At 36.5% G+C, this 144,179-nt stretch overlaps 1 protein-coding gene across 2 annotated transcripts; it reads right to left on the bottom strand.

Annotated features, from left to right (window-relative positions):
- Window positions 1-48,230: 48,230 nt before the first annotated feature.
- SLC7A11 (solute carrier family 7 member 11) lies at window positions 48,231-131,651 on the bottom strand. 2 transcript variants are annotated; one of them, XM_077861018.1, is made up of 12 exons: window positions 130,798-131,644; window positions 127,138-127,264; window positions 123,456-123,571; window positions 115,125-115,250; window positions 111,374-111,473; window positions 97,615-97,659; window positions 69,312-69,435; window positions 67,112-67,215; window positions 66,125-66,221; window positions 64,432-64,581; window positions 63,033-63,210; window positions 48,231-49,793 (listed from the first exon to the last, which is right to left on the bottom strand). In XM_077861018.1, the coding sequence occupies exons 1-12, from the start codon at window positions 131,072-131,074 to the stop codon at window positions 49,726-49,728; spliced, it is 1,512 nt and encodes a 503-aa protein (XP_077717144.1). In that variant the 5' UTR covers window positions 131,075-131,644; the 3' UTR covers window positions 48,231-49,725. The 2 variants fall into 2 exon arrangements, with proteins under 2 accessions (XP_077717144.1, XP_077717143.1); XM_077861017.1 differs by lacking the exon at window positions 48,231-49,793 and having other exon boundaries at window positions 62,692-63,210; window positions 130,798-131,651.
- Between the last annotated feature and the right edge of the window lie 12,528 nt (window positions 131,652-144,179).

Raw genomic sequence — 144,179 nt, 5'->3', positions numbered from 1 at the left:
TCTAAACCCCCAAGATACTTTTTGGCAATCATCCCCCAAGCACATGGCCCACAGATACACATCTGAAGGGTCTCGTGACACAGGCTGTATTAGACAGTAATACGTGCGTGACCTTTTCCCAACAATAGCCAGCCCCCTCAAGGTCCTGGAAACCTTGTTTCCAAAATTCCTTAGAGAGGACACTATCCCCAGACCCCTCCCAACTCCCAGGTATGTAATCAGTCATCTCTCATAGGCTGGGGGCAGCAGCTCTTCCTGCCCATGGGTCCCATCCCTGGGCTTTGATAAAACCACCATTTTGCACCAAAGACATCTCAAGAATTCTTTCTTGGTCATCGCCTCTGGACTTCACCTATATTCCAAAATTTCATCACTAAGAACACACACACACACACACACACACACACACACACACACACAACTGAGGCTATAATATGAAAGATAGAAGTTAAATTTCGAGAAATGTACACAGGACCTGAAAGATACCAGCCTTTCCTCTGAGTCTTATAAACACATATACTGTCATGTTTCAAATACTTGAAGGCCATCCTTCTTATGGGCATGTTTATTATGATCAGTCCCATTATTATTCCCTCTGATGCAGTTTAGAAAATAAATTTGTGCACTTAGTAAATGGACCAAATCACAAGTGACTGCCTTTTGCTCCATAGTTGGCTGCTTTCATTGCTCGTACACTTAACTAGTCAACTTTAGGGGGAAAATTGTTCATTTTCCTTTGAAGGAAATTAAATACCTATTTTTAGAAGACTAAAAACTCTCAGGCATCCATTGTGTTCTTTTCCTATGAAAGCTGACTGATGTTTAAGAGTGACTAGGACGGCATAATGACTAGCGGGTGGTAACAAGTTCTTCTGATATGGAATTTAAATGAGTTTTTAATGATCTATTTCAGAATTTTCAGTTTTCTGAAATAAGGCACCATAGGAAAAATGGGCAACACAAGACTAGTATTCAGGAGAAAGACTAGAGTTGTAAGTAAAAAAACATGGTAAAGAAACAAAATCTTTTAGGCATTAAAACTACCTATCTGGGGATCCCTGGGTGGCTCAGTGGTTTAGTGCCTGCCTTCAGCCCGGGGCCTGATCCTGGAGTCCCACGTCGGGGTCCCTATATGGAGCCTGCTTCTCCCTCTGCCTGCATCTCTGCCTCTCTCTCTCTCTCTCTGTGTGTGTGTCTCTCATGAATAAATAAATAAAATCTTTAAAATAATAAAAATAAAATAAAATAAAATTAAATAAAATAAAATTAAATTAAATTAAATTAAAATAAAATAAAATAATAAAATAAAATAAAACCACCTATCATTTAAATGGGCATTTTTCTTCAAAGTAACCTACCCCAAAGCTATCACTCCAATAATAATTGTGTTCTAAGCATCTTTAAAGTTCCATTTTTGGAATTGACATAATTCCAGTGATACAGGAAATCAGGCATTATAACTTCTCTTATCTATGCAATAGCTTGAATTCCGTTGCCTCTCTCAATATATCAAAATAAACCTTCCTTACTCAGAATATTTGCTGCCTCCTCATTTTATTGACAGAGCCATACAATTAAATTGAAGAATTAAAAAAATACAAAAGTAAACGCTTGGAACTACTGACTTAAATACAGATTCATGGTTCTTAGATGTTTGCATTATAATATGCTAAATACAGTATGTGAGTGGAACCACAGGAACCAACTCACCAGTCCCCTCCTACTTTACTATTGATTTTTTTATGTGAGGCCACACTGTACCACCAGATCCAGCCTAAATGTCACAAGCTAGTTAATGCATTTTGATCCTCAACTGCTACTTCAAACCAGCTCAATACTAGAGCAAATTCTGCAGCCAGCCTGGGACTATTAGCATGCTTGGCATAGTTGTTTACAACCCAGGGAATGGCCATGTTACTCCATTTAGGAAGGCAAGCGTCTTCTTAAAACCTCTTAAAATTATAATCTCCAATCTACACAAAGCCTGTCAAGTCTTATCATTATGAAAAGAATTATTGCTTCTTAAAAATTGTTAAAAGATTGACGGATGGAGTAGAGTGTCATGGCAGATTTTTTTAAGGAAAAGACAGCAAATGCCAACAATATGCACTAAAATTTAAGGATGTAATTCCTGTCTCACAAAAATGTATAAAATAAGATGGCAATATTTAGTGTCGCAATCCCTCTCCAAACTCATCATAGCGTTACCGTCGCTATTGTTTTCAATAAAATCTCTTGCCTTGGAAAGGATGCTGGCAAATGTGACTTTAAAAAGTTTGTAGGTTAATTGCATATATTGCCTATCTACTGTGTGCTCTATTAACATAAAAATAATTAACCGTTTCTAAAGAATTTACTGTGAGCCAGACACTATTCTTAGAGGTTATATAATCCTCATTTCAGGCCTGTAAAGGGACCGTTGCCAGCCCTTATTTTAAAGATAAGTAGACTGAAGTTCAGAGAGGTTAATAACTTGCTCTCGGTTTCATCTCTAAGAAGCGGTACAGCCAAAATTTAAACCCAGGTCTAACTCCTAACTCCAAAGCTTACATTTTTATTAACTATTTCTAAGAGTTATATTTGACTTATTCTTGCTGTTGAAGTTTTAGTAGGAAAAACCCCAGTCTCTGGGAGCCGAAATATATAAACTGCTGTATATGAAAGTGTCCGTCGGCTGACGAAACATAATTTAAACAATGCTTAAACTTGACACTAAACTCCATGTCCTATTTCTCATTTCAAAATGATTAAATAAATTCCCTTTCCCGCTGGAATATCACCAGATTGGCATATGATATATCTGGACTTTACCATCCAATCCCAAATGGCCAGAGGACAAAAGCTGCTTTCATGTCATTTCTAAGCAAAAGCTGAAAGGCCAAAAATCACTGGAGAAATTTGTTCTGGTGAGATTTTCAGTTCAATTTTATACTCCCTTGAGGTTTAAACAGACGTCAGATAATCATCTTGAACTTGGTGATGAACCAAACTCAGATTCAGACTCTGGCTTCTCAGAGGGTCAGCCCTTCCATTTAGAACAAGGCACAGCTTAAAGTGATGAGCCAAGTGGGTCAGATGTTCAATACTTGGCAAAAGACTCAGCTGTCGTATTGAAACAATGTTGACATGATGGCAGGCTTTAAAATAAATCCCCCTGGAGGGTGGAGGCTATGGATATCATTCTCGGTTTCCCTTCTGTCTCCCATCCAAACTCGCTACTCTCTGGAGCACATGCCAATCGTGCAGAGCACTTACTAGGAGCTGCAAGGACCATACAACATTCCAATATTTAGTCCAGCAACAGGAGCCAATCATGATATATATATATATAAAACTATATCATAGTTATATATATAACTTACAAAACTTATAAGACTTATAAGTTATAAATTATAACTTATAAAAGCATGTTGCTGACATGCATCTGCCCAGGCTACCAAAAATCAGCCAAAGCCATCACATTCCTCGCTCACCAGCTCTTAACCCTTTCCAGTCAATTTTATTGAACAAAGTGCACACTGAGCACCATAAGTTTTTCTCCTACACGATCCATTTTGTTTTTTTTTATAAATTTTATTTATTTATTTATTTTTATTTATTTATTTATTTTTTTAAATTTATGATAGTCACACAGAGAGAGAGAGAGAGAGGCAGAGACACAGGCAGAGGGAGAAGCAGGCTCCATGCACCGGGAGCCCGATGTGGGATTCGACCCCGGGTCTCCAGGATCACGCCCTGGGCCAAAGGCAGGCGCTAAACCACTCACCACCCAGGGATCCCACACGATCCATTTTGGCAAATGCGCCAAGAATGTTGATTGATTTCGGTTGGGTAGCCATCAATCAATCTTTCTGGTAAGCAGGATGCTGGCTTACTAACTCTGAGTTATACATCATATAAGGGTTAGAAATGTGGATTAATCAACTATTTGTGTGATACCATTTCTCTATAATAAACTCACTTGGATTGCTTCGAGTATAGTCTACAAGCTTAGCTCAATTCATGACATTTAAGCTTTTAATTTCATGAACTTTCACATGTGTGCCCTAATCAATTACAGACAGAGATCTAGCCACCTGTGAAGAAGAGTAACTTTTGATACGTTATTTCTCTGTTCTAAAATCACTGGTCATCTTGTAGATAGAAGAGAATAATAGTAGAATAATATAGAAGAAAAATACAATGCCAGTAAATATAATTTGGTATTGAGATTGTTTTGAATGGCTCACACTGTCTTTGCCTTTAGGGTCTCTAAAATAAATTACCACCAACCCATGTACCTTTCAGTTATGTGATTTTGAAACTGGTAAAGAGGTATTCCAGTGAGGTCATTGGGCCAGCCTAAGCCACCAGAATATCCAGGTAAATGGTTTTATTACAATGAAAAGTAGAAAAATTACAAAAATCATCAAGGGAAACATTGAGAAAAGCTCTCTTATATGAACTAACCCCCACTCCAAGCTATTCATCTCTTGCCTACTTGAAATACTGAAGCCATGGACAATTAAAAGCCTCTCCCTTGAAGAGGCCAGAAGATGATCTGATTCGCTCATTTACAAATAGGTTGCAATGCTTCCTTCTGAAGCTACCTCAGAGGTGCTCAGGAGAGAGAGCACACCTGCTTCACCCAGGGCCACGCCCACCTTTCTTCTCTTATGCTCTTTTTTCAGCAGGGTTCTCTTGGGAAAATAAAACGGCACTGCTAAGGGAAAAATTAAAAAACATGCATCTTGTCTAGGATACCCTTCATTTTAAAACTGAGTAAACTGAAGCTGAGAAAAGTGACATGACAAGGCCCATGTCACCCATCTAGCTAATGACCAGGTCAGAACAGCAGCAGTTCTTCCTTCTTCTGGGGCTGGAGCAACACCAGGCCTTCTCCAAAGATGAGGGCTTTGCTCACGTTCTTGTTTCTTCTGTCTACATTTTCCAATACCCTCTGTCTCCCTGCTAGGTCCTACTCATTTTTCCAGCAGAAACCCATGGAACTTTTTTGGAACCCCAGCCAATTTTATTCATTTAAACGAAGAGCTGAGCATTTACCCAAAGGCTGAAGGAAAGCACAGGGGGGATCTGGTGTGAGGTGTGAAGGAAAGAAAACCCACAGCTAGAGTGAAAATTGCACCTCATCTCAGGATCATCATTATGATTATGATCACCACGACGGTGTCATCGTCAACACCTTCATCATCATCCCTTACATTTGTCCCACACTCTGCAATGGCTTATTAACATGTGTGTTACTTCGTTTGATGACAGTCAACAGACACCTTAATAAGTACCTTAATAAACCAAGTGCTAGGAAGATCAAGGAAGATCAAGAATTTATTTGCACTACTTTGCACTTTTAGATAGACTGCTCCGTAACCATCCATAATTCATTTAGCATATGCAACTGCTCTCACAAAGGATTTGTAAGGCTCGTAAGTCCTCTGTTCTACCCCCTGTTACTTTTTATTATTATTATTAATTATTATTATTATTATTCTTCAGGTGTCTAACAAAGAGATAGGTTTATAGATTATTATTATTATTTATTATTATTATTATTATTACTATTATTATTATTATTGAGGTGTCTAACAAAGAGATAGGTTTATAGAAAACCGTGTGCAGATTACTGGTTCACAAAATGAGGCATAAAACCACCATCCTTAACCACAGAGTCCAATGGCAAAAAGCTAAGAGCTGAAAGTAGAATCAGCTGCTGGTGAGCTGCAGGAGCGCTCTAGCCTTGAGTGACCTCCCTGCAGCTCCTGATGCTAATGATCATGCCCTCCTTCCTGAACCTTCCATTCCCTTTGTTTTATATATCACTGCTCTCTTCTTACCTCTTTGAAGCTGCCTTCCAAGCGCCATTTTATGGCTTTTCTGACCCTCCATATATTTTCATACTTTAGAGTATTTGCTCATGGTATTCTTTGCTTTCTTCTTCTCTGCTTGAACTTCTCATCTTCCAAGATTCATCTCAAATACCATTTCCTTTCTAAGGCCTTTCCTGACCATCTAGACTAGAATAATTTGTTCCTTCCTCTTTTCTTTTTTTAAAAATATACGTAGTTTTTCAAACAGGTAATTCATTCACAGGACTCAAAAGCTGAAAATACAAATAGGCATGCGCTGAAGAGCCTGCTTTATGCCACAGTTTTCTGTCATTCAATTTTCCTTCCCATCACTTGATTTTTGCATTTCCAAAGATGCTTATGCATAAATAAGCATAATTTTCCCCTGGCTTTACTCAAGTGGTAGTGCAGTATATAGTATGTTCCACACTGCTTTTTTCTCACTTAATGAGAAATGTTTAGGAGAGAGGTATTTTATTTAATACATGGAGTACCTATCAATACTTCATTCTATAGCTATCTGATATTTTATCACAGAGGTACAGCATAGTGTATGTAACCAGTCTCCTAATTAATGGAACTTTGAGCAATAATAGTCTCATAGTGATTAATAGTCGCATAATACATCAATTTGCAAATATGTACTATTATACCTACAGAATAAATTGGAATTGTTCTGAGAGCGTGAAATCATCATAAACATTTTCCATGGTCCTGCTTATATGTGTGCAGCAATTTAAACCTTCTCAAGCAATATGTGAAGTGCTCATTTGACCCGTACTTTTGATAACACAGTATTGTCGGGATCCCTGGGTGGCGCAGCGGTTTGGCGCCTGCCTTTGGCCCAGGGCGCGATCCTGGAGACCCGGGATCGAATCCCACATCAGGCTCCCGGTGCATGGAGCCTGCTTCTCCCTCTGCCTGTGTCTCTGCCTCTCTCTCTCTCTCTCTCTCTCTCTCTCTGTGACTATCATAAATAAATACAAACTTAAAAAAAAAAAAAAAAAAAAAACACAGTATTGTCAAACTTACGTATCTTTGTCAGTCTTAAGAGGTAAGAGATATTATTTCAGTAGAATATTAATTTGCATTTCTTTCATCATGATTAAGGTTGAGTACCTTCTCACATTTCTAAGGATCATGTGTATCACCTTTTTGATTAATTAGTTGTTTATATTATTTCTACATTCTTCTACTGGATAATCTCATTCATTTATAGATGCTCTTTACATATTAGGGAAATTAGATCACTTTCTGTTATATGAGGTGCATTCTTTTTTCAATTTGTGCTGTCTGCTTTTGACTCTTTATGGTAACCTTCTTCATTTTCTAGCTGCCTATTAACTACTCATTTATTATTGAGCACATTATATGATGTCATAAATGTTTCTATATTTACTATTAGAGAGAAATAAATACCGTTGCTATTAGATTTTGAAGATCTAAAGAAAAGATATCATTTCTCATTCAACTTTCCATGCCCCTCTATGTTAGCATAATACTAGGCACCTAAAAGTGATAAATTTTCTGTGAATCATTGGTCTTTGCTTATTTTTTCTTCTGAATTTTAATTGCTACTAAATTGTTAATTACATGTAACAGCATTGATAGCACTTCTTTCAAAGGTTTTTTTTTTTTAAGATTTTATTTATTTATTCATGAGAAACACACAGAGAGAAAGAGAGAGAGAGGCAGAGACACAGGCAGAGGGAGAAGCAGGCTCCATGCAAGGAACCTGATGGGGGACTTGACCCCAGGACTCCAGGATCACGCCCTGGGCCAAAGGCAGGCACTAAACTGCTGAGCCACCCACGGATCTGTGATAGCACTTCTTTGTTGTGGCTCTACCTCTCCTTCCCCTATTTTTAACTAAACAATATTAAGCAGCATTTAGCAAATTGGTTTTTATCTGGAGTATGTTCAAAAAAATGTCATGAATGTGTGTATATGTTCATGTGTGTATGGGGTGGAAGTGGAGAAGGCAAACTCACATAACTATTTATTGTCCTATGTTTCTTTTTTAGCCTATAAAATAAATAAGCTCAAGAGTAAAGCTACCTGGAACATATTGAAAATTTTGTGCCAAGATCCCTAGTCCCAGAAACCTATTTAGAAATGATATCTTGGAAGTAAATCAACAGAAAATTCAAGGAAACAAGAGATCTGCCCTTCAATGAATCCTACATCAATTAATCCTACATCTGTTTATTCTTTATTTTCCTCCTTGCATATCCTAGATGCAAATTTTAGGAGATCTTTTTATAGAAAAAAAAGTGAAAGTTTAATTTTCTAATAGGACTTCTTCTCATGTTATCGCTTCTCAAGTGTTTCTGTAGTTGAGTGAAAGCACGGTGACTCCTCAGGCTGTCTTTAAAACAAGGTTGTTATAGGGCGCATGGGTGGCTGACAGTTAAGCATCTACCTTTAGCTCAGGTCATGATCACAGGGTCCTGGGATGGACCCCACAGCCCTGCTCGGAGAGGAATCTGCTTCCCCCTTTCCCTCTGCTGCTCCCCCTGCTTGTGCGCGCTCTCTCTCTCTCTCTCTCTGTCAAATAAATAAATAAAATCTTTAAAAAACAAAACAAAAAACCCCAAAGTTTGTTATATACTTGGTCAGCAGGGATGGCAAGGAGGTGTGGAATTCTATGCGCATGTTCATCACCAATATCCTCTTTCGTTCAGGCCTTAAGGAAGAGCTGAGATGTTCCCTCGCTTTGTTTGGTTTTTAGGTTTAGGTTTTGTGTGTTCTAATGCAGTGGCATAAGAGCATTCACCCTGACTCACCTTTCCTTTGTCTTTTTTCTTTCTTTCAGTTCTTTCTTTCTTTCCTTTCTTTTCCTTCTTTCTTTCTTCCTTTCTTTTTCTTGCCACTGATGACTGCACAAAAAATAAACAATTTTCCTATGATGCTTGATAGCACTCAAATGTGCCAGGGCAAGGACCCCTTTTCTAGAAAATGAAATAAAACATATGGAAGGAAACTAAGAACTCTTGTCAAAATTATTCCACTGTGAAATTAGTTACATTCCACAAGAAAATATAATCATGCCAAAGGTTTCTTTCTTCAGTGACTCTCATATAAACTGCAGCAGAAAAAAAAAAATATCTGGTGTTCAGCTTCATAAGCTGTCAGTGCCATTGGCTACCTAAACCCATTCATATTTGATTATTTTCAGTCCACTGCAATTTCTATACAGCCCTGGTGGATATTTCTTTGGTTCATTGAATAAAACATTCACATCAGTCTATGATTGTGTTGCCGTTGTCCTTGCTATAATTAACACAGCAACAGATTAAAAAATACTACTTAAAATAACTGGTGTACAATTCACTTCCAAGCAGAATACACATAAAAAAGATTATCCAACAGAGAGCTGCCAAATGTACTGTAAACTGGAAGGGTTTCAATATCCTTTAAACACTCGGCTAGAAGCTAACTGAACCACATCTCTGCTGTCAGTAGAGCATGAAACTCTGAGATTTGTTTCAGTTTCCATCCAGTCTCTGCCAGTTAAAACTAAAGACTTCCACAGAGCAAATACATACTTCCATTTTTACTGGCATTGTCTACTTTCTCTTTTATAAGCAATACATTTCCCTTTCAAGGATGCTTGAACCTTTTATGAAGATGACATTCTGAAAAGCACCATGGCGTAACAAACTTCCCCAACTTTCATCATCATCTTCATCTCTACAGAGTCTTTCTCGTGTGGAACATTTTCGCACAGTTGTGAATGGCACTGTGAAGAAAATCTAATAGACCTCATCTTTCTCCTATAAAAATGTATCACTGAAATCTCAGGGTCGTGAGATGGAGCCCCACATCTGGCTCTGCACTGGGTGTGAAGCCTGCTTGGGATTCTCCCCCCCCCCCCCCGCCCCTCTCCACCACTCAAGTGCATGCTCTCTCTAAAAAAAAAAGAACGTATCATGGAAAACACACACTCCCCGCAGAGTAGAGAAGTGAATGCAAACAGTAGGCCCTGCTTAGAATCCTCTATTGGACTCCCCCATTTCTTAACAAATCAGATATAATTTTCTCAACCTGCCATTCAAACACAATATGAGCCTAGATTATCTTTCTAGGCTGTGTCTTAACAATCTCCTGAGTGTATCTCCTATTCTTAGTAAACCAGATTTCTTGCAGTTCCACTGGTCCATTCCCATTATCTGGTCCTGCCTCTCGATAAGCAGAGAATCAGAACCCCAGATTCAACTCAACTGAAGTACTGCTGTTGGATGCCTGCTACAAGGGAAGACAGCACGAAGCATAGGGAGGGAGAGGTGCTCCTTGTAGTCTTCTCACTAGGCAGCTGGTGTACCACTTAGGACATGATCTGAGTCAGATCATCTCTCAGAGCAGCTGATGAGAAAAATCATGCAGGCACTGAAATAAGTTATTGGTATAGATGTAGTCCAGACAAATAAGGAGTCTGTGGTGAAACCAAGAGGTCAGAGATAGCACATTGGAGACATGTTTCAAAGTGGAGGGATTCAGATGCAGTCTAACGCTATATAAAGGAGAAGAGAGATGAAATGTTTTTCCTATAGTGGCTGCTTCTGTAGCAAGTGGCTCAGGACAGAGCGTTAAAGATGCGAGGGGAACTAAATGCCACTTCAGAGCTTCATGGCTGGCTTTCTACAGGAACATTTTCCTCCATCGTTTCCATGAAAACTTTTTCCACCCCTTCAAAATAGGCCACCCTTACCTCTTTGGCTCTCCATCAGACATGGTTGGTAATTCTCAGTGGCCTTTCATAGGCAGATCGTAGATTACAGTCTTTGGTTTATTTGTGTCATGTCTTTACTATATTACACACACTGCAAATTATGGATTTGTTCTTTCTTAATATCAACTGTAGTAACTGCAGCTCTGATGTATAATTGTTACTCGGTAAATATTGTTGACATTATTTTAACTAACATCTGGATGGGAAACAAATATTTGCATGATCTATGGGCAAGGAAAAGGGTATCAAGGTCCAAATATGTCTCTGGATGCTTTCCTAGTTGGCCAGTATTATTGACATTCCCACAATATGCTTTATAGAGATGGCTAGATAGGTTTAGCTTATATTCAATATTTACTTACAGTTCCTCAGGGGTCAGTTTGCTCATTTGTCAAAATAAAATGATTCATTATCATCTTAAGGTAAATGGAAGATGTTGAGTAAATACTACCACGGAAATACAATAATGTCCTTCCCATATTTCCTTCAGTTTTTCTTGGATAGCCAAGAAATCATTTCATTCCAACTAAAATTCTGATACCAAGACTAATTTAGGTTATGTTTTGATCAAAATTTAGTTTGCTTTTCTTAATGTAACAATCCTCTCTCACTATATTATCCTTTTGTTAGGTTCATCATTTTAGAAGTGAATGCTTGAAATATTTCAATATATATTTCATATAAACTAATGGTAGGATCCACAGGAAAAATCTTAAGTAAGATTAATTAATTAATTAATTAATTACTTAATTAATCTTAAGTAAGCAAAAGTAAGGAATCTTTTGTTCCATGAATGATCTTTGTGTTAGTTGCTGGGAAGATTAAGGTCAAATTTCAGCCAAGCTCCTAGCAAAGTCTATCAGATATTATAAGATATATTTTGTGATAGTATTATCTCTAAATTTATCTTATTCCTCCTACTTATTTTCCCATTCTCTAATTTTCCTACTTAAAAAAAATGGTATCTAGGGCTGCCTGCCTGGCTCAGTCAGTTAAGCATCCAACTCTTGATTTCAGCTCAGGTCATAATCTCAGGATTGTGAGATAGAGCCTCATGCTGGACTCCACACTGGATGTGGAGCCTGCTTAAGATCATCTCTCTCCCTCTCTCTCTCTCCCTCTCTAAAAAATTAATTAATTTATTAATAATTGGTATCTTATTAGCCCCCTGCTTTTTAAAGATTTTATTCATTTATTCATGAGAGACACAGAGAGAGAGAGAGAGAGAGGCAGAGACCCAGGTGAAGGGAGAAGCAGGCTCCATGCAGGGAGCCCAATGTGGGATTCGATCCCAGGTCTCCAGGATCACGCCCTGGGCTGAAGGCTATGCTAAACCACTGAGCCACCTGGGCTGCCCCTTATAAGCCCCTTTAGGTACTTATTTTAACAATGGTATGTATAATAAATACAAATATAAAAATTAAAGTGATGCATTATTATTTACACTTTGACATCGTGAGTCAAAATATGTTACATAGAAGTATAATATTATTAACTTTAAAAAAAGGAATTGCCCCTTTTAGGGACATTTTCTTAAAGGTAGAATTATTTCAAAACTAGCTGGAGGGTTCAAGAAAAATCTATTGGTCTCCTAATTTGTTCCTAACATTGAGGGAAGCCATTTACTAATTTTATCTCTTACTTTCTCCTCTAAAGGGTAAGATAAAGAAAGCTCTCATCTGCCCATCTACTTTACTTTTATAATTTGAACACAAAGTACATATATAGGTGAGAAATCTTGACTGTCAAAGTACTTTGTAATATTTACAGTGCTGAAAGATTACAAGAAATGCGGAGTGGTCGTATTCATTATAGACCTTGCTTTCCAAGGCTACAGGAGTGCATCAAGAAAATAAACCATAAATATGATACATTTTTGGCTATGCAGCACTTAGAAGAATCTTTAAAGTATGTAGTTCCTCTGCTAAAATAAGATGAAAACTCAGGATTTGAAGCTGATTGATTAACAGCACAATTGTTGCAGATGCAATGAAATTTTCTCATAACTTTTCTTTTTGTTTCCATAAATTTCACATCCCTACTAATATTATGATACGTTTTGCTTTCACTTGCTCAAGTTTAATGGCCAATTCATTTCCAATTAAAATGTTCAAAAACAATATTTTGACTAAAAACAGTCATTGAAAGGCTGGGGCTAACAATGAAGTTTCAGAAACACAAAGCCCATCCTTTTTTAACGTGTGTAAACAAACACTCTATGAGCCTATTTATGAACTAGTTATTTAAATGTGTGGAAGTGAGCAAATGCTATATTACTGCTGACTCTGAGGAAGGCACTTGCTGTGTGGGCAGAGAATGTCGGAGCCGTTTGTGAAGGGAAGAGTATGTCACCTAAATTAATGCAGTAGACTCGCCTCATAAGTCATCTCTGCCATTCTGCTCTACCACACTGCTGGGAAGAGTAGAGGTCAATATTCTATGCATTTAGAACATATAGAGCCTATTTATTTACTATGGGACTCATATTCCTTCATGCAGTCAGGATACAATAAGACTCAGATTAAAAATGTTTTTAAGAAACCAATTATTTGAAAAAAAAAAAGAAACCAATTATTTAAAGCAATGAATTAGCCATTAAGGGATCCCTGGGTGGCGCAGCGGTTTGGCGCCTGCCTTTGGCCCAGGGCGCGATCCTGGAGACCCGGGATCGAATCCCACGTCGGGCTCCCAGTGCATGGAGCCTGCTTCTCCCTCTGCCTGTGTCTCTCTGCCTCTCTCTCTCTCTGTGACTATCATGAATAAATAAATAAAATCTTTAAAAAAAAAAAAAAAAAGTTCTTTCTTAAAAAAAAAAAAAAAAAAAAAAAATTAGCCATTAAACTTGAACAAATACTTCAAAACCCTCTTTGTTACTGTAGGCCATGACTTGCCTACCCATACAGAGGAGGTGGCCACCTACAGACTCAGACTTCAACGCCCTGGAATATGCTCTGCCCCCAATGCAATAAATTGATTCCTTCTTCATGTGTTCATTGAAGTGCCTGATTTTTTTTTTTTCATTTTTCCCCAAAATCCTTTAGAAAGGAACATGAAATTCCTTTGGTTCAATTAGACTTAAGGATCAAACTCCTTTTATGCAGAAAGAGTGCTGTATTAAGCATCATGGCCATGCTCACAGAAAGCAGAGAGTGAAGGTGGCAGGTGGCAAATATCAGAGGGAAAAAGACAATGAAATGTCAAAAACAAACTTCAAGTGGTCAGTGTTTTGTTCTTGGTTTGCTTAGAGACCTAGGATAAGGACCAGGAAATTTTTTTGTTGAATATTTAGATTGGTAATTGCTACTTATTGGACATAATTATGACTGGTCGCAAAAATAACTGAATATTGAGTAAATGAATGCTTTCTGGCCCTGTGGGCCAGTTTCCAACAATGAACATCTTCTTCGTATTATTTTGTTCCCATAGAAGCACAAAGGGTTGCTGCTTCAGACTTCTTGCCCAGGGAATCAGCTCATTCAGCACATCCATATGCTGCCCTAGATTCTATTGAAAAGTCAATGAATCATGTGGGTGAATGGCAGTGGACCACTTCTATGTCCTCATTTTCGTTCCCATTAGTTGGGGTTTTAAAACTGGGTTGAGTTCATTTTGATTGCTAATTATTAGGTTTCTGTAGCTCATTGGAATTGTTGAGAAGGAGCTCAGAAGATGGTGGGGGAAAAAAACTCAAAAAGCTGGGGAAAAAATAAAGCTGCTACAGGGATGTGAGAGGCTGGCACTTCCTAGTGCCCTACAGAGATCTAGGTACGTGAAACCTCTTCTGCAAAAGTCTTTGCTTCAGAGTCACATTACTTACTCCTCTAACAACTTCTTTCAGATGCTTAAAAAAAAATAACAAAAGCAAAACTCATTGAGCACCAATTATACAGGAAGCACTGCGATAGATTTTCAATTATAAAAATATTGAAAGAATATGATTGTTATCTTCACGGAGCTCAAGGTCCCTGTGAAAGTCACCATGAAAGCAATGCACTTGAGTAAAAACTACCATAAGAATGACGGCAGGTTACGAGTACAGAAGAGACTCAGGAGGTGTAGACGAAAGGCTCAACTAGCAGGAGAAACAGAAGGGACAATGAAAAGGTAGCATCAGAGGGGAGGCATAAACATGGGCTTGAGAAATATAATGTAATAATATATAATAATCTGTCCATAATGCTGTGGTTCTGACATGTGGGAAACAGGACATCACCTCCCGGGCCTCGCTAACTGAAGGTACAATAATACGGTTCAGGGTTTCTTTTTCTATCCCATGTACTTTTAGCTGCTCCAAGTTGCTATTTACACCCTGTTAGCTCGTTGGCTGGAATCACTGCTGCCATGCATTCATCATCCCTGCTCTTCTTTTATTTCTTTATGATAAATGATTCAATTTCTGTAAACATATTTCCTCATAGGGCTCTATTTCCCTTTAATTTTATCATCTTCAGGCTCTTCCCTGACCATTTGTGAGCTCTTTAAATTCAGTGTAATGATACTTTCAAAAGGGCAGAGGTATCAGACCCGGGGCAAGTCAAAATTGGGTTTTCTCCTCCCCTATAAAGTATGGTTAAAAGAGACATCAAGAAAATCTGCGAGGAAATGAAACAGAGAGGCGATCTCACGAAGCCAACTCAAGTGCAGCAGAGAGGAAGCCCTGCTTCTTTAGCTTGTTGAATGACCACTGTCAGAGTGGGAAGAGTGGGGACTCCACCCCTGGGAGTCTCACCCCCCTTTGTCCTTTGGGCTTTTCCTGTTCTATGAGGCAGCCAACCCTTGGCACCCACCTCAGGCCTGGAGCCCAGTTGCATCCATCGTTTGTCAAAGCTCTCCATTCAAATGGAACAGAGGCAATGCATTTCGTCAGCACAGCAGATAGGAAAGCCAGGGAATGGAAGTGGAGATGCAGGACAGACAAGAACACACACGGTCCATGGAGAGCTTCCTGCAACAGGGAGCAGAAGAAATCAGGCAAAGCGTGTGCATCACAAGCTGGAGCAGAAGTGTCCCTGCCTGTTGAGCACACATCCACGACCCTTCCCCTCCGGCTCATGTCTTCTTCAATAAGTTCACCCTAGGAGCTACTGCTGTATCACTTCCATTAGTCCTATTTTCATCGGCCCCAATACATTTATGCTCCCCACTCTCTCTTGGCATTAGAATAGTAAAATGGCCAACTATTCTCCTGAAAATCTGATTCCACCTTTAGTAACTTATTGAAAGGCTGCCAATAATTCATTCCTACCAACCACATGCGGAAAGGCAGAGGAGGAACAGCCCACACCCTGATGGAGAAAGAACGGTAGTCTCTCTGTGATTTTTAAATGTATAAAAAGAAAACTCTCTCTTGCAGCATTGACTGGAAACTGCACAAACAACACATTGTTTTGACGATTGCTTAAGCTTTCAAGGGTGGCTACGATGCTTATTAATCGATGGCGTTAGCAAGTTACTGCTTTACATGACATCAACTGAGCAATAGTGAGAGAAACTGACAGACAACTAAATTCAATTATAATTTGTTCAGGTAACCTTAGAATTCTCATGGAAACCCTGGATCAAGTCCCATGTCGGGCTCTTTGCATGGAGCCTGCTTCTCTCTCTGCCTGTGTCTCTGCCTCTCTCTCTGTGTGTGTGTGTGTGTGTGTGTGTGTCTATGAATAAATAAATAAAGTCTTTAAAAAAAACATTAAAAAAAAGGAAATGGGAGACAAAGTGGATATTAAATGGTACAGAAATCTAGGCATTCCAATTTTTATTACCTGCACCAGCAGGGTTTGATTTTTTTTAAGATTTTATTTATTTATTCATGAGAGACACATAGAGAGAGAGACAGAGACACAGGCAGAGGGGGAAGCAGGCTCCATGCAGGGAGCCCGACGTGGGGCTCGATCCCAGGACCCTGGGATCATGCCCTGAGCCAAAGGCAGACGCTCAAACCACTGAGCCACCCAGGCGTCCCAAGGGTTTGATTTTAAATTGTAAAATCTTAGGGTAGACTTTGGTTCATATGTGTTCCAATTTTCAAAGAGGTCATATTTTCTTATGACAAAAATATAGTCCGCAATTACTGGCACTACCCTCCCCCCATCTTTATGTGTCTTTGACCAAAGCAAATTGCTTTATTTAAGCCCTTTCTATATCCTTTATTTTTTGCTGCTACTGGAATAAATCTGAGCTGAATTTTTAATCCATCCACTGCAGCAAGTATTTTCAATCATTAAAAAGCTAAGGTGAACATAGCTGAACAGGACACAAGAAAACAGAATGGAATAGTAGGAACACCTGAAACCTCTGTCATCCTAAAGCAAAGGGGTCATCTTTGATCCTTTTTGCACCTCTTCATGTTGCCTAGCATGGTATAAGGCATACAATAGGTTCTCAGAATTTCTGAGCCAAGTTAAAGGTAAATATTCTTGTCTTAAAGATACAGTAAATTACAATTTGTCACCCCCCCCCCCCTTCAGTATGGTCTCTAGGGAAGCAAGAGATAATCCTGCCCCTCGAGACTAAGCCTTGAAAAGTAGATTTGCTAAGGTCAATGTCAGTAAGGCCAGTTATAGGATGGAGGGGTTTCAAAGTAGGAGACCTGACCAGCCGTTTAGTCAAAAAGCCTCTGCGAGGAGGAATAAGACAGAGAGAATATTGAGGTAGACAGTGACTGACGGGACGGACCCTGCCCTGACTCATTGAGTGAAGCTCTTTCACATTCCAGGTCTCAATTTGCTCACCTATAAAATGAAGCGAAAATTGAACACAAGTATCTATATATCCCCTTCTAACTAGCATAGTACCTTTCATCTGGTAAACCAAAAAAGATAAATATTTTAACAGAGGTCTTCAAAATATACTAATAATCATTTAATACTACCCATAATTGAAAAAAATATATATAGTGCAAATAGGCTATCTTAATCTGACTCTTTGCTCGTGGCCTTGTCTTTCTTCGTCATTTTTTTTCTTCCTTTTCATTTTTTCACTTGGAACCTGTTGGAGTGTGTGTGCCTGGATATCTGGTCCCATTTTGGCCACCTGGAGGGGTTACTGTCTTGGACTTCCTACAAGATTCAGTTTGTCTACTTAAACCCAGATTTTCATGCTTTTTAGTAACTATTTCTCTAATTCTCCAACATCTCCTTCTGGAACATCACCCCCTCAGCAAACCCCCATAGTCTTCCATAGTAATTTCTTCTACAAATTCTATTAAATCCTTTCTTCCTAACTGGAAACTGATGAGTACAATGGCATCACATAGCATGTTGGCCTCCAATTGTAATCTCCGGTCTTTCTGCATCCTGTTTAGTCCCTACCTTTAAATCTCTGTATTCTGTTTGCTTTAAACTTCCCTGATGATGTAATACATGCAGAATCACTGCAATTCTATACATCTCGTTTTTATATCAGGTGCTTCCCACCAAAAGGAGTTCCATATCTATTCTATGAATGAGAGAATAGAATTAGGTATGAAATAGGAATGTTTCTGGGCAGTTGTCTTCTAGGACCAGTCCTAAAGCTATCCAGGATGGATGGATGGAAGGAAGGAAGGAAGGAAGGAAGGAAGGAAGGAAGGAAGGAAGGAGGGAAGGAAGGAAGGAAGAAAAATGGTCATCAGGTGGAGCTCCTGTAAATGCCCCCAAATATCTCTGCACATTTTAAATCCATTCTTTGTCTTCTAAAAAAAAAAAATAGAATGAAATGTAGAAAATACCAGGAAACTGAAAAATAGGTATGAAGCAAATATGTAGTTAATGAAAATCAGTATAAGAAAATGTAAAACAAACATATGAATAAAACTATAATTTGATTGGCAAATAGATGTCAAATCGTTAAATGACACAGGAAACATAATCACTAGTGGGATGAGGAAAGATGTGACTACTTTGCGAGGCACGCTTTGACTCCTTTGTCCTATTGCTTTTCTAGTCCGTTTCTAAGTGGCAATACCCTATCAAATGCTCAAATGCAAAAACTTGAGTTCAAATAATTGTCAACACTCATCTGGACTCTTTTTTATTTCACCTTACATTTCTAAATCACATTTATTTCATAACGCTAAACTCAAGCCAGATGAAATCCCTTGACAAAAGAATCGAACAAGTCCAAATTGATCTCTTAAGTGGATCAATAGAAACTTAACTGAAATGGATTGGGGATTTTATCAAACTTGATGTAGTAGAACACTAATAAGATCACTTCCAATTCACACATATAGAACTAAATTTTCAGCACAAATTGATCTGATTACTGAGGATGAATGGTCACCTTTAATAATGGATTAAGGTGGTAAAGAATTCTCTTTTTATACGAAAATGCCAGTTTTTTAAACTCTTGGAGATTGCTTTAACTTTTCTTCTTACACCACATTTTACTCACTTCTGACACGGTCAGGTTTGACCTTAGAATTGTTTTAATCTTAATAATTTCACCTGATTTTTTTTTGTCATAAATATCTTCCAAAGTGTTTTCAAAAGGAAATTTTGTAACAGCCAGAGAAGCCATGATGATACAAGTGTATTGCTAGGGTAAAACCATAACACCCCTAAAAGCAATTTATAAAGTAATACAAGTGATAGTAAAGCTGTCACTATGATAGGGGATTATATGTTCAAAGTGTTAACTTTGTCCATTTTATGATAACTAAATCGATAATTCAGATATGTGTTCCTTAGAAGATCTAGAGAATGTGAGGATTTATTAATTATATTAATTAAATGTGTGCATGAAAATTTGATGATGAATCTTCCATTTGGTTGGGGTAAAGACTTTAACGTTGTGATGAAGAAAAGCCAAAGATTGTATCTCTAAGGAAAACTATCCTAATCTACCTCCAACCCATTTGAAATAGTGAAAGTTTCACCCATTTCGACATCCCTCTTGTGAGAGACTAGCTTCTGCAATTGTGTCAGGTGTTGGCTCCAGAAAGCTCTGAACAAGTTTCACCTTACTTCAAGAAAGAGTGTTGCTATGAAATGCTCAGATCTAGGATATTTTATTGGACACTTCGTTAGTGAACATGTGGGGGTAAACTTCTCTAGACCTTTTCTTTCTGGGACCATGAAACAATGTCCCATGACCTAAACCCCTTGAGAAAATCAATCTTTCTCTTTCATTCTCTCTCTCCTGTCCCACTCCCTCTTCTATGTGTCTCTCATTGGGTCTTTTTTTTTTTTAATTTTAAATTTTAAATTTTTTTTTTAATTTTTTATTGGAGTTCAATTTGCCAACATATAGCATAGCACCCAGTGCTCATCCCATCAAGTGCCCCCCTCAGTGCCCATCACCCAGTCATGCCCATCCCCCGCCCTCTCATTGGGTCTTTGACTCTACTAACTAATCTATCCCTATCTTCTTCTGTTAGGTAAATACATGCAAAAATGGAAAGCTTCTCTACGCCTAAGAAAACATTCAAACAAGCAGCCAAGTCTTGATATCTTGTTTCCTGCACTCTCTTCTGCTTACTGGTGGGTGTGATTTAAATTAGAAATTCATAAGTATATTTGTGCTTCAGGAAGCAAATAACAAGACAGGACATTTGGTCTCTTTTACTTCTAGGGTCTGGAACTTAACACGGTTTAAATGGACAAACTATGCCTAAAACATTCTCCAACTGTTTGGTTCAGGATAGCTCACACAAATTTTATATTGGAGTATGAGTCTGAAGCCCCAGAATCTCTAGTAGTATCTTTTTTCCCCAAGTAGCTTCTCTGTCTCTCTTTCCCCAGAAGTGCAAAATAAATGGCTGATTTGTCTAGTAGATTTGGAGTATTTGTGTGTCCGTAGGACTAATACACCATAAGCTCATAGTTACATCTTTCAACACTGAGAATTATGAGAAATATAAAAATGAACCAGGTATTACATATACTCATAAATGACCTGGAATTATTTCTGATTTCCCTGATGCCAGTTTCTCCTAGCAATATTTTATATTTTTCTTATGTTGTTTTTTTAAAAAAAATTATTATATTTTTATTGCACATTTTACTGTATTTTTTTTCTAAATGCAAAGGTAATGATGTATTTATTGTAAAATAAAAATTTGGAAAATTTGGTAAACTATAAAAATAAAAGAAATAAAAGCTCACAGGTAGTCCCACAGGCCAGAGACAATCACAACTTTTTAGAGAGGACCTACTATGTACATATCGAAGTCTAAAAGTTATGGAGCTCAACTAAAGTGTTAAATAGGAAATTTCTTTCTACTTCTAGACCAAAGCCCACATAATGGTCACATGTTTTGCATTTCAAATCAAGTGGAAAAAAGAATATTCAAGTTACTCAGGAGACAGAGAATAGTTACCTCTATTTTTATTAAGGCTAATTGGTCCTATCTCCATTCCACTCCCCCATCCAACCTGGTTATACGGGGGAAAAAATCCAAAAGGAAGAGAGAGGGTAAATATAAATGGCCCAATCATCTATAAGAAGGAGGATGCTTCAGGATGCTTCAGGACGCCCGCATTACCGAACCACTTTACTTCAGCACAAAGAAATTCCCCAACCATTTTCAAGTGGATGATAATGCATCTCTGGCTTTGAGCAACACATCCTCTAGGGGCTCGTTAAGTGAAGTATTTCCATCTCTTCTTGAATAAGAAGTCAGGAGGTTGTGTGGGGAAAGAGGATCTGAGCTCCTTTGAGATGCTGAAACCGGAGCATAGGATGTGACTTGAGTATGGATAATTAAAATTGGAATAATGGCCCAAATGATTTAACATGAGATACTGGAAGAAATGAGAGATGAGGGTCACTGTTTACTGTGAGATCAAATGTTATTCCTTCTCTTCATTCAGTGTCCCTCTTGAGGGGATGCTTCCACATTCTCACTCTGCTGAACTTAGACTTGTTTTGGCCAATTAAGTGTGCATGAAGTGGCGTGAGGTGATGAGATGTAGAGTCTTTAAGAACCTGTGTGTGGACTGCCTTGTCTCTCTTCTCTCTGCAGTGACAACTTTCTAGAGGGAGATGGCTCCATTACCCTGAGTTCTAGAGGAAATACAAGAGAACTAGAGCTAAACGATGAGGGACATTAGCATAAGGGAAATAAATATTCATCATTATAAGTTAATAAGATGTTTTGTGTTTTTGATTCCTGCAGTGCCCCATAACCGATTCTGCTGGATATAGGCCGTGCCAAAGCTCTCCGGACCCGGTGGGGGATATAATAGAGAACTGCAACAATAAAGTTCTTACATAGCTGTAAGAACTGAGTTGCAAAAAAAGATTTGGTTTTTTAATACAAGAGTGAAAGATAATTTCTGGGAGCTGCATAGTTTTGGGTTTTGTGCTGCGTATTTGATTTTGATTCACACATTATTTTTATTCGACATAATATTGGGAGGCGTTTTCATGTTTAAACACTTTTGGAAAGCAACATATTTAATGGTCATATTCTATCTCATTGATTTACTTATTGTGCTATTGACAGTTAGGTTGTCTTCTATTGTTTACCATCACCAGTGATACTATAACAAATGTCTTCATTTTGATACTCATTTTTTTTTTATTTGTTTTACAACCTTAGTTGACTACGGATTTTACTTATTTAAAATATCTTTTTGTGTTGTCCTTTGCATTAGATTGTAGCTCAAATGCACATATTATGTTCATTATTTTCTCTTAATTTCCCTTGATACTTATTCCAGTAAATTACACAGAGCTAATGCATATAATAATTACAACTAGCCAACTAACCAAATAGTGCTATAAACATACTCTTCTCTGGCTCTTATAGGGACAACTGCAAGGATGGTGGGATATTTTCTATATGGGTGACCTGACTGCATAAACATTTACATGTATTTATAGGAAGGCTAATTTTAGCACGTGAACTGAGTTTTATTCTACATATAGCAGAGATGGCCAGTAGGTTCTCATCAGAATTCTTTGGAAGACAATTTAAGGAAAACAGTAAAAACCAATATTTTGATATACCCAAATTCCTATTTCCCTCCTTATTCAATAACTAAACACAATGTGGCTTTACAAAGTCAAGATCATTATTAATTCAATCATGAAACAGAAAAGTAATGTAAGTTGAAGTGATATAATAAATAAAAGCTAAAGTCTCTATAATTAATCATCTGTAAATGAACATTACATATTTATGCAATCCAGATAATTCTAAAAGGGGGTGAAGGGAGAGAATTTAGCCTCACTCAAATTTATGTTGTATAAATTAAATTCTACATTCTACATTCACTGAATGTAGTGTATGAGACAGAGTGGGGGCAATAGTTGAGAATGATAGTCAAACCTCTGATATGAGCAGCAAGATAAATGGTGATACCACTCTCTAAGAGAGGGCAACCCAAGGAAAAGGGATTAAGTGAAGGGAAAAAAGTCTCACATAGTTACGGACATTCATAAAAATGTGAGAATGGGGTGTCAGACAAATGGATAAACACATATAATACACAACAGTATAGTAGTAATTTCGTGTGCTTATCAACCTAGTTGGTATAGGGTCTAATTCTGTTCATTAGCTAGTTACATCCTGTGATTTAATTTTACAAAAGAACAGAAAAGCAGTGGAGAAATAGGAAAATGCTTTACCAAGGCAGTAGAGTAGTGAAAATAAATGCTTACACAATAATATACTTTAACTCATTTGGAGTAAGTGCTGGCCATTAAATATAGTCAAAACAGATACCATGCTGTGAATTACAGGGTCTTAAACATCCCTCTAACTGATATTTGACTTGTTAGAATGTAATGGTGGGTGGAGAGGGGATGATCACAATAAATAATAGAAGATAAATTCTAGGCCTGTCAGCAATGATTTCCTATGTGCCATTTTCACTTAAACACTGAAGGAAATGACAAAGGCATAAATAGAATGAAAGCCAACTTAATGAAGTCTTTTTTATACAGTTTAGTAACTCTGAATCTAAACCAGCTTCCAGACAAGACAATCTTGGCACTTAAATCAGACCTCGGGACTGGTTTGCTGGGATCAAAACTGAGGTGCACTTCTAGAATTGTCTTTCTTAGAATGAGTCAAAAGGGTCAATGTCTTCATATAATTTACTCTTTTGCATTTTCAACTTGAAGGTGTCTGCAAAGTCCTTTTCCATTTATAAGATTCATTCTGAAGCTTAAGAAGACGTGCTGCAGATTAGTGCATACTTGGTTACTTCAGAGTTTTGAAGGTAGCAATAGATCTAACATAAAGAAACACTATAGATTTCCAAACATTAAGAGGCCACCAGGACAAGCTGGTCTGCCTTTCAGCTTCTAAAAGTAATTCTATCTGAACTACCATTGACCTAAATTTATGTTGTCATTGCAAAATCAAAGCAAGTCAAAGATTAGGCTGTGTTAACCTTCCATACGCTGATAGTTGTCTACGAACGAAAGTTGATTCAAGAAAGTCAAGCGGTACTGGATTAATCCATTTATTTGACCATTTTGTTGAGGATTTATTTAATGCCAGACATCATGTCATATTCTAATATCATCAAAATATTAAATATACCTTCCTCATCTCTTTTAGAAACCTAGATATAGGGCTTGAATCACAAATTCTAAAATACAAGGCAAGGCAAGGCAAGTCTTTCTCACAATTGCTGAGATTCCAGAGCCCTACTTTTTCTTGGTATCATCCACTTTCAGACCTATATGTACCTGAAACGTGGTTGTTTTAACAGGAAATACACACACACACACACACACACACACGCATTTTTGCCACGGCAGGAGACACAGCCTCTCCCAGCTCTCTTGTTCCCTGCCTTTCTCTCTTTCCTGCACTTTCATCTCTAAAACCGAAAGAAATTATTTTCCTTGTTACATGCTTGACATCTCTGCCTTATTTTATCGGAATGTTCGAACTCAAAACAAAGTCTCTCTCTTGCTTGTGACATTTCCCAATTGTTTCTCCAATTTATAGAGCAGTGTTATTCAACTGAACTTTCTGCAGTGATGGAAATGTTGGATATTCATCTTGTTCATAGAATAGCCACTGGCCATATGTGCCCATTGAACATCTTAGATATGGCTAGTGTAAGTGAAGACCTGCATTTTTTATTGAGTTTTAATTAATTAAAATTTAAATAGCCATGTGTGGCTAGTGACTACCATGTGGACAGCACCACTATAGCCTAAGTAAGCAATCAAGTACTTGCTTAATAATCAAGACCGTATTAGCAACCAAGTTATTAGGGTTACCTTCATAGATACTATTTTCTTCATATTAAATATACTACCTTCTTAAAAAAAAAAACAAAAAAAAACAAAAACAAAACAAGGGCAGCCCGGGTAGCTCAGCGGTTTAGCGCTGCCTGCAGCCCAGGGTGTGATCCTCGAGACCTCGGATCGAGTCCCATGTCAGGCTCCCTGCATGGGGCCTGCTTCTCCCTCTGCCTGTGTCTCTACCTCTCTCTCTCTCTCTCTCATAAATAAATAAATAAATAAATAAATAAATAAATAAATAAATAAATCTATCTTAAAAAATACAAAGGACTGATTGATCAAATCAGACTCACATGAATCAGAATTGCAAGCTTTAGTAATATTTTGAGTCTTAAAATAATCCATGGCACAGGCAAAACAAAGAGAAGTCTAAGATCCCTAGCATGGCTCCTCATGCTTTCTCATATCAGAATACCTTCTGGCCCTGATTATATATGAGGTCACAAATAATGTATGTAACCATGCTCCGTTCACAGAAGGAATCTCTTTTAATTATGAAATATCTGCATTTTATGCCAAATAGCTTTTATGAAATTTCCTAGAAAGCCATGCTCACACATCATCCACAGATTCCATTCTCCAAAACCCCACAGACTAACATAAGGAATCACTGAGAGCCCAGCTGCAAAAACGATAAAAGCACCATTCAAGATGCAGTTCCATAATTGGTCTCAGGTCAACAATCCCAGAGGAGCACTGAAAATGGAATCTTAATACTGGCTGCAGGTTACATATACTATGGTATACCAGCTACTCCCTTTGATGTCCAATATGGAAGCTACTAACAATGGGTGGCTACTGAGGCCTTGAAATGTGGCTAGTTCAAATTGAAATGTATGGCCAGTATAAAATGCACACCAGACTTTTACAGTACCAAAAAAGGTAAAGTATTTCACTGCTAATTTTTATAGTAATTGAATGCTTATGTGACTATATCTTGGATATATTTTGTTAAATAACACTTATTAGTGAAATGAATTCCACTTTCTCAATGTGACCACAAAGACATTTAAAAGTACATATGTGGCTTGGTTTTTGTGACTCACATAATATTTTTATTGGGCAGCACTGGCCTAAAATATCCTATTGCAAATACCCCTTGCCTTATAATACAAAGCCTCTTCAAATTCTCAGTATATTAATTACATTTTCATGGCACTTTTGTCAAATACCTCCTCTGCACACACTGTTTCTGTTGTGCTCTATCTTAGCTAGCCAAAAATTCATAGCTTCTATCAGTTTTTAATTTGAAGAGAAGGATTTATAAGCATAGAAACATTATTGACAATTTATGGGCCAGAGTTGCATCATCAGATCTGCTGCCTTTCTGCAATCTTGCTTTTCCCTTTGTTCTTTGTTCATTCTTCTTTTCCCTCTCCTTTTGCCTCAGGAACAAAACATTTCTCTCTCTTTCTCCTGCCTAGCAGTTTAGGAAGCATCATATTTTGTGTGAGCATGCCTATGAGGTCTGTCTCTCTGTATCTGAAGACAGGCAGTTTTCTCCTTTAAGATGAGGTCTAGTGAATACATATTTCTTGATATTTTTACACTTGTGATACAAAGATGAAAGTCACCGGAGAGACTTTTTTTAGTGTGTTGACAGTCTACAGGGGGATATAGAGAAGTTAAACCAAAAATGAAAACAGAGTGTGAAAGGGCCATGGTAAAACCCTACCCAAGATGCTCTGAGAACACTGGGAATGAACAGCACTCACCATCAATTATACAGATCAATAAAAGTAATCAGGAGCTGCACTGTTTTGGCTGCATTCATGCTATGTTCCAGCCAAACAACCATGTGACATTCATCATTCACTCTACCTCAAACTCTCGAGAGGTTTTCCCGATGTAAATGCAGTTTTATCACAAAACCCCTTATTTGAATTAAAGCTAACAAAAAAATGTAAAAATGTAAACCAATTACTCAAATGAAAGCAGCTACTGTAATTTTAGTGAGTGCCCTGGTGTCCCATCTAGTTCCTCCCCTCTCTGTTGTGAAGCGCAGTGACACCTAGTGGGACTTTGGGGAGCACAGAATGAACACCATTGCTCTGCTCCCTTGGCTCATGAGACTCTTCAATGGATTTTTTCCATCTCCGACAAGTCCTCCTCAGCCAGCGTTGAGAGCTGCCCATTTTCCAAACACCCCTTAATGCTAGCTTCCTCTCATGCTTCCTATGCTCGATGTCTTCCTGAGTATTTCCAGCCAACATGGATTCAACTCTATGGTCTAGAGGCTAAGAACATGAAAATGTAAACCTCCGATTCAGATTTCCTCCAGACTGGGTTCAGATAGCAACATATCTGCTAGACATGTCCTGTTGGCTTAAAGTTCCACGGGCACCCCCAGCTCCACATGCTCCACACCTCACACCTGAGTGAGTTTTCCTCCAATATTCTTCATTTCAGTTGGTAACATTTCTTTAAGTCAGGTAAGTTAAACAACTGGGAACTCTTACTTTCTCTTTTACTCATCCCACACCATCTTCATAAATGACGTGTCCTTCCAAATACTTTTTTAATGTGTTCCCTGCGGTGGGCAGAATAAGGGCCTGCCAAAGATGCCTGCATCCCAATCCCTCCTGCCTGGGAATACATACCACACATAGCAAAAGGGACTTTGAGGATGTGATTAAGAGTTTCAAGATGAGGAGATTATCCAGTATTATGTGGATGTGCCAAATCAGCATGACTGTGGTCATTACAGGAGGGAGGCCGGAGGGTCACAGTTGGAGCAGATGTGACAACAGAAACTGAGGTCAGAGTGATGCAAAGAAGAGGCGATGAGCTGAGGAATGCAGGAGAGCTGGCAAAGGCAAAGAAACAGATTCCCCTCTAAAGCAGCTAGAAAGAACACAGGTGCTCTGCTGCCACCTTGATTTTAGCTCTAAAAGACCCATTTCAGACTTCTGAGCACCACAGCTGTAAGATAACAGGTTTGTATTATGTGGAGCCACTCAGTACGCAGTAATTTATTATGGTATCAGTAGGAAACCAGTACATCGCATTACCTCAGTCTCTATGGCCACAGCCCTAGTTTTGTTCTCCTCAACGTCTCACCTGGAACGCTGTCAGAACCTCTTCATTGTAATCCTTCTTACATGTTGATACTGTAGAATCTAGTCCCTACTCAACACAGAGTTTTCTGAAAGCCTCCCTTCCTTATCACCCAAAGGAATCACATAAACAATGCTCACCATAGCCTATGTGGCCCTATTGCCTACTTCGCTCCCGCCATACGCCTTCCTTTCTGCCTCCAATTCAGCTTGAGGTCTCTGTGCACTCTGCACAATTCCTTTCCCCCTTCCTTGGCCATACACATGCTGAAATGCTTTCCACAATCCCAACCAGCCCATAACCCTTTGCCCGCTGAGCCATTAATGCTGTTTATGAATCATCCCTCCAGGATTTCATCTGTACTCTCCATAGGTGGGGTTAGGTATCACTAGTACATGCTTCCATAATGCCCAGGCATGCCTCCATCAGGCCCTTAAAATACTATCTTGTACCTGTTTGTGGGTCTCTTTCATGGTTAGACTCTTAATTACCTGAGAAAAACTGTGCTTTACCTTTGAGTGCACAACACTCAACCTGGCACATAGTAGTTGCTTATTATTTGTTGAATGAATTGAGATTTTTAATTAAAATACATAATATTGCACATCCATCATTTTCTAGCAAAGGGAAGGGGCTTATTTAATAGCAACTTGGAATAATATTGAAGAACTATGATAGAAACATGTCACTGGTAAAAGAAATTTTAATGTGTGTTTTAAAACGTCACAACTCATTCAGTTATTTATAACCTGTAAAATTCATCTATGACAGGAAATGTTGTATGAAACAAATCAGGGTTGCAATGGTGCATTTCCAGCTTGAAAGTATAAATTACCTTTGTACTCATAAGTTGGAGATAAGACCCAAGTTTGGTAAATGAAGGAAAAAGATTTTATAGGATAAAGCAGTAATTTAAAATCCATAGTCATACTGGGACTCAAATGAAAGGATCTGAAATGATTTTCCATTTGTCTTACTATATGGTTAAAAGGTTAGTAAACCCAACTCAAGGCTTCTTTTTGTTTCTTCCTTTACTATAGAATTAGAGATAAATTATGAAGCATATCTCAGGATTCATATGATATTAGCACCTAAAAATTATACCACGTAGAAACTGCCCATTATTAGGTCAGAGATTCTGCAGCAAGAAGTTTGTTCTACACTTGGTTTTTCTCTGAAATCTAGAAAGCAACAGTGAATTCCCTGGACAGAGTGCACTGATCTATGGATAAGAGAGATTAACCATCCTTATTTTTCTTTATTTTTTCCTCTCTCTTTTACGGACCTCAGATGCATGAATCACTGAAAAAGTTGGGGTATTTCATGACTTGCCTTGACAATGATCTCATTGGCATATACATTTCTATCATTGCACTTCAGCATCATTTTCTTTTTTAAGATGTTATTTATTTATGTATTTTTAGAAGCTATCTCTTTTTTTAGATATATTTTTTTAATTGAAGTTCGATTTGCCAACATAGAACACCCAGTGCTCATCCCATCAAATGCCCTCCTCAGTGCATTTATTTATTTATTTATTTATTTATTTATTTATTTATTTAGGACAGAGAGTACAAATGGGAGGAGGGACAGAAGAAATGGGAGAGAGAGAATCTCAAGCAAACTTCATGTTCAGAGCTACACTGGAAATGAGACTCCATCGTATGACGCCAAGATCATGACCTGAACTGAAACCAAGAGTCTGATACTTAACTAACCAACCCCCAAGGTGCCCCTTAAGTTCTTGCTAAATAACTCCTTTTCTAAAAAACCAATTTTAATGGAACACGTTATTGTTGCATTATTACAGTGAATTCATTCAAAACTGTCACCTTTTAAGAATACTGTGAGCCACTTCTTGGGTTCATAATCCTTCATCTGGATGAAAGAGCCAGTCAGTCTCCTGGTGTTATCACTGCTATTATGCTGTGTTGTTCTTGTGATTTTCTGCTTGTACCCACCACTACATTCCTCTTGTCTTCCAAATTTCCCTCTTAGAGTGCTTTAGCTGCAGCCCAAGAGCACTGGCTTGTTTTCTTCATGATCATCTCATTCTACCTATTTTATAAATTTCTTCTACCTGGGAGTTTCTCAGCAGTCTGTCTTGAAGATGTACAAACTTTTTAAACTTCTCCTTTTATTATTGATTTCCAATTCTGCTATATCCTATAGTCTCTAAGATACTGATTTCTTGAGATTTAGTTGGTTTCATCAAGTCCCAATGGAAACTCAATTTTTGTGAATGGTCCACTAATGCTCAAAAATAATATTTTCCTATTGGGTATTACATATATATTCACATAATTTTACAAATAAATATAAATGTTTTTTACTATATGTAACTATACATATAATTATATATAAATATATGATTACAAATATAATTAATTGTGATTTTCAAACATTCTATATATTCATGTCTTGTGGGTTTCCACATTTCTGAGGAAGTGTTAAAGTTGTTAAAATCTCCAACTAAAATGAGTAATTCATCCAAACCGCCCTGTTGTTCTGTCCACAGATCACCTGCACTCTACCAAAAACTAAAACTAAAACCAAAAACAAAAACAGACTACTCTGGAAGCAAGAAACTAAGAGGAATGTGGAATTGTTAGATGTGAAATCTTCTTACTAGCTATGGCTTCATGGTAGGATGTGGAAATGATGCCTGTAATTTGTCTTGAGTTACCTTACTCTCTGCAGGATTTTTCAGTGTGAGAGAATGCCCAAAATTACATTTCCACTCCTAACATCCCCCATAGCTAAGTAAGGCATTGTCCAGATAAACACTAATAAGTCCCATGACCTATGGATATCCTAAAGAATCAGTAATATTCATCAACAATACTCTTATTAAAAAAAATACTCTTATTGATGGAAGATTCTTTTCCTTTTGCCCTGTGAGCAAAGAAATTTCATTACTTACAAACAGGAAAAAAATAAAACATTTGGTGGTTGGAGAATAGGAATAATTTTAAGTGCTTTTCTGTAAAAACCCCTAAAATGTGCTAAACGCTTCCTATGTGACATTGAACAAATTATTTGACTCCAACTTAGCTCAGTTTCTTCCTAACAGTGTAGACCTCAGGGGTGCCCAGGTGGCAAAGTTAGTTAACTGTCTGACTCTTGGTTTCGGCTCAGGTCCTGATCTCAGGGTTGTGAGATCAAGCCCGGAGTCAGAATCTGCGCTCAGCATGGAGTGTGCTTGAGAGTCTCTCTCCCTCTGCCCCTCCCACTTGTTCTCTCTCTCTCTAAAAATAAAAAATAAATCCTTGGGGCGCCTGGGTGGCTCAGTCGGTTAAGGATCTGTCTTTGGCTCAGGTCATAATTCCAGGGTCCTGGGATCCAGCACCATGCTGGGTTCCCTGTTCAGCGGGAAGTCTGCCTCTCCCTCTTTCTTTGCCCCCTCCTCAAATAAATGGATAAAAATCTAAAACAAAAACAACAACAAAAAAAAACCATAGTGTGAACCTCATAACACTGTCACACTGTCATGAGCATTAAATGAGTTAGTTTTTACTTAGTGCTCAGAACACTATTAAAGGCACTTATCACACATCTGTTAAACATTATTTTTATCTTCTCTCTGGCTGTATCTCACACTTCCTATTCTTTCCAATTCTTTGATGTATTCATACTTTATATGCATGTACATCCATGTATGTAGGGGTCAGCACACATGTGTCTTGAGAAAACCCTTTACAGTTAGTACAGTCCTCAAAACCTTTCACCCATTTGCTTGTGCAGGAACCAGAGGGCTATTATTGAATTCTGCTTGGTGTTGAAATTTGTTACCTATAATTGCAACTAAAAGACCTGTGGCTTCTCGAAGTACCTGAACAGACAAAAGATTTGACTTTTTGTGATTGGGAGGAGCCGGAAGCTATGTCTAGCTGTTAAATGGAACTGCTGATTGGTTTACTGTCTGGGTGGAGTCATAGAATGGGCTCTGCCCTGGGACAGCCTGATGGCTTTGGCTCCAAACTAAGCAGAACTGCCAACCAAGCTCCATGGCCAGACAGGGCACCAGCTTGGGTCTGCATATGGGCACCACTGCCAAAATCTGCATGCTTATTACTGTGAGCCTTGCTCCCCTCCTCTATCTCTAGCAGACTTCCCCAGCGATCCTCACAGCAATACTGTGAGGCAATACTGCAGTGGGCCTCATAGGAAGCTTCCCAGAATGCTGGTCAAACTGGGTGTCCACCTTAGGCTTCCATTCACCCACTAGAGAAATCACAGGCCAGGAGGCCACCCTATGTGTGATTTTGCATTGGCCTGGGGGAAGGTAGATGCAGTCAAAATGAAATCAGTCCTCTTACCCTTTTAACATGGTTTTTCTTGGTTTTTGTCACCCAAGGGGGTGCTTCAGCCTCACCCTCAGGTTCTGAGATCTTCACGAAGGCATCATACCTACGAGTAGTTGCTAGCTGTTCCTTCTGTGAAGAAAACTTAAATTGGGAACCATCTATTTTACCATCTTGCCCTAATACAGCTTTTCATATCCAGGTTTGCCTTACCTGAAGTTCCATGACCAGATGTTTCTCTATGCACTTACAGTGACATATTGATTTCCTTAAAAGAATAATTTGATATCATCCAGGTGTGCCTAATGATAAGAAAAGGTTAATGTAGAAAGTCTATGATTATTAGTAAAATACTTTCTCAAATTAAAGCTCTCAGATTTCAGTGAGAGAATATTGAATCAAATAACTGAAAGGGCAGAAGAAATTGAACAATGGTTCAATTTTGTAATAGATGTTATTTATCATTTTTATTAAACTTTGTATTAGCCATGTGCTTTGCATTGACTAGGATACTCCTCACCACTCTTTATGAATAAGACAGATGACAAGTCTTGCTTCCATTTTCAGATTAAGAAAATGCGTCCAGAATAGCTAAAATGACTTGCCTAGAGCAACGGAGAAAGTCAAAGAGGTCAGAGGAGACATTCTGATTATCAAGTCACTCTTAAATTTCAGACTATTAAATCAAACCATTTCTTGGTGAAGATGATTGGCTTTGTTTTATTTATAGGTCAATTAGGCATTCAATATTTATTTTGTATTGCTATATAATTAACAATACATTTTAGGATATAGAAAATATACCATAATTCTTCAGCCTTAAGAACTCATAGTAATTCAGCTTGGATAAAGAGGAAACTATAATAAGCCACAGAAACATACAGTTTAATGCAGCATATGATTAACTGTAAAACTGTGTGTTACAACTGTAAATGCACCAAAGGATAAGAGTATTGGGCTTTGCATTGGTCCTCAAGCACTTGGAGGAGATGGTCAGAAAGGTAGACACTCATTTTCAATGCTGTGTGTATGTGATTTGCAATTTAAGAAAAGATATGTATGTCAAGCATACAATACTTTTGGTTTCTAAAGGAGTTAAGTCTGAGTAAATTCAAGGCTAGTAAATTCAGAGAAGTTGATTGTCTCGTGTCTTCTTGTGGCAAAGCCTTTAAACCAGGAAAGTGAGTTTGATCTGAAGATGAAAGCCACTGAAGGCATTGCTGAAGGGAATAATTCAGTCAAAGTGGCAAAGTGGCTACTGGGCAAGGTTATATCATAAAATCTGCTAGAGGGTTTATGAGACAAAATCTGGGATCAGCAAAATCTAGCTGATGAGCTTTAAAATAAATAGGCATAAAGTCTAGATTTTGATCAGAGATAAAAAGGCAGATGAATTAGAAATTATGGAGAAAAAAACAGTAAGTGCTGGTGCCTGACTTATTATGGAGGATGAAATGGAGTTATTGTCCAAGGGGACTCTTAGGTTTCAAGCCTGAATGAGCTGATGAATAAAGGAGCATGTGACTGAAGTAGGCATGTTTGGTGGTAAACCTCTGATTTCTTTTTATGAAGTAGTTGGAAATTTGAGCGCATTTACCTTTATGAAGTGCTGAACTTGAGGTAGTGAAAATTCCATCTGGATAAAGCTCCTAATCATCAGATTATTGGCAAGAGCTACAGAGAGAGAAGAGGATTCAAAATACACATTGTTAATATTCTTGGGGAGGCTGACAAATATCATTTCTCCTCCACACTTGAATTATAAATCACGAAGACATCAATCAAAATTGTAAGGCTGATAGGGGCATAAAAACATCACCTTTGCTGCTGAAACAGCTAATGAAGAAGAATGTTATTCCTAGCTAAGGGCAAGTGGGCTTTCTAATATGGAACTCTAGGATTAGAAAGATTTGCCCAACCCATTGCAAGCATTGTGCAATTTCAGACCTCTTCCCAAGGATTTCTGACTCTGGAAAGACATGGAACAGAATAGCAGAATTAATGCTCTCTGAGGTCAGGATGGCTCCCGAGAGAGAAAAGACACATAATTAGTTTTTTTTTTTTTTCCCCTTTCCAAATTCACCAATAAAATTAGGACACGCCTCTTCTAAAATGAGGTTAAGAGTGTTTTCCTAACATGACTCCTTCCACATGGAAGTAAATATCAGGTATAAAAAAAGAACCATCTCCTCTTCTCCCCCACCCCATCACAATTAGGAATACTCTGCATAAAAATGCACCTTGAGTTCAGAAAACATGTCTTCTGCACTTTGTGTCCATAATCTAACTCAAGCATGGTGGCGAGAAAATCTCAAGTTACTCAACAAATACTTCCTAATTACATGAGCAAATAAAATTGGCAGTTGAAGATGACATGAACTGATGCTTTCTATTGAAGAGAGTGTAGGGCAGCCCGGTGGCTCAGCAGTTTAGCGCTGCCTTTAGCCCAGGGCCAGATCCTGGAGACCCAGGATCAAGTCCTACGTCAGGCTACCTGCATGGAGCCTGCTTCTCCTCTGCCTCTGCCTGTGTCTCTGCCTCTCTTTCTCTGTGTCTCTCATGAATAAATAAATAAAATCTTTAAAAAAAGTGTGTAAAAGAGAAGAGCATAGCCCCCAAGGAGTAAGCTTGCATGGTCTGCGGAGGAATGGAATGAAGCAGGGGCACTAAAAGGGAAAAGCAGTGGGAACGTACTAAGACTTTGGATGTAAGATGAACGTCTGTGTGGGATGATGACACAATATATTACATTCCATTGATGCCATCATCTATTTCTCATATTTTGTTCAAGTTGGCAGCTATCCTGGACTTTGTACTTCCAGGTATGTGGTAAGTGAAAATATGTCCAACAATAATTACTGTATCGTATTGTCTTCTGTTCCCAGAAGCAGTAAAAAAACGTACTTTCAGCCTTAACAACCTCATTGTAATGCATTATGTCATATTATCTAAAACTTTGGGATGCAAGTAACGGAAACCAATCCAAGTAATTAAAGCAAAAGGGGAATATGGTAAGAAAATAGCCGTGTCTTAAAGAACCATTTATCAGGAATGAAGTTTGGCCTCAGAAAGGGCTCCAAATCTTGAACTGCAAAACTACAGGAAACCAGGCAACATTCTTTCTCCATTTCTTATCTTTGTACTTTATGTGATTAATACTTCCACTCTTCCAGGTATTGGCCTCTGCTCTACAACACCAGAGTCTATCTGTCTCCTCCAATCAAGAGAAAAACTCAGGCAAAGATTCAAATATTTTATCCAGATACCATAGAAAACCACATCAAGCACATCCTAGAGTCTCTTGGTCAGGGAAGAAAATCAGTGCTCCATCCAATTCCTGAGTATAGTCTCCAGTCCTGCCTCCCCAGCAAGCCTGGCAAGAGACTCTGGGCAGCTATAGAGCCCATTCTGTAGCCCTGCTCAGGCTAAGCCAAGCCAGCAGGCTTGCTCAGCTGCAGAGCATAACCTCTGGCCCTGTCTGCAAGGGAGCCCAAACAGTGACTCTGGGCAGACTTGGGCCTAAACCAATGGTACCACCCACAGCTTGTGGTCTCTTCCAGACACAGAGCCCAACCAGCAACCCCACCCAATCGTGGAGCATAGCCAACAGCCCCACACAACTGTAAGGCACAGCTGGTAGCCCTGCTTGACTAACGACCCAGCCTGAAGCCTTGACAAAGAGTGGATCAAAACCATCGGACTGCCTAATCATAAAGCCCAGCCTGCAGTCCAATCTGAATCCTGAGTCTAGCCAGTAGCACCCTATATTGGCTGGGGAGCCAAGCCTAATGAACATAGATTCAAAAATTCTCAACAAAAAACCAGCAAATCAAATTCACGAGTACATTAAAAGGATCATACACAATCACCAAGTGGGATTTATTCTTGGGATGCTAAAATGATATAACATATGCAAATCAATAAATGTCATATACCACATCAATAAAATGAGAGATAAAAATCATATGATCTCAATAAGTGCAGAAAAAGCATTTAACAATAGAATATCCTTGATGGTAAAAACTCTCAACAAATTGAATATTGAAGAAACATATCTTGACATAATAAAAGCTATTATATGACAAACCATAGTTGCCACCTTTAATGGTGAAAGGTTGAAAGGTTTTCTAAGACCAGCAATGACTCTCACCACTCCTATTCAACATGCTACTGGGAGTCCTAGTTAGAGTAATTAGGTAAGAAAAAGAAATAAAAGGAATCCAAATCATAAAGGAAGAAGGAAAATTGTCTTTGTTTGAAGATGACAAGATCATATATATTCATTAAACTCAAAATACTCTATCAAAAACTATTAGACCTAATAAACAAATTCGGTGAAGTAGGATACAAAATCAATACATAAAGATCAGTTGCATTTCTGTACACTAACAACAAATTATCTGAAAAAGAAATAAAGAAAACGATCCTATTCACAATAGTATTGAAAACACTAAAATACTTAGTAAGTTTAACAAAGGAGATGAAAAATTCATACTGAAAACTAGAAGACAATTACAGAAACTGAAGAAGACACAAATAAATGGAAAGATATCTCATGTTATTGGATCAGAAGAAGTAATATTTCCAAATGTTCCTACAACCCAAAGCACCCCATAGATTCAATACAATCCATACCAAAATTCCAATGGCATTTCTCACAGAAATAGAAAAAAAATTCTAAAATCTGTATAGAACCCACAAAAGATCCCAAAGAGCCAAAGTAGTCTTGAGAAAGATCAAAGCTGGAAGCACCACCCTTCTTGATTTCACTTTATTATGTAGCTATAGTAATCAAATAGTATGGCAGTGGCACAAAAGCAGACACATAGACCAATGGAATAGAATCAAGGGCCCAGAAATACATCCGTGCATATACAGCCAACTAGTATTTGACAAGGAAAGCTAGAATGCTCAATAAGGAAAAACAATCTCCAATAAATAGTGCTCAGAAATCTGGATAATCACATGCAGAATAATGAAATTTGACCCCTATCTGAAACCACTCACAAAAATCAACTCAAGAAAGGGGCAACTGATGGCTCCGTCAATTAAGCACCGGTCTTCAGCTCAGGTTGTGATTCCAGGGTCCTAGGACCAAGCCTCATGTCTGGCTCCCTGCTCAGTGGGGCATCTGCTTCTCCCTCTTCCTCTGCCCCTTACTCCCCTCACTCGTGCTTGCTCTCTCTCTCAAATAAATAAATAATTAAAAAAAAATTAACTTAGGATGCCTGGGTGGCTCAGTGATTGAGTGTCTGCCTTTGGCTCACGGTGATCTTGGGGTCCTGGGATCAAGTCCCAAATCAGGCTCCCTGCAGGGAACCTGCTTCTCCCTCTGCCTACGTGTCTACCTCTCTCTGTTTCTCTCATGAATGAATAAATGAAATCTTTAAAAAGAATTGGCTCAAGATGGATTAAAGACTTACATGTAAATCTTGAAGCCATAAAACTCCTAAAGAAAATAAGAAAAATTTTCTTGACATTGTTCTTGGCAATAATTTGACAAAGATGACAACAAAAGCACGAGTAACAAAATATATTAAACAAGTGGCGTGCATTTAAATAAAAAGCTTCTGCACAGCAAATGCAATAATTGACAAAATGTAAAGGAAACCTGTGAAGTAGGAGAAAATGTTTCAAAACCATATATTTGATAAGGAGTGAATATCCAAAATATATAAGAAATTCTAGTAACTCAATAGCCTAAAACCTCCCCAAAACACATTTTAAAATCCACTTTTAAAATGAGCAGAAGAGCACCCAAGTGGCTCAGTTGGTTGGGTGTCCAACTCTTGATGTTGGCTCAGGTTATGATCTCAGGGTTGTGAAATCAAGCCCTGTGTCTGGCTCCATGCTTAGCGTGGAGTCTGCTCTCCCTCTGCTCCTCTCCCCACTCATATTCTCTGTCTCTCAAAATAGAAAAAAAAAATTAAAAACTAAAAAAATGTCAATGGGCAGAGGACCTGAATAGACATTTTCCAAAGAAGATAGACAAATGGCCAATAGGTACATGCAAATGTGTTCAACATCCTTAATCATCAGGGAAATGCAAATCAAAACCACAAAGGATAACATCTCACACCTGTTAGAATGGCTAGTTCAAAAATACAAGAAATAACAAGTATTGATGAGAATGTGGAGAAGGAGCATCCTTGCACACTGTTGGTACGGATGTAGGTAGGAACAGTCGCTATCGAAAAATGTGGAAATTCCTCAAAAAAAAAAAAAATAGAACTACAATATGATCCAGCAATCCCACTTCTTTATATATCTGAAGATGACATCAGAATCTCAAAGACAAATCTATATAACCTTGTTCATTATAGCATTATTCATGATTGCTAAGATATAAAAACAACCAAAGTGTCTAATGGCAGATGAATGGATGATGAAAATCTATACTTGAAATCTTCTAAGAGAGTAAATCTTAAAAGGTGTTGCCACAAAACAGTGGTAACTATGTGAGGTGATGTGATAATCTTACTGTGATCATCATTTTCACAATATATACATATATCAAATCATCCCATTATACACATTAAACTTACACAATATTATTGCCAATTATGTCTCAATAAAGCTATAATGGGGAGAACTGTATCAGATAATTCCGTTTTCCATATAAATTTTCTTTAAATAATTTTTACTTTATTACTTTATTTCTTATTTCTCTAATAACTTTTATTTCTCTAATCCCTTAAACAAATATTTCCTTGCCAGAAGAGTCACTTTTCATCCATTGTGAATTATAAAGAGTGAAAAAATGAAAAATTCATTCTATTTATACAAAATTAGAAAAAATTCAACTAATTTTACTGTACTGGTATTTTTCATATTAAACCATTATAGTCAAATGAAGAATTTTTCTTCTAAGATAATAACTCTGTTTAATAACATGTCATGCAAGGTAATGTTTAATGTTTTCACATGTGCAAAATAATACATTTTAGAAATTATGATTAGGTTAAAAATGAGAGCATCAGAAGAATATTTCTCAAAAAAAAAAAAAATTACAAATTGTCCTTGAGATGAATGGTGGTGAGCACTCAACAGTGTAAGTCAGATGCACTCTAACTTGAAAGAGAGGAGGGAAAATATGCTAAAGAGAGACAAAAATAAAATTTCTGGGAAAAAAAAAAAAGATTTCCTTCATTGGTTGATTATGTAATTCCTCCGGTTATTTTGTTTAAAAAAAATGTATCAAGCTTATTGCAGTTTACACTTTGGTCAGTGTAAAATAATTAGGTAAAATATAACAATAATAACAAAAGAAGTAAGATGGAAATTAGTTTTTACTATTTCAAATGATTCTATTCAGATATTTTAGGAGAGGGTAAGATTTGAAACTTTGATAAAGTTCAATGTTCATATTATGTGTGAATTTCATTTGTCTATGCCATCTCCAAAATATTGGATAAAAACCAAGGTCTTGAACATTGACTATTAATGTTAGTCAATTGCTCTACATTGCTCCTCTCTAGAGGTACATTAGGTATGTTGTCCCCGTGCTCTGGTTCCACTGGTCCGGCATTGATTTCCCTAAATAAACCCCTCGTTTTCTGGTTCAGGGACTTTATCACACAGTTTGCTTTGCCTAGAACACTCCTCACCCAGCCTTCACTCTACCTGGTGAATGTGCACCCATCCTTCAATATCAATTCATACAACATCTTTAGGAAAGCCTTCCCTGACATCCTAGGACTAGATCACATTTGGGTAGACTGCTTTTAGGACCTAAGACCCTAATTTTATCAATACATTTGAATGATTAAGAGAAAAAATATTTGTCGCCCCAGCTCCATGAAGCAGAGGCAGTACAGACTGTTAACCATTTTGTATCTCTAGCACCCATCATATGGTTTAGCACTGAGGAGGTGCTTAAAACTTTGACTTTACTTCCTTAAGTAACAAATTCTGAAAGTAACATAACAACGTGAGAGTAAGAAGTGACCCTAAGTTTAAGGCAGAATTAAGAACGTGAAAGACATTTTTATGGTGTCTTTAGATTTTAGGAAATGGAATGCATGATGATAAAAGAACATGCAGTTATATAATCACAATGTTAATTACTATGACAAAAGTAAGATTAGTTTCTCTTATTTTTAAGAAAAATTAAAATGAGAGAAAAATAACTGGCTTGCTTGCATTTTTCTTAGGGTTATACTCATTTATACTTCGTTATTTTATTATAGCTGCAGGGTATTTCAATTTTTGTAGTATTTAACCTGAATTAACAGCTTTGAAATCCTGTTTCACATCTTTCAGAGATTAATAAATCTTCAAAGCTAAAGTTTTAAAAGCCATTGAATCCTAATTACATTTTTATTTCTGAATTCTTTTCAAACATCAAACATTTTTTGAAAGAATTAGCCAATGCCTGCTGGTGACCAGGTGTTCTTAAGCTTAAGACTATAAAAACAATAAGTGGCTATAAAGACCTGACCTTCAAAGTCATATCTCTAGGAAGTGTGCAAATATGATTTTTAGGGCAAAAACAATAGTAGTTATCCATAGCCCACCCGCCCCATCCCAGCATATATAATGATCTCAAATCTTTATAAACAGGACATAGCCTGAAAATTCAAGTAGAAAATTATTAGATGTATTTCAGCAGCAAAAGTTTTTGTGAACCTAAACCAACATGTTTAAGAGCCTAATGATAGTTTAAAAGCAAATTATTAGCCATTATGTATTATCTTAGTTTTTCTGCATATTTTTATTCAACACATTCCCAGTAACACTCATTAATTTTAAAATAAGCATATGTAAGAAATATGTTTATATTTCTTTTCAAAATAGTTTAAATTTAACAGGTGCCAAAGTTATTAGTTTACTTTTTTATTGTTCTCCCAAAGCATTTCACCAGGGGAAAGTGCTACTCAACCTCCTGTGTCTACTTCAAAGAGAATTTTGGTCATCAAAACTTTAGGTTCCCTCCACAGTTTCTCAAGTTAATGTTATTAAAATGATACCTTATTGAAAATATAAAAACTTAAATGTTTTTTTCACAGGAAAAGTTCATAGTAGGTCATTTGACTATTCATTTCCTTTGTCAAGATCCATTTACTGTCATGAACTGGGGATGGGGGTGGGGGGGAGAGAAAGAGAAAAATGAGAGGGGAGAGGGGGAAAGAGGGAGAGCAGAGACTGAAACTCCCCAGCTTTCTTACATTCTAAAGTTAAGATATTCCACGGAAAATATTCTTTCCTCAGAATCTAATGGACTGCTTAAATTTAGAAGTAATAGAAACTGTATCTAAGAGAAACTTATGAAACCTAATGAATAAAAAGCCATTCATTCAATATATTAATTTAATAAACATTGAGTATCTACTCTGCTTATAGTCAGTGAAACACACACACACACACACACACACAAATTTCAAATCTAGGCAGAGAAGGGAGTCAAGTACATCGATTCCAATGGTGTGATGAGTTCTACAAAAAAGGTGCACCCAAGATGGTCAAGATATTCAGGGATCAGGGGAAGGTTTCTGGAAGAGGGGACTTTTGAACTAGTCTTGAATGTTGGGTAGAAATTTGCTATGTTGAAAGTAGAAGACAGGAATGGGCAGGGAAAATATAATTTCCGTAATCCACAGTGTGTCAAATGAAATAACAGCATCTTTGTTGTTGTCAAACTACTGGAAAAAATTTAAAAAGACAATATGGCTGCAGAGAAAGTGGAAGTGCTCATTTGTAGCTGGAGAAAGGACAGCAGATTATGCAAAGCACTGTGTTATACAGGGGAGTTTGGATTTATCCAACTAGAAAAAAAATAAGTAAATGTAAAGCTGTGGAAGACTTTTATTATATTTGTGTTTCAGAAAGAACATTCTGGGGAAACATGTGAAGGCTGAAATAGAGGTAGACAGGACATTAAAATTTTGTTAAGAGGCAAGAAATAAGACTGAACTGACAGGTAACAATAGAAGAGAGAAGTTAGTAAATATTTTAGACCAGAGCATAGATAGACATAAGCCATGAGGAAGAAAAGTATCTACGGTCTTTATGTAGTGTTTGCCACACTTTCAGTTTTTACTATAGGAAAATGATGCTAAGGGCAATATGCCAACAAGTACACAGAATCAGTGATAGATAAATCCAGTCATTAAAACCAAAGCCTTAAAAAAAATAAAAAATAAATAAAACCAAAGCCTTCAATTTATTGGTATATAAACTGACTTTTGAAAAAAAAGCAATACATGACTTTTCTTATGTAAACTATCAAATGTTTATTTCATTTCCATTTAAAGTATTTTCAAGTAAAAATATGGACAAAAAAACATACAAAGGTTGAAGCAACTAGAAGCATGACGGGTATGCATATACATAAGTATAATTGATATCAAATCCATTGCAAAATTGAGTGACACCATATTGCACCAAAATTTATTCCATACAAAAAACACATGTGTCAAGACTTTCTATCAGATGAAAGCACTCTTATTTCATAATATCTTACCACTTACACAAATAGCCCATAAACACCATCTGGCAGTGTGATTGCTGCACAAGAACTCTCCCCAGAGGGAAATCATTAAGCTGTAGAAAAATCCTTTTTATTTCACATATCACATGATGGTATAGACATCAGTGCCAGAGAACCTTAAGAAACACAACACAATCCACACATGAATGTCCCTTTGCACCATTTATATTTTCATAGTTAAATATCTAAATAAATCAGTACTCCTAATATGGTTGGAATGTAGATGCATAAAAGGAATTTTGCTGTTTAAGAATTTATCGATATAAGACATTGTGTAAAATCTGTACAAAATACACACAGACCCCTTTACCATGTTTTACCACCATAATGCCACAGTGAAGAAACCCTATCACAGATGAGGAGCACTGGGGACACTGCCCCTCAGTTAGGGGGATGGTACAAGGCCATGACAGACATTCGAGAGCCAAGTTAAGGGGATAGAGCTGGTCTATAAATTAGAATTGAAGCATAGATCAGAGATGGCTGACAGCACAACCCTCCAGAGTATTCTGACTACCATTTTTTCCCACCGGGCTAACCTGACTCCATGGATGCAAATTATTGATGCTTGCCATAGAATGTCAGAGGCATTTAAATACGTTCATATACAGTACCTAATAATATGCTGATATGAACATACCAGCACATATATTTTCTATCCCTTGATAACTGAAAAACAAGTCACTATCCCTAGGCAGATTTTAACACGAAGCTCACTAAATCTCTTTTTAACAAAGTAAATACAGATATACATATGATAAGAAGACACGAAAAACTCATCATGAAATGAATTCTGAGTCAATAGCTAAATACCATCTCTACCAGTGCATCACTACTAGCTAATCCATACTAAAGTAAGTATATATTAAACAAAACAAAACAAAACAAAACTGTGAAATCTGGAGTCAAATCTTTGTCAGAAAAGTAGGACAAATTAATTTGTCAAGGACTCAATACAAGAGTCCATTTGTTGCCTTTTTCTTATTTGTATTTATTATAAAGCACATCTACATGTCTGCTCACCAATTTGGCACTGAGAGAAGACTTCTATATTTCATGGTACTGAGCAATGCACTCTCAACACATCTGATGCTTACATTTGCAAAGTTCTCAAAATGTTGTGGGGTACCACTGAAAACTCATTACTATTATATTGCAACATTTCTACAAAGAAATGGAAACTTGAAGCCTATGCCTGTGTTGAAAATAGCATTGGCTTCAGATATCCTCAAAGAGGAAAGTCATATATCACTCTCTACTCATGGATAATGTCAAAAGAAGAATCTGGTTTTCAAGATGTGAGTTATCAACAGTCTAGCTCCAGATTTATAGCGTTAGTCGTACTATTTGCAAGGGAAAACTATTAGGTAAAAAATTTCTCCAAGGGAGAAGATCAAAAACAACCCAAGACCACTTAAAATCTTTAGAGGATTCTTGTGGTTTGTGTAGTAACCATAGATATATATTGTTTTTTTTTTCTTCCAGAGAAATTAAAAAGTGCTATATGGTAGTGTTTGAAAAATCATTAAAACAACAGTAGCTTAATGTAGATCACTCCTATTCTGTTAAAAGCATACGCTCATTGCAAACAATCTATTCCCCTAAAGTATTATTTTACTTTAATATAATATTCTTTATATTACATTAGCCAGTAAATGGAAATTTGGAATGAAGGAGAAATTCTAGGGAAAAAATAATTCATAAATCTTTTGAAATAAGATCAAACCTACAACCAGGGAACCACATTGCATTGCCTCCAGGTGTAACACAAATGAGCTTCTGAGCATGTACTGAAGACTGTTAACTAGGAGTAAGTGAGGTCTTATCTTCACAATCATCATCTAAGATTCCTCACAATGCAACCAATTATACAGATGTAACATCCAAAGGCCTAATATGTTTTGCCACAGGATTCTGTGCAAAGTACACCGTCACACAAGGTGCTCAAAATAGTCACTTCTGCAAAAGACATTAACTGTGCATCAGTCTTTTTTGCTTGTTTCTTCAGCTTTCAGCATGACCTTTAAAGACTTCAAGAGGTAATAAGGACTCAGCAAACAAATCTTCTAACCAATAAATTAATTCACTTGAAAGTCATACTTTTTAAAAAGTCAGTAGTGTGTATGTTGAGGGAAAAACAAGTATGTCCACTTTCAAACCAGTGCATCCATCTGCATGGCTCTCAAAGGCCTACTACTCCACAGTTTTCTTGAGAGAATATTTATTAAACTGTTAAGGCTGTTATTGGTACCATAAATGTACCCTTGATCCAAGAGTTGAAATACACACATGTAATAGATAACTACTTGAGATCACCATCCCCTAGTGATATTTTAAAGCCAATGGTAACAAAGAGAGCTGAGGACTCCCAAGGGAGTAAACCAAGTGGCAGTTTCACACTAAAGATATCTAGAGTCATTGAACATAAATTCAAATTAATTAAGATTCACTCCCATTTAGAGGATACCATGTCCAAATAGGACAAATAAAACAAAGGAAATAATTGATTGATCTAAAAGACAAAAACAGAAATGGTTCAGAAAGATCAAGCTAATATCCTTAGGAGATTGCAAAGGACAATATCTTACAACATGGAAAACTGGTGAACTTTGTGAGACTAGGATTTACATTTGAGAATTGTAGTGTATCTAAGAATAGACCAAGCATTTATTTTTAGACATAATCAACTGATTTGAAAATGCAACAAAAAGAAGTAAGAATTATCTTCAAAATTTGGCTGTTAAGATATCTTTTTAAGTACAGTATTAGAACTACCAGAGGTTACACTCTTAAGTATTATATATATTGATATACATTTAAAAATACTGTTTATGAGAAAATTAACCTAAAATATATTTATAGGTAATAAGTTTTTACCTTATAGATTATGTAAACAGAAGCTGTCAAGATGTCTCATTATCTTCTCTCTAATTTATATCTGCTACAAGTTTCTTCTTGCCAGTTACATATTGTCATGCTTTAATTCCTGACTTTAAATTGTTAGCAAAGTAAAATATGACTCTGTAAACATTGTCAGCACCAACATACAGCATGTTGTGTAGGGTAGAATGAAGCAAGATTATATTTAAGTAAAATCAATCTTTTAGTCCCCTGCATTCAAATCCTCAATCTCGCTATATTTCTTTCCTAAGTAAGAAAAAGAGTTATAGGGACTCCTGGGTGGCTCAGTGGTTGAGCGTCTGCCTTTGGCCCAGGGCATGATCCTGAGGTCCCAGGATCCAGTCCCATATCAAGCTCCCTGCATGGAGCCTGCTTCTCCCTCTGCCTGTGTCTCTGCCTCTCTCTCTGTCTCTCATAAATAAAATATTTTTTAAAAATTTTGTTGTTTTTCTATCATTCAGAACTTAATCATAAAATATGTCAGAAGTGACCCCTCTCTTTATATGTCGCAAGATATATATTATGAGAAAACCATTTATAGTTATATTTAGATACTTCAATTAACTCAAAACTTTATTATTTAAAAATATATTCTATAAATGTCCCATGTTTATTTCTACTAGAAAAAATAATGGAAGTTATTTTACCATATTCTCAGAGACTGATATAGATTTTGTAGGGCCAGAAATGTATACAATTTTTCTGATCTTCTTCAAGAAAGAAACAAAATACAAATTTTCTAATGCAACATTAGGTAGGACCTTGGAAGGGGCATATCTAAGCAAGGGGCGCTGAAGCTACATTCCATCAGCTACTCAGGATATCCACATATGCACAACAGTTATTTTTTAATTTTTCTCTGACTATGCTGCATAATAAGTTACATCAAAATATCATTACTTCAAGTCACATGCTATCTTTCATTTCCTGCTACTCTGACCTTCAGTATTTTATCTTTTCATAACCTTTAACTCAATTATAAGAAATCCACTATAGGGCAAAGATGCCCTCTTTCGTGGTTGGCATTACATTCATCTACAAATAGAGATAAAATAATGAGTTTCCTGAAGACTGATTACAGTTCATAAAAAAATTATGTTAAGTAATTATACTCAGGTTAACTATCTGTTAATATAGCAACTGGGGACACAATTTTACCAGACACATAAAATTACCCAGAAATGTGTTTCAACGTACATGTTAGAGAAAATGCTATGCATTGCTAATGTAACCTAATAATCTATCCTACTCCTGTACCAGCAGAGATGGGAAAGATACAGTATAAGCACATATGTATATTTGTGGGTACACAGGCCTAACATTTATGTTGGGTACTGGAGTCTGCTATCTTTTCTAGAAAAAATCTTTAATCTCCTGAAGAAAGACAAGAATAGGGTCTACTTCCAGTTGATCTAAACATTTATAACAGTCCAGTTTTCCACAATCAACCAAAGAAAAATCTTGGGAAAATAATCTAACATTTTAAAAAATGAGTCCAAAAATTTACTGAAATATTTATAATTGCATAAGGAGAATCAGTCCATTTTTTAATAAAATTGTTTTAGCTTTGGAAGTCTTTAACTAAATCTGTTTAATTTTCAATTAAATACTTGAGATTCCATGTTACCAAAAAGCAGTACATTTGAAAATAGTATATTAGTCATCTTAAACTGTACTGGCCACTTTTACTTTTTGTGGTATAATAAACTCATAATATGTATATGAACATTTGAATATTCACACTGGTGCAATATATTGCATGTAATGGTTTATATATAATTCTCTATATACATAATTTTAATTATACGAGAAAAAAATTTACTTAGTATAAATAAAACATACATATTACTGTGCAGGGGGGTTTTCAACTAGAATGGTTTGATGCAATACCATCTGAATAAAAATTATGAATATTGATTTCCTGATTATAGAAACCCTGCGTCTTTCCGTGATGTATCGTGCAAATAAGTTGAAGTACAACTTAATCTTTATCACTTAAAAAAAATTATTGACCAGCTAACTCTCTGTCTGGTTAAAATGGTATTACAGTAGCTTTAGAAATTTAACAATGCAAAAATCATTTTTGAAAATGATGGAAAAAATAAGTATGTGTTCTAGCTGGCTTTTACAATGTCATATTTAAAAAGAAATTAAAACAAAAAATAAAGAAATAAAATGAGACCTATCTGCCACTGTAGATATAAGCACATTACTCTCAGGAATAATCAAGACCTGTACAAACTTCTCTATAAGATTTTACCTTTTTTTTTTTTTTTTCCACTACAAAACAAACGGAACAAAAACAAAACCCACGAAAAACCTCAAGAAGAGTTTGCTGGTTTATATTACATGGGCTTAGACTGTAGAAAAAAAAACAACATAAGGACAATCTATTTTTACCTCAGCAACAATAGAGTGGCAAGAGATGTAGACAAATGGATAGAAGAAGCAGAAACTACAGATCAAATTTGAAAACCATATGGTAAGAGAAAAAGGAAAGAATTTTTATGAATTCACTTAGAGACCCAAATACTAGGTTTGACTGAAAAAAATGTCAATCTTGGATGTGTATTAAATATTATCAAGATCAAAAACTGAAATTAGTGAATTGGAATTGCCTCAAATTATAAATCATCATTTCTGTTTTGGTCAATTGTCTATGAACTATCAGCTCTTAATGATTTTATTTTTTTATTTTTTTTTTTCTCTTAATGATTTTAATCAGTAAAATTCCTTAAAAACTTGTTACTTTTCAAATCAGGGGATGAAACAGTCTGGTATGGCTATTTAATCTTGGAGGTATGTAAATAACAGTTTACACATTCCATCATTATATTACATTCAAAATTCCACAATATTTTCTAAACCTACCATAAAAACATCTGTCTGAATACATATACATACAGTTTCTCCTTTTGATGAATTTGTTATCAGTTATCTCTTTCTCAAGTTGAATGATAATTAAGGTAAGGAAACTACTGACAAAGCTGAGATAAAGAAGTGGAAAATTTTTAGAAATACTCGTTGTAAATCTTATTTAGCAGTGACATTTCTGCCTCAATTTTTCTGTAAATATATGCCTTTTCCTAATTAATCTGGACAGTTTCATTTGAAAGGATACTTTAACAGAATATAAAATATATAAAGAAAACATACAAACTATCAAAATTTGTCATGATGTAAAAATAACTTATGATATTAAAAAATTATTCCTAATTACTAACACTGCATATAGATATGATTATAGGATTGGGCATAATATTTTGGGTATTTTCTCTCTTGTTGACTTCTGTCTTATATGAACATTGCAATTTGAAGATTTAAAAATGCATATATTTAGATATATTATCAAGGAGGTAAATTATCTGTAATTGTACTTAAGAGGCTTTAATACCAAACTGAAGTATTGTTTTGCTCTTAGAAAGATGATACATCCTTTCCTAGTCAAATGGGCTGCCATGAAAACAAAGTGGCCCATAACCTTGGAGTGAAATGATAATGAGTGAAAAAAATCTTAATGTAATCAATTATCAAGCATTTTTAGACATAATTCCTGGATTTTTCTCATAAACAATAGCCTCTAGAAGCTCTTCTTTAATATATTCCTTAAAATTAGGCCTATCCCTTCTGTCTTTTGTTCAAAATGCTCTAGCTATAATGCATTAAAAGATGAGTGACGTCTAAGTTGGTTATCTAAGGGGAAGCAATGCAATGACAACATAAAATAAATTTCTTTCCCTCCTCAGTCTATATAATGATGACGTATGCTACCCCCCCACCAAAGAGTAGAAAACACTTTTCACAGTATAGTTATCTACAGCATATAAAAATTGTTTCTATAAAAGCCATATATACAGAAAACATCTCAGTGTTCATGATAAAATATGTTATAAAGGCCACTAAAGTAATAGTTCATTCTGTAGTCATTTTCTTCCAACTTCATGTAGGTATCAGGGATTCCAAAATCATGTGAACTCATGGAATGCTTGCATATCAGCTTTCAGTAACTACATGGAGTTAGAACTAAAGTTCTTAGAAACCAGCTTAAATACACTAAAAGATACGAATAGCAATAACAGATTCCTTTAGTCCATCACCAAAGTTGCAATCCTCTAGATTTTCATGAAATGAAGATCCACATTTTGTTTTAGCCTTTGGACAGAAACAAGGCCATGCATAGATCACCAAGATTTCAAATGCATTAATTCATAATTTATCACAATCTTCTTCTGGTACAACTTCCAGTATTATTTGTAATGTTCTGGTTATTTTGTCTACAAAGAAATAAAGAAGAGAAATTAAAAATGCACAGAACTCAGGAATGCGTAAAGACAGCAAAATGTGAATTATTTGGAGTTGAATACTGAAAACATACAACCGCCTATTTCATGAGCACTTTCAAGAATTATTTACTTCATTAGAATCCTATCATGCTCAATTAATTTATTTGTCACTTCTGTAACTTCCCATGATGGCTTCTTAGCAAGAATACATTAATATTTTGTATTCAAATAGGAACTTTTATTCAGAAGCCAGGAGGCTGAAAATATTTTGAGGCAATAGAACCAAGATATAAATAAATATTCAAAAATATACTCCATATTTGGTTTAAAACTGGTTTGTTGTTTTAGTACCTATGAGGTTACAACCAATTCCTCAGAAAAATCAAAAGACTCATACTCTAACATCCTGCTCAAACTTGTAGCACATTTCTGAGTAAAACACATTATGTCCCAGGGCCTTATCATCTCATCTGCAGAACGAGGGACTTGGGAGTCCATCAGCAAGATGGAGGGCTAGGAGGTCCCAACACTTGTCTCACCACAAAAACAACAACAAAACAAAACAAAAACACAAGAAAACAAACAAAAAACCAAGAACAATAAGTAAATAGCTACAAACTGAAGAAAACAGATCAGGGAAATTTCTAAACAACAAAGAAAAGGGGACAAAAATCTAGCAGAGCTAAAAAAAAAAAATTGAGGATGCCTACATAGAAACGTGAAGAAAGTATCCTGCCTGCATCACCCTATTCCCCCAGTCAGAATCTGGAGGACCCCAACAAGGCTTGGTGTTGTGGAAGGGTGCAGCTTTAGCTACATAGGCTTCCCACAGTCCTCTTCAATGACTGGTCCCAGCTGATGGGGCACCGAGCATCCCCACTCCACATCTGCTCTCAGAGGCTGGGGCTCATGCTGAGGTGAGACTTGCCCGTATGGGGCCTTGGGTGTTGATGTGCTCCACTCTCAAGATGGGGCACCATGGCACATCACCACACACAAGACTGGAGCTGCCACTGTTCTTAGTCCACTCCAGCCCCAGACTGGGGCTTTGTCCCATAATCGTTGAGGAAACCTCTCCTCCCTTGAGCCCTGCCCTCAGGGTCCCAAGTTACTCTCTGGCTGTCATTTTTGGGGCTATGCTACTGTTGCCCTGAGTCCCCCTCCAACAACCTTCCCAGGTCAAGAATCTGAATGATAATTGCCAAGACAGTCTTTTACTGGACCTACTCCTACCCCTCAGTTCCAGGCCCTGGCTCTGACTCATCACTGCCAGGGGCACTGCCACTATCCTAAGTGTCACTCACTTCCTGTTTCCCAAGTCACACCTTGGCTACCATTACTGGGGCTGTGCTGCTGTTGCCATGAGAACCCCATCCCAGGTCAAGGCTCTGAACTGTCATTGATAAGATGGGCTCTTGCTGCCTTAATCCCTATCCTGTGGGTTCCAGGTCACAGTTCTGACCCATCATTGCTAGGGGCACTGCCACTACTGTAGGCTCCACCCCTCAGGTTTCAAGTTGGGGCTCTGACCTATCATTGCTGGAAAAAGGCTACTGCTGCCTTTAACTCTACTGCTCAGGTCCTGAGTTGGAGCTCTGAAATGTCATTGACAGGGCAGGGCTGCCACTGCTCTGTGTCCAGATCCCTACATGTGCCTTTAACAGATCACTACCAGAGTTATGCTGTTGCTATCTTGGGGGTATACTGGTGCCAGAAGTGAGACTTTCACCCACATCCTCAGGCTGCTCTACGACAACACTTTGTAATTCCAGAACCCTTGCCACTGCTGTATTCCCTCCAACCACCAGGAGTCACAGTGGTGACTCCTTAGCTAGAACTTCCTTCTATGGGGGAAAAAAAAAAATCTCAGTAAGGAAATCAGCAGATTTCTCAGCAGAAAAATTGCAGACCAGGAGAGAATGGGATGATATTTTCATAGCGCTCAAAGAAAAAAAAAGAAAAAAAGAAAAAACAGCCATCAACCAAGAATACTCTATCCAGAAAAGCTATAATTTGGAAATAAAGGGGACTAAAGACTTTCCCAGACAAACAAAAGCTGAGGGAATTTATAGCCAATAGACCTGCCTACAAGAAATGCTAAAGAGAATTCTTCAAGATAAAAAAGTAACATAAAAACAAGTGAAAGTATAAAATTCACTTGTGAAGGCATATATATAGTCAAATTCAACTCTTATATTGCAATGGTAGTGTGTGAATCACTTTGAAATCTGCCATATGAGTTAAGAGATAAAAGTGGTGAAAGTAGCTATAGGTACAATATTTTGTTAATGGACATACAATGTAAAAACATGAAAATTGGGACATCAAAATAAATTTTGTGTGCAGAGGCAAGTAAATGAGTAAAACTTTACTATGGAATTGAATTTAAATTGTTATCAGCTTAAAATACATGGTTATATCTATAAGATGAAAGCCTCATGGTAACCACAGAGTAAAAACCCATAATAGATACATAAATGATAAAGAGAAAAGAATAAAAACAACCACTACAAAATATCATCAACTTGTAAAGAAAAAAAGCAACACAGGAAGAAAGAAACAGAGGAATTACAAAATAATCAGAGTACAATTAACAAAATTCCAATAGCAAGTCTTTATGTATCAATAATTACTTTAAATGTCTTAATTTCTAACTAAAAGATGCAGAGTGGCTGAATTGATTTTTTTAAAAAGATTCATCTGTACACTATCTATAAGACACATTTAGCCATTAAGGGCACTCACATGCTGAAAGTGAAGGGATGAAAGAAGATAATTCAAGCAAATGGAAACCAAGAGAGAGTAGGGGTAGCTATACTTATATCAGACCCTAAACCAAAAATGGTAAAGAGAAACAAAGAAGTCATTATATAATGATAAAGGGGTCAATTCATCAAAAAGATATAATAATTATAATCATAATCATCTATGTACCCAATACTGGAGCACTTAAATATATCAAGTAATTATTAACAGATATCAAGAAGAAATAGACAGCAATAGTGGGGAAATTGATGACTCCAGTTTTTTGTTTGTTTGTTTGTTTGTTTTTAAGATTTTATTCATTTATTCATGAGAGACAATGAGAGAGAGAGAGGCAGAGACACAAGCAGAGGGAGAAGCAGGCTCCATGCAGGGAGCCCGACATGGGACTCTATCCCAAGTCTCCAGGATCGTGCCCTGAGCTGAAGGCAGCACTAAACTGCTGAGCCACCCGGACTGCCCGATGACTCCAGTTTCAATATGGATAGATCATCCAGACAGAAAAATCATTAAGGAAATAATGGATTTAAATGACACTTTAGACTAAACAGACTGAACAGACATACATAGAACGTTCCATCCAACAACAGCAAAATACACATTCTTTTCAAGCACACACAAAACATTCTCCAGGATGATCACATAATAGGTCACAAAACACGTTAGCAAATTTAAGAGGATTTAAATTGTACCTAGTGTCCTTCCAACCACACAGTATGAAGATCAAATCAATAAAGGAAATTGGTTGAATTGATCAAATAAAAAGAAAAGCTAATCAATTCACAAATATGTAGAGATTCTCCTGAACAACCAACAGGTTGAAGAAGAAATCAAAAGGGAAATCAAGAAATATATTCAAATAAAAGAATCCAGAAGGACAACATATCTAAACCTGTGGGATGCCGCAAAAGCAGTTCTAAAAGGGAAGTTTACAGCGAGACAGATCTCAAATAACTTAACTTTACACCTCAAGGAAGTAGACAAAGAAGAACAAAGCCCAAAGTTAGCAGAAGGAAGGAAATAACAAAGATCAGAGCAGAAATAAATAAAATAGAGACAGAAAAACAAACAAAAATATAAATGAAATTAAGAACTGATTCTTTGAAAAGATAAAACTTTATCTGGATTAACTAAGAGGAAGACTCAAAAAATAAAGTCAAAAAGAAAGAAAAGGTGCTTGGGTGGCTCATTCAGTCAAGTATCTGACTCTTGATTTTAGCTCAGGTCATGATCTCAGGGTTGTGAGATTGAGTCCTGCATTGGGCTCCGCACTGGGCATGCAGCCTGCTTAAGATTCTCTCTCTCCTTCTCCCTCTGCCCCTCCACCACCCCTTTCTCTCTCTCTCTGTCTCCTTCTTTAAAAAAAAAAAAAAGGAGACATTACAACTGATACAAAGTATTATGAGAGACTTCTATGGACAATTATATGCCAACAAACTGAATAACCTAGAATAAATGGATAAATTCCTAGAAAAATATGGTCTCCCAAGATTAAATTAGGAAGAAGGAGAAAATCTAAATAAACCAATATCAAGTAAGGAGATAAAATCACTAATAAAAAAAAAACCTCCCAACACAGAAAAGCCTAGGAATAGATGCTTGCAGTGATAAATTCTGGGAAACCTTCAAAGAAATATTAACACCAATCCTTCTAACTGTTCTAAAAAATTCTAAAGGAAGGAACACTCCCAAATTCATTTTATGAGGCCAGCATTCTGCTGACACCAAAGTCAGACTAAGACATTATAAGAAAAAAAAATCATAGACCAATATTCCTGATGAATATAGATGCAAAAATTCTCAATAAAATATTAGCAAGTAAAATTCAACAACATAATAAAAGGATAATTTACCTATGGTCAAGTGGGATTTATCTGTGGGATGCAAGGATATATCAAAAGCATACTGGAAGTCCTAGCCAGAGCAATTGAGCAAGAAAAATGAAACAAATCATATTCATGTCAGAAAGAAGTAAAATTAACTCTTTTCATAGATGGGTGATCTTATACATAGAAAACCCTAAAAAGGGATCCCTGGGTGGCTCAGTGGTTTAGTGTCTGCCTTTGGCCCAGGGCATGATCCTGAAGTCCCAGAATCGAGTCCCACATCAGGGTCCCTGCATGGAGCCTGCTTCTCCCTCTGCCTGTGTCTCTGCCTCTCTCTCTCTCTCTCTCTCTCTCTCTCTGTCTCTCATGAATAAATAAATAAAATCTTTAAAAAAAAAGAAAAGAAAGCCCTAAAACCTCACTAAAAAAACTGTTATAACTAATACATGAATTTCATAAAATTGCAGAACACAAAATCAACATACAGAAATCAGTTGCATTTATATACAGTAACAATAAATTATCTGAAAAAGAAATTAAGAAAGCAATTCCATTTACAATAGCATCAAAAACAATAAAATATTTAGGAATAAATTTAACCAAGAAGGTGAAAGACCCACACACTGACAATTACAAGACGTTAATGAAAGAGATTAAGGATATATGGATAAATGGAAAGAAATCTCATGTTCCTAAATTGGAAGAATATTGTGAAAATGTCCACATGAACCAAGGTGATCCACAGATTCAATGCAATCTCAAACAAATTCCAATGACATTTTTCACAGAAATAGGAAAAAACTATCCTAAAATTTGTTTGGAACTGCAAAAGACCCTGAATAGCCAAAGCAATCCTGAAAAGAAGAATTAAGCTGGAGGCATCACAATACTTGATTTCAAGCCATATTACAAAACCACAATAATCAAAGATACTGGCATAATAAGAGGCTCACAGATTAGAAGAACAGAATAGAGAGCCTATATATAAACCCATATATGTATACCCACCCTTATACATATAGTAAACTAATTTTTGACAAGGTGCCAGGAACATGCAATGGGGAAAGGACAATCTCTTTAATTAATGGTTCTAGGAATACTGGGTATCCACATGCAAAAGAATGAAACTCTAGTGTGGACCCCCACCTTACACCATTCACAAAAATTAACTCAAAACGGATCAAAGATTTAAATGTAAGATCTGAGATCATAAAATTCCTAGAAGAAAACATAGGGAAAAAGATCCTTGACATCAGTCTAGGCAATAATTTCTTGGACAAGTCATCAAAAGCACAGGCAATGAAAACAAGTGGGACTATATTAAACTAGACAGCTCTGCTCAGCAAAGGAAATAATCAACAAATTGACAAAATATTGTGAAATAAAATAATTTGAAAATAAAAGTGGGAGAAAATGATTTATTTCAATAATTTGAAATAAAAGTGGGAGAAAATATTCACAAATCATATGTCTGATAAGGGACCATTATCCACAATTCATCAAGAACTCACACAATACCAAAAAAAAAAGAAAATAATCCAATTAAAAAGACCAAAAACCTGAATAGACATGTTTTCAAAAAAGACATACAAATGGCCAACAGGTGTATGAAAAGGTGTTCAACATCAGTAATCACCAGGGAAATGAAAATCAAAACCATAATGTGGCATTACCTTCCACCTGTTAGGATAGCTTTTAACAAAAAGAGATAAAAAATATTAGTGGGGATGTGAAGGAAAGGCAACCCTTATACACTACTGGTGGGAATGTAAATTGGTTATAACCATTATGGAAAACCTAACGGCAGTTCCTCAAAAACTTAAAAATTGAACTACCTGTGATCTAGCAATCCTATTCCCAGTTATGTGTGCAAAGAAGTTGAAGTCAGTATCTCAAAGGTATAGGTGTATCTTCAAGCTATGTTAACTGCAACATCATTCACAAAAGCCAAGATATGGAAGCAACCAAAGTGTTCATCAACAGAAAAATGAATAAAGAAGATGTTATTATGGACTATATTTATCCGTGAGAAAGAAGGAAATCCTGCCATTTGCAACAACATTATGCTAAGTGAGGTAAGTCAGAGAAAGACAAATACTGCATAATAGCACTTACATTATGGAATCTAAAAAAAAAAAAAAAATGAGCTTGTTGAATAGAGAGTAGAATGATTATTACCAGGGACTAGAGGGCTAGGAAATTGGAGAGATGTTGTTTAAGAGTATGACCTCCGGGGATCCCTGGGTGGCGCAGCGGTTTGGCGCCTGCCTTTGGCCCAGGGCGCGATCCTGGAGACCCGGGATCGAATCCCACATCAGGCTCCCGGTGCATGGAGCCTGCTTCTCCCTCTGCCTGTGTCTCTGCCTCTCTCTCTCTCTCTCTCTCTCTCTCTCTGACTATCATAAATAAATAAAAATTTTTTAAAAAAAGAGTATAACCTCGGTTATGGATGTCTAATGTACAACATAGTGATGACAGTCAACAGTACAATAAATCACAAACTTGCTAAGACACTACCTCTGAGCCATCCTCAACACACCTAATGCTGGTGTAGTAATCATATTGCGATATACAAATGTACTAGACCAACACATATACCTTAAAGTCCTCTAATGTCATAATATAAATCACATCTCCATCAAAAAATAATAATAATAACTTAAAAAAAAAAAAGAAAGGACTTGGATTCAAAAATAGTTCTCAAAGTGTAATTCCCTGAACTGGGAATAGCCTGAGTTATCAGAAACGCAACTTTTCAAAACACAATCCCAGACCTACTAAATCAGAAACTTAAAGGTAGGAGGCCCACAAAACTGTGATTCTGCTAGACACTAAAATGTAGAAACCAGTGGGCTAGATGATTTCTAAGGTCATTTTATCTTGGCAGTCCTAGAATTCTGTGATGCTAGTTTCCCAGGGTGTTCATTCTTGTTCATCTCTTAATCTTTGTAATCCATCCCTATAGAACCTCTTCAGACTGCTACGGGTCCTGGAGCCTCTAGGGCCTGTCTTCTCGATAGTGTTAGACCCGCATCGTCACTCACCCAGACACACAATCATCCTCCTCTTTCATGACTTGTCACCTGGAAGAATCCCTTCCAAGAAGCAGTATTTAACTTCACTTAAAAAAAAAAAAGAGGTATATTTTTCATCCACTGCCTTAGAAGAGTGTTCCCCAAAGTTGTTTTTCTCCACACACTCATTTTCTAAGATACATCAATTATAAAGAGCTTGGGACAATTCTGGCAAATGGTAAACTCCCTGTAAATGTTTCTTGAATAAAATATATGTATTACAGCCCGCTCTACACTGAGATATACGTGGAAGACAAGTGAGTGCTCAAGAGTAATAAAAGTCCACATTTACAGAAAAGGGAAGTGGTAAAATTATCTGAGAAAAACAGATTGTTGAAAAGGAAGTACCAATCAGCAGTATGGGATATATGGTTTTGTAAGCAGAGAAGGAGCCAGTGCTATCCGATAGGTTGAAACAGTAGGAGATTTTAGGCATTTTCAGTGGTGGATTGCAAAGCATTGGGGTTAAATTTATATCCTCTCCATCTCTTCCTCCCTGAACTAATCCCTACAATGACTGACGTGTGTGTGTGTGTGTGTGTGTGTGTGTGTGTGTGTGACTATTCATGCACGTATCTTCCGAACAAAAGCCTTTCCCGAATGTCTGTTTCTGCATTCTGGACCCCCAGTCTTTTGCTTTCTTAGACATCTTATTTCCCCATGTCACAGAACTGTATCAGCTCCAGATAAAAGAAGAGCAATTTGGGGATCCTGATGCTTTGCTAGTGACATTCTTTGCTTTGTGACATTCTCCTTTCTGAAAGCTCCATTTAGGTCTTCTATTCTAATAGGACATATGAGGCCAAAGAATCTGTTTTCCAGTTCTGCACACCCATTCTCTTCTTCCATGTTCAAATTGTCCTATTACGCTCTCTCCTACAATTTAAATCTGCTCTTGGGATCCTGAGATTTAAATAATTCTCCTCATAATGGAGGTTCGGCCAGAGTGACTGACTATGGCACTGATTTAGCCGTTGGAACTACACCAGCTTTTCCTTCTAGGTCACCTCCAAAGATGAGATCAGATAGGGGTACTCTCAGCAACCCAACAAGCCTCTGTGGAAGCTTCCTACTTGCCCACAGGGAATGTGGACCATGTGGCATTCAGCTGCTTCCATGCTCATAGGAGCCTTTTGACTTTGGGGATAATCAGCTCCATGATACTACTCACTCTCTCTCTCTAAATATATAATATAATATAATATAATATAATATAATATAATATAATATATAATTATTATAAATAAATATATGCTTATAGATATATAAAATAATATATTTACTATTATATTATTAATTTATAAGTTTTATATAATTTATATATATAAATTATCTACTTGAGAGAGAAAGAGCACAAGAGAGGGCACAAGAAGGGGAGAGGCAGAGGAATAGAAAGAAGCAGAGAAAGAAGCAGACTCCCCACTGATCAGGAGCCCCCATGTAGGGCTCAATAGATCCCAGGACCACAACCTGAGCCAAAGACAGACGCTTAATCAATGGAGCCACCCAGGTGCTCCTCCATGATATCATCCTTTTAGGTAAAGTGGAGCCAACAAGCCTACACTTGGTGTTTTCAGGAACTGCAAGCTACAAGAAGAGCAAACAGCAATTGCAGTGTTTTCAGCTTTACTTTTTCGTGTTCAGTAGTTTTGAATTCAGCTGAAACAACAACTGACTTTGCAAAATCCGATTTACCCAACCACACTTGGTACAAGCATGGGTCCTGCAGCCAAAACTGAGTAAGTCTGTGAAGTATTAGAACAAAACCAATCTTCCCCACAAGTCAGAGTAAAACTATAGTACATATTTTTTTTTAAAGTCTTCCAAATCTTTTCACATGCATGGTCTCGTTTTATTTATCCTTACAGTGAAGGTGGTTTGGGCCCCTAAGAAATGTAGGGCCAGCTTAACTTAAAATATCATACTTTAACTTAAAATATCGTACTACAGTCTTCGCGAAGAGCCAGTCACGTGCCATCAGGCAACTTTCAGTGAGGCATCATAAGGCAGGTTGCCAATGACACACCGTAAGCAGCATATGCTTTCAGGACCCTGGAACTGCAAAGTCATTGTCTACAGAGATGGACTATGATGCTTTTGCTTGGCACTCTTCGGTATGATGCTTTGTAATCAAAGGTGTTGCCTCAACACTACTATCCTCCATATCTTGCTTTAGCAAGAGGGATCCACTCCCAGTCAACCCAGTCATCTGGGCTGTGACACAGTCTGGCTGATAAATGGAGGCAGCCAAGCAAAACAGCTACCGCCAGCCCTCGCCGGAGCTTGCCAGCTCCAGCTACCTCCATGTATTTGAGTCGGACAGTGGGGTGTCCGCCCCATTTTCCCTGGTGAGAAGCTCGTGTTTCTATAAATAAATAAATAAATACCCAGAAAAATTCACGACTCTGTCACAGATGGCAGAAAAATGTGTTCTGTGTATCTGACTATTCCCTTAAGAGCACATTTTCTTTTCACCCTAGGAACGCTATCAGACAAAACGTGGTTCAATACTGGCATCCTGTGGCCAGAGAAATTCATCAAATCCCTGCAAATCTCAGATCCTCGGGTTCTGAACATTCCTGGCTCTCTGTGCCAAGCAGCTTTTCACTATTTTCTGAAGGCTGGTCAGTCACCTCGCATCGTTTGTGAAGGCACCTTAGGTAAGATGTATTTTGATCAACTATCATTTCAGGAGGCTGACCGGTTCGTGTATATTAGGGTGAAAATAAATGATAATAGAAAGTCTAGAGAATGTTACCCAACAACAACAACAACATTTGATATGAAATCGCAGAAGCTCTGCACGTTCACACCGAGCTTTTTTCCTAAAAAGGAGGCAGTTGGGAGAGGAGGCGAGGTGGTGGGCAAGACTTGACTGCCTGTGGGTCCGTGTATGAGTGTTTTGTTTTGGCCAAAGGCTAGGAAAACACTTGCTATTGCAGCAATAAATATTATGAATTTTCTTTATTTTACTACAAGAATGCTGCCTAAGAGGAAAATCAAACAAAATTATGGAGGATTGTTGTTTTTTGCTACTCACTTTCAAGGCGGCTATAAAGATAAAAGGTTACAAGGCTCACAGTTTAAAAACAGAATTGCCATGCTCCCTGGTAAGACTTAATGGCATTTCTGAGATCCGAATAACCATTATGGGACTGCTGCATCGCGGCTGCTTTCGCAAATGGCTACACTAAATTTGGAGTCCTTGGAGATGTTTGAGACATCATTAGAGACAGGAAAACAACAAAAAACTTCAAGATCACATAAGCATGGAAAACTGTCAAAGAAGGATCTAGTGTGAAAACTGGAAGTCGGTAGTCACTGACATAGAAATGGTGCAAAATATGTACGTGGAAGCGATGGGAAGGGATGTTCAGAGTTGGCTGCCTCCCAATAGGTGGAGCGCAAGGCCTACTATGCGGGAGAAAGCATGGCATCGGCTCTCTCATCAAGCTCCGCCTCATCATGGCCCAACTCCAGGGCTACCAGCCCTCTCTCCCTCAGTTCACGGGCTTTCCCATGGCTCTCGGGGAATTGAACTCTCTCTCACCGGGGTCTGAGATACACAGACCTCACAATGATGATCCCTAGTCTGTTCCAGACATTGGTAATGAGGACAGCAACCCTATGGGCAGTTATTGGTTAACAAGATCCTTTTCCCTTTTCAGAAACGCCTCTGTGTGTATTACCTACAACAGAGAAAATCTAACTACAAATACTCCACAGAAAACGAGTGTGACCTAATAGGAAATAGAAGTGAAATAATCTGCGGGACAATCAGTGGGCCCTTGTTAGCCTTAAGGAACCCAACTTTTAGAATAACACCTCCTCAGGAACTCAGTGTTACTGGCTAGAAAACAAAATTTAGACATAAATAGTAGCATAAGGTCTAAAGATACCAAACACCAATTATAAGCTAAAAAGAACAGTAGCAAGACTCTATTTTATTTTTATTTATTTATTTATTTATTTATTATTATTATTATTATTAGCAAAAGTCCATTTTAAATGGCTGACTTCTAAATGAGATTGTGGAGCACATTGGTGAGTCCATATGTATACATGTTTTGAGGGGCTTTTGGTTTTTTTTTAGGTTTAGTAACACTGACATTATTTATTAACAATTCTATCAGAAATATCAGAAATCTCCCTCAACTTCTTGCTGGGCTTTTAAGAATGGATTATGGTCAGAGAAGTCAATGAAAATGCATGCTAAGAACAATCATTTTCTAAACTCACTAAACTCATCCCAACTCACAGGCAAAAACATGGCCTCTGGCTACTTTTTTTTTTTTTTTTTTACTTCTCCCTTGTGCCCCAGAAAGAGCATAGACTCTGAAGCCCAGCAGCTGTGGGTGCAAATCCTAGCTCAATGGTTTAAAATCTGTACACGCAGAAATAAATTCCCTATGTCCCTGAGTCCCAGTTTCCCATTGAGGAGAGAAGAACAAATGTGCGCTCTCTCTCTCTCTCTCTCTCTCTCTCACAGAGCCTGTGGAAGATGACATGAGATGACATGAGATGATGTGAGAGGAGGGCCTTACTCAGCAGAGACCCTTCCAGAGGGGTAGGCTTTCCACAAAGGCTGCTCCCAAGCACCCTTTCTACCTCCTCTTATCCCATATTTCCTCTTCTCCCAACTTACCTGGTCACCAAGCCCTTCTGCTTTTTCCCCCTTTAACATGGTTCACTTTCTCCTAGATTCTGCGGGCCTTGTCCTCGGTCAGACCTTTCTTAATCCTTGTGAGGGGTTACCGTGGTAACTACCAGTCTTGAATCTCTTCAGCCCTGACCCTGTCTAATCCACCCTCCCTGTACCCAGGATGATTTTTATAAAATACAACACTGCTTGAGTTTGAATTCTGGCTGCATGACTTGGAACAAGGCACAGAAACTCTCCCACATTATGACTCAAAATCTATAAAACAGGGATAATAAACTTTTGCCAACTCAGAACACTGTTATAAGGATTAAATAAGGTCAAATATGTGCTAATGCACAGAAATCACACAATCCATGAGAGGTGTTGTTATTCTTCTCTTCGGTGTTCTTGCTGTTCTTAGGACCCTTTGCGGTTCACTATGCCCATTAACCAGGATTGTGTCATAATCACGACATGTAGGACCTCTGTGGGTCTCTGCCTCACTCCCTACCCAATCTCACATCACTCGGCAGGTAGCATGTTATGATATAGAATCAATAAACTGAGTTCAACCCAGAGTAAAAAATAATTAGGTTAGTAAGGGAGTCAGGAAGGCAATGAGGTCATTTCCAGAACTGCTGATAAAATTCTATCTAAAGAAGCTGTTCTCTTAAGAAGTAATTAGAGCAGCTCAAACTAAAATATCCTGCAAGGATGGAACGGCTGTAACCCAAACATCCTTCCTGCTTTTTCTGCTAGTCCTAATTAAAATGCAAAAATGTATTTCAATGAGCAGTTGCCTTGCTCACGTTGTTGAACATTAAGGGGTGTGTGTGGGTGTGGGTGTGTGGTTGTGTGTACCCATAGACTGGGTTTTCTATAACACGGTCTCTCAAGAGGTCCCAAAACTGTGTAAAAGTCTTACCTGACAGTCTTCTAAACCACTTGGGTTTCTTGTCCCAGATAATAAAGAGATAGTATGCAGGGACCCCCGTCAGAGTAATGATGAAGCCAATCCCTGTACTAAATGGGTCCGAATACAGGGAAAGGGCAACCATGAAGAGACACGTGAAGGAAAACAAGGCTGGGATGAACAGCGGCACCTGGAACAAAGCACAGGGAGGAAAACAAATCATTTCAAACAGTTCCAGAGACAGAAGGTGGGTTCAAGAGGAGCTCATCAGTCATTGGATGGGGTGATCCCCACCAGCCACGTGAGAAGAGGCGGTGACAGGCACCAGCCTACCTTACCTTACTAGCAACATCTCTTTAACAGGGCACACAGAATGGAGCAACCATACTCTCTTAATTTTTTTTTAATTTTGAATAGAATAAAACCTAAGGATAAATAAGCATGTTTCATTGGAGATGCTTTGTTTGAATTGTTTGACTAGGTAAGTACCACTATGACTTACGTTTTTTATTTTAAAAGGTTGGCTCTGGGATAATTATGATTAGAATCTGCTTTAATGTGGAGTCAAGAGCACAGGCTGCTTGCTACATGTTACAGCCTTTCAGTGCATATTGATTTTCTGTTGGAGACTCACAATAAGAACTGACAGGAATAAAACAGACCAACTCCTATTCAACCGCTAATAAAGATGTTGCTAGCATTAGGCTATGGATGTAATTAGAAACAAATTCTGACAACATGACTGACGACATTATCTGTGTTATTTCTTAAAAGCAAATAAATAGTGAGGTCAGATCAATCCATGAACGTTTGCAGCTAGAGACAAGAAACATTCGTCAGCCCTCCCAAAAGGAAAGCTTCACAATGGTGAAGGGTATTCTATTATGCGGTACGTTCATACATTTTCACACGCCCTGTGTATTCACACTCTTATTCCTTCTAGACCATATAATGTAGAAAAAGAACAACGTAATAAGTCATAACATTTAAGAATACTTAAAAACGCCTGTTTTGTAAAGCAGGGTCTTTTTTAGAGTTTCAATTGGTGGCAATTCTGCAGGTATCCCTCCGCCCCGGCTCAGCACGCCTATCCACAATTACTCAGCGGACAGACACGAGTATCCCATATCCCACACTTTGAACACGTCGGGTCATTAGACACATCCAAGAAAAAGCAACATTTTTCAGAAAAGTGACATAAAAAGTTGGGTATACATCACATAAATGACCTGATGAGTTATTTTTCCAAGCTAACATAAATCCAACATCAAGGCACTAACTGCGAGAGTTAAACATTTGATTCCAGAGGATGCTGCCCCCACCCAAGCTCCCCATCATCAAGTTATGACAACGGGAAGACTAGGTATTAGAAGAAAGATTTATGGAAACCCATCAAGATTACTGAGGTTACCTTGAAAGGACGATGCATATCTGGGCGTTTGTATCGAAGATAAATCAGCCCAGCAACTGCCAGCCCAATAAAAAGCCACCTGGCAAAACTGAGGAAATTCAAAAGACTGTAGAGGTCCCCAGAGAAGAGCATTATCATCGTCAAAGGGTGCTAAGGGGGAAAGGGGAGAAAAACCATGCTCGGTGAGTCAAAAGAGAACACAGCTGGTAACAAACAATAACATCACTACACATTACGATTACCCTTTTCATATGATTAGTTATACGGATAAACTACGACAGTGATTAAAAACCTATATTCGACTGACTTCCTATCTCTATTCTGCTCTTATACCCCATTACGCACCAGTAACAGCCTGGGAAGAGCATCATCATTACCACTTAATCAAGTGGAATTTTATACAGATGTTCAGTTTTCACTTGTGCGGTTGTGTGTGTGTGTGTGTGTGTGTGTGTGTTTTCATCTGAGAGAAGAGAGCGTGTTTCCAAAGTGTAAAACACCGGATATTCACTGACTTACATTTAAAGACCCAGAGACTGAGATGAGAAGCGAATAACTAAGACTGAAAATCAAGTGTACCCAATTAGAAAATTCACAGAGAGCTCTGTAAATGGTTCCTGACAAGCCCTTGGCTACACACACTCAGGAAACACAGCCACCTCTCAGTGACTCTGTCGTCTCCTGAATGCAAATTATTGACCTCTCCTTCCTCAACACTTGCTCTCCCCGTGTGCTTGCCAGGTGTGACCCTCAAGACCACAGAAAAGAAGGAAGCCCAGAGATCAGCCTAGCGAGTCTCTGCAGCTCCACATGCCAAGGACAGCTCCACTGATAGCAGAGGCTCAAAATGAAAGCCCTCTTCACGGAATAGTACATTCTGTTCCCACAAGTGACGTTGACTTCCAGATTCCGCACAGAGCGTACGCACACTTTCCGGAGAGTTTTCAAGGAAACATAATGACACAAATGCATGAAACAGAATGTCCAATATAGTCTATGGTGCTCCTGACAGCCAAGTCCACTTGACAAAAATATTACCAAATAGCAGGTAAAAACAAACAGAACGTTGCCAATGGGTATTTGAGGACTTCTACTCCTGACACAGCCATGTGTGTCCCACACTTCACGAACACCTTGCGTTAAGAATTCTACAACTCAAATTTCAGCTGTGGTGCTTTTTCCTTCTTCCCTTTAGAGTTGCTCTCAAATATCTCACTTTTAATCACAGAATCACTGCAGTGCCTAGGGCTTCAGCGATTTTTTTTTCTATAATTTTGTATGCAACTCATTATAAGGTGCCTATGATACTATGATGTACCTCTAGGTGTTTTGGGACTGGGGCTTTCAGCTTCACTTTCAGTATGCAGAACTGGGACTTGTTGCTCTACATCCTTTTCTGTGAGGCTCTGTGTCGAGGACAGGAGCCAGGTCTAATCATTTCCCTTAGACCTCGCGAGTTTCTACAAAGGGGAAAAAGAAGTGATGGGTCCCAAAGCATCAAATATGCATCAGAAATACTGAATAAAGGGAAGCAATGGAAAATATCTTGCCTCCCAAACTCCACCAAGATATACACAGAGCCAATTTAGCAATGAACAGGAAAGTAAAGCACTATCTAAATTCTGCTTTGAAATCCTCTTCGCTAACCTGTTATTCAAGCTTATATCTAGGTATACTTTTTAATATGCATTACCAAAACAATAACAGCTGGCAGAGGAGTGTGCTTGCGGACATGAATCATGGAGAGGATTTCTGGAAGTTGACCCTCTCGAGACGCAACATAGAATAACCTGATGGGAGAAAAATGTGGGTGGAATTGACTGTAAAATTGATCATTTCAAAGGGAAAAATCCAGAAATCTAAGAGAAAACTTGCATCTACTATTATAGCAACTGGTTTGACATTTCTTAGGTGATTATTCAGGTTCCACTGTCCCGGTAAGGCAGAGAAGCATCAAAAGAAACCTGACTTCGAATTTTATAAAATCTGCCAACATTTATCTTATTCTTTGAGGAGAAACAATAGCAACATCCAACTCAGCATAGCTCTCCCTACATATAAATAGTTCTAGGTTCCGAGTGTCGTACGTGTGCTGTCAATCCAATCCAGTCCAATGTACACACACATGCAAATGTGTGTACGCACAGACATGCACGTGTACACACACATAACAGTTACATTTTTCTGATTGGATCTTAATCTTATGGTAAAATAAAAGGGACTTTTGCAGCAAACAAAACCAAAGGGATACAGATGGCGGGGTGGTGATTTCTGGTGTCTCTTACTTTACTTTTTTCTTGTCACCTTTAGAGAAACAAAAGATTTTATCACCAGAAATAAAATGCTGTTGTTGAACTCTGCAGACATTCTATTTAAAAAAAATAAGAAAGAAAGAAAGAAAGAAAGAAAGAAAGAAAGAAAGAAAGAAAGAAAGAAAGAAAGAAAAGAAAGAAAAATTGTTCTATGCCCAGCTGCAGCGTAGACTATGAGTAGACAAGCAGTGCCCTCTAATGGGCAGAATGAGCCATGCTACCGATGCTCAGACGAAGACTTCGATCTTACATGTCTCTTTAAAAACAACAGCTTTGCAGGCACTATTTCTTTTCCTTTTAAAACTACTCTCATCACAGCCAATCTCAAAAACAGAAATGCATTTCTAGAAATGCTTGAACTCACTCACCTGGAGACAGCAAACACACCACCATTCATGGAGCCAAAGCAGGAGAGGGCAACAAAGATCGGGACTGCTAATGAGAAATTTCCCAGTAGCCGCTCAGAAAAGGTCTAGTGAAAGACAGAATGAAGCAAATTAATGCTCTGCCAGAAAGTGGAATAAAATGAAACAATTTAGGCCAAACTCGTTCTATGACTTTCTCTTGGCCTGCTGATACGTGTACGTTTTATAATCTTTCTTTTTGGTTAGGGTCAGACTGACTTCTTGGACAATAATCAAAAGCAGGCACCATGGCATTGCTTGTTGCAAAACTATGGGCAAGAGTCTAAACAAGCACCTTCTCTCTACTTTCATAATGCAATGATCCATTTATTGAATCTTTATCAACCATGATATCTATCATCTCTGATTCTGGTAAGTAGGAAAAGCTCAGTTCAGAAGTTCTCCTATTAGAGACAGAAATCCTTCTGTAAAATGCCTTCCCTTTAGCCTAGAAAGCCACATTTTTACAGCGAATTACAAATGTACCCTGAGAAGTGTCACAGATACTTGTTTCATCTACCAATCCCCCTGTTACAACACAGAGGTCCAGAGAGACATAATCGATGACTTAATCATTTATACCGCATATACAAGCGGTTCTGAAAATCTTTTGCCCAGAATAATCACATTAGCTGAATGTCTGTTTATTGAGCCACTCTCTCCCTCTCAGGGATCGGCCAATTCCTTCCGTGGTTTCCCATTAAAAAAAGGCTGGAATACATATACAGGTCTGCGAAAGTCGAGCCACAGAATATACAAAAGATAAACAAGACTTCCAAAATTTCCTTTTCCGCCATGGCATATACAATACTGCAAATCTCCATTAAGGATGTATTTAAAAAACAAAACAAAACAAAACAACTATGTGGGATTCTTTAGTTGTCCTTGATGCAGCCGGTGCTGTGTAATTAATGGACCACATCACACTCTAAAAGTAAGTGCTGCCCTTTGTCTAGTAAGATGCGACGACTGACCCGACATCAGTAAGCTCTGGACACTGGCTTGTCTGGTGGGACTTATGGCAGCGGGAAAGTCTCTTTTTAATACAGTGAACACGTACATAGATTCCCATGAAATGAGATAATTTGTCCCCTGTGGATGTTGTCCACATGAGGTAATAGTGACTCTTTTAAAAGGAACTGACATCTGGTGATGGGAAGTTACTTTTTCACTCTTCATTGTTATGAGGTCATGAATAAATGCTTTCTTGCCAGTTAAGTTTTTATACAAAACTAAAAGTATGTGTCACAGATTGACAGTCTCATAACATGACCTTTGAGGGCAAAGATGGTCCTGGGGTCAAGTAAATTTTTGGAAAATGCTGTAAAATTATGAGTCTCCGCTTCTTAGGGAGTTAAAAATGCACATTAGCATCTTTAATATTCTGAGAAGTGCTAGAGCAATGACATGTTTAACTTTGAATAACTCAGTATTTCCAAAAATTAATAATATCCCATTATTGGTATTCAAAAGGATATAGTAGAAAAAAACAAACACATATGGTCCCTTGGAAATTCTTAAGTGGCACTGTGGGGAAACAAACAAAGATTTTAAGTTTGAAAAGTTTACAAACTGGGGATCCTGGGTGGCTCAGCGGTTTAGCCCCTGCCTTCAGCCCAGGGTATGATCCTGGAGTCTGGGATCGAGTCCTGCATCAGGTTCCCTGCAGGAAGCCTGCTTCTCCCTCTGCCTCACTCTCTCTCTCTCTCTCTCTCTCTCTGTCTCTGTGTCTCTAATGAATAAATAAATCTTTCTAAAAAAAAAAAAAAGTTTACAAACAGGAAGGAGTACAGAATAAATTGCAATTTGCAGACCAAAAAATACATTCGTTTAAATTCAGTAACTGCCCACCTATCCTGCAAGTCATGTTGGAAGAATGTTTTCTTCTATTCCACACGCACACATGGAAATATGTTTTCAAGCATGAATATGGGGAAACGTTTTATATGAAATGAACAGTGCCAAGAAATCATATAGGACTCTGGCTATATCAGTTAAATGGAATATGCTAAGGTGTCTTCTAAATTTTTTAAATGCTCATTATCATTCAGGTCAAGAAGAGATTACTGAATTTCAAAACACTTTCTGCTGGAGGGAACTACTATAAAATTGCATCAACTCATTAACCTAAATTCAAATTGGCATTTTCCCAACTTGGACTTACCACCGCCACTGCATTTGAAAGCAAGAGTTCCTCGGCACTAATGGTCGTAAAGTAGGCCACATTTGTTAGCACGTAGCCAATGGTGACGATGGCCATGGATATACATATTGCAAGGGGGATGGTTCTGAAATGCACAAAGGAATTGCTTATTAGTTATCTTTTGTTAGTCATTCTCTGAAAGCAAAGACGGTACGATAACAGGCTAATTCAAACAAAGAATAAAATAGTATGTATGATAATTATAGCCTCTGTTGAGTATGCATATTTTATCAGGGTGAAGTGCTACAGTCCTTTGTAATTTAATAAGGTCCATGGGAACAGATACTTCATTTGTCTTGTCTACTGCACTACCCTCAGAACATATGGGGCCATCCCACTCTTGTACTCCACAAATGCTACAGCAGTGTTTCTCACACTCGATCATGCATCACCTGGAAGGCTTGTTGAAACAGTTTGCTGATCCCACCTCAGAGTTTCTGATTCAGTAGGATTTGCCTTTCTAACAAGTTCCTGGGCAATTGTGCTGCTGCTGGCCGGGGGACCGCGCTTGGAGAACCATGGGTCTATATACCTTTCTAATACTAACTGACTGCCTTGACACCTTTCTAATGCTAGACCCCAAGAAGATCTTTCCCATTCAGCTTTCCGCCTTAGATAGCTTCCCTTATCAGCAAATAAGTCGTACACTTTGGGATGCATGAGAGCAAGATAGATCTACCATTCTAAATGATAGTGATGATAATTTTATATATAACGCAAAAAGCACAGAAGCGCTCACAGTAATGACTTTGCACTGCCCTGCTGTGAGTTCAAAGGAAGCTCCAGATCATGAGTATCTATTAAAGCAACAGTGCAGATAATCCCATGAAATTAGAGGTGACATGCTGTGAAGTACATATGACCGGACAGTGCTGACACTCTGTGGCATCAAGAAGTACCCAGCACAAATGCAATGTTATGTCTTCATTTAATGCACTGGCAAAGCCAGGAGTTACTGACCCTAATAATTTGATTCCATGTTACCGATACACATTACTTGCTTAACATAATCACCTCTTCAGACTCTTTCCAGTTCAAGCAACTTAAACCTTCAGCTCCCTGCACAAAGGCTGATGGGTTTTTTAGCCATACAGCTTATCAGCCCTCATGGGGCCTTAGACCCTGCTGGGTGCCACTAATGAAGACCTCAATATAATTTCTTCCAAGATGAAAATACAGCTCAGAGCTGGGAGGGGGAAAAAAAAAGGCACAGCCTGCCTCTCTCCCCAAGCTGGGTATGTTTAGCACACAAAGTCCCAGCTCATTATGCTGAACAGCACTATTCCCTGTTGAGAACAGGCAAAGCTAGCCAGTCAGCAACTGCCATTCATTATGCTGCTTGGAGCCTTTCACTTCCCCTGATCCCCAAAGCCTGAAGCCTTGATGGGGAAACACATTGACCTCTAAATCCTGGCATCCTGATATAAAAGTAGCAGATGTTCCCCTTCCCCAGTGTGAAGAGGGTCTTGTGGAATTTTCAGTTAGCACCGTAACATGCATTGCTAGTTGTGATTGATAAATGCTAAATTTCAGCAGAGGAAATCACTAGGCCAATTAAATACAAAGGACTGAGTGGCATAAGGCATACTAAAGAGGAGTTCTGTTTCTTCGAAAGAAAGACTATACGTAAATGCAAAGGGCTAAGAAGGCGAACTTGCAGGTATATGTGCAGCTTTTCAAACATTCACTGTATGATTTTAAACTTGAATCTTTTCTGTTTTTTTTTTTTTTAACATCCCAAATGGTGTGTTAAGCTCCTTCTCTGGAGGAGAGAAGCAGGGAGGGAGGCGGGGGAGAGAGGCTCTCTATTCCTCGCAAGAATGGGATTAAGAAGTATAAAGTTTTCTGTTAATAAAAACTGAGGTGACATTGTTAAGTGCAGTGAAGTAACTAGCCTGTCCAGGACAAGTCCCATCAGATGACGCTGCAAATTAGCAGGGGAAGTCAGTCTGAAATCTGGGCTGTGACCCTCCCAGCATAGAATCTAGCCTCAGCTGGGCTTTTCCAAGGCAACCTCCCCTCTTCCTGCTTCAAAATAATGGTATGTCTGAGGGATGTTTTCTGAATTGGTTTTAGCAGAAGGAAATCCTAAAAAAAAAAAAATCCAACTTTTTTTTCTCCACTTGTCAATGACAAAAACTATAGCACTAGCTACTGCCATTAACTTGGTGGCTGTTATGTGCCTGATATTTTATAAGGTACTTTACATATTTGCCTCATTTTATCTTCAGAAAATCCTGTGAGTTAGGAGCATCATCACCATTTTGTATATGAGGAAATTAAGTCTAAGAGAGTCTAAATAATTGTTTAAAGATACAGAACTGGTAAGTAGAAACCCAGAAGTCAACTGATCAATCCTAGCTCAAGGCACAGCTTATTAACCACTAAGATGTACTCTCTTTCTCATGCATGTGGGTCCTCAATCTCTTAACTCTTAATTTTCAGAGAAATCATAATTGTTGAAATCATAATTGTTTACAATCATATATAAGAGCTTTGCAAAACTCTTATCAAGACCAATAATGCAGTTTTACTTACCATAAAGGAGGGAAAAAAGTTATTCCGTGACTTTTACAATTTTTTTGTGTAACATGAGCTTTAAGGTCAAGTGGATGAACTTTTTTTTTAATAAATTTATTTTTTATTGGTGTTCAATTTGTCAAAATACAGAATAACACCCAGTGCTCATCCCATCTAGTGCCCACCTCAGTGTCCGCCACCCAGTCACCTCCACCCCCCACCCATTTCCCCTTCCACCACCCCTAGTTCGCTTCCCAGAGTTAGGAGTCTCATGTTCTGTCTCCCTTTCTGATATTTCCTACCCATTTCTTCTCCTTTCCCCTTTATTACCTTTCACTATTTTTTATATTCCCCAAATGAATGAGAAAGTGGATGAACTTTTGAAAAAAAGTTTCAATGTTTAGAAAATTTGGGGGTAGATTCAAAAGACAACAGAAGCTCACCTAATAAATTTCCCTAGACAATTTTTGCAGAAGAGGAGGAAAAGCAAGCATGTTTGTCAGAGAAGCTGAAATGTATAGATTATTAACAAATTTACTATCAGCCAGATATACTATATAGATTCTGGGGGGGGGGGGGAGTCAAAGGAACCTAAACGATAAGACAAAAGTAAGAAAGGGTCCAACCTTGTTGCAATTCACAACATGCCAGGAATTCCTCTCTCAGAAAATTAAGCCATGGGAATTGGAGGGGGTGTGGCAAATAAGCCAATGTCTTCTGTGCTCCAGTTCCACTGCATTTTGACAAAGGGAAGGAGGAGAAGAGCTTGCGGCTGCCTTGGCATAAACAGCAATCAATTACCAAGGAAAGCAGTTGACGTGTTCAGAAGGGCTTGGCACCATGTGGTTAACTCCTGGGTTTCAAGCATCAAAGCTTAAGAGCCACTAGGTGAGCTGATAAAAGCTATTAGGCCATGCCAGAGCAATCTTTCTGGAGGCTTTAGATGCAGAGGGCAGATAAGCACAGTTAGTAACTCAAGATTAAGGCAAATGGCACGTGATAATAAAATGAATTAAAGGGACTAGTAGACCACTGATACTTCAAAGCCTCTGTGTTACTGTGAGGTATCCTCCAATTCCAAGTGCACCGAAAGCATGGTCTTTAAGCTGAATAAAAATAACTCATCCCTCTGAGTTCTACTCTTTTGTGAATGTTTGTGCATGCCTGTTATGATTAACAAGAAAAGAGTTACTTAATCCTTAAGACCTCTAGTCATTATACAAAGTCTTTTCAATTAAAGGCCATTAAGTATGTGAGAATCCAATAATTTTATTAGCTGCCCTTAGTTTTCAATCAAAAGGTCTTGGACAGTCTTCCTTTCCTGTGGGCTTATTTATTTTATTTTATTTTATTTTATTTTATTTTATTTTATTTATTTTTTATTTATTTATTTTTTTATTTTATTTTTTCCCCCGATGCAAACACATGAGGGTATGTGGGCTTATTTTAAATCCGTACCTATAACCAGTCTATGTCACACATGGATAAATACTTGTTTTCTTAGAAATTATTAAATGGAAGTCTCTGGAACATCTGCTTAAAAGCACTTCATTGTAAGGAATGAAGTGGAATCCAAAGGGTCCCGAAAATAATGTCTGGTAGCTTATATTTGTATAATCTACAAAGCACTGACAAATAGACGTTATCTTCAAATATACACACGTCATTCCAAATCCTTTGTGGAATGAGAGAGAGTATAGACGAATAAGAAACAAAATTCTCAACAATCAAATAAGAGGTTGTCAAAATTGTTCCCACCCTTTTCAAACATGAGAACCAGAAGGCTCAGAAAGGTTCAGTGATGTGGTCAAGGTCACAAAAATAGTAAGTGGGAGGGTTGAAACTTGAGCCTACATCTTTCAGCTCTAAGCTCCACATTTACCATATATCTTTCCCCATATCACCCCTACTTTGTACTTGCTCTAACTCCACGCACGAGGTCCCTGGGATTCTCAGGTGCTGACAGACATGTGTTTTATTCTGTATGATACAAATATCAGAAAACTGAATGTGACGATGTGACACGTTATGAGCCAAGTGTATTTCTCTAGGTTCCACATAGTTCTCATGAATAAACTTGCAAATAATAAATATACCATGGGATGCATTTTTTAATGTGCTCTACAACTGTGATAGAGCATCAGAAATGACCACTGTTTCCAAGGGTTTATGTTGACTCTTGCTACAAACACCAAATGAGAAAACCTAGCTTGATTCTCCAGAGATCTGAGGATACCTGAAGCTATAGGGATTTCTGAGGTTCAAACCATATGAGTAATTTAGTAATCACTTGAATTTAGAATATTCCTAAAATTGTTTTCTAACTTGATCAAAATTTTCTGATTTTGTGAACCAAAAGGAGTTCCACACAATCCTCAGTGTCGCGGTGCATACAATCGAGACCACAGAACGCATTGATCCTGGGGCATCTAAAATTGTCTTTGAGCCGTGGGACTGGGCATGATGACAATCTTAAAGCCTGCTCTTTTTGTGTTCAAGAATCTTCTAAGGAGGGAAGTGACTGATGTTTCACAATTTCTTTTTTTTTTTAAGATTTTAATTATTTATGAGAGACAGAGAGAGAGAGAGAGGGACAGAGACACAGGCAGAGGGAGAAGCAGGCTCCATGCAGGGAGCCCGACGCGGAACTCGATCCCAGGACCCCAGGATCACACCCTGGGCCAAAGGCAGGTGCTAAACTGCTGAGCCATCCAGGGATCCCATTTCACAGTTTCTATTTAAAAATCATTAAGATTTTAACACATGTATGTGACATTCAGGAAAAAGGGGGGAAGGAAAGATTAAGAAGAGCAAGAACATGGTAAACTTCTTAATTTGTGAGATACAAAAAGAAAGTAAACAATTTTCTAATTGTTTTCAATTCTATTAATAAACTAGGCACTATTTATTCATATATAATTGAAATGGAACTGTGATTCATCTCAACACAAAGTATTTAAAATTATACTAAGTACCTCTTGATTCCAAGTTTTTTTCCAGAATCATTCTTAACACTTTATTTATAATTACCCTATGAAGACCTTGAAAGCTTTTCTATAGCTCAGACACAGAAATGACTCAAACATCTCTTTTATTTCTCTCTTCTGTATCCACTATCAATCAATTAATTTTTGCTGATTCACGGTTTATATACTGCTGTTAGTTTTGTCACTCTTATAACTTCGGTCACGTGTTATAGTCAAAAAGATAATAGTATATCTTAAAGAAAATCAATCTATATTTTTTCATTCACATGATTTTTTTCCATACATTTTTACATACTTTCCCTGACTCTTGCTCATACAGAACACTCCAGAGAGCCCTGGGCGCTGAATTATCCTATCTGGCTATGTGTTTTCTGACATTTCTAGCACAAATTGATTTACAAATAAGTGTTTTTGATAGTTTTCCAGACTTGAAACAATTAGATTACAGGTGGCTGGACTCACGAATTCTTTTGTGTGTTTTCAGTGATTTTGCCTCATTGTCATTTAGTGCTATCACTATATCTCTAGTTATCCATGGTGAGTGGGAATTGGGCTGTTGATGACAGAAAAGAAATGCACTTGAGGAGACATAGCAAGGAGTTAGGGGAAATGTGTGGGTTGTCGCTTAAAGAAAAAAAAAAAAACACAGCGAGAGGAAGAATCATGTTCAGTTCTAACTTAATCACAATTCCTGGGCCAAGGATGAACACAAAGATGTGACAAACAGATTGTCACATAAAGGTACACCGTGATCCCACTGATTTCAGGCATTAAACACCTGCCCTCTGCTCCTAACAGGATCATGGCAAAGCTACGGATGTTGTCTCTGAGGCATTTTAAATTTCAATACTACTGATGTCTAATCTAAATCTCACCATTCTCCATTGTCCACAGATGAAGAAGTCCATAAACAGAAAGAGAAGACAGAGAGACCTGTAGAGAAATGTAAGAAATGAACAGACACAGATTAAAAGACTGCAGGGCTGAAGGAAGCTCCCGGGAAAATGTAAGGAGGGAAGAATGTACAGCAACACCAGATAGAACAAAGAACTAAAACAAAAACTTACAATTCAGAAACACAGGGTGATAAGCAATCAGACACATTAGTGTAAATGTTCAATCCCTAAAAATACTTAATTTTTTATCCTATTAGAATAAATTCATCGCTAAGTAAAATTATTTGGCAAAATGTAGCTTGAGAATACATTTTCATTTGCTTGAGTTTCATTCAAAAAGATTAACATGGCTACATCTCACTTTCTCTCATTTTCTAGAGATTTAGAGTATGTCTTCCAGATATACTACAATTATTTATATTTATCATGGGTATAATAAAGATATTAGTGGGCAAGTCTGAGTGGAGAAAAAAAATGGTTTCTAGTAAAATGTTAGAAATTAAATAGCTGAAAAGATAAAATATCTTAAGAACAATAACTTAAATTTCACACTAATGTTCAATTCGTATTTTTGTTACACTGTTTTTATGATATGCCTTTTAAAATTTCATTATTTTCCTCAGGATTTAGCCTGAAATACATTACAATAATGCAACATCTCAGGAACCGTTCTTTGGAAGAGAGTCCCTAAAATCCAGATGTATGGATGAAATAACCACCAACCACACATTTATGTACCTCTTTCCAAAGTATAAATTGTTCCTGGGAAGAGCTACCCACACGGGCCACATTTGCCAGACTCTCTTGTATTTGGGTGAGAGGGTAACTTATCCTCGATCTCAACTGATGGGGCAATTAAAGGCCAAAGCGGGCTGCCTCGTTACCCCTTTTCGCCTGACAGCTAGTTGCAGAAAATCTATAGAGTGGCAAAGCCACACTGTGAAAGGAATCTAGGTCACAGAATCGACATGTATAAGAAGGCCCACAGGTTAGCCAGGGACATCACTGGCTAACGTCACATCACCAGTTAGCCACTGGACTGTTACATGATTTAAGAATTAAATTTTTGATGGTTGAAAGCCATTGAAGACTTGCGGTTTGTTTGTTGTAGCAGCTGGCATTACCCTGACCAATAAAAGAATGAAAGGCCTCATTATATCAAGATCTCAATTAGTTTATATAAGACTTAAAAGAGTCCTCATTAAATTTTCTCATATATTATGTTGTTTTATAAAAGACCAGTATATGGTATAAAATTCTTAAAACACTGTCCCAACTTACAAAACACAAATTAAAACAATCGTATCTGAGAAGATTAAAAATTAGTCATTATTCAAACTTCCCAGAAATGCAACAAAGATAGATCTCCTTGTTTGCTACTTTAAAATAGAAAATCTCAGGGAATCCCGGGGAGGCTCAGCAGTTTAGTGTCTGCCTTTGGCCCAGGGTGTGATCCTGGAGACCTCGGATCGAGTCCCATGTCAGGCTCCCTGGATGGAGCCTGCTTCTCCCTCTGCCTGTGTCTCTGCCTCTCTCTCTCTCTCTCTCTGTGTCTTTCATGAATAAATAAATAAAATCTTTAAAAAAAATAGAAAATCTCCTGCACTTCTAACAACTGTCACCCATCCAACAAAGACCAAAGCACAATAGTCTCTTGTTTTGACCAAAGACATATAATAACACAATGCAATGTTAAATAAAAATACTCTTATGCCAAGAACAAGGCAACATAAAATAAATATACCCACTTTGGCATAGTAAATGGAAATTAGAGTCAAAATTCCCTCAGGCTATAAGCACATATCTTGGAAGGAACAGATGACATTTCTCCTACTATATACGCATAAACCAGTTCCAGGCACATTTCTGATCAGCCACGTGATAAGAAACGGAACAGGTAAATGTGGAGATGTTCAACCATGATAAATAACTACCGCTCATACCACCAAAAATTGCCATCAACATTTCTGAACGACGACAAATTTAATTATTAGTAATAATTTTACTTTGATATCTGGTGGTCAAATAGATAAGTGACTCTCCAGTTGGCTGCTCTGGGAATCAGAACAGAAACTGGACAACAGGCAAGGTTACAGACTACCCTGTTCTCACTCAGGTCAACCAGATCGGTCCTCTCTTCCTTGTTCTATTCATTGATACTCTGTAATACAACTGAGGGTTTCAATAGTTTTAAAATCACTGCTCTACATTCTACAAGTCAAATTATGTCTTCAGATCATTTTTTTGGACCCAATACCGGCTTCCTAAAGTATCATTTTGAAAATAATATGAATTCGTTTTGTAAAGCTGCTATATATGAATGATTAACATATGCATTTATTTGACACTATAAAGTTGAAAAAATATATATATATGTATATATATATATATATATATATATTTTTTTTTTTTTACCGCAACAAGTCTCTATTTATACTCCTAGGGTAATTCTTTGCAGGAAAAGTACAAAGTCAACAGACGCTCCAGGAGCTATGACCCAGCTTTAGTAAGTTGGTAAAGCCATACGGCAGGGCTACAGAGAGCATGACACAGCAGGCTGATGAAGCAGTAGAGAAAGGCAAAGATGAGAAGAAGTAGAGTTGATGGACCAAGAACCTTGCCAGTCGAGAGAGGTGATGTGTCCTTGCCAAGAAAGTGATGATGAAGACGCCTGATTGGAATGGTTCACAGCTCCCTGAAGAGGTCACAAAGGCCCAGAAAATGGCAGCACCTCCTTCAAGCCCTCCCTCTCCTCTCTGCAGGCTGCCCATTTGCAAAGATTCATACTCGCAGCAGAAATGGAAATTTTGTGATCTTTTATCTTTCAGCTCAAAAGTTAAACTCTCTGAACAATAAGCTTTATGCTTTATGTTTACTAATGCCTTTTCTTAGGCTACAAGGATTCATAGGCACACTCTCTCTAGGCATAATTTTCTCAAGTCAAATATACTGTGCAGTAGCTGAGGGACTATAAAATAGAAGTGGTCCTTATGGGGCAGGCTCCACGCTCAGTGGGGGGTCTGCTCTAGATTCTCTCCCTCTGCCCCTATGCTGACTCATGCACAAACGGGCATACTCGAGTATATATATTTGTATATTTGTATATTGTATATATAAATATATACATATATTTGTATATATATTTGTATATGGTGTATGTATATATATACACATATATTTGTATATATATATACATATATTTGTATATACATGTATTTGTATATATACACATATATTTTTATATGTGTTTACAGGCATACTCGAGTATATGGTGTATATATATATAATTATTTATATATAGTATATAATAACATATTAATATTGTATCTATTTGACCACCAGATATCATATATATATAACATCCCAGGTATAAACTGTCTTTTCATAATATCTTTTCCCCAGAGTTTTGCCTTTGATTTTGTTTTAACTTAAGTTCATAGAATTTTGAAAAATTTTCTGGACTCCAATCTGAAGGCTGAGTGTAGTCACATTCCAGTCACTTGAAGGGACTCAAACAGATCACTGAATCTCTCCAGGTTTACACTTCCTTATCAGTTAAAAAGAGTATTGAATTAGGGCACTTGGGTGGCTCAGTCAGTTGAGCCTCAGAGTCTTGGTTTCAGCTCAGGTTGTGGTCTCATGGGTCCTGAGTTTGAGCCCTGAGTCAGGCTCCATGCTCAGTGGGGAGTCTGCTCTAGACTCTTCCCCTGCACCTTTGCTGACTCATGCACAAACTTGCATACTCAAGGGCTCTCTCTCTCTCAAATTGATAAATCTTTTTTTAAAGGGGTATTGAATGAATAGAGTCTAAAGTCTGTATCACTTGAAAGTTCATTATCAACCACTTTAGCAAATAAAACTAATCCATAAAGATAGTTCAACAGAATTCTTTAAAAACTCAGTTGAGCACTTGCTGATGTACCAGAGCATTCTGAGGCAATGTCTCTCATTGCCTCGTTCTGTCATGCAGAGGAAAGAATAGGATGCTGACTTTACAATCTCTTCTCCTGGGCTCTGGAGATTATGATTCTATTCTCAACCAGGAATACCAGCACATCAAAGCATCTTCTATCATTACAACTTCGAAGTATCAGCCTGGCTGAAAATATTGATCATTAGTAAAGATCACTTGAAGGAAAAGTGGTCTGTCCATTCTTCCAGTTTCTAAAATGGTATATGCAGATCCAGTCAGACCTCTGGAAGGCCATATCATAAGACCATTTTATCATAGACACTCATATAATGTCTTTGCAAGTCACTATATTTTATGTCTCAGCTCTTTCTTTTTAAGGTTTTATTTATTAATTTATGAGAGATGCAGAGAGAGAGGCAGAGACATAGGCAAAGGGAGAAGCAGGATCCCTGTGAAGAACCTGATGCGGGACTCGATCCCAGGACCCTTGGATCACGACCTGAGCCAAAAGCAGACTCTCAAACACTGAGCCACCCAGGTGCCCCTATGTCTCAACTTTAATCAGAATGCTACTCTAAATATATTTTTAAAAAATCATCTGAATTTTAGGAGAATATTTGTAGTAATGTCATTTGTAGTAATTGTCATTTGTCAATTGCATCTGTTGTTACTCACCAAATTCTAGAAAGAACTTAAGGCCATTTACTGAGCATTATAAAGTACCTTCAAAATGTTTCCTTTAAATCTGTAGCACAAACATTTTTGAGAGAAGTTGACAGGACTCTTTGTCACCCTCAAAGATACCTCTGCTTTTCATATAGCTTGTAACCACATATGGAAAGAGTTACTGGCCTCCTTGGCTTTTTGTATTTTTTATTTATTTATTTATTTATTTATTTATTTATTTATTTATTTATATTTTTGCTTTTTAACAATCTCTTATTTCTAGGAGATGTGGTTCATTAAAACAGGGAGAGAAGAAAACTAGGTTAAAAGATACGACATGGGATTTAAGAAATCTTTAAAATAGGAACTTGTTTACAATACTGATGGGAGGACTCATAAAACTTACCAAATGTAAATTACTTCAACCAAACGAAGCTATCATTTCAACTTTCTTTTACATTATTCTCACAGCCATGCGATAAATCTGCACAACCCTCCCAAAAAAAGACTTTAAAAAAATAAATAAATGGAAGCCATGAAGAGGAATGAGGGGGAAAAAAAATAGTTAAGAGGCAGCTTTAACAGAGAAAAGAAATGTTTATTCCACCAAATCCTCATGAGAATTCTAAATTATTAAATCTCTGAGAACACCTGATTTATGAACAGGATAACACAGCCCCTAGCCAAAATCATTTTTAATAAAAAGCAGGAAACCTCCTGAAGTTCGTCTCAGATTTAATATCAAACACAGCAGCCACACATGAACATTTCCCCATAAAACACAAACACAGCAGGGCACGATCGGCTGCAGCCATCAGTGGGGCGTCAGCAGAACAAACAAACAGGGTGTTGGAACCATGGGAGGGACCAGGCCTCGCAATCAAGATGAAACAGCCAATGGAAAGGGACCACAGACTGAACCCATGTCAATGAGGAAGGAAGGAGGCTTAGGGTAGACTCATTTCTAAATATACAACAGCCAGCCCACACTCCTGGTCAAAACACTGAGCTTCCCGACTGACAGATTTGAGAGAGCAACACAATTGTGCATTTGTGCTGAATTTTATGCATGAACTTAGAATATACCAGGTGATTGGGAACCACCATAAGAAAGCAAAACCTAGTAAAGAAATAATCCAACATTGCCATTTTTGTTCTGTAAAAAAAAAGGACAGCTAAAATATGTATAAAAATGTGATTCAAATATTTTCCAATGGATATGTGGACATCAAGGAAAAAGTAGCCTATTTTTTCTAATGTATGTTTACTTAGGAATGATGTTTATTACCACGTTTAAAACCTACATGGTAAAGGATTTTTCTCAGGAATATGAATTCAACTAGTTCAAATAATAATATAATATAATATAATATAATATAATATAATATAATATAATATAAATACATAATGTATAAATATACATATAAAATAATTAACTGCATTTATGTTTAATCCCTTACAGAGCAGTTTCAACAATTATAAGGATAATAAGGAAATATTTTTTGCTTATTTCCATTAAAATTTTAGCATTTGGTGTTTTGTTAAAAAAAATATTCTGGGAAATAGAAAATCATCATAAAAGGCCCTCTGTTAGAGTTCAGAGATTAGAAAAAGAAAGGCAAAAGGGGGAAAAGAGTAAGGCTAATATTACTGACAAATACCTTTTAGGTTATTTTAATTGGTATTTTCAAAATGTGAAAGAAGAAAGAGAAGAAAACAATTTAGTAATTAACTGTCAGATACAGGAAAGGAAATAATTTGACTATAAAGGATTTAGCTATACATGTAGAGTATATGTTTATATAGGCAGAAAAACTATGAGTGTTAAATTTCAAAGCATTATACAGTTTTCCTTCCCATTCATGAAAAGCCAAGAGGAGTAACTGCCTGCCTACAAATATAAGTTATACAGAATCTTAATTTATTCAGAGAGAAAAAGTAGTAATTAAGGTCACTTTTCTGTCCAGATAAGAAAGGATGTTAAACTTTCAATAAAAACTATATAGTAATTGGCTGATGTATCAATAGAAAGACTAAGTCAAGCAGAATAAATTACCTTGAAATACCTTAAAATTACCTTGAAATAGTATATAACATAACAAAGTATAGCAATTGTCATAATTTATGAGAAGTATTATAAACTAAGTAAGTAAATATCATAAACTAAGGAGTAATATGACTGTTCAATAAATGCTGGGGCATTGAAATATTGGGGGGAAATCAAAAGCCTACATTATATCGTACTAAAAGAAATCCATTCCAGATAAGTTAAAAAGCTTAATGTCCAAAAGAAATCAGGAACAAACAAACAGAAAATATGAGTGATATATAAGTGATCTACGTATACAAAAAAAGCTTATGGTGGAAAAGCCATCCACAGAGATACTTTTAAATTCTTATATTATTTTACACTCTTATATTTAAATGTAGTAAACTTAAAAATTAACTAATTTAAATAACTAATATTAACTAATTAAATTATGATATGTAAATTCAAACTTCTATGAGCTGAATCATAAAGAAAATTTAGTTACGTGAAAAACTGTGACAGAATTTGGCAATCAATATAATAAAGAATTAGTACCCATAATATACAAAAAAACTCTTTTGAGTCACAAATATTCATGCCCCAAAATGTCAACCACATAGAACTAAACATGGGGAAAGGATTAAGCCTTATATATGATTTTAAAAATGCAATTTAAAACAATGAGGCATAACTTTTGCTTTACAATTAACAAAGATTTTTGTAAATAATGACACCCAATGCTGATTAAGTATTCTTAACTATTACTATTGAGTGAGGAAACCGATGTACATGCTTTGGAGAGCATCTGGGTAAGACAAAGATGCTTAAAAAGTTTATTGCCTTTGACATAGTAATTCTCTTCCAGCAATCTAAGAAAATAATTAAATAGGTACAAAGATTTATATATTAAATTATACCACAGCATTATCATACTAAAAAAATTGGAAACATTTTCAACGCCTAACAGGAAAATAAGTAAATGCTGGTATACCTACCCAACAAAATACTATACCATCATTACAAATGCTGCTTACTAAGATTTTAGAGATCAAGGAAAATCTAATGAAATGATGTTAAATAAAAAAGCAGGATAGATCTAGATGAATAAAAAGAGTTAGAGTCGAGCTCGAGATACAACAAATCTGGAATGGCAGGACAGACGTCATGATGCCTTTGAGCTGCTGGGAATGCAGCAATGAATGATACAGATGAATGAGCCCCAGCCCTCATAAAGGAAACAGACAATAAATAAATAAGTAAATCCATAGTGTAATGCCAAAGTGATGAAGAAAAACATGAAAAAAAATGTGTATGTACATTTATCTCAAGTAATATAATGAAATAGAGATGTGCACGGCACAAACATAGGCATATATACACACCCGGGGGCGGGGGGGGAAGCAAAATATCAAAGTAATAACAGTTTCTATTTGATGTGATTATGAGATAACAGGTGCTTTTAATTTTCTTCTACATAGTTTCTGGTCTTTTAAAATTCGACTATCCTCTATTATTAAAACAGAGAGGGAAAGACCATGTACGGTTAATGAAAATACCATGAAAATCATAAAGTTTTACTTTTACTTTCTGGCAGAGTATAGAAACCATAGGAGTTTTCCTTTCTATAACTTGATTAAACCATAACTGCTAGTTGGAAATTTGCATCCTGGTCATTAAAAAATGGCATAAACAAGATGTGTCTGGTAGGAGAAATAGGAGAACCAGCCCACCATGATGTCTCGTGCTCCCAGGTGCCCCTTGCTGTGAGCTGTGGAGTTGGGGAGGCCTGGCTCAGAGGGGAGGGAAGTCTGCAGGGAAATGCCTTAGAAGTGGCAACAACAGGAGCAGAAGTAGCCTTATCTTTCCGAGAACAGGAAACCCTGCCTCTGTGTGGGTCAGACTTGCATCTGAAACTTGAGGGCTGGAAAGCACCTACACATCCAGGTGGAGCTGTCTCCCTCGCTGCAGTTCAGAGTTCAGGTTGTGGCTCAACAAAAACACAAAGGGCTCCGAGTCACCAGAGAGGGACATCACTGAGTTCGATTTGCAGTTGCCTCTCCTTGGCCAGAGGCCATGGCACAAAGAGGATCAAATAGCTAAGCACTTACATACATTTAAAACACATTTAACCTTTCTTCCACCAGACCCTGAGCAGCTACAAATCAGTAGTTTTAAAGCATGACCTCCTCTTGCCATCTATCGTGTTCTTTTGTCATTTTTCTGGCTTAAAACAAAATTAATCGTGTCTTCTATATCAATTTCTCTTTTGCTTGCCTCAGGCCAGAATATGGGAAGTGATATCTTGATTGTTTGATAATGTCGATACAGAAAAATTAAATATTACCCCCCCCACAAAGAGATATAAAAACTATTTTGAGAATCAGGGTGTCTGTCAAAATCTTAAAGAAAATAAAAAGCAACTATTTCCTTACAATATCCTAACATTTCAACATTTCCCAGTCATAAAGTGTCTGCTTTAATTGTGCAACCAGATGACCTTCAATAAACAACCTGGAATAGATTATTTAATTCAGCTAGCCTAGGACCCCTTTCATTATGTGTTTGAAAAACGGCTTTAGAAAGTCGAATGCAGGCAAATGTTAATGCTTTTATACATTTTTAAAAGCATTTTTGTTCCATTCTCAAATAACATACAGGTCACTCCTATTGATCACATTCTTCCCCAGCTAATTTCGAGGCTAAAATCTTGCCATATCCATCACTCTTAGATTTGTATTCAACAGTGCTAAGTGTTTGAAAGGAGGACTAGAAAGGGATCAGTATTTTAAATATAAACAAATGTAAATATAGACAAATTAATCCATCTCTCTGACTTCAGTTCTTTATCTTTACAATGAAAGGGATAGAAAATTTGATGGCTACCTCCTGCCCAATTCAAAAATCCCAGGCTCAAATTGAACACCAATAAAAAATAAATTTATTATTAAAAAAAAAAATCCCAGGCTTTTGTGATATATTTCCTCAAGGTCAAGTCCATTGTGTTTTAAATTATATTAGGAAGTTAGTCTAATAAACTAGGCCAGCCATGCCAATGTGTGAATGAAGGAAAGTGAATGGGTGGAGAACTATTTGTATACACAGGTAACATGAAAACTGAAGCAATTTAGAAATTAATAAACATCCTCACCTCTTTTGCTATCTATCCCTAAGAGAATGACCATGACGGGATAATGTCAGTGAGAGAGAAAAAAATGACATCATCCAAGGCCTACAGGAGACAAACTTTGGAGGAGGTAAGACATGAGATGCCTATAAAAAGCTCTGTGATTAAAACAAACAAACAAACAAACAAACTCTGTGATAGGTAACCAATGAGCCTCTAGAAACAACTCTGCTTAGAAAGTCATGCATGATAGTCTTTAGTCTCTCTTATTTTGTGTCATATGAGTAAATGTTGTAAACTTTAGTTTTACATATTATGAAATGCTTGAGCTGTATGGTATAGACTTAATTTTATAAACAATCTTCCATATAATATTGCTTATCTTACTATATAAACCAGTGGCCACGGTGTTTGATCACCACATTCTCAACTAATATGCATTAGTATTGATTATTATTAAGCTTTTGTCACAGGTAGCTCTCCCGATCTGTTCCACCTATCTAACTTTATTTTTTTATTTTATTTATTAATTAATGAGAGAGAGAAAGAGAGAGGCAGAGACACAGGCAGAGGGAGAAGCAGGCTCCATGCAGGGAGCCCGATGTGGGACTCGATCCCGGGACTCCAGGATCACGCTCCAAGCTGAAGGCAGATGCTTAACCACTGAGCCACCCAGGTGTCCCCCTATCTAACTTTAAAAGAGAGAGAGGGGGCACTTCAGTGGCCCAGTCAGTTAAGTGTCTGATTCTTGAGTTCCACTCAGGTCAGGATCTCAGGATCATGGGACTGAGCCCTGTGTCAGGCTCTCCACCAGTACTGAGTGTGGAGTCTGCTTGTCTCCCTCTCTTTTTGCTTCTCCTCATGCTCACCTATGCACATTCTCTCTCTAAAATAAATAAATCTTGAAAAAAAAAACACAAAACTTAAAAGAGAGAAAGAATGAGAAAAGGGACAAGTGAGAAAATGACACAGTAGAAAACAACTGGGAAAACCATCTGACTATTAAAAGCTCTGAGCTTGTCTCCTTAGAAAAACAACCATATGAGACTAGAAAAGCCTACTTCTGAGACTGAGATAATTTCCACTTCCTTTGGCAAGATGCTTCAAATAAGAGTGTTTTTGCCTTGTCATAATGGATTTCAAACCCAACATTTAAGCAGTGTACACAAAAAGCAATACTTTGGTCAAATTCATAAGTCCTGATCTGATAATCCCTCTTAGATTTCAAATGAGCTAATGACATGTTTCATAACAAAAAATAAAAAGTAAATGGTCTGCCATTAAGTATCTACTATGAGCCAAGTATTGTCAGACACCTCAGTATATTATTTCCAATTCTCACAAAAACTCCACAAGGTAAGCATTAGAATGTTCATTTAAAAGATGGCTAAAGGAATGAATATACATTTTTGAAAGTTATTACAAATCAATCTTTCTTTCTCTCTCCCTCTTTCTCTCAGTCTCCCTCACCCTTTCCTTCTTTATTTTCTTAGGTAGCAACATAAATATTTATTATTATAAATTAATTCATTAAATGCTAACCAGACTATTAGAAAGTCTAATGCTTGACCTATTAGATCTATCAGAGAAGATACCTCTCTGCATAGGCAATTCCGTCACCATATACGTCTAATTTTTCTTGAGAAAAATATAAAACACACAGAAATAGACTAGTATGAACAACATCCTGCACCATAGAAGTTTAGAAACCATTCTGCACCTTTGTTAGGCACGTATGATAAAAACAGTAAACAGAATCCAGGACCCATCATGACACACGTAACTGATCTCCCCAACGAGTGCATTAACACCGGCCTATATCCCTCCTGGTGCATTCCAGATCCTACACTTCAGATGACCCCAGTAAATTAGATTCCACAGCTTGGATCTAATCCTAGATCTTCATATCTAATGATTAAGCTCTCATAGGATGTCAATCTGGCTTCACTCCTTACCCTACCCCCACCCCCACCATCTGTCTGTTCAAACTTCTTATACATTTTCTGAAATAACTCAAAGTTTTAGGCCCATTCAATCTCCCAATCATCATGATATCTAGAAACTGGCTACAAAACCCCTTCCTCTGGGTCTATTTGTCTTCCTGAGACAGATCTGTCTAAGTTTCTCTCCCTTGGCCATATTCCCAAAGGATATCTTCATGTCAAACTGGGTACTCGCATGTCATCAATTAGAATCATACTAGAGTTGAAAGGAAACTCAGAATTTGATACTCCATCATTCCTTTCCTACAGCTGAGAAATCAGAGGCTCAGAGAAGATAAAGGAGATAGCTATGGTCACAAATTTACATATCTCCAGAACTGGAAGTAGAACCTTAGTTGCTTGATTCTAAGTACAAAGCTCTTTCCACAACACCAGTGTGAATCTCCTGTGCTTCAGTGGGGTCAGTTGCTATCCAGCCCAAATCTTGCCCTGCACTGGCTTTGCTATTCCCCTCTCCTCCTTAACCCACCCTTTCCTAGAAACCAAATGTTTTAAAGTCAGATCTTTGACACAACTTATTTGAAATATTTCCAAGCCTTGCCTCAGGATTCTATTTGACCTTAAAATTTAAGGAAGGGTTCCCTTAATCTTCCTAGCATGTGACACTTTCCCCCAGTAACGGAGACCTATGGTGTAGTACATGACTCCCCACATTGGTTCGCATATATTCACTAATCTAAAAATAGAACCAAAATATTATAGAATTAAAAGCAAGCTTAAGCAATGGCCTGCCTCATTTTTCCACCTGACTATCTAAAGAATCATAGCTAAATGATCATTTCTTTTATCTCTATTTTGGGATTCCTAATGCCTACTCAAATTCCCTTGTTTCAATACTTATAAATATAATTTTATCTTAAAATGAACTTTCTTCTCATTTAACTTGATTTTATTTGCTCTTCTTCTGGCATAGAGAATAAATGATCCCATCATTTTCATTAAAAAATAAAAAGGACAACTCTATTTTTTAAGAGAGTATGTGAGCACCATGTTGACTCATCCATTTTCCCTAAGCAGTTTAGTTCATATCTTTGAACTGGGAAAATGTGGCCATTATGAGGCTATTTGCCAGAATTTTCTGCCACATGATTTGTCAGGCCCAGAAGGCAATTAACGTTTCAAAGATATTGCTTTTGTTGAAAATAAACATATAAAAGAAGACTGAAATGTGACTTCTTGGATTATAACTCTCTTTAAACTGTTCATATATCACAAAAAGAAAATCCACTGAAACTACCATCAGGTTCATCTTCTCTAAACACCATTTCATATATACCCAAAACTTGCAAAACACCCCCGACCTACCCATCCCATTGGCTACTGGATCAGCTCCCAAATTCTTCTAATGGAGGCTCACCTCATGACAGCATCCACCTCTTACTACCATTTCACCTTATACTCTTCTTTACAATCCTTTACTGTAGCTACAGAGGTCTACACATCATTTGCAACCATGGCTATGTGTATGCACATCCCCCAGTGAGATGGCTTTACTTCTTTATTCTACCTTTGTAAATCCTACTTTTCTCCCAACTTCCTCTTCCATAGCAAAGTTACTTTCTTAGCCATACAACACTGTGTACACCCATGAGTCACTTCTGCTTTGCTTCTCAAAGAGACCAGTTGGCATGCTAGAAAGAGTACATGCTCTGAAACCAAACAGTGCATGGATTATAATCCTAATCTTCTCACTCATTACACAGCCATGAAAAATTGCTTCACATCTATGGGCTTTAACTTTCTCAACTGAAGAATGGAAACGGGCGCCTGGGTGGTTCCGTGGGTAGAGCATCTGACTCCTGATCTTGGGGCCATGAGTTTGAACACCATGTTAAAAAAAAAAAAAAAAAAAGAATGGAAATAATATACATCATATTCCTGAAAATAATCTGAAGTGCTACTTTGTAATCCATCTATTATTTAGATAACAAATACCATTTATATTTTTAATAAAGGCTATGCATTTTTATGTTAGGCAAAAATTCTTAAAAAAACATTTGGAGGTAAACTAACTCTGTGTTCTCCTGTTTTATACCAACTCAATAGCTCCTTTTCTAGAAATAAGAATAAAAATTTAAATTCATGATGTCAGTCACTCAGCTCAAACCCTTGTTTGTCAGATTTCATAAATGAGTATCTTGGTAAGAAAATAAACTTAAAAAAAAAAAAAAGTGAATGCAGTGGAAGTACAAATAGTCCATCCATTAAATCAGCACTAATTAAGCCAACAGCGTGCCAGTGACAGAATGGGCCCACACCCATTCTGTGGACATATAAATATTTGGTTTAGAAGGGAAAAAAATCTGCCAAGAAATTTATTCTGATTATAATGTGTGAGCATATTACCACCTAAGGGAGATTAGAGACTACTAAATAAAAAGCAGTTCTCATCTTTTGAACCTTTTAACTACTAATAATTGGGTACTTTGCTGATGATGCAGAACAACTTTTCAAGCTGATTAATAGGTCATTTGTATAGAAAAGGCACCCCTGTTCATAAAACAATTATGCTAATCCTCTAATTTTTTGCAAAAATTATGAAAAATTCTAATCTTTCAAGAATATAGGTTTGGGATGCAGATGGCATTTGTATATTACTTGTCAAGCTCATTAACATTTTTGAATTTCACATATTTTTATCCTTACAACTGCATGAGAACTCTAATATGGGGATTATCACCCTCTATTTAAAACTGGTAAACAAAGATTCAGAAGCAACTTAGAAGCCTGTCCAAGGTCAAATAGCTAGTTAAGAGGAGACAGTCTTAGAATTTTGATTTCCTAAACTAGTGCTATTTTCAAAGACTCACTAAGTAAATATTTTCACAGTTCATAAAAGTGAAGGAAATCTTCCTTTACTGGAAAGACTCGACTTCATTTGATTCATTTTAGATGTTTACATTGGTAATACAGTTTTAGCTTGTGCCTATACAAATTCAAAAGTTACTCATTTTCCTGAGTAGATCGATAAGCTGAGTCAATGTTTGATTATACGAGAACAAAATTATCAAAATTATTCCAGAGCATGGCCAGTGTAAATATAATGGCCTGGATACATCTTGTCTCTGTGCATAAAGAACAACATGGGATATTATTCTATTTTTTGTGAGACTCTTAACACTGAATCTTAATGAATGCCAAACAGCAGGCTAGATATTAGTGGTCTAAGAAGTTTTTCACCAAGTATAGCCCAGAATGTAAAATTTATTTATGAGCTACTTTTTGGGTGCAATCATTAACATTCAAATCCAGGCACAGAGTAAAGTAGCTGATTTGCATAAATGAGAATATGAATGAGGGGAGTCACTAAAGTGTGAACTCAAAAGCAGGAGACAATCTAATGACTGACATTTACTTCTGATTGCAAAAGGTATTTCCTTTCAGATAAAAGGATTCTAGCTCTGTAACCTCTGATGTGTGTCATTTAATTTTTCATTTGGGTTGTACCTGTTACAGTCAAAATGTTTGCCCTATCCTCTTTATGCCACCCAACTAACAATGTATTAAAGCTTGAAATGGTCACAGAAATTAGCAGGTTGCTAATCAACATGTGAAAGCAAAAAATACTGGTAGCCCAGTTCAAGGAAGGTAGAGTCAGTTTCTCATTTTGTTTTATAAAAATTACATCTGAAGATATTATAGAGGAAAGTAATGCATCTGGTGGAAAGCTAAATTACATAGTGTCCAAGAACCCCTCCATTCTGAATTTTTTTGATTCTACCCATTATACTATTTGTGGTCTCTTATTTTATGAGTAAGAGAAACAAAAACACAGGGTAAATTTAAATCAGCCACTATTATTTCACCCAAAACATTAGTTCATGATTCTAAGCTCAAAATATAAACTTCAATGCAATTAAAATTAAAATTTAGAAACAAATAATATGATACAAAACAGTCAAAAGCATTGACCTTTAAATTTTTGCCACATAATGGGGTTAGAATCCTTAAAAAGAAAAAAACTAAACTAAATGGCTCCCACAAAGCACTTGAAGGATTAATATCTGTCTTCTTTGATTACTGCCTGATAAAATATTATAATATAATCCTATAATTTCTGCACCACTTATTTGACACTTCAACTTTACATGAACAAACTGTGTTTGAGCCAAATGTATTTTTTATGCATATGTGAAGCTCAGAAATGCAAGAATTTTGATCCCAGGATACTTCAACCACATGTTCCATCACTGAGAAATTTTTAGACTAAACAAAGGCAGGAAGAGTAATTTGGTGACCTTGTTCTCCGAACACAGGACCATCCCTGTGATATCAGTGGCTAAACCAGTACAATCATACACATATTTGAAACATATTTAAAAATGGATATGCCAAACTTTTTACACGTATTTCCAGAAGAAATGCACAAAATAGAATGATTTGAATTTAGGTATAATAATTTCAATGATTGAAGAGAAGCACTGCCACATATTAAGTAATTCTAACAATTCCTGTCATTCGTAAAGAGATGTCTTATTTTGCCAAAGAAATCTTTGTAACTTGGATATATAAATTCAATTTTATAAATTAACTCAATCAGGAGACATCATTTTGAAGAAATTCATTTAGTAAATACTTTTACAAATTAACTCTGCTTAATAATCCAGATTTTTCTATATGTATTTATTTGCAGTGAGCTAATTTTCTGTGAAAATTAGTTTGCATTCCTTAAGAACATATATCACTTTAGTATTTGTAAAATAAACTTTAGAAATATTCTAAGAATGCAGATAGCACTGCATTGTCATAAAAAAATCATGACACATAATACTGCTGTAATCTACACATACATAGTCAAGACATTATACGCTATTTTCCAGCAACTGCTAAGTTAGGAAGCTACAAAGTACATAAAGTTGAAGATTTGTCTCTCACAGAAAACTGCATCCTTAAAGTGCCAAAATGCAAAATAAAAGACCTCAAATCAACCTTTAACGCTCTGTCATGCAACTTGGCTACAACACATTCAGGCAAGCTTTTAGATTGTTTTGTTTTGCTGTGTTTTTAATCAGGTTAACTGTCTCACATGTCCTATAAGCAACCGGCCTCATAAAACAGTATAATGTTACTAAGAAAATCTTTTAGACTGACTTAATACAAATCAATGAGGATAGAAACACATATACTAAGAATGTAAGATGGCAGTATCTGAGCTGAATGCAAATAACACGATTATAGATCATTTATGAACCGGTCTGATCGATCACACCACCTTCAAGGTCTTCGGGCATTTTCCTCAAGTCAAACTCCTCTTCTAAGCTATCGTTGGGACAAGGTGTGATGACTTTCAGGCATCAATTAATATAAATTGGAAGCAGACAAAGTATTAATTAAACATGACACTCTGATTATTTAAACCTTCTATTAAAGTTGATTACTCAGACCATGTTGATAGCCTGTTCTTTAAAAAATGACTGATGGTATCAAGCTTTACTGACTTCCACCAAGTCTACTATTTCCAACTCCTCAAGACAGAGGGAATAAATGAAGTGAAAAGAACACTGGAACAAGTCTAATAGACAAACTGACTAATCTCAGACCCCCAAGGTCAAAGTAAAGCAATTCATTTCTTGGCTTTCATCAACCCAAGACATGATTGATCAATCGCAGAGCAGGATTACAAACATTATACATCTCAATGATATGTTCTTTGCACTGTGTAACTTTGGGAACAATGATAGATTGCACAGTTGCCATACAAGTAATGTCATAGGCAAAACTCATTATATTTGCAAAGAAAAACACTTTGGTTTTTAAAAACAAAGTACATATTAGCGATCCTTACTACTACCAGGCATTTCATTTGATGGGAAGACACTTTAAATTCAGTGAGATTCTTTCATCTTTATGGTCCAACCTTTGGACATTCTTGCTCCTCAAAATACTATTTTTACTCTCACGGAGTCAACCACCATGCTATAGATAATTACTGAATGCTATGAAAATCTCAATGATAATTACTGTCATTTTACATAAATATGTTAAATTCCTCTTAAAGGATTCCTACTTCCATAGATCCAAAGCTACTCTTAGAGAAGAAAACAGCACAAAAAGACACTGAGAACATTTTTAGCATTATAAATGCAATCCTATAGCAGGTATTTTGCTCCAATTTTTAAGATTAGTGTTTTGCAAGCTTTAAAGAGAAAGTGAGATAATAATAAAAGAAATCATGAGCTAGTTATTTGATTTTATTCATCTCCCAGTTTACCCCTCACTTGTTACTGCACTTAAAGGAACTGTTCCCTAAGTCATGTTCATAATAGCAGTCCTGAAATTACTCCATAGAGTGACATTAGATAATTTGAAAGAATTCCACTGAAATTAAATTATATGGAAAGGGTAGTCAATTGTGAGCATGAAACCTTATTCTACATTCTATGTATTTTAAATCACATTGTTATTTTCAGTGATCTAAATTAATGACCACTTTTTCTATTAGGTCACAATTTTAGCAAAATTTTATTGCCTAGGTGGAGGAGGATAGTAAAAGGTGTTGTATGTTCAGCTGATGATTCATTTCACCAGCTGCCAGAAAGTTACACGTTGCAGCACACCTGGACACATGCACCCGTGACTGATTGGGAAACACATTTATCTTGGCATGTCACAAAGGAGATGGAATTATAATTATTCTCCCTTGTAACTAAAGATAGTTTGGAGCTGTATCTACCTACAAAATCATACAAATTACACATCTGGACGAGGTTCACATAATTTTACCACCTGTTCTCTATGTTCAACCACAAATATTTCCCAAATTGTTGCTTGTGTTTAAAAAATAAGATTCAGTTTTAAGAGACCTGGACTGATTGCTGACATTATAGGGAAATATTGTTTTTAAAATTAAGACACTGAATAAGTTAGTTAAAATCCTGAATTTCTTCCATTGATAAGTACACAGTACAAATTTAATCTCTGCTTTCCATTAAGGGGATTTTGTGGATTTCTCATATTCTGATTTTGAGAAGATAAAACATATTAACTAAGTTTTATACAGAATCTTTCAGGTAAAAATTGAATATTGGAGTATCTAGTACAGCCGAACAGAAAGGTTCCAGAGATTTCTTTCTTCAATTTAAGTCTTAGTAGTTACTAATTATCTTGACCTAAAATTCCATAGATTCTTACTTAATTTCTCCTGAGAAATTTCTTAGTTTAAGACCTTAAAATATCAAATTAAAAGTATTCTAGAAATACATAATGAATTTTGCAGAATTATGATTTCCAAAAAATGAAAATATTTCATCTGGCATAACCAGTGATGATAATCAGTCTAAATCAATTTTGATAGTTACTTTTAAATTATTATGAAACTCTCATATCTTATGGTTTTTTTTCTTTAAGTACATATTTATTTTTTCTAAATATAAAAAATTAGGGATTCATGGGTGGCTCAGTCAGTTAAAAGTCTGCCTTTGGCTCAGGTCATGATCTCAAGGTCCCGCGATCTAGCCTACCATTGGGCTCTCTGCTCAGTGGGAGTCTGCTTCTCCCTCTTCCTTTGTGCTCTCTCTCTCTCTCTCTCTAATAAATAAAATCTTTTTAAAAAATTAAATGAAATCTGTACAAAAGAAGAGGAGAGATCATAAAATGCATATTCAATTTCAGTGCTGAAAGATGGTGGAACAGGCTTCAACATGGTGTGAAAAAATTTTTCATATTTCTTTCAAACATACTGAAGAAGGAGAATTCCTTAGGATATTGTAACCGAGGAAATACTCTTATATGAGTAAGATTTTATGTTGTTCTTAAAATCGGAATATGAGTATAATAACAACAACCAATTATATAGAGATTAAAAAGTACAGTCACTAATCTAAACATTTTATACATATTAACTCATTACCACAACTCAGTGAGGTAAGTGCTATAATTAACCTCACTTTTTTGAGATGAGGAAACTTCTTTGCAATAACAACAAAAAAACACTGAGTCAATACAACACTGTTCTTTCGTAGTTGTACATATTAAATCATAGACATTATCAATGTGTGAAACTAAGGCCCTTAAATTAAGAAAGAGAGAGAGAGAGAGAGAGAGAGAGAATCTTTGATTGGCATACTGTTCAGAAATATGGAACAGAATACATCAGAATTTCAGATCAGGGTAATCATGGCATAAATAATTTAAAATAGTTTAATATATACAATAGTATTATATATACAGCAAATAAAACTATACTTAAACTGCTAAATACCATTACAAGAAAATCTAAACTATGCCACTGATGTACCATATAACAAATGTCACATTATAGGTTCCATCCACAAACCTACAGCTTGCCATTTTTTTTTCCATAAGAAATATTCTTTGATATTAGATTTTAGTAACTGGGCTCTTTAGACTTAAAAGACATAAACCATTGTAATCTCTTTTATACAATGGAAATTCAGTACCTACATATATATATATATATATATATATATATATAATCTAGTAAGAGCAATCTGTTCTCTGTGTTACCACTTACACACTATTCTCAAAAACAGTAAAAACAGGGCAACCTATTTATTTCTGTAATCAATAGATTTAGAGTCATAAAGTGGCTTATTTCAAAATAATGCTAAAAGAGACTAGTTCCTGCTAAGTGAATGTTCTCTACCACAATTCCAGTTATAAATAGGAGAGTACTGTCCTAAATTTCTCGTATTTCTCAATAAAATAACCCTTTCACATGTTTAAATTACATATTGATTTGCATAACAGTTGAATCAGATAGTATGAAACATCATTTTAACCTCAATTGTTGGTTTCCTTGTTCAAAATGCTGATGACCCCGGTACTTGGCCAGATCCAATTGGCTTACTACCTCCTGATATACTTAGTGCCAGAATTTCTTTGCCTACCTTAATGTGAATTGTGAACACTTGAGCTTATTCTCTGATACCTAGGCAATTTCATACTGACCTTTGTACATGTCTCCTTTTTTAATTTTTTTTTATTTATTTGACACAGAGAGAGAGAGAAAGAAAGAGAGAGAGAGCATGAACACAAGCAGAGGAGAGGCAGAGGGAGAGGGAGAAGCAGGCTCCCCTCTGAGCAGGGAGCCTGATACAGAATTCAATCCCAGGACCCTGGGATCATGACCTGAGCCACCCAGGTGCCCCCAGTTTTGGGACATCTTTCTCCCTTTTTCTTTTTCTCTTTATCACTCTCATGCTTTCTCACTCTTTTTTACCTAAAAGCACCTGTTAATTATTTGAGAATCTATATAATAAGCACATCCCCATAGACAGAGTTAAGTATTTCTTCCTTTACTCTCTGTCAAACTGAGTAATCTATTATAGCATCATACTACGTTACTTTCATTTGTTTACACATTTGACTAGACCACAAAATTGTGAATACAAGTCTTATTCATCATATAAGAAGTTCCTAGCACAATGACTGAAACATGGTAGATGTTTAATAACTGCCAGATGAGTGAAACTACTTTGTAATTCAGTCCATTTCTTACATTGCACTTCTAAAAATGTCCCTCTTCTGCCCATAGATTATGTTGCTTTCCTGTATAAAGTCAAATGTTTTTATGCAAATCACAAAATTCATTTGTCTAAGTTCTGATTAAAAATAATTCAATTTAGGAACATTATGTAAATCATCATCAAATTACCTAACCATCAAAAGTATTACCTAACACACAAAAAGTAAAAGCAATCTTCCAGCTACTAAAATGTGCAAGCTTTAAGTATTCCACAGTTACTTCTAGGCTTCCATACTAATTGTTTATTAAATACATTGTTATCTTTAATTGAATAGTTATGAAAAAACTCATGAATTTTTAGAAATAATCAGTTTCTGGAGCTCATGTCTTATGGAACATTTGTGGACAGCTGAAAGTTCACGTTAAGTTGTATATAGGCTTTTATAAAATGGATTACCTAAAATATAACTTTATTATTTTATACTTTCAGGTTATCAGATGAGTTAGTGTTAAATGTAGAATATATAATAAAGTTATTTACATCTAATTTAGAGTAAAGTCAAACAAATTTTGATGATGATGATGATAATGCTAAAGTTAAATTAGCCCACACGAAGTACCTTCTGGGTCTGCTTTTTCAACTGTATAACCTTACATTTTATTCCTCACAAATATTTCAGATTAAATATGGCCACTTACTTTTCAGGATTCTCCACTTCTTCAGTAACAAAGTTGAGATAGAACCTAAAAAGATGAAATGAATTATGAATTATCAATACATCTTATGATTATAATCCAAACATTTACAATCAAAATAAGAATTATAAAGAGGGGGAGGAGCAAGATGGCAGAAGAGTAGGGTCCCCAAATCACCTGTCTCCACCAAATTACCTAGAAAACCTTCCAATCATCCTGAAAATCTATGAATTCGGCCTGAGAATTAAAGAGAGAACACCTGGAATGCTACAGTGAGAAGAGTTCGCGCTTCTATCCAGGTAGGAAGACGGGGAAAAAGAAATAAAGAAACAAAAGGCCTCCAAGGGGGAGGGGCCCGCGAGGAGCCGGGCTGAGGCCGGGGCGAGTGTCCCCAGGACAGGAGAGCCCCGTCCCGGAGGAGCAGGAGCTGCACCGACCTTCCCGGGGGAAAGGGGCTCGCGGGGAGGTGGAGCAGGACCCGGGAGGGCGGGGATGCCCTCGGGCTCCCGGGGACACTAACAGGCACCTGCGCCCCGGGAGATGCGCCCCGAGCTCCCTAAGGGCTGCAGCGCGCACGGCGGGACCCGGAGCAGCTCGGGGGGCTCGGGGGCGGCTCCGCGGAGGGGGCTGCGGGGCGGGAGCGCGAATCCACCAGCGCAGGCTCCGGAGCACAGGGCGCCGGGACACAGCCCAGGATCCCGCCTCCCCCGGGACAGGCAGAGGCCGGGAGGGCCCAGGACAGCGAGGACGCTCCTGCCCCAGCTGAGCACATCAGCGGCCCCGCCCGGAGCCTCCAGGCCCTGCAGACGGAGAGCTCCGGAGCTGAATCCAGGTTTCCAGAGCGGCCCCGCCACTGGGGCTGTTCCTCCTGCGGCCTCGCGGGGTAAACAACCCCCACTGAGCCCTGCACCAGGCAGGGGCACAGCAGCTCCCCCAACTGCTAACACCTGAAAATCAGCACAACCGGCCCCTCCCCCAGAAGACCAGCTAGACTGACTGACAACTTCCAGGAGAAGCCAAGGGACTTAAAGTACACAGAATCAGAAGATACTCCCCTGTGGTTCTTTTTTTTTTTTTTTTTTTTTTTTGTTTTGTTTTGTTTTGTTTTGCTTTTTGATTTGTTTCCTTCCCCCACCCCCTTTTTTTTCTCCTTTCTTTTTCTTTCTCTTTTTCTTTTCTTTTTTTTTTTTCGGTTTTTTTCTTCCCTTTTTTTTCTCTTTCTCTTTTCTTTCCTTCTTTCTCTCCTCTCTTTTTCTCTTTTTCCCAATACAACTTGCTTTTGGCCACTCTGCACTGAACAAAATGACTAGAAGGAAAACCTCACCTCAAAAGAAAGAATCAGAAACAGTCCTCTCTCCCACAGAGTTACAAAATCTGGATTACAATTCAATGTCAGAAAGCCAATTCAGAAGCACTATTATACAGCTACTGGTGGCTCTAGAAAAAAGTATAAAGGACTCAAGAGACTTCATGACTGCAGAATTTAGAGCTAATCAGGCAGAAATTAAAAATCAATTGAATGAGATGCAATCCAAACTAGAAGTCCTAACGACGAGTGTTAACAAGGTGGAAGAACGAGTGAGTGACCTAGAAGACAAGTTGATAGCAAAGAGGGAAACTGAGGAAAAAAGAGACAAACAATTAAAAGACCATGAGGATAGATTAAGGGAAATAAACGACAGCCGGAGGAAGAAAAACCTACGTGTAATTGGGGTTCCCGAGGGCGCCGAAAGGGACAGAGGGCCAGAATATGTATTTGAACAAATTCTAGCTGAAAACTTTCCTAATCTGGGAAAGGAAACAGGCGTTCAGATCCAGGAAATAGAGAGATCCCCCCCTAAAATCAATAAAAACCGTTCAACACCTCGACATTTAATAGTGAAGCTTGCAAATTCCAAAGATAAAGAGAAGATCCTTAAAGCAGCAAGAGACAAGAAATCCCTGACTTTTATGGGGAGGAGTATTAGGGTAACAGCAGACCTCTCCACAGAGACCTGGCAGGCCAGAAAGGGCTGGCAGGATATATTCTGGGTCCTAAATGAGAAGAACATGCAACCAAGAATCCTTTATCCAGCAAGGCTCTCATTCAAAATGGAAGGAGAGATAAAGAGCTTCCAAGACAGGCAGCAACTAAAAGAATATGTGACCTCCAAACCAGCTCTGCAAGAAATTTTAAGGGGGACTCTTAAAATTCCCCTTTAAGAAGAAGTTCAGTGGAACAGTCCACAAAAACAAAGACTGAATAGATATCATGATGACACTAAACTCATATCTCTCAATAGTAACTCTGAACGTGAACGGGCTTAATGACCCCATCAAAAGGCGCAGGGTTTCAGACTGGATAAAAAAGCAGGCCCCATCTATTTGCTGTCTACAAGAGACTCATTTTAGACAGAAGGACACCTACAGCCTGAAAATAAAAGGTTGGAGAACCATTTACCATTCGAATGGTCCTCAAAAGAAAGCAGGGGTAGCCATCCTTATATCAGATAAACTAAAATTTACCCCAAAGACTGTAGTGAGAGATGAAGAGGGACACTATATCATACTTAAAGGATCTATTCAACAAGAGGACTTAACAATCCTCAATATATATGCCCCGAATGTGGGAGCTGCCAAATATATCAATCAATTATTAACCAAAGTGAAGAAATACTTAAATAATAATACACTTATACTTGGTGACTTCAATCTAGCTCTTTCTATACTCGATAGGTCTTCTAAGCACAACATCTCCAAAGAAACGAGAGCTTTAAATGATACACTGGACCAGATGGATTTCACAGATATCTACAGAACTTTACATCCAAACTCAACTGAATACACATTCTTCTCAAGCGCACATGGAACTTTCTCCAGAATAGACCACATATTGGGTCACAAATCGGGTCTGAACCGATACCAAAAGATTGGGATTGTCCCCTGCATATTCTCAGACCATAATGCCTTGAAATTAGAACTAAATCACAACAAGAAGTTTGGAAGGACCTCAAACACGTGGAGGTTAAGGACCATCCTGCTAAAAGATAAAAGGGTCAACCAGGAAATTAAGGAAGAATTAAAAAGATTCATGGAAACTAATGAGAATGAAGATACAACCATTCAAAATCTTTGGGATGCAGCAAAAGCAGTCCTAAGGGGGAAATACATCACAATACAAGCATCCATTCAAAAACTGGAAAGAACTCAAATACAAAAGCTAACCTTACACATAAAGGAGCTAGAGAAAAAACAGCAAATAGATCCTACACCCAAGAGAAGAAGGGAGTTAATAAAGATTCGAGCAGAACTCAACGAAATCGAGACCAGAAGTACTGTGGAACAGATCAACAAAACCAGGAGTTGGTTCTTTGAAAGAATTAACAAGATAGATAAACCATTAGCCAGCCTTATTAAAAAGAAGAGAGAGAAGACTCAAATTAATAAAATCATGAATGAGAAAGGAGAGATCACTACCAACACCAAGGAAATACAAACGATTTTAAAAACATATTGTGAACAGCTATACGCCAATAAATTAGGCAATCTAGAAGAAATGGACGCATTCCTGGAAAGCCACAAACTACCAAAACTGGAACAGGAAGAAATAGAAAACCTGAACAGGCCAATAACCAGGGAGGAAATTGAAGCAGTCATCAAAAACCTCCCAAGACACAAGAGTCCAGGGCCAGATGGCTTCCCAGGGGAATTTTATCAAACGTTTAAAGAAGAAACCATACCTATTCTCCTAAAGCTGTTTGGAAAGATAGAAAGAGATGGAGTACTTCCAAATTCGTTCTATGAGGCCAGCATCACCTTAATTCCAAAACCAGACAAAGACCCCACCAAAAAGGAGAATTACAGACCAATATCCCTGATGAACATGGATGCAAAAATTCTCAACAAGATACTGGCCAATAGGATCCAACAGTACATTAAAAAAATTATTCACCATGACCAAGTAGGATTTATCCCTGGGACACAAGGCTGGTTCAACACCCGTAAAACAATCAATGTGATTCATCATATCAGCAAGAGAAAAACCAAGAACCATATGATCCTCTCATTGGATGCAGAGAAAGCATGTGACAAAATACAGCATCCATTCCTGATCAAAACTCTTCAGAGTGTAGGGATAGAGGGAACATTCCTCGACATCTTAAAAGCCATCTACGAAAAGCCCACAGCAAATATCATTCTCAATGGGGAAGCACTGGGAGCCTTTCCCCTAAGATCAGGAACAAGACAGGGATGTCCACTCTCACCACTGCTGTTCAACATAGTACTGGAAGTCCTAGCCTCAGCAATCAGACAACAAAAAGACATTAAAGGCATTCAAATTGGCAAAGAAGAAGTCAAAATCTCCCTCTTCGCCGATGACATGATACTCTACATAGAAAACCCAAAAGTCTCCACCCCAAGATTGCTGGAACTCATACAGCAATTCAGTAGCGTGGCAGGATACAAAATCAATGCCCACAAGTCAGTGGCATTTCTATACACTAACAATGAGACTGAAGAAAGAGAAATTAAGGAGTCAATCCCATTTACAATTGCACCCAAAAGCATAAGATACCTAGGAATAAACCTAACCAAAGATGTAAAGGATCTATACCCTCAAAACTATAGAACACTTCTGAAAGAAATTGAGGAAGACACAAAGAGATGGAAAAATATTCCATGCTCATGGATTGGCAGAATTAATATTGTGAAAATGTCAATGTTACCCAGGGCAATATACACGTTTAATGCAATCCCTATCAAAATACCATGGACTTTCTTCAGAGAGTTAGAACAAATTATTTTAAGATTTGTGTGGAATCAGAAAAGACCCCGAATAGCCAGGGGAATTTTAAAAAAGAAAACCATATCTGGGGGCATCACAATGCCAGATTTCAGGTTGTACTACAAAGCTGTGGTCATCAAGACAGTGTGGTACTGGCACAAAAACAGACACATAGATCAGTGGAACAGAATAGAGAATCCAGAAGTGGACCCTGAACTTTATGGGCAACTAATATTCGATAAAGGAGGAAAGACTATCCATTGGAAGAAAGACAGTCTCTTCAATAAATGGTGCTGGGAAAATTGGACATCCACATGCAGAAGAATGAAACTAGACCACTCTCTTTCACCATACACCAAGATAAACTCAAAATGGATGAAAGATCTAAATGTGAGACAAGATTCCATCAAAATCCTAGAGAAGAACACAGGCAACACCCTTTTTTGAACTCGGCCACAGTAACTTCTTGCAAGATACATCCACGAAGGCAAAAGAAACAAAAGCAAAAATGAACTATTGGGACTTCATCAAGATAAGAAGCTTTTGCACAGCAAAGGATACAGTCAACAAAACTCAAAGACAACCTACAGAATGGGAGAAGATATTTGCAAATGACATATCAGATAAAGGGCTAGTTTCCAAGATCTATAAAGAACTTATCAAACTCAACAGCAAAGAAACAAACAATCCAATCATGAAATGGGCAAAAGACATGAACAGAAATCTCACAGAGGAAGACATAGACATGGCCAACATGCACATGAGAAAATGCTCTGCATCACTTGCCATCAGGGAAATACAAATCAAAACCACAATGAGATACCACCTCACACCAGTGAGAATGGGGAAAATTAACAAGACAGGAAACAACCAATGTTGGAGAGGATGCGGAGAAAAGGGAACCCTCATACACTGTTGGTGGGAATGTGAACTGGTGCAGCCACTCTGGAAAACTGTGTGGAGGTTCCTCAAACAGTTATAAATATACCTGCCCTACGACCCAGCAATTGCACTGTTGGGGATTTATCCCAAAGAGACAAATGCAATGAAACGCCGGGACATCTGCACCCCGATGTTTATAGCAGCAATGGCCACGATAGCCAAACTGTGGAAGGAGCCTCGGTGTCCATCGAAAGATGAATGGATAAAGAAGATGTGGTTTATGTATACAATGGAATATTACTCAGCTATTAGAAATGACAAATACCCACCATTTGCTTCAACGTGGATGGAACTGGAGGGTATTATGCTGAGTGAAGTAAGCCAGTCAGAGAAGGACAAACATTATATGTTCTCATTCATTTGGGGAATATAAATAATAGTGAAAGGGAATATAAGGGAAGGGGGAAGAAATGTGTGGGAAATATCAGAAAGGGAGACAGAACGTAAAGACTGCTAACTCTGGGAAACGAACTAGGGGTGGTGGAAGGGGAGGAGGGCGGGGGGTGGGAGTGAATGGGTGACGGGCACTGGGGGTTATTCTGTATGTTAGTAAATTGAACACCAATAAAAAATAAATTAAAAAATAATAATAATAATAAAAAGAATTATAAAAAATTTAAAAACAAATACTTATTGTAAGATAAAAATCTCCAACAATCAAAGCTCCCACAAATCATTTTTCTATTAAACCTTATGTATAGTTATTTTTTAAAATATTTGTATATAGGTATAACATATGAATGTAAAGTGCACAAATCTTAATCTACACCTTGATGAATTTTTAGATATTTATACACCTATGGAACTTACAAGACCAAGATTTAAAACATTCTTAGAACCCTAGAAGATTCCCTTATGGCCCTTAGCAGCCAATACTCTCTTTCATTCCTTTGTAAAGGCAACTATTTGTCTGACTTTTATCACCTTTGATTAATTAGTTTTACTTGTTTCATCACAATAAACTAATATTTGTTTGTATTACTATTATACAATAATTATTTTTTTTGTATTTGGCTTTTTTTCCCCAACTTTTGTTTGTGAGTCTCATCCATGCTGTTATATGTAGCAATAATTCATTATTTTTATTGATGCTGTTTATCATATTATTACACTATATATTCTGTTGATGGTTTTGGATTGCTTTCAACTTAGAGTTGTTATGAATAGATACCACAAATATGCCTGTACATGTTTTGTTGCGGACCATGCAATCATTTCTCTTCAGCATATATTCAGAATATGATCACTGGGTCATGAGGTAGGTGTATGTTTACTATCAAACAATTTTTTCTCATTTTTTTCACTCCCAGCAATATAGGAGATTATCATGTTTCAGTGACTGGGGCAAACAAAGTGGGAAATCCACAGTATTTCTTCTCAAGGAGCTCATAGTTTATAGAATGGCCAATAGAATAGTGCAACACAGCACAAGCAGCAGTGCCGGAGCATGCACAGAGCACGATGAGAGTCAGGGGTGAGGTCTAACCCTGACTGGTAAGTCAGAACGTTTTTCTAGAGAAGGCATCATTCAAGTTGAGTCTTCAGAAATGCTTAACATCAAGCCCTAGTGAAGTGGTATAAGAACATTCCAGACTGAGTATACCACATGAGCACAGGGGTGTGAGCAACACTTTATCATTTTGCAGTGCAAAGTGCAGCAGGAGTCATAAGAACAGAATTTAAGTACCAGATGGCCTTTGGCTTCCAGGAATCCAGATTTTTGTTGTGTTGACAAGTCAATCAGAGCTTGCAGGGCAAGAGAAGTCTGACAATAGCATTTCGCGGTTTTAGGGAATTGGCCATATATAAACAGAAAAGGGCAAGTAGAACTGACAATGGTATCAAAGATAACAGTTTCTCAGTTTGCACTTCTTCCTTTCAATTCACTGGTTTCTGGTATATGCCCATCCAAATAACCTCAAATCATAAGACTATGAAGTTGCTTTCTTGACACATTGTTAATCATTACACTATTGGTGGATAACTAAAGAGCAAAACATTTTGGAAAAGTTTCCCAAGTTCCAAACACTTTTCTGGCTCCTTACATGACATAAAAAGCATTCTAGGCACACAATATTTCACTCTCAAGTTTCATAGGATTACAAATATTACCCTAAAATTATGGCCCTAGAGAAATACAGATTCCTTTCTTTTACTTTGTGATGCTACTTATCCCACCTAGAAATGTCTGCCATCTTGCATCCTTATTTTTCTAATCCAAATGGATGGCTGGCGACTCATTAAAGTGCTTACAGTTCTTTTTCAAAGTTCTAAGACATACATTTGAGGCAGACTCCATCCTCAAATAAGCATACATAGATGGCTGAGTTGTGAAGATGGGAAAACCAAGGGATCATAATGGAAGAGTGAAACATATAAAGACAAAGACATTTCATTTGATAAGCTAGGCCATTTCCACAAAATAAAAAAGGCATGTTTTCAAAATATTCTTCTGTTCTCTTATTATTCTTTAGAAGGTAAAACAGCCATTACATGGGTACACAGAAGCTTGGGTCTATAAATATGAATTTTCTATTACCTAAAACCAATTGGTTAGAATATTAGCCCAATAAGACTTTAACATACTTAGAGTATCTCAAATTTAAAACAAGAAAGAGAATACCTGTCTTATGTCTTATTTCATCTTGATAATAACCCATCTAAATTCACAAGTAGGAAGTCGATGTTCATGGTTGTTAAAAACTAGACAGCAAGTCCAAAATAGAGTTACTTATGCTAAGCCCCCAACACCAAACCAAGACAATAATAGTTTCTGCTCTCCCAGTAATGGTATTTTAAGCCAATCAGGAGTCACTTGATTAGTACTAGCTAGGTAATCCACCTGATAAGTCCCGCTATTGCTTAAATGAAAGTAACCTTGTCAAAACCAACCTGTTTTATTGCCTACACTAACTTCTTTGTTCCCCTCCCTTCTGCCTATATACAAGGCTCATTTTGTACAGTCCTCAGAGCTCCTTTCTATCTGCTAAATTAAATGCTGCCGAATTAAATCAACTTTTGCTCAAATAAACTCTTAATTAAAATTAACAATTTTAATATGCTTCAGTTTATCTTTTTTAAGGATTTAATTAATTAATTAATTTAATTTAATTTAATTTAATTTAATTTAATTTAATTTATTATTTCAAGTAATGAGAGAGAGAGAGAATCTGAAGCAGACTCCACACTGTGCATGGAGCCTGACTCGGGACTCAGTCTCAGGACCCTGAGATCACAACCTGAGCCGAAACCAAGAATCAGACACTTAACCAACCCAGGTGCCCTGCTTCAGTTTATCTTTTGACAAGGTTAAGACATCTAATATTTTAAGTACTGTCTTAAGTAGAAACATTTGAATAGCTGACCAAACAGTAGCAGAAAGGTGATCTAAAAAGTTAGCAGTCAAGGATATTTTTTAATGACTAGAAAGTAAGTTTCTAAAAATAAAGGTTGTAGTTATACCAGGAAGGCAAGCAACAATCAATACTTATATCTGGGATATGCACTTTAAGCAATTTCATGTGTTTGTTATAAGGCCAAAGCAATGGGAAATACAGGAAGAACATGCAGGGTGGGGGGAGAATGAAAGAAAGAAAAAAGAAACCCAAAATATCAAATAGAACACATACACACTCAGAAATGTTTCCCAGTTTCTCATGTCAAAAATATCCAGGTCCTTCTCAACAGTTGTTTCAGAAACTGGTCTTTTCCAACAATGTTTACAGCAAGAGAGGAAATATTTGTGAAAAAAGGAACACAATTTCAAATATTTGCCATAGCTCCAGAGAATAGAGAAAAGGAAAGGGCTTGGGGCAGGGTTGGGGTGTGAAGGAGAAAGCTTCTTATTTTGGTCCAAACATTCACATCCTGTGGGAAATACACCTTTATGCTCTCCTAGTCTCCAGCAATGAGTCTGTAGCATTCTCCTTGCTTTACATCTCCTCAAGGCCTCTAGAGAATGTTCACAAGATCTATTGTTTCAGCTTTTCCATAATTGTGTATAACAAGCACCACAAAGCTGGCAATGCATTCCAGTACCCAACTATGTGAATTATTTTAAAAAGAAGCTTATTCTTTAGATTAGATTTGACAACAATGGTACAAAATAATCCCAGCAGGTGCTTTAGAAAATCTAAATCCACTGAGGATAGGATTTAAAAGGGAGAAAAAAGACACTGAAAAACTTTCTATTACACAGTTAAAAAAAAAAAAAACCCACCAAGCAATATTCAGCTTTGGATCAGGATATAGGACTGAAATTGGTTGAGTTCCCTTGGGCCAGAAGGAAGACTGGCAGACATATCTCTCTGAATGCAGACACTGGCAATAATATTAAAGTTGCTCTGCCCCAACTCTGTGACCTGGCTGGGTTAATGATTTCTTTCCCCCAATCATGTTTCTGTGAAGGAGTTTTCATCATTCTAAAAAGGTCCCGCACTCCTCATAGCCAAAAGCCTACTCTATTCAGACCCAAGTTTTGGCAGGGTCTTTTTCCGATTCACCATGTAGAAGCTGAATTGCTGACAGAGCAAGGCCTCTTGGCCAACAAAGGTCTTGCTGCTTCTACTTACACCCTAGGTGGTTGAGTTCTGATGACAGTAGCTGCTTCTGTCTGACTTATTTGCAAACACACACACACACACACACACACACACTTTTCGTTTGCATCAAACGTTGTCACAGCAGCAGCACAGGGAGTGGAGACCCATTCACAGTGCCCCATTTATAACTCCACCACCTAATTTTGTCATGATACTGTGAACAACAGAGAGAGGTCAGAGAGGCAGGATCACATTTGGAAAGGGAATAAATACCCCTCTCTGTGAACTCTTTTAATCTCCATCTTGTTCCATTTTCAATCAGATATTAATTTTTTTTTCCTCTGGAACTCTGAACCAACTGCTTATTTCTTCTAGACATGGCTTCCTTTCTCTAAGACTGATGGCCACAGAATAACCACCACATTATTTCTACCTATCCACAAAGCAGCATTCAGGTAGCAGAACAGCCCTGTTATAGAAAAGCAGTTACTTATCTGTCTCTACACAAGACACTTGTATCAGATAACATTCCACTTAAAATCCTGGCCTTCATTTCCAGTACTATAATTGAACCCCCGTTAAGAACATGAGAAAATAAACAGTTTTCTATTCTTTAAAATAGGGAATAGAGAGAAGGATCAAATGAGTAAAAGTATAAACAAAAGTTCATGTAAACCCCACTTTCGCTATAAACAGAGCATTGAAATACATGTCTAGGCCCGAAATGGGGCCATTTAGTCCCCAAACACCAACTCTAGGATCTATACTTATTTCCTTGTTCCTTATTCCTTTCTATTTTTCCTTTCCTTGTCCCTTATTCTTTGAAAGAATTCTGTAAAAGCTCCTCCTATAAAAAGCTTCTTGTCTTCCATCCCATTTTGCAGTTCTCTGGACACTTGAAAGCAGACTGCCCACTTCATGAATTGTTAAATAAAGTTTATCTATGTCACCTAAATTATTTTTTAAAATCAGTTTAACAAGAGTGGCATTTTAGGTTCAGCATCAATAAAACTAGATATCAAGATAATAAGATAATTCAAAATGAAAAGAGTGAAAAAAATGGAAAAATCTATCAGCCCTCAAAAGCCTACAGAAGTGGAGGAGATTTGCTCTCCATGATGCTAGTGACCTGAATATTTGGCGCCGGTAGTGGGAGATGGAGTTGGATACAAGAATATTTTAAGATTCCGTGGGAACAGATGCATGGTACTCACAGGCAAAAGAAACTTTATTCAATAGAATTAATCAAATCTCCCTTGTGACTATCTCCACATTCCACATTTCTGATTGAATATTGCTGGGCTCCCAACACTTGGCTCTAGCTGAAAGCTTTTACCACCTCCCCACTTCACTCTGGTCTCTGGGTTACCCTTCCAGTAGCTTGGCTGCTGCCCCAGGGCACCAGAGCTTTGATCCAAGCTGAAGAGCCATAGAATAGTTGATTCTGCTACTAACCCTGTGATCACAATTCTGTTCTTCTCTCTGTCCAGCACCACATTGTGATTTGGATAAAACTAAAAAGACTTCAAATATACTGCGTGGTTCAAGATTAATACTTACAGACAATGGTTATAAGAATATTTCTCAAATATACAAATATTCCACACTATACTGCCTAGAGCTACAATCTTCGAATGCCTTTCAAACATGCTTTGCTTCAAAAACTAGGTTAAAATTTTAAGTTCTTAGACCCTCCTAATTTTCCTCTAATGCTATGTTTTCACAATTCCATGAGATCAATAAGGTAAATACTTCATTTATTTTGAAATATATCTTTATATTCCATGCATTCACTGGAAGAAAAGATTCTAAAAACTAAAGAAGCAGATGTAAATAAAATTTATATCAAATGCATTTATATAATTTTTATATTAGTGTGGTTTCCTGATACTATCTTTATGTTCATAGACCATTCTCACAGGTAAAGCTGTACAACTATTAGCTCATAAATAATTTTTTAAAGATATATTGCTACTAAGTACCCCAAAACAGTGAAATTTAATGTTACTACAATGATTTTGATGTTTAAACAATACTTTTCTACCCAGTAGCTTTCTTGTAACAGTCATTTCCACTGAATATTAGAGCAATAAAATGTACCTAGTAAAAAATCCCACTCTATCCATGATTATTGTTATTCAAGCTTCTGAATAAAATAAGGCATAAATATAAAATTCTAATGCTCCAACCAGAATGGTTATCACAGTTGAACATACACAAAGGAAATATACCATATCATAGTGATTTTAATCATCTTTCCTGCATATTTTGTTCTTAAATGTTGAGGAAATTTTGAGGAATTTGTAAGAGCCTTTAAAATATAACAAACTATCTATTATACCTGATTTCATTATCTTAGTTTTTCCTACCCTGCTTTTAGAGTATCATTTTTACCTCCTGGGAACATCTTACTTATTCCTATATCTGAATTATTTCATTCTCATGGGAAAGTAGAGAAAATCAATTAATTACTATTCACAAACAACCTTGGAGCTTCAGGTGAAAGGCCTTTTGACAGCAAAGAATTAATCTTTAATTTCTCATGGCACTATTATGTCCTCACTGAAACAGACTTATAAGTGATTTGTATTGGTTCTTAATGTCAGCAAGTTCTCTTGCTTAATTGTAGACTCTAACAGTTAAAACCAGAAATAGACAAGAACACTTAACTCGAGCTGTAACCAAAACCCATTGTGCTTATTTATTATCGCACTTTCTTGAGGCACAGAGACATTTTACAATGACCGAACATACTAACCACTGGACCAGAAAAACCCTGATAGCAACAGAATGCCTAGAAGACCACACCCACACATCCCCTTCCCTATGCATAATCATAGGCTGAACACATGCCCACCCCAACCATGATTACATGCACCCTGTCTGCTCTCTTGCACTTACCCCTGAACCTTTCCCTATAAAACTCTAAGCATCCATCTTACAGGCAGAGAGGTTGATTGTTAAGGCTTGAGCCTGCCACTTGCCCCAGCTGGCAGCATCTGAAATAAATCTCTCTCTTTCCCTTTTCCAAACCCTCATCACTTGAGGTGTTGGCTTCTCTAGCAACAAGTTCATCTGAGTTTATTCAGCATCAGCATTGGCAAGCCCAGCCAGGAGCTGTACTTTCTATTTGTCTAGCCCCCCTCAGGATTCCCCAGGATGGAGCAGTTGGCTCTGGCAATGGGCACCAAGAATTACCCATTTGTTTTCTGAGTTAGTGGCTGCAGTAGATCTTTTGGTAACATGAAGACCCACATGTGTTTGTTTTTTTATAACATCAGGCTAAATCTAATGGTTGACTTGACTGAAAGACTCAGTCACACTTACATTAAATCATATACATAGTAATTGGCCTGATAGAGGGAGCCACACCATCTTTCTCACTTCAAGTAAAGCAGATTGTGCTGGATTGTAGCTATTCACACTTGTCTAGCACCTTGCTTGGCACTTAACCAAAGTACATGAAAGAATTAATAAACCATACAAACCACTAGATCTAGAGATATCAACTTACCAGCCAGCGTATGCATACATTCCATAATAAAAAGCTAGTGGCAACCCCATAATATTCGCACCTCTTCCTGAGAAAGCATCTTTAAAGTGTTGTGTTTGCCCTGCAAGGACAACAGAAAGATTTAAGGACTTTTTAAAGAATTGGTTATTGTTCATTCTTTAACTGTAAACATGGAGAAAGAAATGGGAAGGTTGGGGATGAACTATATATACCGTTTCAGGTCCAGATTTCTCACTCCTTGCTCATTGCCGGATTCATCTATTAATACTGTATCCAGTCTAGAGGAGGAGTCCCAAGAGTATATTGATCCCTACTAACACTATTTCACATTTCTCTTGTAATAAAATTATTGCAAAGAGCAAAGCAATTCCTTGAGTGTGCCTCTACTTTTAAAAAGTTTGAGCATGAAAAAAGGCTAAAGAATATTCTGTAAGATATGGTTTATAGGAGTATGATAGAATTCTTTTAAATAATGATAATATAATGCTCATGTCGGGGAGAAAGAATTTCCTCTGACCTTCAAGGTCCTTCTATCTGGACTAAGAATTAAACTAACATGAAACAGATTAACAGGAAAAAAATCAAATTTAATAGCATATGTATGGGGAACTCCCACAGACATGGAAATTCTAAAGAGAGTGAGGCAATATGAGTTACATGAGCTAAGAAGAAAGGTGAGTTTCTGAGGATACAAAGAGGAGAAAGAACATTAACAGGAAGGTAAGAGGAGATTTTAGAAAACAAAAGTTGCCCTATTGTGTAAGATGAATTTCTTTGGTAAAGAGGAATCTGTTAATAGCTCTCTTCTGGGCATATGCAGGCAATTGAGGAGAGGTAAAGAGCTTTTCCTGAATCTGCTGGGTTTTGATTATTTTTAACTCAAATTAATGTTTATGTCAAAGTGGCATAAACATCTTGAGGCAGAGTGCCCTTGGCCTCTACACTTGGAAAACAATATCCACAGGTCTACTGTCAATGAGGAGGTAGCAAAAAACCCAAGAACCACCTTCACATATCATTTAACTTTCTTTCTGCTCTGTTTTCCCCTGTAGTCCATTAAATACCCTCAGTGGTTGGAAAGTCCTATGGACCAAATCTGCCCTTCCAAAGATTCTTTTGTAAATAAAATTTCACTGGAGCACAGCCAGACCCTTTTCTGAAGGCTCCTTTTCTGTGTCTCTTTTCTGAAGAAAAAGGCAAATGAAATCACCCAAACAGGAAATATGACTTTGTTTCAAAATTGGTCTTCACTTAAGGAAATAAAAGAAGGATAGGAGAGGTGGATGATCTATGTGATTATGAACCTCTCTCTTCACTGAAATCTCAGTAGTTGCCTGGGTTGCCCAGACAACAATATATATTAATATAATCTGCTTTGAGATAAAAAATAGAGAAGGTTGAGTTGTGCACTAAATAATTTTTCCCTCAAAGTATCCAGTTCCAAAATATAGTTCATTTTAAAAGAAATGACACAGTGAATTCAGAAATGCCTGTTTTACTAAAACATCTCTGTGCCTCATTGAAGGGAAATATAAATACTGGAGCTCAGATAAAAACATCTGTTGAATATTCTTTTCTCATGACCTGTGGTCTCCTTGGCCTAAAGAGATAATATTCTAAGAGTACAGGACTGAATAAGCAGTAAGAAAAACCAACGTTTATTAAAGATCAGGTCCTAAAGCAGAAATCCTAAAAAGTATCATTTTGAAAGTATTACAAAAGAGAGGCTTTCCTAAACATCTGGGATATTTTGGCTATATAACAGAAGTCTCAGAAATATGAAAGTCATAATAGTCAAAGGAAAATTTAACAAATCCTCATAAGTAAATACAGAACATACAACTGTTTTCAGGATCTGATTAGAGTGGAAATAAATGCACACTCTGTATTAGTAAAGCTTTTCTCTTCCTGGAGTTTCAAATTAATGTGAAAAATCTGTGATTAAGTTAGAGAGAAAGAAAAATCAACACTTTGTACTAATAGAGTAAATTTACTTGCTAAAAATGCTCTGTAAAATATTAAAATTCACTTTAAATGTGGTAATATTCTTACTGCATTTCTCTATTAGGTGAGCTATAAAAGGAAGCCTGTTCATATTAAGCACTGATAGCATAGATATTAATTAAAGAATCATTCTACTTTAAGTGTTGAAAAAGATCCAAAAGATAAATTATGATCTCTGCTCTTAAGGAATTTCCAATAAAATAACGTTTGGAAAACTTCACCTCATCTCACATACATATATAAATAGGTGGTAAAAAAAAAATGACTACAGTTTTACATCAAAAAGAAAGAAAAAAAACGTAGTTTTAAGGAACAGTATATCATCTTTTGGAACCTAAACTAGAACTAAAGTAGGGTCAATGACTCAGGGTCTCTGCACTTTCCAAAAATGGAAGAAACTCCTTAGAGAAGACTGAAGAGTTAGCCAGAAAAAGAAAGCACTAACAAAACAGGTTATTTTCTCTATATTTATAATGGATCAGATAAAATGAGCAGGCCAGCTCTGTGGTGGCCAATGTGAATTAGAAGAGCAAGCTCATGTCTTCTCTTTGGTGTTGGGCATAGCATTAAAATCTTTATTGTGTTTACTCTGAGTTGGCTGAACTTGTTGGATTTGATTCAACCATTTAGCCAGGAGAGTTCTAAGATCTTCCATTAGTAAATGGACAATAGCAGCTCCTTTTCCCTAGCTACAGAGTGATGGATCTTTCAATGTTTGTTATTGTTTGAGGCCTCTACCATCAGTGATGATTTTGCTGGATTTGGGCATTTCCTTTTGCTTTGTGTAATTCTTCTCCTACAACTTCATAACACTTCTCTATAAATTCCCTTTCCTGGAATGGACAATATCAATGTAAACATTAAATACTTAACATTCCTAAATTATGTCACTCCTTCACAATTCCATCTCACTTTCCTATTTTCTACTGTTAAGTCCATTGCTAATTAAATAACTCACCTGGATCTCATACTTTTCCAACAAGTTCCACTGGATTCAAGCAATTACATGTACCTTCTTCCCTAGAATAACTGAAACTCTAAATAACATCACCTCTTCAACCATTTCATCTTTTCCTCTTAAACAGTCAAATCTATTAGGCAAATACTCCCCCCAAATAATATTACATATCCATAGAAATGAATGTTTTACTTTAAAGATAATGTAACAATAAAAATTAAGTTTTTACAACATTTTTTATCAGATAATATTTGGTTTTTAGGAATGCTCTTCCCATATAATCTCTCCTTCTGTCAAGACTCTATTCTCAAGGTAAAAGCAGTTATAGCCATAGAGTAAAAGAATTATGGTCATCTTTCATTATTTTCCAGATATCCTTTCTCCTTAGTCATTATTATTATTATTATTATTAATTATTATTATTATATTAATGAACTAGTTTAAAGTAAATGTAAGAGGTATAGTTGTCAGTAGTTAAAACTAATGGCAGATTTGTTTTTCCACTTCAAGTTCTCACTCCAAAGAGTTTATATGGATAGAATTCACTGATGCTTTATTTTGTTGGTTGGCCAGTCTTAATTCTCTTGCTGCCATTCAGCTGTAAATACCAATGCACCGCCCCCCCCACCACCATGCAGCAGTCTTTCAAATCAATTAGATGACAGTGTAGAGTCTAAGTTCCAGAAACGAGACTAATTAAGGGATTCTGCTAGGACAAGCGAAAGTTAGTGCAAGGAAAGATCAAAAGCAGATACGTATTTTAAAAAGCATTTACTTTCCAGTCCATACCTTTAATTAGCTGCATAACTCCAGGCACTATAATTATCAGAATTGCTGTGAGCTTGCAAAAGGTTAGGAAAATCTGGATCCGGGCGCTCCAGCTGACACTCATGCTGTTGAGGACCATCACTACAGCTGCAAACAAATAGATGAAGTTACAAAAGGTGAATTCTCATTGGCATGAAGACACCTTAGGTCCCTGCTATTCAAAGTGCCATCCATTTAACCAGCAAAGTTGGCATTATCTGGAGGCATTTTGGAAATGCAGAATTTCAGGCACTGCCCCAGATTTAAATACAAGAAGTCTAGGTGACTTTTATGCACATTGAAGTTGAAGAAGCTTAGATAAAACCCTGGACAGTAAAAATTCATCTCTCGGTCCTTGTATATGTCAGTAAGAGTGGGCATATACTGTAGTTTCCTAAAAATCAGGTATAAATACCTTCTAACCAAATCCTGAAGTCATCATAATATGCAATCAAATTGCTGAATATGACTCTCCAGCTTGGTAAGTCAGGCAACTATTTCCTCCTATAATGATGTTACACATACGCACCTGCCAGTATGGAATCACTCAAGAAATGGTAAAACGTCAAAAAGTTGTCTAGTACCTTATTCTTCACTCTCAGAACTAGCCCTAGCCAGCACTCTGGTTTTCCTCTCTACATTCCAATTAGCACCGGAAGGACTGACTTTCAACCTACCTTAAAAATATAGACTTCTGAGATGTGTTTGGGGACTTAGGAAAAAAGTTATAAGTAATGAGTTCAAAAGAGTTCCCGGACTAGGACACACCTTGGTTCTGAAGCCATCAGAATTTCCCTTTCTTAATGACGCCGTCTGCAGTTTCCTGAGAAGCATTCAACTATCCAGTCTTCCCCCAGTGGTAGCCCATGAGAACCCTAGGGATAGAACAAGCATTTTCTATCCCTGTATGCTCGTGTCCAGCTCCATGCTTGGCCCAGAAAGCTAATCAACACAATTTTGTTGAATAAATGAATCCTCAGTTTAAAAAAACTAACTTCAGCCAAGAAGGCATGAAATTAATGGTGATACTCTAAGACCTTGCCTCCTATACTTGGCTGGAATGACTTCTGCAGGTTCTTCTAAACCACAGATTTCAACTTTATACTCTTTCCAGAAGTTTATATTAAGTATTTACACACCCCCTCATCCCTACCCAAAGCTGCTCATACCTGACATTTGCAGTTATTATCTATAAGCTTTACTTTTATAGAAGTATATCCCTCCTAAACAAATTACCCAATTGTATGAACATACTTCTCAGGGGACAAAACAAAACACGGTTTTTATCGTTCTAGTTGCAATAGGAAGTTTTCCTATTATACAATCATCCCTTATCTTCATAGTTTCCATTGCCTTGTATAATCACTAGCTCATTTTAGAACTTTAGAATTAGTGCAAGCAAATTTTTTTTTAATTTTTTAAAGGAAGCCTTCTAAAGGAAGGTTAATTAAGGTATATCTTTTTAATGATTTACTATGCAGTCATTTAAAATCATGATACAGTTAAATATGTATTGCATGAAAGGATGTTCATGATATATTACTGACCAGTACAGCAAGTTACGGAGAGAAGGATGGATGGATGGATGGATGGATGGATGGATGGATAGATGAATACACAAAGACAGAAAGAAATGAAGGGAAAAAATCTGAAAGAGTGTTTATCAAAACACTAACAAACACTTCATCTATAGAAGGTATCTATAGATGATAGAATACTGAATATTCTATTTTTATTTCTTTTCCTGCATATAATAATTCTAATAACAGACATGCAGTATTTTTAGTGAAAAATCAATACAACAATTTTCATTTTTGAAAAAGTCAAAGATGGGAAAATAAGGGATCAGAAGATCCCATATAAAGTTAATTAGGGGGCTACTAATGAAGAAATGTTTCAAAGGAGTAATGATTGAGAATGATCAGGGAAGACTGGAACCCCAAATAATCTCCACGGGAGGCTTAGGGAAATATTTTACCTGTGCTTGAAGCTAAAAGGCAGGACTATTGTTAATAGCATTTGCTATTGTTAATAGCAAAGTGCATTACTTTATCAGAGGAAGGATAAAAAATAAAATTCTTTTTCTTTCTCCAATATAAAGCACTTACATACTGAAAATAATTTAATGCAACTCTGTTCTCCACTTCATCATCCACTTATTCTTTCCTTTTTTATGCAAATGATTCTGTGATAAATGAGTCATCATATAAAAAGCATGATTTTTTTAGTTAAGGAGATCCAGCATTGGCCTGAAAAAAATTGGACTCATGTTCCTACTACCAACAAAAGAGCACTGTTTTCTTTTAAATAGAGCTCCTAAAACCTAAAACACTATTTCTGAAAGTACTCCCCAATTTTTCTCTTTATAGAGGATAAAAGGACAAAGAGAAAGAGAAAAAGGAAACGAAGGAAGGAAAGAAAGAAGGAAGGGAGGAAGAAAGGAGGAAGGAAGGAAATGGAGGAAGGAGAAAAGAAAGGTGGATGGGAGAAAGGAGAAAGGGAGGGAGGGAAGGAAGAGAAAGGAGAGAGGAGAGACAAAGAAGCATTCATATTTGGCGAACTTCTATAATTGAGAAGAAAGAGGATTTGTTACTTTCAAACAGAGTGTGTCTTAATGCCTGTTGAAATAGAAAAAAATGAGCATACGGGGGTTTTCTCTTCTATTTTGTAAAGTTTTCTTAGAAAAACGGAAGACAAAATCAGTAAATATTATAAATTGATAATCTTACCTTGCTTTCCTCTCAGGCAGGTAAAGTAAAAATTCTAGTTAAAACTGATTCCTCTTAAAGGTTTCTCAAAACCCCACTTTATCTGAATATCCAGACATTACACTCATTTTTTGGTACACCAAAAATGACCCTGAAGGATACAACTTACCAAGTAACAAGGAAGCCAGTACAGATGCACGGTAAAGTTCCTCAAGTTACTAGAAGTGCTGTTTCATCTCGTGTCTTTACACAGAAATTTAAGTCTACATATGTAGCTTATCCAACAATATTGAAAAGGGGCTTTGGGATTCACTAAATGCGCGGGGTTTCTGAGTTTCTGCAACAAATAATATCTACTCTATTTTTTATAGACTAACTACCCACATTGTAATAAAAGAAATCTGAGTAAGTTCTGTGGTCCTACCTAGCTTTACCTCCTTTGAATAATAATTGTAAATTTTACATGCTAAAAACTCTTTATATCAATTTTGTTTTTTTTTCCTTACCAAAATAAAATACAGGGACATAGAATTTTTATTTACTTATTTATAGTGCAGTTTTCTAAGAACTGAAACACAACCACAAAAGCTATATGTATAAATCCGGGAGATAAGAAATACGTATTTGAATGGAGCTGTTTCTGAAGAGGATTGTTTAGGAAATTTGAAGGACCAACAAGTGTTTCTGCACTTCTAGAATTCAAGCCTGTCTTTGGATTTGCTGAGTAAGATTACTAAGCTTGGATATATTAGTTTGTCCTCCCAGGTTTAGGTTCTCCCTGGTTTCTGACTTCTGACTGCTTCATGCTAAATTGATAAAATATATGGATGCTGTAGGGATGCTATGTGGTGAGTTAAAGTCCCTCATTCCACAGTTCTTTAGAACAGCTGCCTAGGTTACCTTTCCCTTTGTTAGCATTCATTTCCTGAGTTTCTTGATTTCCGAGAGGATAAACACCTCCAGCTATAAACATCTTTAAAAAAGAGAGATGGTCTATATCTAGGATCTCGATATTGAGAATAAAAATGGTGAGCATTAAATAATTGTGAAGGATTATTAAATGGCAGACATTGAACAAAGACTTTATATGGATAATGTTATTTAATCCTCGTCTCTCTATGTTGGGGTCACCATCATTGTCTGCATTCTTCAAATGGCCACCTGAACCCTGGGATAGTATTTAACTTGTTTATATTCACACAGGTAAGCATAAAGATAGGACTGGAGCCTAGGTAAACTGACTTTAGAGTCCACACTTTTACCCCTAGCTCACAGGTAACAATGAGGAAGTAGCTCCAAAGACATAGATGATCTCACTAGTTCTCTCAAACTCCTGGTGGCTCTGCCTCCCTGCCAAGGTTCATGTTTATGTTGGCTGGGATTTTAGGATACTTTGATCCTACATTTTATTTGTTGTTCCCCTGAAGGATATGGTTATTGTTTTTCAGTGTTCATATATTTCTACCTATGAATTCATTGTCTTGGTAAAGTAGGTGTGGTCGAAAAGGAAGAGGTGGAGCCAGACTTCAGAATATTTGGGCAAAACCACTCCACAGGCTATATTCGAAATCCTAGCCCAGAACCAATCCTTGATTCTCTTTCATGTAATTCAATGACACCAGGAAAATAATGTGGGAAAAGTAAGAACAGTGATATAGTAATGGAACTGGCTACTTTTTTCTTATTTTTTTAAATTTATTTTTATTTATTTTTTATTTATTTATGATAGTCACAGAGAGAGAGAGAGAGAGAGGCAGAGACATAGGCAGAGGGAGAAGCAGGCTCCATGCACTGGGAGCCCGACGTGGGATTCGATCCCGGGCCCCCAGGATCGTGCCCTGGGCCAAAGGCAGGCGCTAAACTGCTGCGCCACCCAGGGATCCCTACTTTTTTCTTATAATATAGTCACAAGTGTGATTGTCTTTGCTTCCTCTTAATTATTCCCACAAGGTATGAGAAGCAGGCTGGGGCTCCTTACTCACCCATAAACACTAATCAAGAAAGGATATTGAGACTCAGAGATTGTTAGGAATGGATCTCGAGGTAGATTTCATATTTTGAAAAAAAAAGTATTTTTATTATAATGCTCTGCCATCTAAATGTATAGTTGTATAGGGAATAGTTTCAGGAGACCAGAACAAAAGACTGGATACCATTGTAAGGACTGAGCATCCTTCAATGCTTACAAAGCTACGTGGACAGTGAAACTTGCTCATGTTGCATAGGTGTGATGTCCAGATGGGGCTAGAGGAGAACACTTAATGTGAAAAGATAAGATTTCCCAGCTAGATTTCCCTGTGCCTGCCATGTTTACCTGAATGAACAGGATTCTGCATAAGCAAAAACTTTTTCTCTTTATTAAATTGCCAGAAATGATATCAAGTATTTTCAACAAAGTGCAGATAAATTAGCATTTAGTAACTTCCTATTCCTAACCCATCGTCACTTCTCAAGTGACTGGTTAACATTTCACAAAGCTTGAAATTCCTTTTTTTCTGTGACTTGATTAGGACAAGATCCTTCAGGTTTGCTCTTCTTCTACACTTGAACTAGAGACTTCAAACTATCACAAACTGTTTCCTTCCCCAAGGAAGACATGGAAGCAATTTGTGCCATTAAACTCTATTTTCCACATCTCACTAACCTTCCACCCTTCGCAGGCAGAAAATCACCATACTCACTTTCAACAACACAGAATAAGAGAGATTTGCCCCCAGGTAAATTTCTCCTTCTGCATTTCCATGTCCACCCTTTTGCTCCAGTAAAGCTAAATCCTTCTAGAAGATAGTTTCACTCTCCCAGGTAAGCCACTGATTTATATTACCTACCACTGAGTCCTAACAATACCTTGTTTTCTCTTTCACTGTTTCGGATTGTAGGAATGGATTGCCTCAGAATCTCAAGTTTGCAAATAGAACATCAAAATCTGTAAGCCAATATTATAATTAATGGCAAAAATGATGAAGATGTCTACGTTCATCCAAGATTTACTCAGGCTTTGTGACCTATTCTATCACCAATCTCTACTACAGGAGTTTGCTTAAGCACAACTTGCTTAGTTAGCTTTACCTATAACTGTACTAAAATTTTGGTTTTAACAGTTTCCATTCTCTCCTCCAAAATACAAATTTTCCCTTCAAAAAGTTTAATAGGGGCAGCCCGGGTGGCTCAGCTGTTTAGCACCACCTTTGCCCCAGGGTGTGATCCTGAAGACCCAGGATCGAGTCCCACGTCGGGCTCCCTGCTTGGAGCCTGCTTCTCCCTCTGCCTGTGTCTCTGCCTCTGTGTGTGTGTGTGTGTGTGTGTGTGTGTATGTGTGTGTGTCTCATGGATAAATAAATAAAATCTTTAAAAAGAAAAGACAGTTGGCTGGATATAAAGCAAGGGTTCTCAACCAGAGGAAATAAATAAATAAATAAATAAATAAATAAATAAATATTTAATAGCATTGAGATAAAGAAAAAGAGCCATCCAGACCTTACCAAAATAGCACTATGTCATGATTATCCATCTCATTTGAAGTCCAAAGAGGCAGTATTTGTGAACTTGTAAACGTTTACATAAAATCTACTGAAAGTTTGCTAATTCTTTTAATTAAATTGAGGAATACACATGCCTACACTAGAGATAACTTTTAAAACTCCTATTGTAAATCTACAAATCTCTCAAAAACATTACCTCCATCTCCTTTTTGAATATAATAATCATGCTACTATTCTGCCTCAGTCATTTTAGGGACAAAAATATCATGGTTATAATAATGCCTGTTAGTCCAATCCCTTAGTGGGATACCAGATTTATCAAGAACTTTCTACAGGCAAGGCACTTTGCTTAAGGCTTTAAAAACCTGATGTAATTTCATCTTTCTGCAGCCATCCAAGACAGATTATATTTTCGCAGATATTTTACCAATAAATAAAAGTAATGCTTAAGAAGGTTTAATATTTAGCTCCAAATCACATAACTAAGAAATTATCACAATAAGTTTCAATTCCAGGCTGTTTGCCTTCAGAGCCAGAGCTGTAACTACTATGCTAATATAGTTCATCCCACAAAAGCTCATGGTATTAGATCTGAAGATCACATTGAACAAACTCTATTTCATTTACCGCCATTGTCCTACTGAGAAAACTGGAGATGTGTAATCCTCCAGGTTTAACAAGTATATTTTTCTACTAGAGAAAAATTCTTAGAAGTCTTCTCACAAAATCAGTGAGTCAACAAATATTTATTGAGCACGAACACCACACAAAAACCATGTGAAGGTCTAGACATATAGCAGCGAAAGAGCCCCTGGTCTCATGGAACTTCAAATGATGTTTTCCCACAAGAGCACAAACAGCTACTATTTGTAATTTGTTCTTAATAAATTGCAGGCATCACCCAAAATACTATATGTTTGTTGTCTCAGCTAATATCATTTACTCTTCACAAAACACCCTATGAGACTCTGCAGGATTTACAGGTAAGAACACTGAAGTGTGGAAAGCTTTGATGATTTGTCCCTAAGTCTCATATCTGTAGTGTCCGTTAGGGACCATGATGAGTTAAGTTTGCCATCACCCCTTCAGAACTCAGAAATCTTTCTTTAAAGATTTCACAGGATAATGGTGTGTACATGTTTGGTAGATAAGATAGAAAATCCAGAATGAACCTATGTTCAAAATATATGTATCTACACTAGAGATATTTTTATGTCGAATTCCTAGTTATTTCCTGCAAACAAGCCACTCACTTCCCTACCAGTAAATGTGCATTGTTCAGTGTTCTATTGAAATACCATAACGATACATAAATGAAAAATTTTTCATTAGGTATGAAATTCAGTTATTCCTGTGTCATTTTCCATTTCCAAATAGAACTTAATCAAACATGATTATATTGATTCTTAAAATTGGCTCAATTAGCATCTAGAATTAAGTTATTGTTTTCCATAATATTCAAAGGTTTGGCTTCATACCACTTATGTAATGTTGTGTATATTCCTCTTTTACATGTCTTTTAAAAAAATGTCTAGTATTTGAGCACATTGATAAAAATGAACAAATTCCTAATATGGAGACCTATTTTGAGAAGTGCTACCAATAATCAAATATTAAAAGCAGATTTTTATCATGACCATCAATGGACAGCAAAAACTGTAACACTGGGAGTGACAGTTTGCTAACATTATAAAATGTCTGAGTACAACATACACACCTAACACGTGAGGAGCACTCTATGAGGATAAGTGAGTTATCATTCAACATATTATCAGGGAGGAAGGATAATTTCTAATTCAAAACTCCATAAAATAATTGGGATTTTGTCTGTAAAATTCTCTCTTCATGTATTATTTTACTAATAAAGTGGTTTTTGTTTGCCTATATCAAAAGATTAGCCATCATATCTATTGACCCAGTGTAAACTGACATAAAATGTAATACCAGAGATCATTCTGAATCCTCATTCTTTTCTTTATTTTCTGAAACAAATTGGGCAAGGAACTGAACACCAAAAGAGCATGATGTGAACAGCAATCCCATCATGCAAAAAATCTACAGAAATTTTGTCATCAATTATTTTGCTTTTTTTTCTTTTTCATATTTGTACCAGTGATACTCACTTATGCCCACAGCTGTAATAAGCTTGATTGCAAGTTCAGGAATTTCACATTGAATAAAAAATGGTTCCAGAATATAGCGTCCAAATGCCAGAGAAATCACAGCAGTGGCTGCAGGGCTGGAAAAAAAATTAGGTTAACAAAGGAAAATATAAGTAGCATCTTTACTGAACTTTCTCTAACTTGAGGTAATGTTATTCAACATAAAGAACATGCTAAGTATAAAAGTCTAGGGATGTCTGAGTAGCTCAGTGGTTGAGCATCTGCCTTGGCTCAAGGCGTGATCTTGGGGTTCTGGGATCAAATCCCACATCGGGCTCCCTGTATGGAGTCTGCTTCTCCCTCTGCCTGTGTCTCTGGCTTTCTGTGTCTTTCATGAATAAATAAAATATTTTATTAATAAATAAATAAATAAATAAATAAATAAATAATAAATAAATAAAAGTCTATAATTTTCCAAACTCCATATTTGAGTAGGTTGTCATAGACATTCCAAGGAAAATATTGCCTATAACTTCAGTGGCTATTTTTAACTTCCCATGTCCATGGAAGTAAGTCTTTGTGCTATCAATTTTGTCACTGCTCTTCTGGATTTGACTTTTTTTTTTCCTTAAAAATCTAGTTTATTGAGATCTTGACAAAGCTGGGCTTTACAAGAAGCAGTCCTCCCAATAAGTCAACAACTAAACTCCAGCTGCAGCATGAATGGGTCAAGGGAGCAGATCGAATGAGTGGGGGCACAGTCAGGAAAATGAACACAAAATTCAACTTCAAAAATTATTATTAATAAGTGTTCATTGCAAATATACACTTTTGTCCTTACATTGTATTCTTCTTATTTTTCTGGTACAACAAAAACTTGACAAGCCAAGTAATTATTCTTAATTTTATAAAAACATTTAAATGCAGAGTATAAGTTGAAAAATAAAAACACTGTTGTGATTTTATACAATTGAGAAAACATGCATGAGATTAGAAAATTAAATAAGTTCAGGTCTATAGTAAAATAGGTAACTAAGCATTCTACTCTAATTCTTCTAATATTTCTATGAGAAAATGACATGTGACTCTATATTTCTATACAAATGCATAGTCTTTCCATACACAGGCAAGTTCATAGAATTATATAATTTCTCCTGCCAATCTTTGCTCTCAGCTTCTCTTCTCATAGTTACTCAGCGCCCATGTTCAATACCTAGATTGTCAGAAAACTAACAACTATTATGTTCCAATGTTGCCCTGCTTATACTAGAAAGCACCATACATTTTCTGATTTTCATTTCCTAAAGACCCTCTCTTCTTCTACCCCCAAAAGGTGATTTTTCCAATTCTTCATCACTTGCAAATTTTTAATGTATAAATTAAAATCTGATCATGTCATTTTAGTGCTTTCAAAACATGCTCAGGATATGCAAAAACCCTTCAGTTATGGCTCCATCTGGTCTAAGCATTCCCTTCCTTTTGGTTTGCTTCTTCCAACTAGAAGGAGCTGAATACCTTTTGCCTGAAGCCCCTTTAACTCATTGATAGTTTTTTTTTTTTATACCCCGTATCTTTGTTCAATCTATTTTTGCTCAAGGAAATTCTTTTAACCCTCTAGGTGAGAGCTCCCCAAGTACATTCTCTTAGTGAATCTCATGGCTTCCCTTTCACACTGCTTATCACAGTAGCAACTTTATATTTACTATGTGATTTCTTGATTGATAACTATTTCCCTCATGTGCCCCTGAGCTCCATGAGTTCCAAACTATGTCCATCTTAGTCACTATTTTATCCCCAGTATTTGATATAGTATCTATCCTAAGTATAAACCCAGTAACTATTTGAATATATGGTTAATATGTGAATTCAATCTAATGATCCCCACTATGTACTGATATATGATATTTCTTTTCTTGAAATCTGTGTACTACAGATTATCCCTGGCAAGTCTGAAGCATAATTTTAAGTACAGGTATTGAGGCTCATACTACTTTAGATCTCTTTAACTTACCACGCACCACTCAGCAGCTGTTTAAGGAATGAAAAAAATAAGTGAATGAGCACTGTATCCGTGCTATTTTGAACAGAGTGATCATGCTTATCATAATGCCAAGCAATCAGCCAAAGCCATGCAACAAATACATTGCTGCTCAAAAAGAATTTACTATCTATGATACTCAGGATACTGATTAAGGAGTATAATGGTTTAAAAAAGTGTGAGATAAAATACATTTTATGTATTTAAAATGCCTGGAGTTTTAACGGAGGAAACAACATAGACACCTGAAATATTAAGTAAGAATACAAGATACCATGTTGAATGTCAAGTAAGAAAGAGAGACTGCATTTTTTTTTCAGAAGAATTAAGAGAGAAAATAAATATAAACTAGCGAAAACAGGAAATTAACTGTGGAAAAGATAGGATTTAGGTTAACCCTTGAAAAGTAATATCCAGATAAACCAAAAAAGAGCAGGTGATACATCCCAGGCAAATCCCAGATTTTAGAAAAGGTCCAGAATACTTCTTTATCATTATTTCACTATAACAAGTTTTAAATCATGCAGAATAGGCTAGTATGAGAACAGACATATAGAAGTAAATACTACTCTAAGTTTCTTGTTAAAAAAGAGATGCCCACAACTATAAATATCGTGACTAGTGTTAAATCAATACTTACTAGGTCTGCATTTGCTACTTATGCCCCAAATATTAGGCTAAAAGCTCACAGGAACTCTCAGCTGTGTATGTCTGATAAGTTTACAGTAAGAGCAAGTTTCTCCAGTTATTTCTGTTAAACTCTACAATCAGAATGTGCAAGTCACATCTATGGTAGGAGTTAGCTTTAAGGAACTGTGATACTCTAAACTCCACATATGACATCACAAATTTCCCACAAAGGCAAAGGAAATTTGCTATTCAGAGTGACTTAGCACTATTTGGTTTGATTTTATTTTATTATTTTTTTTTTTTGGTTTGATTTTAAACCCAGACAATTAGAAAGGAGAACAAGTCTTACAACAATATAATTTTTTTTTTCCATTACAGTTCACTGATTTGCTTAACAAGAGGAAGTGAGTCATTCAAGGTTTGGCTTTTTTTTTTTTTTTTTCCTTTAGTAAAGTAGTAAACTCAATGACACACTAAGTTGTTAGGCACAGAAGTTTCCTAGTCACAATTGAGTGAAGTTAAATGATGATGCAATCCACAAGAAGAAAAACTCCAACTACTGGCTTAACATTTAATTTTGCCTGGCCAGTCAAAAGGTATGATTTATTAAGGTAGCTTTTTATGCTCCATATCCTTTCAGGTCAACATATTTTCTAGAAATGTTAGTGAATGATTGAATATTAAAGAAAATCAGACACTTTACAAATCTGGCATGGATGGAGAACTTCTGCCAGTGACAAAACTGCATTAAAAACATTAATTGAAAAAATAAAATAAAATAAAATAAAATAAAGTAAAATAAAATAAAATAAAATAATAAAATAAAATAAAATAATAAAATAAAATAAAATAAATAAAAACATTAATTGACAGAAGTGTTTTATCACAGATTTCAAATCCTGAAATAGACATGCTTACAACATGGTCACATGACATGCCTATTTCTGATCAGTCAAAAATAATCAAGATGATTTAAAGAAGGGTATAATGAGTGGATTTATTTTTCCTTAATTTTTTTTTAATATATGCTCTTACCGTATTATGAGCAGTTCCACCCAGACTCGTACAAAAGCTGGCAATGGGCCAAACACTTCCAGAATATATGTATAATGACCACCAGATTTCTTAATACTTGTTCCCAATTCAGCATAAGACAAGGCTCCTGTGAAATGTCCATAGTAAAAAGGTACATAATTAACACATTACCAACTCATCCAATAGAAGAACTGATACAATAATGTTTATGTTACTGTATCATTTGGTCAGAATGAGGTCCTTATTTCAAGAGAAAAAACAGTCATCTGATTGTTAGAAGCCACCAAATCCCCTTATAACTTCCTCATATTTGAGATTCAGTTCATTGTATTCAAACAATATAATTTTATTTGAAATGGTAAAGACAGACTTCTAAAATAGTATCATACTATTAAGAATTTTGAATCTCAACCCTGAGGAAAAGAGAAGACAGGTGCCAATCATACTAACCTATTTTTAAAGGAACTACACACCAAGACAAGGAATTATCTCAAATTGACCTCGTTATATTAAGAATCTTTTTAATAAATGATATTTGTGTTGCACATCAGATTTAACAAGATTTATTTGTTCTTCAGAAAAGTATAGACTCTAGGCCTCACGAGAACACATTTAATTTGTAGGATATGGTTTGTCGACAAAATGAATTTTGACCCCAATATTCTATTTCTAGAAAAGGTTTTCTTGGATTTTTTTTTTTTCTGAAGTGCACACTTCTGAGTAGTTGAAACAACATAGTGTTTAGAAACAGATGCTATAAGTTATGTATATTAAGTAAAAATCATGATAAACAGCAATTTTAACACTCAGCAATACAATTCACATGGATTTGAACAAGGTCTAGAACCTCCCCAAACCTACATTTCTTCCTCTATAAAATGGAGATCTCAATTCTTACCCCATAAGGGAGTTGTGTGTATACATGGGATAATGGGTGCCAAGGACAGTACTGGGCCTGATACATAGAGAACTCCTCACAAAATATACTTACTATTTGAGCAATGAACTGTCAAGAAATTGAAAAAAAAAAAAAACACATCTTGACACTATGTGAAAAATTCTATTCATACTACCAAGAACTCAAATGGAACACAATTTTGGGAGGAGCTACTGCAGAGACTACAAGTGTGGGAAATTATTATTGATCAGTAAAGCTTCAGGCAGAGCTGTCCAACAGGAGTAAAATTTGGATTTTCAGTGAAATCTGAGTGTCATTAATCCTAGTCCTGAGCCTAGCTCTGTATCAGAATCACCTGGAAGTAAATTGTTTTATTTAAACACAAAGAACAGACTCTAAGGCCATACCCCACACTTGTTCTCTACCAAGGAAGTCCAGACTCTCCAAGAGAGGGATCCAAAGAAATACATTATTTTAAAAATTTGTACAGGTGATTTTAAAGTAACTAGCTTGCAGGTTGATATTTGAGGATCACTAATATATAGCTGGCCTATTTGTAATGAATCGTAACTAGTTGCAATTCACTCTGTTGGAAACCAGTTGCCACGTTGGTAGCCTGCGCCAAAAAAAAAAAAAAAGCTTCCAATATAAAATGTTATTGGAAAGTCTTAAGTACCTCAGAATTTATTGCCAGAGAATCAATACCTAGACCTGTGTACGCTTTGCTGAAACTCCAGGATGGTTGCCCTAGGTTTAAATTGAGTTCTGGAGGAATGAGAGTTTCATTTAAAAGTCTCAAGCTCCATAACCATTTTACCCCGATGAAAGAAGTTCAAAACAGGATGTAAAAATCCATGTATTGACCCTGGCTTTTAAAAAAATTGTAAACCAAATATACAGATTCTTTACTCTTAGTCCCAGAGTTCTAGAGTTTTGAGAGAAAGGATTTGTTTTCCTTACATTTTGCTTTGCTTCCTGTTAGGAAGGTGCTCCTGTCAAAAGCTCCTAGGAACTTAAATGACAAATAAAATGTAAATACAGATAAGTAGATTAATATAGGAGTATGCTCCCTGCGATTAGCAATCAAAGGATACCAACTCAAGTGTAACCTTAGCTAGTCCTTTTAATTTTTTTTCCTGAGTGTCTGCTTAAGTTGAATTACTCGCACAGAACCATATTTTCATAGTACAGTAGCATTTTAACTAGTTTAATCCTAAGCACAATCCCCTTTACCATATCTGAAGAACCTTTTATTGTGTACACACATCAAATTACACAGTGGGAGCTGCATGTATGTAAGTATGAAAAGTCCAGGAAATAGGTTATGGTTTTTCCTATTAGACATTGATTTATTCTCAATTTACCAAGTATTTATAGAAGATTAAAGACTGAGGGGCACAAAGTCTCAATGTATACACCAGAACCCTATAGACCACAAACTCTTTGTAAAAACCTAAAAATAATTCTCCTACAGATCTTTCTATACTAAGGCTTTGTTTTAACAAGTTTTACTTGAAATACCTTCTTCCTAATAATGGAAATGTGGGTTCTCTAGATGCACACCCAAAGTAATTCACTGAAACATCACAAGGCCTTAAGAATGAATGGATTGGTACACGTAAGGCCAAGAGTAAACGCTTAACCCTAGAGTTAGCTTTGTATTAGTACCTTTAAAGAATAGGGCCTTTCAGCATTAAAACACACTACCTGCCACAAAAGAGCAAATAAATACGTCTTATTCATTTACCACATAGTATAAGTCAAATTTAATTTTTTTTTCAGCATCCACCAGTTTTTGTCACCTTTATAACCAACTCAGGTAACTTTCTAGTACTTGCCCACCCCATGAAAGGTATTTATTACCTCTTTGCTATTAACAGCAGATCCACACAAGAGATCTAGGTTTTGAAGCATAATTGAGAATCATACTTCTACCTCTAGGTCTGTTCAGACTCTCAGTGGACAAGTGGACTAGGTATCTACGTCCCCGAGGACCAAGCGAACTATAAATGAAGGAAACAGATCTGGGCAAGCAGGGCAAGCTAACACCCAATTCCAGTTTTACTATTTATATTGCAAAAGTTTACAGGTGTTAGGAAGAGGTGAAAGATTGAAAAAAAAAAAAAAAGAAAGAAATATGCTCGGACCCTTGCAATAGTCCCACTCATCACAGGAACCGAGTTATGTGCCACCAACACATATTATCATGGCAGGACTTTTGAAAAAAATATCATGGCAGGACAAGCACACCAACTGAAAAAGTTAAAAAAAGACTGCACCCCATTCTCACCCCTCCCCAGGTTTGTTTTGGCAATAAAAACACCGTAACACTTCTGCTGAATACTCATTTCTGGGTCTAAATAGGCCATGCCGGCTTTCACTTCACAGGTGTTTCATTCAGCGTGCCAGCTGCCAAGGCGCGTAACTAGGCAAACTGCCTGGTGCAGAAAGTTCGCCTGTATTTTCCTGGGTCATCAGAAGTCAGCCTTGGCTCTCACCACCCCAGAGAAAGTCAGAAAATAGTCCGTCTTGGCCAGGAAAAGAGGGTGAGGGCAGCAGGAAGCAACTGGACATTCAGGGTCCTGCCAGGAGCGGACAGTGTTTGGGTCCCCTCAAACTGAAGCAAGCCTCAGAAAATCTGATGTAGCCCGTGTTGTTCATTCCAAACATTCATGAAGAACCACCCTCTGCTTTCCCAGAGAGCCAACCGCCCAGTGCCACAGGCAACACCCCCCCCCCCCCAGAGAAGAAGCTGCACTCACCAAACAGGGACAGGACCCCACAGACTGTCCAGATCACCAGAGACATGCCCACGCTGCCGGTGTTCTGGAGCACGCCCTTAGGAGAGATGAAGATTCCTGCTCCAATGATGGTGCCAATGATGATGGAGATGCCCCTCAGCAAAGTGATCTTCTTCTTCAGCACCACTTTCTCCTGCCCAGGGGGCTCCTTGCCACCCAAGGAAGGCAGCTTCCCATTAACATTCCCCTGCAGGTAACCTCCACTGGAGATGGTGGACACCACAGGCTTCCTGACCATGGTAGTGACACTCAGGGAAAAGTGAAACAGAGGGGAAAAAATAAACAGCCCCCCCCCCAACTTTCAACTTTGGTGTCTCTTGGGGGGACTGACCCAAATCTCTTCCTCTCTGCTTGCAGGTTGTCTGTCTCAGTGCTACTGGGTGCACAGGTAAGGACTCCAAGGGGGTACTTTGCCCCCTCCCAGCTATCTAATTACTGCTCAGAAACACCTGTGTGCTCATGGTGCTCCCGCTCCTCCCCTACCTCCCACTAGCTCTGCTGCTGAGCTGCTGCTGCTGCTGCCCTAGCCTTACAGACCGCTCGCTTCCTCATGGGCTGGTATTTAAGCTCCTGCCTGTCACACCAACTTATTCCAGCTTAATGATGATGCAAATTCTCCAGGTTTGCATCAGCCACATGAGAAGGCTCCAGCATTACTCAGCTCTTTTTTTTTTTTTTTTAAACATTAGCAGCATGTTGCTCAACTGACCTAAGCTTCTCAGAGAACAAAGCACACACTTAAAAGGGATCTTAACCAATCCAGAAGTAGTAAATTCGGAACAGACCTTCCCAGAGATTTAAAGCAACTCCTAGAGAGGGACAAAAGCGCTTCACTCGAAGAGAAAATGAAAAATGAAACAGGAAATGATCACGGCTTTGTAAAGGAGTTTGCTTTTTTTTTTTTTTTAACTCACCCGTAAAACATCGCACACGCAGCTGCTTTGATAATGAAACACAACCCAAAAAAGCTGCATTGTTCACAGCAAAAAAGATTTTAAGATTTCATAAGAGTTCCTGCTTAGTTTTTTTTTTTTTTTAATTTTGGGTCTCTGAGTAATAGAGTCAAATCTAGGATTTACAGAGCTAGAATGAGCCTGTGTAGCCGCAGTCCTGCACATGCCAACAGTGAGACTTACTCAACAGTAAAAAACAAAAACTATTTCTTGGAACCTGTAATATATGCGTATTTAAAAGCATCACCTGAGTGTGACGGATGTAAAAATCACCGTGACTCCAGAAAATAGCCATTTTCTGATTCTCGTCGGCTCTAGGCGATCTCCTGAACCAAGTAAAAGATACAAAATCTTCATTTGCATGTTGTTTCATTGACTTTACCAAAAAAAAGTTCATTTCAAAATTAAGCAATGCTTACAAGGACATAAAAAACTGTGCGTATACCAAAAACTTGAAAAGGAATGCATAGGATGATAGTTTTGGAAGGCGTTGATAATACATATGATTTTTTTTTCTGGAGTGTATGAACTATTGTCATATCATGATTATAAATTTGAAATGAATTGGAGGGACGTCTGGGTGGCTCAGCTGTTGAGAATCTCCCTTCTGCTCAGGGTGTGATCCCAGGATCTGGGATCGAGTCCCACATCGGGCTCCCTGTGGGGAGCCTGCTTCTCCCTCTGCATCTCTCCTGAATAAATACATAAATCTTTAAAAAATAAAATAAAATAAAATAAATAAAATAAAATAAAATTTATTAGAAATATAAGCTAAGGTTAAAATGTTTACTTAAAACAGTAAGAAAGATAAAACATTTTCAAACCCTACTAACTTTCTTAATCTAGTGTCTATAGAACAAATACCAAAAGAAAAGGAATCCTATATATCACTTAGGGCTGTGGTCATAGGTGGTTTTAGATTCAGTGACAAGAATGGAACATTATTACCCTGCAGCTATACTTACAAATCCCATTAAATACACTTCTAAATGTCCCAACAACAAACAAAAAAACTATGTGTGAGAAGTGAGAATGAGGTGGGTGGGAGCTTCACGAGGAACCAAGAAACACTCGCTGGGAAAGTGGCTCAGAGAAGATTAGAACTATTTCTGTTATTTTGGCACCTGAGAAAATTCTACGATACCCATGCTCTTCCATCCAAATAGTTGAGCCTCTATCATTTCCTTTTTATATTATCCACCTAAATCCTAGATAATTTGCTTTGGGTATCCCAAGTTAGGGTTTTTATACAGCCAAAATAAATAGTTTTTCCCAGTTGTTATGCTTTTCATAAAGTAAAAATGGGTGGGGTCCCTCATTCAATCGTGTTGATACTCCTCAAAAAAAAAAAGGAAGCTAAAAGAAGCTTCTTCTTCACTTCTCCCTCTAGTGTCCTTCCCCTCATAAAAGTCAGAGGAGAGGTCTCTGTTTCCCTAAAAGGAGAACAGGTCAGTGCTGAAGAAATAGAAGTTAAAAAGTAGAACACTAGAAATCCCAGGGAGTAACTTTTCATCCTTACCTCACATGGAACCACACTTCGATTTTACATTTGGTGCTAAATGACTAAACTCATGAATTGAGACTAAGGACCCCACTCAGACAGGAAGTGAGATAAATTCTACAAGAAGAAACAATGTTCTTTCAATACCAAATAACATTCTCCTTCTCTGCAGTATTTAAGACAGTATTTTTTAAGAAAACTTGAAGTCTCACTAATGGCCAAAAGAATAGTACAATCCCGTAAGAGAGTCATATTCAAAAATTCTGCAAAGCCACACCTAGTCCCCAAAGACACACATACCTCTCCCAACCATCCACACATTTGCAGAAAATTCAGGTTACAAAGAAGATGTTGAGTTACCTTCAATGTTAACAAACCCCTATAATCAACAGTCCTAAACTTATAAACTCAGAATTTACAGTCTTCAAATATTTGTGTATCATAAAAATGAATTCTAAGCAAGTGCATTTATATCCTTCCCCTTGCTTCAGACCTCATTTTACGCATTCCTGTCAGATGAGTGCTATTTACAAATATTTATCTAGTGCCCTCTGTGCATAAGGGATCACCTCCACTCTCTGAAAGTATCTTATGAAAGGACCAGATGTGATATAGTGTGGTGGCTTCCCTTTTCTGGTCATAATTTCTGTTCCATGATTATAAATATGGGCATGTAACATCCTGGCCAAAAATATCCTTTTCCTGGCTGCCATGGATAAGGAATGTGACCTGAGCCAGGACATTACTAAACAGGATTAGATTGATCATTTCTCAACTATTGGAAGTTGTAAACATGTGACCCAGAACAACTGGTGCCTTGCCATGTTGAGTAAATCCTCGTGAAATAAAAGAGAATATGCAGAGGTGAGAGGCACTTTCAAAGTCTCAGAATCATCAAGGCCTGATTTAGTTCCTAAGGAGGGACCTCAGATTGGCTTTAGATCCTGAAGATCTTCCTTCAATCCCATACGCTACATAGTTTTCTTGTTAGGTATGGTACCTCGTGTCACACCAGAAAACAGCAACATGGGTGGTAGAGCCAAATGTGAATGGTGTATCGTCAAAGCTTCTAAAATGGGCTGATAAATGATAGTCATTAGACACATGTGATCGTCAGCATTTGAAATGTGGCTACTCCAACTAGGATGTGCAGTAAGTATAAAATAGCCACAGAATTTGAAATCCTATTTTTAGAAAAAGAACAAAAAACCCTTGTCAGTAATTGTATTATTCATATTAATTTCTCCTGTTTCATTCTATTTTTTTAACATAGCTATTCAAAATTAAAATTTTATGGGGCATCGATGATTCAGTCCCTAAAGTGTCCAACTCTCAATTTTACCTGACATCACAATCTCAGGGTCGAGATGGAGCCCCGTGTCAGGCTCTGTGCTGGGCATGGAGTCTGCTTAACATTCTCTTTCCTTCCCTCTCCCTCTGCCCCTTCTGCTTGTGTTCTCTCTCTCTCTCTCTCTTTCAAATAAGTAAGTAAATAAATAAATAAATAAATAAATAGAATTATGTCTATGGTACAAAATCTGGTTCACACTCTATCTCTAATATACGTCGCTGATCTAGAAGAAAACATAAAATATATTCTTCAATAGGTGTAAGCAGGGATTTCTTAAAAGGGACATACAAAGTACCAATCATAAAAGGGAGATACATTGAAATATATAAAAAAATCAAGAATTTCAGTTCATCAAAAGATATGATTAAGAGATTGTAAAAGCGAACCATAAAATAAAAGAAAGTATTTGCAACTGACAAAGATCCCATATCCAGAATAAATAATAAATTCCTACCTATCAATAGGAATAAGACAGGCAACCTAACAGAAAGTCAGCAAGAAATTTTAACAGACACTAGATAAAATGGCCAATGTATTTTTATAAAAACTGCAAAACCATATTAGTCACTAGGAGAATTAAAACTAAAACCACAATATGATATTAATTCTCACCATGATAATGGCTCACATAAAAAGATTGACAACACCTGGAGTGGTAAGAATGTGGCACAACTGGGGTGCTGGGGTGGCTCAGTGGTTGAGCATCTGCCTTTGGCTCAGGTTGTGACCCCAGGGTCCTGGGATCGAGTCCCGAATCGGGTTCCCTGCAGGGAGCCTGCTTCTCCATCTGCCTGTGGCTCTACCTCTCCCTATGTGTCTCTCATGAATGAATAAGTAACTAAATCTTTAAAAAAAAAAAAAAAAAAGAATGTGGCACAACTAGAACTTTTATACTCTGATGCTGGGAGTATAGATTGTTGCAATCTTTATGCAAAGTTGTTTGGTAAAATCTACTTACATTAAATAGACACATACCTTTTGACCAATATATTCCATCCCTAGGAATATAAACCAAAAAATGCAGCACATCCATGTGCCAAAAGATATGGATGAAAATATTCATAGTAGCTTTATTCATAATGTCCAATAACAAAAATAACACAAATATCCATAAACAGTAGAATGGATAGATATATTGTTGTACTTATTCAGTGAAATACAACAAGACAATAAAAAAGGAACAATATCTGGGCAGCCTGGGTGGCTCGGCGGTTTAGCACCACCTTTCAGTCCAGGGCATGATCCTGGAGACCCGGGATCGAGTCCCACGTTGGGCTCCCTGCATGGAGCCTGCTTCTCCCTCTGCCTGAGTCTCTGCCTCTCTCTCTTGCTCTGTGTCTCTCATGAATAAATAAATAAAATCTTTAAAAAATAATAAATAAAATAAAAAAGGAACAATATCTATGTACAAAAATATGGAGTACTCTCAATAATATTAGAAGATAATGCAAAATAAAATACTATATGATTGAGTTTACATATTTAATGTAAATGATTCTATGGGGTAAGAACTCTGATGATTATCTTTGGAGATAACTGGATTCTAGTTATTGAGTGGGGACAGAAAGGCAGTTCTAGGGTTCTGGTAATGTGCTATTTAACACACATAAATAGGGGGTAGTAATTGCATTAGTATTTTAACTTCGTGATAAATCACTCAGTTGTACACTTGTATTTTGACACTTTACTGTATTTATGTTAAAATTCAATTTTTAAAAAATAAGCATTTCAGTTGAAAATTTATGATACCCTCTCAAAAACAGATCAAGCAGATAAATAAGCAAAACAATATAAAATTTGAAGAATATGATTAATAAACTTCGGATAGTAGCTCTATAGAGAACTTCCTATGCATCAAATAGAAAATATAGATTATTTTAAAGTATATATGAAATTTTCACAAAAGAAGCCATATCTACAATAAAAGGAAACCCCATTATGTTCCAAATAATTAACACAGACACTAACACACTTTTAATATAATGCAACAAAATTAAAAATAACAATTATAAAACTAAAAAAGTATACCTTGCATGACTGGAAATTTAAAAATATATTATCAATTTATCTTTACATTAAAGAAGAAACATGAGAAAATACACAAATTGCTGGAAATTAAAGAAAAAAGTAATAAAATTAAAGAAAAAAGTAATAATAAATAAATTAATAAATAAATAAAATAAATAAATGAAAAATAAATAAATAACAAATAATAAATAATAAATAAAGAAAAAAGTAAAAAAAAATAAAGAAAAAATGTAAAACTATAAGTTACATTAACAAAAAAATAAGAAACCACATGCACTGTTAGTGGGAATGCAAACTGGTGCAGCCACTGTGGGAAACAGTATGGAGGGTCCTCAAAAAATTAAAAATAGACTTACCATATGATCCAGTAATTCTACTACGGGGCATTTACTCAAAGAATATGAAAACACTAATTCAAAAAGATATATGCACCTCTATGCTTATTGCAGCATTATTTACAATAGCCAAATTATGAAAGCTGCCCAAATGTCTATCAATAGATGAATGGATAAAAGAGAGGAGGTATATTAATATATATACACATTAATATATGTAGTGGTATATATGATATAGTATATACATAATATTATATATATTATATAATGGAATATTACTTAGCCATAAAAAGAATGAAATGATGTCATCTCCACATCATGGGTGCATCTAGAGGGTATAATGCTAAGTGAAATAAGGCAGTCCAAGAAAGACAAATACTGTATGATTTCACTCATATGCAGAATTTAAGAAACATAACAAAGGAACAAAATAAAAAAGAGATAAACCAAAAAACAGACTCATAAATATAGAGAACAAACTGATGATTACCAGAGGGGAAGTAGAAAGAGGGATGAGTGAAATAGGTAAAGGAGATTGAGAGCACATGTATCAAGATGAGCACTGGGTAAAGCATAGAATTGTTGGATCACTATATTGTACACCTACAGTTAATATAACATTGTATGTTAACTATATTGGAATTACACTTTTTATTTAAAAAATTAAAAATAGGAAAAATTTAGGGCAAAAAAGCCAAATATCCAACACAAAATTTAGGAAGCAAAAGACTGTATTCAAAGAAGGAAGAAGATAATTCCAGAAGTGAGGAAAGAACAAAAAGGCAATAGAAAATATTCCCACAAGCAAATTGTAATTATTTGCGAAGACTAATATAGATAAAAGTCTGACAAGAGTGAATAAGGAAACATTAGGAAATTAACTAAACCTAGAATAAAAAAAGGAAATATTTTGGAAAGCTAGACAGGTTTTAAATAATAAAGGGATATAATAGACAACTATATGGCAAATACTATGAAAATCTAGTGTAAATGGACATATTTGTGGAAAACAAATATTAGGATTTGAAATGGCACAAGGAGAAATAAAAATATTGAATGAATAGAAAAATTGAATAACAATTTAAAATGGTAATCAAGGACATGCTTGACCCAAATAATCAAAACAACAATAACAATAAACAAAAATTAGGCCTCATTTATTTTACATGTAAGACCTATTGAATTTTCATGAAATAATTCCTTTCTTAGAGAAGTTATTTAAGAGACTTAAGAATTCTTCCTGTAGGAACAGGCTGGGATTTTACCTGAAATTGTATCTTTACTTTCTTTATCCTCCCTGACCTGCTTTCTGTATTCCCTTACCAGTAGTCATTAAAGCATTCTTTAGTAGATCATTTGCATGTGATTCTTCAGCGCACAGTATTTTTCTGGAGAATATGACCAAAGATGGTTGATACTGAAAGTAGTCTAGAAAGCAAACTCTAAGAAAGAGATTTGTAATTTACTCACTCACCTGTCAAATAGCATGAAGGACCCCAACACTAGTGCCAAGTAGAATACTAATAGCCACTGTCAGGCTGCTGTATTGCAATTACTAAGACTTTCCCCTGAGGTGAACTAGAAGAAAACACAGTTGAAAAGGGATGCCCTGCCTTGCGCAAGTTCTTTGGTATTTGGGAACACTAGAAACATTCCTCAAAGTCAGGAATAAGATAAATTCACGTCACCATTATCATTTCAGATTATCTATTTGGAACTAGGCATTGCAATCAGATAAGATAAAGAACTCAAGCATTAAAAAAAATGAAAAAGTGAAGGAAAAACTTCTATTTTATAATTACCTGTCAAAAACAAAACATTTAACAACAACAATGAAAAATTCCTACTATAATCAAAGTGTTATAAGGTAACAAAAACAAATGAATAGAAAAGCAGATTTCATATATATGTGTGTTTATATATAAAAACAATTATATGAAATAATAAAAAAAGAATTATGTTACTTATAATACCAATAACGAATTTAAAACTGAAGACTGAAATTAACAAGAAATTGGGAAAGCCTGTATTTAAAAAATCAGCTTGAAAAAAAAAAATCAGCTTAAGCAAATAAAAAGGTATGTTATGTCCTTGGATAGAAAGACTAATATAAAGCTGTCAACTTTTTAAATTAATTTGTAAATAGAACACAATCCAAATGAAAATGCCAAAAATTTGTTTAACAAGAAAAGGTAATTCTATAATTATATGAGAATGTTGTTTCTTACCTGAAAAATAAGAGCATTTACTATCAAGATGTATTTTTATTCTTCAGTAGTTAAAGCTTCGAAGCATCAGTATTTTAAAAACAAAGTAATAGAACAGAATACAAAACCCAGAAACTGACCCAAATACATTCAGAACTTTGTCAAATGATGAAAGTATCATCTCAAACTAGAGAGGAAAATATGAACTATTCAATAATGAAGTGAGGAAAGATAGCCATTGAGAATACAAGAAGTTGAATCAGTCCTACACACCATACAACAGAAATAAAATCCTAATAGATCCAAGGTATCACTGTAAAAATAGAATTATGGAAGTCCTATAACAACATAGTAGAATTCCTGTAGAATCTAAGACTGCAGAAGATTTAAGTGATACAAAATCCAGAAGCCATTAAAAAATGATAATATTAAAAGAATACAAATTTTAAAACTTAAAATCTGTGTGGCAAAAGAATCATAGTCAAAAATGAAAATGGTGATAATCTATTTAATATTACAGCAAAATATTAAAATTGTTTAAATTTAAAAATTTTATACAAATCAATAGGGAAAAAAGATATCCAACCCAACAGAAAATTAGCAAAGGATATCAATAAATTCTTCACAGAAAAGGAAGTACAAATGGCATATGAAAAGATGCTCAGGCCCACTCATATTGAGAGAAATGTAATTCCATAAATCAAGGATATGCTTAATAATAAGTAGAGCTGGTCAAGAAGAGAAGCTTTCTTGAAGCAGCTCTTATTGTCCAAACTTGGAATAATTTGAGCATCATGAAAAATAATGATTGGAAAGAAAAATAATTTTTAAAATAATTTTTAAATCATTAAAAAAATAAGTATAGTTTTCCTAGGGGAAAAAGAGAGAAGGGAGAGGCAGGAAAAAATGAAAGTTTTTCTTTAAAGAATCACAGCTAATATGTAAAAGGAGTGAAGAATTAGAAAATCAATTATTTTTCAATTCAACACAATAATTGATTCAGATCAATAATTAATGAGTTTCAAAACCACAGGTTAAAACCTTGTTGAAAAAGAGAATATTTGCATAAGCTTGAATTATCTCTCCAAAAATTATTTATAATTTTCAAAGAAGCAAACAGACCTTTTATAACACAGAGATGTGACTGTCAGTCACTACCTTAATTAAGTGATCAAAGTAGATACCATCAATAGTGCCTATTGATGCAACCAATACTGATAATCTAATATTACCTATAGAATTCTAACCCAAAAATCATAAATGTACATAATCAGAGAATATTTTTTAACAAGTAGCCTACGCTTTTTTAAAAAATTCAGTGTGATATAAAAAAAGGCAGGAGGAGGACTGTTCTGTATTAGAAGAAATTAAAAAGATATTATAACCTAAGGTAATTTGTGAAACATAATTCAAGTTCAGATTTTTAAAAAGGGATATAAAAAATATATTGGGGACAACTGAGGAAATTTGAATAAGAATTGTGTTTTAAATAATATATGGAATTTTTCTTAATTCTCTTAAGTGTGATAATGAAATTAGGATTACCTGGGAGAAAATAATTTTTCTTCAGAGATGTATGTAAAGTATATATGGGTATATATATATATATGGGTATATTTCATGATGTATGCAATTGACTTCCAAATGGTTCAGCAAAAATATGTGTAAAGAGAGATAAGTTAAATACAGTAAAATATTAACATTGTTTCATAGTTTGTGGCAGCAAATGTTTCAAAACATCAATGCCCATCCAAACTAGAATGGTTAAACAAGCCAGCTATTTAAAAAAACCCAAAACCTGCAAATTTCTTAATGTCAATATACATGGACTTCTAAAATATATACACTATTAAGTAATAAAGGAAGAACAATAATTATATGGGTGTATGCATAAACATGACTGTATAAAATCTTCACGTGGAAATTGACCAGATGGGGTCAGAGTAGGAAAGAACTTTCCACTATATACTTTTTTAGTGCTATTTGATATTTAATCACCATGAATGAATACCTATTTTAACAATAACAACACTTTTAACAAAGAACATTGGAGACAGCTCAAAGAAGGTAGAAAAAAGAAGATAATGAAGCAATAGAAATCGGTATAAAAATGATAACAAATAAAAGAAACAACATGATTCTATGAAAAGCTGACAAACTACATGTACTTTTGACAGGATGGATTAAGGTAAAACCAGACAAAGTAAAGTAAATCTTTGTAAAAGAAATATAAGGGTCATAATTATCAACAAAATACAGGCTTAAAAACTAATAAAGTGGTACAAATTCAAACCAAATTCATCTGAAAAATCACATGAAACAACTTTCTAGAAAAATCTATATCACTAAAATCACTCAAGAATAGAATTTTTGAATTTTTTAATAGTTAGAAACTAATTAGCAATTTAAAAAATCATGTATAACAAATGAACAAAAAACATACTGGTGATTTTATAGGAAAAATCTATATTTTTCAAAGAAACACATACTTTATCTGTTACCCAAAGTAGCAAGAGAGAAAAAAAATCTCAACTCTCTTTATTAAGTTAGTATAATCTTGATATCAAAATATAGAAGGACAGTAAAAACAAGGAAAATGAGGATTCAGTTTTACTTGAAACACAGATAAATACATGCTAAAGTATTAACATAAATCATTTAAAAACTAGTAAACTATACTCAATAATGTATTTAACCATTCATTATGATCAAATCATGTTACCTAAATCATATAAACTTAGTTTAACAATAGAAAAATAAGTGCAAATTTTAAATTATGTAATTAGTTGGATGCTAAAAATTATAAATTTTGTATCTTTTCTATATATTATTTTTATGTATGCATATATAGTTAAATATACACATACATATCCTAGTCAATATTTTATTGGAATTCTGAACCAACACAAAAAGGCCAGAAAAAGAAATTAAAAGCATAAGAATTAGTTTTTAAAGATCCTTGTTATTCATAGAGGACATTACTATCTAAATAGAAAGCCCAAGAGAACCTATATATATATATATATATATATATATATATATATATATATAGTAATAGGAAAGTTTCTGGATATAAGATAACTATATAAAAAGATTACATTTTTAAAAATAAACAATAAACAACTATAAAATATAATCCTTTAAAAAGTATCATAAATTGAAATTTGCTAAATGATGAGTCTGTGGCAGAGAATTAAATAAGCTAACATATGGAAATAAATCTTATTTCCATCTAGCAAATGATCAAAAGTGAAATACCAAGTTATGCCTCTTAAAAAAAGTATCATTAATATTTTTTTAAAAGATTCAGAATCCTAAGTTCAAAGTTCAGAAAAAATGTAGTCTTTACTGAAAGACTTACAAAAAAGATTTATTAAACAGATATATACCCTCTTCTTGCATGGCAAAACTCTATATTTTAAAGATGTCAGTTATCAATGAATTGTGTATCAAACTAAAATCAAAACCTAACATTTTATGAAACTAGATGGCTCATTCTCAAATTTATGTTATGATGAAAAGCTAAGAATATCCAGAACACATTGGAAAAAAATTAGAAGAGAATTCAACCAACTGGAAATCATGACTTACTACAAAAACATGGTAAATAAATTCATGTGATACTGGTACAAAAACAAATAGACCAGTGGAAATGAACAGAGCACTAATAAAAAATAATTATATAGAGAGAATTGGTATTTGACAGGTAACACTACAGAACAGAGGAGACCGAGTGGCCTGTTTAATGCACAGTGTAGGAACAGATACGCAGCCAGAAAAAATTGAAATTATACCCCTACCTCACACCACACACACACACACACACACACACACCACATACACCACATACACAATACACACAAATACTTTAGACAGAGAAAGCCTTAAACAATGAAAAGCAAATTAAAAAAAATATTTTATGAGAATGTATATCACCAGATAGTGAAAGATTTCTTACACAAGACAGATATCTCCATGGCTTGCTTCTTTATTCAATAGGTTCTCTGCTCTAATGTCATCTTATCATAAAGACCTTCTTTAGCCACCAGATTAGAATACTAGCCCCTATACTTGATGCTCAATATTCTCTATATTATTACCCTGTTTTATTTGTCATCATGCAAATTATTCCTATTGTTGAGATGGGAGTAGGGACTTTGTCTACTGTGTTCAATCTTCTGTCCCCGAGATCTAGGACCTAGCACATAGTATTCTCTTAATAACAGTTGTAGAACTATAAAAATACTTTTTAAAAAAACCCTAGGAAAAATATTTATAAATTTATCACAATGATTTGAAATTTTTCTCTAATAATCTTCATGAATATAGAATAGGCCATATTGAAAGACATTCACATTCACCCTAAGAGAAAGGCCTAATGCCCAGAATATGTAAAGATATGTGCAAACCTATAAGAAAAGAAAAATAATTAAAGATAGGATTTAATCAGACTATTCACAGAAAAGAAAATCTACCTGACAAGAAACATAAAAATGTGCATCATGCTAGGTGCACAGCCACTTTACTGACAAAGAATAAATGTGCCACTTCCAGTCCACTTGGAAAAATCGAATGAGGTTTACCTCCCTAAAGCACAGAGAAGGAAGCAAATACACTCGAGACATCCCTCAGAGATCTCGGCTACATTCTTCAACAGCAATGGAGGTTCCAGTTGACCAGTCACAGAACATATCATATGAATGAGTGCGGTCCCCCTGACTTTCTGTTAGCATGACATCCATGCTCCAGACCTCACCTGGTATAAATAATCCTAGACTAATTCTACTAATCTGGGTAAGTGCCCAAACCATCTCCTCTGGCCTAGGTTTATCTCATCAATCTGAGAAGTATACAATCTACAATTTGATTGCAGGTTACCCTAAGTTACACTTAAACATGAACAAACTTCATTCAACTTCCTCACTCACCCTAGGCTAACATAGTCTTGTCCAAAACACAGTCAGAAGA

This window comes from Canis aureus, chromosome 20, assembly GCF_053574225.1.
Source record: "Canis aureus isolate CA01 chromosome 20, VMU_Caureus_v.1.0, whole genome shotgun sequence".
NCBI classification, from domain to species: Eukaryota; Metazoa; Chordata; class Mammalia; order Carnivora; family Canidae; genus Canis; species Canis aureus.
Note: the sequence above shows the minus strand (reverse complement) of the source record. Positions and strands in the feature narration are given on the sequence as shown.

Excerpts from the sequence above, each read along its gene's own strand:
- SLC7A11 (XM_077861017.1), bottom strand. The coding sequence starts at position 131,074 with ATGGTCAGGAAGCCTGTGGTGTCCACCATCTCCAGTGGAGGTTACCTG. Across the intron at positions 69,436-97,614 it reads GAAGTGGAGAATCCTGAAAA|AACCATCCCCCTTGCAATAT; the intron begins GTAAGTGGCCAT and ends TGTGCATTTCAG. Across the intron at positions 64,582-66,124 it reads TGCCAGCTGTTATTGTTTTG|CACCCTTTGACGATGATAAT; the intron begins GTAATGCATATT and ends TTTCCCCCTTAG.